Source organism: Acomys minous, assembly GCF_964271855.1.
Source record: "Acomys minous genome assembly, chromosome: 8".
In the NCBI taxonomy this organism is placed as follows: Eukaryota; Metazoa; Chordata; class Mammalia; order Rodentia; family Muridae; genus Acomys; species Acomys minous.
The window spans coordinates 95,887,265-96,031,443 of NC_140489.1; the positions used below are offsets into that span (position 1 = coordinate 95,887,265).

At 42.3% G+C, this 144,179-nt stretch overlaps 1 protein-coding gene and 1 pseudogene across 4 annotated transcripts; one reads left to right on the forward strand and one right to left on the reverse strand.

Annotated features, from left to right (window-relative positions):
- Window positions 1–31,286: 31,286 nt before the first annotated feature.
- OSR1 (odd-skipped related transcription factor 1) lies at window positions 31,287–104,014 on the reverse strand. 3 transcript variants are annotated; one of them, XM_084791517.1, is made up of 3 exons: window positions 103,993–104,014; window positions 32,935–33,637; window positions 31,287–32,285 (listed from the first exon to the last, which is right to left on the reverse strand). In XM_084791517.1, the coding sequence occupies exons 2-3, from the start codon at window positions 33,597–33,599 to the stop codon at window positions 32,150–32,152; spliced, it is 801 nt and encodes a 266-aa protein (XP_084647643.1). In that variant the 5' UTR covers window positions 33,600–33,637; window positions 103,993–104,014; the 3' UTR covers window positions 31,287–32,149. The 3 variants fall into 3 exon arrangements, with proteins under 3 accessions (XP_084647643.1, XP_084647642.1, XP_084647641.1); XM_084791516.1 differs by lacking the exon at window positions 103,993–104,014 and adding an exon at window positions 42,468–42,591; XM_084791515.1 differs by lacking the exon at window positions 103,993–104,014 and adding an exon at window positions 37,890–38,186.
- Window positions 75,566–77,329, forward strand: LOC311604129 (protein FAM204A-like; annotated as a pseudogene). The gene is made up of 2 exons: window positions 75,566–76,194; window positions 77,051–77,329. The product of its transcript is annotated as a protein FAM204A-like (transcript).
- Window positions 104,015–144,179: the final 40,165 nt, after the last annotated feature.

Sequence of the window (144,179 nt, forward strand, 5' to 3'; positions counted from 1 at the left end):
CCTCTGAGGTCTGAAGGGAGCTGAGGAAAGATACTAACTGTGTAATATAGGCCTCTTTGGTGCAAGATGGAAACTCCACAAGGACAAAATGCTATGAAGAGATGTCTACCACCTGCACTCTATTTCTGATGCTACATTCTAATCATGGTTGTTTGTAAATCTTAAAAGTTGATTCCTGGAAGGTGTTAGAGTATTTTTGAGTATTTAATCAATTGACACACCCAAAGATCTTCCATTGTTCCCCGGTTTTCCTTTTCAATCTAGACATCCTTTGTTTAAAATAGAAGAAGAGAGAGAGATGGAGAGGAAGAGGGAAGAAGAAGAAGAAGAAGAAGAAGAAGAAGAAGAAGAAGAAGAAGAAGAAGAAGAAGAGCAAGAACAAGAACAACAACAACAAGAAGAAGAACAACAACAACAAGAACAAGAAGAACAACAACAAGAAGAAAAAGAAAGAAAGGAAGAAAGAAAGAAAGAAAGAAAGAAAGAAAAGGAAAGGAAAGGCTGATTCATGACCCAAAGGGTAAATTTGGACTTTAATTGTGGAAGACTGCCTTTGATTTTTGTTGGTCATGGCCGTGGTAATTGGTTAGTCAGTTGCCGTTTACATTTTATTTCATTGTTTTCTTTGGTTTGTTGGTTTTGTTTTGTTTTTTTTTTTAACCATTGATCTGAAGAAACTCATGAGATAGAAACATACCAAATAGAGCTTAATAACTTCTGAAAATCAATGTGTTCATATATTTCACATATAGAAACAGGAAAAGCTTATTGGTAAGATTTGTCTTTTTTCATGTAAAGTAATATAGTAGATAAACAGAGGAGAAAGAGACTCCCATGTATTTAATTGAACAATATCATTCCTAGCTAAAATCATAACTATTTCCCAGCTTATAACTATTTGGCAATATATAAAACAAGAAAAATAGAAATTTCATTTTAATTTTCAGTAAAAATTTTAACTTATCAAGTAAAGTCAGAAAAATCTCTTAAATGCCTCTGAGAAGGGTATTTCCTAGGCTATCTGTGCCTATTAGCCTAAAGGACAATGCTTGAGAGAGCATCAACCCCAAAATCACAGAAGCAGATTTTGAAAAGAAGGAAAACAGAGAGCTATTTCTATCAAAATATCAGTCTTTGAATCATAGAGCATCTAGCCTTAATGGCCATTTTCTCAGTTAATAACTAGGAGGCATAAGTGGATGTTAATTAAATAAGCAAGCACTTTACCTAAAACAGACTCAAAAACTGTACACTAGGGAAAGTAGTCCAATATCAACCGAAATGAAAAACCCTAGTTAAAATAATATATGATATTTTACTTTCACTACTTTAGGGGAAATTTGAAGCCACATATTGGGGGAAAGCACAGAAATGGAAGATTTCTATATTATATCAAGCAGGAATAGGTGGGTTGCAATGTGCTTAAAAAGATGGGCATAAAGTTGAGCATGCATAACTCTCACCATTCCATTTCTAGATCTATATGTCTAAGACTTATGCAGTGTTGCCCTGATGGAATATTCCAGTTGTATTCACAAAATGCCATAGACTTACCAAAATTAAGAACTCCCTCACACTTCCAAGGCTGGAAAGTCCAAGGTCCAGATGCCAACACAGTCAGTTCCAGTGAGAGCTCTCTTCAGAATTGCAGGCCAGGAAATTACAAGAAATCTCTACAGAATGTCTGTTATAAAGACCACAAGCCATCCTGAAATGTTCTACTTTCACAGTGTCCCCACCAAGCCTTACCTCTGACAGTCATTTTTTGATGAATATTTCAATAAAGAAATCTGAGGGTACACTTATTAACATAAGCATAACAACTAGGAACTTAATTTATTATTTCATAAAGTATACCTTACTATTTCCCTTTGTTTCCATATGGTCATCACTAGAACTAGAATTAAACCTGAAACTTCAAAACAACCAATACAGACCATTAATCCAAACCTTTAGTAACTTTTTCCAGATTATTCTACCTGAATACCTAAAACCCGGGCTTGAACTCAGATAACCTGCTTTCAATATCAGCGTTATAATCACTATGTGCTTTAGCATATTGTTTTACAGAACAATATGCAATAAACTTCTTCATCTCACCAAATATTGTATCACCTTTAAAAGAGAAATTTAAACATATGCTTGTAAACCTCAAAGCACACTGATTTGCTTGTAAAAGCGCAATCAAAGATAACACTAAGGGGGGTGGATACGATTAAGATGCTTTGTACACATAATGAAGCTTCCAAAGAATAAGAAGATGGTAACATTTGAAGGCAAGAGCAAAAGGGGAGAGGCAAAGGAAGACAGGGAGTGGAAGAAGGAGGGGAAGAAGAGAGGAGGGGGGGTGGGGGGAGAGAGAGACCATCGCCAAATGAGAGCAGCGACCTTTAGCAACTGCACGTGCCCAATTTTGAAAATGCACGAAGCAGAAGTGTAAAGGAGAAAATCTGTTTTCTCTTCATGGCTGCAGGCCCCAGAGCATCTGGTCTCATTAAAGGTGCAAAAGTCGAATATCCTATTGAACATTTTCTTTGGTGTAGGAAATTAAGTTAAATTAAAAACATGACCTCTCTCTCTCAAACTGGCAAAAGCGATCTAGCTCTCCATCCACGAGTGTATCCTTCTGCAATCCATCAAAAGCAGACCTCACTGTGGGACTTCCACAGCTGAGCCATCAGGCTCCTCGGAGACTCCTGTTTATTTGGCTCCATTTGGGCAAAGCGGATCAGGTTCTACATAAAATCCAGAGGAAGAAGGTGATATCCGCCCTGGGAGGAGAGTTTCAGGTCTTCCCGAACATTTTGCAGGCAGTCCACTCAAAGTCAGAGCTGCTAACAGCCTGGAGGGTTGCTGCCCCAACCCTTGACTTTGAGACAACATTGTGGCCCGAGGGGGATACAGACAGGATTGTTTCTGCCTGAGCTTGAGCTATGAACTCAATTGTAATCCTATAAAGCCCAGCAAGGAAAGCCATGGGGAGCAAAGAGAGATTGCAGGCAGGAACAGTACTTAGGATACGAAGTCTGGACCCTCTCTGCTTTACCCACCCAAGCCCCAAACAGAGCCTACTATTTTCATATAGCAATGCTTCCCAGGGCCGAAAGTTTCATTAGTCCTGTTCTGCATCCAATCAATAACCCTAATGCTTCTTGAATAACTTTCTTTTTTAATATTTTATTAATTTATTCATATTACATCTCAAATGTTATCTCATCCCTTGTATCCTCCCATTCCTCCCTCCCTCCCATTTTCCCCTTATTCCCCTCCTCTATGTCTGTGACTGAGGGAGACTTCCTCCCCCTGTATATGCTCATAGTCTTCACTTACTGAATGACTCTCTTTGCAAACAAAGGCAAAGAGAAACAGTACTCTCCAGGAAGAGCTGCAGGCATCAGGCCTGCAGAAGCTGGGAGCAGCTTCAGTTCTGCAACAAAATGCTGAGGCTTCAGAACCCAACCTCCAAAGATGTATTCACAAAAGGAGATGAATAATTTTTGTATAAACATGCTAATTACAATGCTAGTCATAGACTAAAAGCCTAAGACAATTAAATTTCCCAAATTTAGATATGTAAGAAAGTATGGTCTAACAATATATCATTTTGTTAGGTGAACATCTCTAGTTTTCAACAAAAGGAATTTTTTTTTCCAATCAAATGATTATCCCTGTTACTATTTGTCTTAGTTTTATTTCCTGGTCCCTTGATACAATGCCCTGACAAAATCACCTTACTTAAAGGAGAGTTACTTGTCTCACAATTTCAAGTTTCAGTCCATCACTGTAGGGAAGTCAAGTGGGCAGGAACTTAAATCCTCAGACAACACAACCTACAAAGAAGCATTTTGTGAAGTACTTCTTCCAACTAGACCTCACCCAGTTTTCAACATCTCCAAACCCTACCATCAATCATGAGTGCACCAGTGGAGTAATTCACTGGTAGGTAGGAGGCTCATGGACCATTCAATCCTCACCACCAGCCAGGAACTGAGACTTAAGCATATGGAACATTTGGGGGTGTACTTCCTATTTTACATGTAACAAGACAGACTTGTACCTCTAGGAAAAGTTCTTGCACAGAAACCTTTCCAAGTCAAGAGTACTCAGGCTCAGGCTGGTAGCTCAGTAGTAAGGGTACTTACCTCTCACTTAAGCAAATTGAAAATAATTAATTTTCTGGATCTAAAATCAAGTAAATAATAATAAGGAGGAGGAAGAGGAGAAAAAGTAGGAAGAGGAAGTAAAAGAAAATACAAAAAGAAAAAAGAAAGAAGAGTAAACGCTGGTAGTAAAAAAATATATTTCATTCATAATTTTCAGAAGCATCTCATGACTGTAAATCCCTTAAGAATCACACAATAACCCAAACCAGAGTTTCATTTATTCCCTTGATTTCTTAAATTAATTTTTAAGTGTTAGTTCTTTGAGAGTTTCTCACATTTTGATTGTATTCACAACTCTTCCCACATTCATACACTTCCCTACCCACCCAATTTTGCATCTTTGTTTTTTAAATCCTTCAAGACCAATTTGTGCTGCCAAATTATTCTTGACCATATGGTCTCCCACTGAAGATTGGTCAACTTATGGGCTACACTCCTATAGAAAACTGCTTCTTTCTCTTCCAGAAGATAACATTTGCCACTACCTGCACACCTAGGAGTGGGACAGTGTGCCGTCCTCCCCTGTCTATGCTGGTATTTGGTTTAGCTTGGGTTTCATGAGCTTTATGTATGCTGTCACAAAGTCTCTGGGTTTCAGTGACCTTCCATTCCTGCTGTGTTTAGAGGATAACGTTTCTTTGTAGTCATCCACCATTTCTGCCTCTTAAACCTTTTCCATCCCTTCTTCCACAATAATCCCTGAGCCTTGGGAGAAAGGGTGAGGTATGCATGAAAATTTCACAGTCTCTTATTCTCTGCACCTTTGCCAGGTGTGGACCTCGGTGTTAAACACCATCTACTGCAAATAAAAGCTTCTCAGATGACAGTTCTTAGCTGTATTGATTTATAGGTACAATGGTGCCATTAATAGTTGGATTAATAGGGTGTCCATTTAACAACGTAATAGCAGTGTGTTCTCCTCTGGGGCCTGTGATTTGTATAGGCCATTGTCAACCCAAAAATAGGCCTGGTAATGGTATCGAGTATATGTGTCATCTTGTGAAGCAGGATTTAAATCTAATCACAAAGTAAATGGTTACTCTCATACTGTTTGTACCACTATTCTACAAAGAAACATGGCTTGCCAGGCCAGTCATTATTTTGTAGCTTGAATGGATCACAAGAGGGAATTATGGATAATTATTTTTCCCCATCTGTAGTTTGCATAGCCCTATAAAAGCTAGCTAGTGCGGATGAAGCATCAAGCTTCACACCAGCTTGATTTCACCATGTTCTACCATTCAAATATGTGGTGTCTTCAGCAATAGGGTCTTATTTTTGAGTTGTAGATGGTAAGCAAGGGAAATAATTGGTAATGTTAGGGAGTCTCTCAGGCCTCATTGTCCCAACAGTTCCAAAAGAAGTAACCCTGTCACTGGGCCTTTTATTATTAGCCACTCATGTCTACCAGGGCCATCGTTGCCTGTTATAGGGATATAGATAATAGATAGATAGATAGATAAATAGATAGATAGATAGATAGATAGATAGATGATAGATAGATAGATAGATAGATGTAAAGATAAATGTATATCTATGTGTATGTATATGTAAGCCTTTGTAATAGTTGGTAAGCAAGAACATTTTTCAAAAGGTTTTTGTTTTTTATTGATCTAAAATAAAATGCTTTTCATGGGGCTCAAGAGATGGCTCAATACTTAAGAATACTTGCTGCTTGAAGGAATGCCCAAGCAATGCCTGGCCCAACCCAATATCCACCCCATAGGAGAGAGCCAACCCCTGACACTATTAGTAATACTTTGCTATGCTTGCAGACAGGAGCCTAGCAAAGCTGTCCTGAAAGGCTTCACCTAGCAGTGGTTTGAACCAGATGTTGAGAGTCACAGCCAAACTTTGGGTGAAGCATCAAGAGTCTAGTGGGAAAGTGGCGGGTGGGGGAAGGATAAAAGGACATGGAGGTGACAAGAGCTCCACAAGAAGACCAAGGATCCAACTAACCAGGGCCCAGAGGGGCCTATGGAGTCTGAAGCTCCAGTCATACCATGCATGGACTAGATCTAGGTCCTCCACACAGATATAGTCGATGGGCAGCTCAGACTTCATGTGGGTCCACTGGAAGGGGAGTGAGGGCTGTCTCTGACACAGATTCCGTTGCCTACTTTTTGATCCCTTTCCCCTGAAGTAATTGCCTTGCCAGGCCACAGGGGAAGAGAATGAAGTGAAGTCAGTCCTGATGGGGAGCGGGAGGGAAGGGGAGACTGGGAGGAGAGAAGGGAGGGGGCTACAACCAGATTGTGAAGTGAATAAATAAATAAATAAATAAATAAATAAATAAATAAATAAATACTACTTGCTGTTCTAGCACAAGTCCTCGGTTCAATGCCCAGCACCCACATGGCAGCTTAGAACCATCTACAATTCCTTTTCCAAGATATCTGGCTCTCTGCTGCATCTGCACCAGGCACACACTGAGTGCACATTCAGGCAAAACATTCATACAGATAAATTATTTGCAATATGAGTATAAGCATAGAGAGCCTCCTTATAAATCTTAGCTGCCTTTTCAGTTTAAACCTACCCAGATAGCTGGAAGATGAAAGTCGAAAATAGCCATTTAGAGGACTGTGGGAAAATATGACACACTTGAAGATGTGGTTCTATTCAGAATCAGTGCTATCATCAGTGTCACCATCAGCATCAAAAGGAAGTACTAGAAAGCAAAACATGCATTCAAAGGAGAGGGAAAGTTACAGGAAGATAGGTGTGAAATTACATGTGAATGTGTGTATGTGCATGGAAGCTAAGAGAAAGGGTGTTTGGGTAGAAGAGACATAAATGTTTGATTCCATAACATTAAAGCTTATGAGTAGAATGCTGCCATGCTAACAGATTTCAAGCAGACCCTGAATTCTGGAGCTCATCATCCATTCATATTTGTTCTTTGGCCTTCCCAGTGGATCCATCTGCTCCTCATGGAAGCCTACAATTGCTGTTAATGAATTCAGTGTTCCCTACGTTTTCCATAAAGGGTTTTTGTTCAATGAAATGGAACTTAAGTAGCTCAACAGTTTTTAAAAGAGCCAGTCATAGGTTGCACAGTGTTACTCTCCCTGCCCTCCTATGTGCTCCGAGGTCCTAATTAGAGCCACAGCTATCCCTGAACTATTTTGGCCTTTTCCTTTATAGCACAACATGTAATTCCTATTAGTATAATAAACCGGTAACTTCAGTACTTGTGAAAACTGAATAAAGTTTATAAGCCTATCAAAATACCTCTTGTTTCTTGTAAATGTTTAGGAAACATCCCTGAAATGTTTCTGAGAATTAAATTTTAAGATTTAGCAGGAACTAAAGAGTGACCTCACAGTGCACCTTGCTTCCTTCTGAACGAAGTGCATCCCCTACTCTAGAAGGGCCAGGGAGGGAGAGCCACCAGCACTCAAGAGGAAAGTCAAGAGACAGATCGTGATGAAGAGCCAAGCTTCTCACCACTACACGTGGCCCTGAGAAGCCGTGCTGAGATCCCCACTCTAAAGACACTGAGCAGAGTTGGGGGAGTGTAGGTTCAGACCACCTCGAAGCCCTTAGAGAAGGCAGCCTTTTTGTCTTCTCGGGATACCATGTCTGAAATAGCATTTTACATCCTTGTCCTTCAGCAGGGGTTTGAAACTCTATCCACATCAAAATAAATGATAAAAAGCCAGGGTCTTTGCAGGTTTTAGAAAGACTGCAATTTTTCCTAAGCTACAGCATCTTTAGGAGGCAAATCCAACTGCCGACCTCATTGACTTGGGACCATTCATCCAGTTTGCTTTCTGTTGCTGTGATAAGCACGATGGCCAAACATCTACAGGATAAAAAGAGGCTTATTCATCTTGTACTTACAGTTCAACACTGAAAGAAGTCAAGACAGGAAGCGAAACAGAGAACTTGATTGCTACTAGCATTCTGCTCTGCTCCTGTTTGGCCAGTTTTCTTCCTCAACTGAGGACCAACTGCTCAGAAGTGGTACCAAACAGAGTGGGATAAAGTCCTCCCACATTAATTATCACAATCCAACCTGATGGGACAATTCATCTAAGGTGCCTTCTTTATAGGTGATATTAGTTTGTGTCAAGTTGACAAGCATTAACCAGCACAATGAGTAGATAATAAAAAAATTGATGGATATTTGACAAAGAATTAAAACCCTTAGCTAGTTCTTAACAGTGGTAGCATCTTAAGAAGCCCTGCTCAAACCTTGAGATGCTTCCAAAGAAGCTCTGTGGTTCATGTAGCTGTTTGCAATCTTAATACCTTCCTACTTAGTTTTGACAAAGGCATTCTAAAACCAAGCTCTGCTTAAGCCAATAAAGTATTCAGAAATCACTTCATGTGGGAACAGTGTAACAGTTCCAAATACTAGTGGCTTATGTATAATCAGCTCTTTTGCTAATAATGCAGGTGATTTTTACCTTTAAAAAAAGAATTTCTTGTTTTGTTTTGTTTGTTTATTTTTTATTTTTATTTTTTGAGATATGCCTCTAGTCTTTTTTATTATTATTATTATTATTATTATTATTATTATTATTATTATTATATTTAATTTATTCAGATTATAACTCAATTGCTATCCTATCAGTCACTCCTCTCTCCCTCCTGTTTTCACCCTATTCCCCTCCCCTAGGCCTAAGACCAAGGGGGACCCCCTCCCCCACTATATGGTCATAGGCTATCAAGTCTCATCTTGGTAGCCTGCTTATTCTTTCTTTGAGTGCCATCTGAGTGGCAGAAAGACTCACATGGTATATACTCACTTATAATTGGGCACTAGCCCAAAAGGCATGTCCCATCAAAATCTTCACTTACCAGAAGATTGGGATAGATGTGAGGACATCCTACTGGGCCTCTAGGTAAGAGAAATATACAAGATGGGGAAATAGAAGGACCCAGAAGGTCCTAAAAACCTACAAGAAGAACACCGTGATGGGTGGATCGGGGCCCAAGGGGTTCTGCTCAAACTATTGCACTAATGAAGGACACTATGAGTACCAAACATCGAACCCCTGCTATGATCTAACCAATGGACAGGACATTCTCCACAGTTATGTGGAGAGCAGGGACTGACTTGGACATGAACTCTGATGCTCCATGTTTAACCACCTCCCCTTGGTGGGGAGGCTTAAATAAAAGGATTTTTACCTTAGCTGGACACGGTGGCATACACCTATAATCCCAGCATTCAGGGAGACAGAGTTAGAGGCCTCTATGAGCTAGAGGCTAGCCTGGTCTACAAAGAGAGTCCAGGACAGCCAAGACTACACAGAAAGCCTGTCTCAAAAAAAAGTCTTAATTACTTACTATCCCATTTCTGCTATCATATTTTTTTCTTTGAAACATACTTGTGCCTTTGACTTCTGTATTATCTGAAGACTGCTTTTTATCGAGTCTTTCTGTGCTATCCAGAATAATAGTTTAGCCTTCATCTGTCCTTCCTTATAAAACACATTTCCCCACACTATCATACTTTTGATTTTTTTCCAATTTTTTTTATATTTTATTTCATTTCTTTTATGAGTATCTCATCACTGTCATCCAGAGCTCAGCCCTGGGAACTCTCATTTTCTATATACTGGCCATTTTTTTTTATAGATTCACAGCTTTAAATCTTCTTTATAGACAAATTACTTCAAAACATGAGTCTCTAGCTGAACTCTCTTTTCATATCCAACTGTTTGGAATTTCTATCAAAATGTTAAGGAGGTACATGAAATAAACACTGCCTCAAGCTGGATTTGAAAATTTCATCTCTAAATCTGCTCTTCTTGGTCTCTGCCACCTCATTGATTGGCAGTACTCTTTGTTTGTGAAAGACATACATAGCTGGGGATGGCCTTGTTCCCCTGTTCTCTTATTTCATCTATCTCATAAAATTCAATGGGCTTTACTTTCAAAACATAACTTCTCACTACCTATGGCACCCTTCTTCAACTTAGTGAAATGGGAACCTAGTCCAAGAATCATAAACAGGAAGATGATGATATGATGTGGAAGCACCTCTGGCTTTGTAGATAAGGAACTATCAAAGATAGGTGGGGAAAAGCTGGAAGCCAATGACAAGCCCATTGCCTACGTGATGGCAACACTTACTTCTGTTTCCCCTGTATCTATAAACATGTCTGGCCTGTGATAAAGACTCAGTAAGCACTGTGTTAGGGAATCAGTACAGCACCCACAGACATGGGACAGGCTGGGGAAATGACAGTTTATCATGATACAAAGTAGACTGAATAAGACACTACCTCAGCCAAAAATACCCAACAGAGTACCAACACCTATGATATGCATTGAATGCTTAAAAAATGTCTGGTTAATGGACAAACGAAGAGATAGACGAGACAAATAAATCTATAAATGAAAAGACTAGTAGGAAGACATGATGAATAAAGAGGGATGAAAGAAACATTCCAGCAGAATCTTCACCAAAGCACAAAAGAAGTTTGTGACAAAGACATCTCGAAGTCTCCAAATTAAACACACAAACATACATGTGCGCACGCGCGCACACATACACACACACACATATGTGCATGCGCACACCACATGTACACACATGTCACACATACATACCACCCATACACATGCATGCACACACACCCCACATAAGTGTTTGTATACACACACACACACACACACACACACACACACACACACACACACACACACATACTTTAAAGTTGTGGAGATATATTACTGGCCAAAGTGCTTGCTATAAACGTATGAGGGCCTGAATTGGAATCACCATCACCCGTGTAAAAGCTGGGCATGCGTGCCTATGCATGCAATCCCAACACTCCGGAGTGAAGTAGGAGGCAAAGATGGAAACAGAGTTTCCAGAAGCTTCTGACCTAGCTAGGTGGGCCTGTACACCTAAAGAGAGAGAGAGAGAGAGAGAGAGAGAGAGAGAGAGAGAGAGAGAGAGAGAGAGAGAGACTTTTCCAGACAACTGGAAGCTGAGGACTAACAGCTGTGACTGTCCTTTGACCTCTACATGCTACACAGGGATATATGTACACACTGTGGTACACATATCCCTGTTCTCTCTGCTTCTCTCCCTGCTCATCACACATACACAACACACACAAAAATTAAAATCTCCTATGTATAAGTTTGCAATACTTCATGGAATTGTCCACATATTGTAGCATAATGGTCTAACTTGTTCTGTGAAAAACTAAAAGATTAAATACTTTATTATACCAAATTCTAAATATATTTCTTAACACTAAGCATCGCTGTAATCCAACTAGTAGTGGCACATATCACCTCTGCTCCCCAACTCCCATCCTGTGTTCTGTAACAATCACTTGACCAGCCCTCTACCATGTAATAATGCATTTTACCTTTATCTTTTATTCATTCTTGTATTATCAGTTTGGATATCAAAAACACCTAAAGCAGACAGAAAAACATCATTCTTTCTTCCTAGTCATTTCTGAGTTTTGTCCAAACCACACTGACAGTTGCTTCTTTGCCACCCTGGTCACTTTATCCATCATCCCTGCCTCAGAATTCCCTGAGAGAAGGTTTAAAAGTCATTAACAGTGGCTGTGGGGTTAGAAGCCAAAGCCAAGCCCTAGGCAATGACAGTTCAGCACTGTGGACAGCAATGCATATGTTCATGTGCCCCCCCCCCAAAGAAGATCCTAAGTTTCCTCTATATCCATATTACATTAGCATATTCATTCCAAAATTAGAGCAATGAAAATAACATGGTAGACACATTGAATACAATATATGCACTGAGTATCAGTTTAATTTACTCCTGTGTTGGGAAAGGTCAATCGACCTGGCTCTTAAGAAATTGTGGAACTTGCCAAATACTGATAACAAATAATGCTTAAGACAAATCCTTTATCCCTGTATTAAACCTATGCAATCTCTCTCTCTCTCTCTCTCTCTCTCTCTCTCTCTCTCTCTCTCTCTCTCTCTCTCTCTCTCTCTCTCTCTCAGCCTGCCTTCAGGGAGTCCCATGAAACTCTCAGTTAAATGAGCCTCTAACTCAATGTCTCGAGAAACATGATAACCATTAGGTATATACAAGGAAAGCCATCACTGTGTGAGGGAGAAAGAGGGGCCCTCTGAAGACAAGTCTTCTCCCCAGGAAGATGGACAGGTAGCTCACTATGAGGTCTTCTGTGCACATAAATCTCAGAGATAGGCACATTCCACCTATAAACACTTGAATGTGTTTTTGTTTTCATGTCTCTGATGTCTACATTTTTCCCAAGCATCTCAGTTTCCTAATCAGTCCCACATGTCTGTTCTCAGTTATGTATTTGAGAACCAGCCAGACAAGCAACAAAGTCCTTGGCCAGAGCAGCACCTGGCGCTCAAGGATGCCTGCCTCATCTTAAATCTAACAGAGGCTCTTTGATCTCCTCACTTAGACAAGGTTGTGGCCAGGCGTTTGAGCAATATCTTTCCAGAATCAATGTTCCTCCTCCCAATTCCTTCTCTAAACAGGGACACTGATCCCTCTCCCTCCCATTCCTCCTCTCTGACAGATCTGAACAGTGGACCTATTAACTGGATCCTATTGATACCTCCATGACACATGTAGGGTTGTACTCTCTTTAACCAAAACATAGGAATATGATTGTCTCTAAGAAGATTATAAACCAGAGACAGAAAACGCCATTTAAGGAGATGGCCTCAACACTGGGGCAACAAAATGAGCTTTACTATACATAGGTCTCTGCCTCCAAAGTGCTGGGACTAAAGGTGTGCACCACCAATACCCTGCCTTGACAGATTCTTTAATTTGGGGAGATCCACACTAAATATGGGCATGATCTTTCAGCTGCAAGCCAGATAAAAGGAAGCTGAGAAGTGGAGACTTGGCATTTTGCCTGCTTGCTTTCACTCTTGCAATTATATGCATCTATACGGTTGCTACCAACGTGTCATATACTCACTGATAATAGGACCAACATCTTCAGGATTCCAAAATAGGCTAAAGATCAGCACCTCTTCAGGAACCTCCATCCTTAAGCACCAGATTGGAACTACTGAGACATCAGCTCCATGGACAGAGCAACTACTGGGTTCTCCACTTCTCTAATGTAAGACGGCCATTGTTAGGCTACCCAACCTAATAAATCTCCTCCTTAATATATATTCGTTCTGTCAGATCTGTCCCTCTAGAGAATCCTGACAAATACAGGGTTTGTGTTTTGAATTGTTTTATTTACCCACGGTCCTGGGAATTGAACATATAATGTTGAACAAGCTAGACAAATAATTTACCACTAAGTCACACATGCCCAGTCAAATAAAATTTTTTAAAATGAGACACCTTTTCACATTTTTTATTATACTTTTCACATTACATCTCAATTGTTATTCCTCTAACTTGTATCTTCCTATTCCCACCTTCCCTCCCTCTTTCACCCTATTCCCTTCCCCTAGACCTCTGACAGAAGTAGATCTCCTCCCCCACCATATGACCACAGCCTATCAGGTCTCATCCAGATAGTCTGCTTCCCCTTCCTCTATGTGCCACCAGGCCTCCTCACCAAGGGGAAGTGATCAAATTGGGGGCACCACAGTTCATGTCAAAGGCAGCCACTGGCTCTCCCCAGAACCACGGAGAATGAGCTGTCTGTTCGCTAGATCTGAACAGGGGGGTTCTAGGTTTACTGCATGCATTGTCCTTGGTTTCACCAGAGAACTCCTACAGCTGATAAACACCTTTAGTAAAATGAGACTTCTTGTGATGCCTTTCTGCAGGGATGTGACAGTAATGGTCTGGCAGTGCTACGTTGGGAACAAAGCACAGGGCTGAGAAAGATGTACACCTGCTTTCAGTCCCAGTTTTTTAGATTACTATGTGACACTAGCCTAGCTACTTGGCTTTTCTTAGCTTCAGTTTCTTCACTTGCAAAATGAGATTAATACTATATCCACTTTTTAGTGTCTTCCTAGTGACTTCTAAAAGCTAAAACATGAGAGGCCTATGTATACTTCAGTGTCTTCTCTACATCACATGCTCAATGCCGTGTGCTCGGCAGAATATCATGAAATTTGCAATTCATTCTCGGATGGCTTAGAAAAACATAAAGCAATCCCTCTGTAAGTTTATATTTTTATTGGAATAGGAGTATTTTTAAATTGTACTGAGAAATGTATGGGGAATTTTTAATGTCTGAAGACCATACTATACTTCTGAAATATCAAACATATACAGTCAAAAAGTACCATTACTTACATTTAAAATTTTTAAATTGATAAAATGCAAGTAAAATTCAATCAGGAATTTCAATCCATTCTAAATTCATGAGTATAAAGATAAATAACCAATAAAATACTGAGAATTACAAAGAGAAGTTTGCAGTGTATTACATTTCAATGTGTTTCAAAGTCATTATAATCACAAGAAAAAAATACAGATACCAGCTTGCAGAACATGGGAGATAAACAAAATAAAAAAAGCTATTTATAAGTCCATCCAAAATAGCCAAGCAGAAAATTCATATTCAAATCATAAGACAAAAGATGAGTAGTTTAATCATTAGGCTAATGGTTAATAATTTGAAGAGAAAATTAGCTACATGGTACTATGTAACTGTGCTGGTTACTCATCTCATTGCTATGATGAAATACCTGGCAAATACAATTTGAGGGAGGAAGTGTTTATTTCAGCTCTTGATTACAATGGTCCAATCTATCGTGGCAGGGAGGATGACAGCAGAAGCAACAGGCAGCTAGTCACATTGCATCCACAGGCAGGAAGCAAAAGTCAATGAATGCCCATGCTCAGCCCATTTCTTCTTTCTTTTCAGTCCAGGACCCCAAACCATGGAATGGCACCATTCTCACTTAGTATAGATCAGTTTCAACTACCCAGAGAATTCCTTTATTGGTAATTCTAAATCGTATCAATCAGACAATCAAAATTGACTATCACAATGTCAAGGTAACTTCTAGGTACATTGATGCTTGAATACAAATAATGATACATTTTTTAAAACCCAGAGAAACGTAAATCAATACTTCTAAAACCGTGAGGTATAGAAGGACATTCTAAATATGGGCCCAATGCAGCAACATATGGGCATAAGGGCAGTTATTTGTACATGTGTATATAAAGCATTTGTGTATCAATAAGTGTGCAAGTAAAATATTTGTAGAAAACAGAATAGAATTATTGTCCTGTGATGACTAATTTTGATTTTCAAGTCAAAAATTGACTGATAAACACCTAGAAGATTGGTAAAGCATACTTGCGGGCATGTCTATATGGGTATTTAGAGAGATATATAATAAAAAAAAGTCTTGAATCAAACAGAATTTAAGAATCTAAAAACTGTCAAAGAAATGATGCGTTTGTACTACACAAAATGATAGGCTAACCTTCATGATATCTTGTCCCTCATTATATGGCATGTGAAATTCTGGGGGTCTATCTGTGTAGTAACTTTTTACTTCCCTGAATATTTAGTTTTATCCACCACAGCTGCAGCTTATACTAAGGAAGAGACTGTTCTCTGGACCCAACCTAACCATGTGAGCACTTTAGATCCCTCTCCTGTAGGCCACAGAGGAGGAAGCCAAAGATCCAACAACTCAGTGCATCAGTGTTGGTGTGAAGACAAAGAGGACACATTGCAAGAAAGTTAGCTGGTGTTAAGCCACTAGGAGAAGTTCCCTAAATTGCCAAGTTCTGTGGCACCTTATTATATATCAATAATACACTAATGTAAACACAGTCACATAAAAATTTTCCTAATGATTAAAAATTATATTTTCACTACACTGAAAGAAAATTGATGAAATGTTTATAATGTGATGTTTTAAAATGAAACAAACCCGAATATATTGTATGACCACAGTTTCGTTAAATATGTATGCCACATGAAAGAAAGCATGTATATACATCAAAAGTGGCCTCAGATGTAATATCAGATGAAAAGATTGGATATTTAAACTCATGTGAATTTCTGATCCATTTATTTCCAAAATTAACAAATAGAAACAAAACTGCCCATATTTATTACAACCACTGCGATTAGAGTCTCGCTCTGAGAGCTTCTAGTGTATGCCACCTATTTAATCAGTGAGATAGGAAAGAACACTTATCTTTAGACTAAAATTATGGAAGAAAAACACATAAATACAAGCCGAACACAATGGGGCTGTTATGCCTCTGACCACTCTGGGACCAGCCCAGGTGTGACATCAATTCTGAAGCCTATGCCTACCCAGTCTGGCAGGCAAGCAGCCTGTTCCCTGCCACTGCAACAATATTAGCCTTCTCTGTTAATCCTACTAATGCACTCACAATCTCCTTGACAGGCTGCCCATCATATCCCTGTGTTGGGGCAAAAGCCTTGAGAGGTGGCAGTGATGAGGGGATTACTGAAAGGACGCCCAGGAGGACAGAGTCCCCCTCCTACTCCCGCTTTGTAGATAGGCTGCATACCATAGAGGGCACCAGCAGAGGCTTGTCCTTAACACCAACCTCTTGGCATAGAAGTAACAGAGGGAGAAAGCCACCTAGCCCAAGGGTTGGCCAGGCCACTCCTCCAATCTCACCATGAAAAAAGAAAGCAAGTTAAGAGGGAATACACAGGGCTAGCGGCTTGGCATTATTTCTTCATACCAGAGCCCCACCCCTACCCCCTCTCCTCTGAAAGCCCCATCTACCTATAGACAATGAAAAGATTCTCAACTCTAAGAATGTGTCTTCCTATTGGTGGTTCTCAACCTTCCTAATTCTGAGATGCTTTAACACAGTTTCTCATGTTGCAGTGACCCCCAACCATAAAATCACTTTGGTTGCTGCTTCATAACTGTGAAGTTGCTACTGTTATGAATCATCATGTAAATATCTGCTATGCGGGCTATTTGGTGTATGACTCCTGTGTGGGTTGCAACTCTCATGGTGAGAACTGCTGTTCCTGGTACTCCTCCCGCTGCCTTCCCCTTTCTCCTTATTTCCTTAGTGACTGGCTGGTGTTCTATGAAAGCCTTGTCTACAGCTCCGCCTTTGATTATTAGCTGGATTGCTTTAATTTGACTTGTAAGTTCTCAGCAGGATCACTTAAAATGCTTTATCTTTTTAAAGAATTATTACAATTTATTCAGATTACATTCTAATTGTTATCCCCTCACTTGCATCTTCCCGTTCCCAACCTCCCTCCCCCTTTTGCCCTATTGCCCTCCCCTAGTCTTCTGACAGAAGGGGACCTCCTCCCCCTCCATATGACCACAGCCTATCAGGAATCAATATATGGGGGAAAAATGAAAATAAAGCATACTGTCTCCATGTTAACAGATTGTATTTGAAAAACCAACATATTATTTAACCCAAAGCAGCTAAGTGTGTAACCTTGTAGAAAAGTATATACTTCTGGGCCTCCATATCCTCATTAAAAGGAAATCGCAGTTTGTGGTTGTAAATATCATATAGCATATTTTGGATGTAATAAGAGCTACATAAAATATGCCTTCTTCTTAACTTCTCATTTTCAACAGCATCTCTCACCAAGGGCAAGCGTTAGTTGGCCAGTTTGTTGGTCGGTTGATTTTCAAAGAGAAGGAGAAGAACCTCATGGAGTCTGTGACATTGTCTTGCCCAGAAGAGACTTTAAAATAAGTTGGTTCTCTTCCTGACCAGACACATGTTTCTAGGCCAGAGTAACAGAGACCACCTGAGGCACATGATGAGCTGTGCACCCAAGTTTCTGGCTGTGTCATTGCTAGGATGGTTCCTGCATTTCAGAGAGCCTGGTGTCAGCTAGGCAGCATATAACTAAACACCCATTGTGGGAAACAGTGAAATCAACAAGGCAGAAGGAGTAAATGGGCTTTCCCCCTGGTTCCCTGATGGCTACTCGGACAGCTCCACAAATACCTTCCTTCTTTGTAGCCAACAGGCAGCCACATTACACACGCAGGCTCTATACAGTGCTTTCTAGCACAGTCAGAAGCCTATCTAGTTATCAACAAGATGCCTCCAATTCCACAGGAGAAACCAGGTAATACTTGGCTTGGCGTCATCTGTAATTTCAAGATTTGAAGATTATACTATTTATGCGTAGGGGTCAAACTATGCACATATTCTCTGAGAGTCCCATACCACATCTAAGATCAAGTCTAGAGTTGAAGAGAGAGTGCCTACGCGCTCTGGGAATACAGCTGGGGTGCCTGTAAGCATTTCCATTTTCACACAGCAGCAGTATGGTCAACCCTGCCTAACTACCAGGAGCCTTTGAAATCTGACATGAGTTTGACTTCATCTGTTTCTCTAGAAACAAATATTTACAACTCAAACCTTTATGCTAATTATTTCAATTTTGGGGGGGGGGGTTTGTCATTGTTCTTGCTTTGAAAAAGCAGTTGCCTTAGCTTTATTGTGCTTCTGAGACCAGTGAGAAGAGACACATGCTTCAGCGTGTTGCCTGAATATGAAATTTATTTACTAATTACAGCTATTTTAATCCATGTCTGTCTGGCATATGGTTCATAAAAAGGCCTCTTTCTTCTTGCCTGAATCCATATATCCACAGGAGTGTTATATCTATCCCCAAAAGAAGTAAAGAATCAGAGCTGGGGGGTTTTGGTTGATGTTAATTTGCATTTGTTTGTCTGCTCGGTTTGATTTTTTTCAATGCATAGATGTAGTACCACCTGGAATAAAACTCACCTTGTAGGCTGCTGGTATTGAACATACTAGGATTTTCTAACACTGTTTCCTGAGTTCTGCGATTATAGCCATGTACCCCCTCACCAGACTGAAATCAAAGTATCTAGGGAAAAACAATGTTTGTTCATTACTAATAACAAAAAAACAGTCAATCTTAGAAAATAACTCTGATATAATTTCATACCTATTTCAAGTTTTGAGATCAAAATCAGCTACAGAGTTAGTCATGTTCGTGGATGGCCAAATAAAAGGTGGATAGATTTACCAATATTGCTGACATTTATGGTACAATTTTAACTTTATTTATGAAAAAGGAAAGTGTTGGGATTAGTGGACAGGTACTTTTTAATTCTCACTGACAGGGACACTCTGAGGTGGTCCAGGATTTGCCTAAGGCCCTACACCACTCTGTGGTAGAGATCGTCCTAAGTTAAGAGGGGCTACTTTCCAGTCTCTCTCATGCTAAATGCTTCAGTCTGTATGGAGTGTCTAAAGAAGAAACTCTAGGCTGTGTTAACATAGGTACAGACAGGCCAGGTACTTCCTCCACTAACACATCGTAACTGGCAAATAATACTGACTGAAGAGAAGCTTTGTCTCAATAACTATTTCTCTTCCTAAGCAAAGAAACACCAAGAAGTACATATGCCACAATTTTAGGAAAGAATTCATCCCTTTAGGAAACATTTTGATGCTAAAGGAAACTAATCTAGTACTCTAGACAACTTTGAAGCAATTCCTAAAAATTACATTGCCAAAATATGTAATGAGGCTTAAAATTCTACACACAAATTATATCCTAGCAAGAGACAAAGAATCAGGGCATAAAATAGCTATTTTCCCTGCCAATGGGTTAGAGTCTCTTCTTTTTATAAACAAAATACTAGAAGACAGTTTTAATGACTTAAACTTAAAGAGGTTGCAGCTAACCTAAAAATATTAAGATATGTAGAAGCCAGAGGAGTCAAGGAAAGCAGGAGAACTTGGCCCACAGAATCAACTAAGCTCATAGGGGCTCACAGAGACTGAAGTGGCACTCATGGGCCCTATGTGGGTCTGCGCTAGGCCCTCTACGTATATAATGGTTGTCAGCTTACATTTTTGTGGGACCCCCCCCAAAGAGTGAGAGTGAGGTACGTGTGTGTGTCTCTCTCTCTCTTTTGCCTGCTCTTGAGACCCTTTTTGCCCTACTGGTAGCCTCACACAACCTTGATATGCAGGTTTGTGCCTAGCCTTATCCCATCCTGTTATGCCATTGGTGGTGGATATTGCTGGGAGGCCTGCTCACTTCTGAAGAGAAACAGAGACTTGGTCTAGGGTAGAGATGAGGTGCGGGGGGATGGGAGGGAGGGAGAAGAAACTGCAGTTTAAAAAAAAATGTCAAATTTTGCTCTTATCCACAAGACCTTAAATATCAATAGCTATGAACCAGTGAATGTTGTATAATGTTATAAGATCCTCTCAGAGCACTTTATGTCAACAGACAAGGATTGGGTTCCAAGAATCAGAACACAGGTCATTGACACTACATAGCAAATGCTTTTGTCCACTGAGCCAACTCCCCCACCCAAGAAAGTATGTTTTATATATAGTGGGAAATAATTCAAGTACGAATGGGTTTCTCCTCAGAAGCCATTTGAGTTAAAAGGACACAGCATTGTTTTCCAAGTGTTGAAATAAAATAACCATCTTTCAAACCAGAATTTTGCCCCTAGTGACATTGTCCTGCAGGATGACAGAGAGGTGAAAGAAAATTAAATTTTATGCCAGCAGGATATCAAATAGGATAGATTTAAAGAATATCAAATAGAAAGAAAATTAAATAAAGAAATTTGGAACACCAGAGACCGATGAACAAGGGGAAATGCAAAAGTATGCAAAGTACACAAAAGATTCACTGGCCTGTGATTGCTTAAATTATATGCAATTTTTTAGGCCAAACATATAGCATTATTTTATGTGGGTGGATCTCAAACATGCATAGGAAATGGTTAAGATAACTATGCCAGAAACAGGAGGATAAAGGGACTTAAAAGGACAAAAAAAATTTATAATCAATTTGATAAAATATTGACATCTTTTAATGGTGATGAAATAATTTAAAGTTTTGAACATGGTTGCATTTAGAGAAATTTTTACACAATAAAGTACATCACCTTCCTGATTATGATATTGTTATAACCAAAGATGTAATATAGTATGGAATATGATCATGTCCCTTGGTAGAACCTGTGTAAATACTTGGTCTCCATGGCAGTGGCACTGAGAGGAGCTGTGAAGCTTTAAAGCATATGGGCTAGTGAAAGTTCCTTTGGTTATTTGGGGGCATGAACAAAAAGGAGTCTGTTACCATAACATAGATTCCAGATACTGCCATCCTGCAGAAATGCGAGGAAGATAAATCTCTCCTTACTTCATACATAGTCTGTGTTGGACACTTTGTCATGGTAATGTGAAAAATTCCAAATCCTGGGGAATATGAAGGAGAATGAATATTGATCATGTTAGTGATAGAAGTTGTACTAATTTTATTTAGCATAACAATACAGCAGGACAATACCCTTAATGTTCAAATGTGATGGTCTGCCTTACACTGTCATAACAAAACTGTGGTACATTTACACTATGGAATACTACTCAGCTATAAAAAAAAAAATCAGGGAAATCCCAAAATTTGTGAACAAATGGATGGAACTAGAAATGATCACACTGAATGAGTTAACCCAGAAGCAGAAAGACTCACATGGTATACACTCACTTATAATTGGGCACTAGCCCAAAAGACATGTCCCATGAAAGTCTCCACCTACCAGGAAAGTGGGATAGATGTGAGGACATCCTACCAGGACTCTAGATAAGAGAACTATAGATGAGGAAATAGAGGGATCCAGAGGGTCCTAGAAACCTACAAGAAGAACATCGTAACGGATGGACCAGGGCACAGGGGGCTCTGCTCAAACTATTGCACTAACTAAGGACAATACATGTAGTAAACATCGAACCCTTACCCTGATCTACCCAATGGACAGGACATTCTCCACAGTTATGTGGAGAGCAGAGACTAACTCTAACATGAACTCCGGTGCCCCATATTTGATGACCTCCCCTTGGTGAAAAAGCCTGGTGGCCCTCAAAGAAAGAATAAGCAAGCTACCAAGATGAGACTTGATAGCCTATGGCCATATAGGCAGAAGAGGTCCCCCTCGGTCATAGACCTAGGGGAGGGGAATGGAAGGATACAAGTAATGGGATAACAATTGAGTTGTAATCTGAATAAATCAATTTTTTTTTAAAAATCAAAAACTGTCAAACTCCAACTACTTTATAAAATATTTTATTTGACTACCATTCTGAAGCCAAGGTCATGCACACCTTTGTTTTCTTTTGGTGAAGGGCTGAGCCATTGCATGACAGAAGAGTATGAACCATCTCAAATACGCTGGGGCCTCCATTGCAACAGATGCTGTCCCCCCACTGATGGCTTCCCAGCCCCTCTTCAGGGATTCTGAAACTACCACATGGGGTCAGGATCTCTAGAAGATGCTTTCAATCTCAGCGTTTCTGCTGCAAGGGAGGCTGCACCTTCACCGGTGGCCTCTCCTGGCCTGTCTTCAGGAAGACTCCATTCCTGCCACACAGTACCTAGCCTCAGCTGCTCTTCATGATGCCTGCCTGCCTTCAAAACCAGTACAAGGTGGCAAACTTATATGTTGCTTGTCAGGCTCTGCCAGCTTCCTGTGCAGCCTGCTTCTCTCCCAGTGCTGCACGACCTCTGTGTGCTGACCCAGAGGAAACACTTCCCAGAGACTTCACCTCAATGATTCTGGGGTCTTATTAGTCACAGGTGATATCTCAGCCCCACTTGGACAATTCGAATCGGTTACCTGAGAAAGCGAAGGCTTCCCTTTAGTGGTCCTGGGTTCTTGTTGATCACAGCTGTCGCTCCAGTCACAGCTCACCATACACCACACGTTCCTAATTCAAATATATCACACAAACAGGCCTGAAGGCATCTTTGAGGAACTCTCAATATCCCTCTGAGACTTCACAAACCCACGCCTCTACTTTCTGCATTTCTCTCAATAGATTTAACTTCCCAGCTCTCATGGAACCTCCCATTAGGAGGCTTTTTCAGACCAAAGTTCCAAACACTCCAATAGATCTTCCCCACAGCAAGGCGGGTTTATCCCAACAGTACCATCTCAGTACCCGTTTCTTCCCTAGTTTGTTTCTTTGTCCAAGACCCAAAGCAAACTGAACAAGAGAGAGTTTACTTGACTTAGAGGTTAAAGTCCATCCTCAATGGAAGCCAGAACAGAAACTTACAAGCAGGAGCCAAAGCAGAAACAATGGAGAGATGTTGCTCACTGACTTGCTTCTGGGCTTAGATTTGGCTACTTTTCCTATAGCTCCCAGAAATACCTGCGTAGGGATGGTACCACCCACCATGGCTGGACCCTCCCACATCAACTAGCAATCAAGAAAATGCTCCACAGAGATGCCCTTAGGCCAATACAATAAAAGAAATCCATCAGTGGAGGTGATTCTTCCCAGAGGTGTCAAAGTAACACCGAGATCAGCCATCACTGTACATGTGTTTTTTTCCTACTTTCATTTTTTTACATTTGTCTTATTCGTAATTATTGTATGTGGAGGGAGGCATGTGAATACGAATGCAGGTGACTATGGAGGCCAGATGCATCGGATTCCCAGGGGCTGTAAATTAAAGGCACTTGTGAGCTGCCAAATGTGCGTGCTGGGGACCAAAGTCAGTCCTCTGTGCAAACAGAATGTACTCTCAGCCACAGAGCCCTCGTGTGCATCCCAGGGATGGAACCTAGGGCATCAGGCAAACACCTCTACCCACTGAGCCATCTCATTGGCCCACGTTTTTTTTTTCTTGATGGTTTGAATAATGGATTGGTAGGTGCATGTGATGAACCACGTATAAGAAAATGTTGATTGTAAAATCTAAGTGGTGGGTAATTGGGTATTCACTATGAAATTCAATTTCTCTGTGTTTAGAAATGCTTAAATTAAATTACAGGGAGAGAGAGGATGCTGGAGAAATATGTCACTATAGTCTGTCTCTTAGGCCTTCAATCCCAGCTATCATAGTTAAGCACATATTTAGGACAATAAAAATTGAAATTACCCTTTTCTACAGATAAAAACTTGCCTGGCTCCCTGCATAGCTACCCCACTGCTGTCTCGGGATTTTTCCATAGCCACTGTGTCAGCCACCACACCAAAAAAGTCTCCATAAGTGGTACAGTCAAGAAGAGGCAAAGCTGAACTCCCCTGAGCTAGCCTCGCTGACAAGCTGCTTTCAGTAATAGTCACCCAAATCACAGAGTGCTTATGCCCCCCTTTTGTGTACCCATTACCAAGGATTGGCAAAAAGAGTGTGCTGATGGAAAGTGAGAACATCATAGGTAACATAAATAGGAACTGTGTCCAACATTAAGGACTCCTTATGTCATTACAAAGGCAAATGGTGTCATCAACTAACTTAAGACATTACAAGTGGGCACTCCAGTAGCTGAAGTGCATGATTCTAACAAGAAAACTGCATCAAAGTAGCTCTCCTATGGTGAAATGGAGGTGTTGGTGCATGCCTTTAATCCCAGCACTGAAGAGGCAGCGGCAGGTGGACCTGAGTTCAAAATCAAACTGGACTACATAGTGAGTTCCAGGAAAGAAAGAAAAAAAGAAAGAAAGAAAGAAAGAGAGAAAGAAAGAATAAGAAAGAAAGGAGAAAGGGGAAAGAAAAGAAGAAATGGACATCAGACAAAAACAGCAACCAAAAATATAAAACTTAGCCTAGAAATTAATAGTAAACTATACATCATTAAGTGTGTGTTTCTGTGTGTGTGTGTGTGTGTGTGTGTGTGTGTGTGTGTGTGTGTGTGTGTGCTGGTTGAAGTATCAAAGGAGTTAAAGAGGTTTAAAATTTATATACACTGTATAAAAGATATGGACCTAACTCAAAATATGGATCTTGGAATAAAGAAACTGCTAGGCAGTTAAGAGCACCCACTGCTCTTGCAGAAGACTTGGGCTCAGTTTCCAGCACCCACATGCTGCCTCACAACCCTCTGTCCAGGGGATCTGATGACCTCTTTTTGTCTCCATGAATATTAATGTGCATGTGGTCTACATACATACGTGAAGGCAAATATTCATACATATAAAAATATATCTTTCACTTCCCCTTGGTGAGACCTGGTGACACACAGAGGAAGAGTAAGAAGGGTATGAAGAAGAGACCTGATAGGCTGTGATCTTATAGTGGAGGACAAGGTCCCCTTCTGTCACAGACCTAGGGGAGGGCAATAGGATCAAAGAGTGAGGGAGGAAGGAACAGAAAGATACATGTGAGGAGATAACAAATGAGATGTAATCTGAATAAATTACTTAAATAAAAATTTTTAAAAGAAAAAAGTATGCATCTTATATATACATGGATTTATCTAACAGGTAATAACTCTTCTAGTTTCTCCAAACATCTTAGAGTGTCCATCATAAACATATCATTGTTAACTATTCTCTGCAGCAAGGCCTTAGGGACCATTCTTCATAATACAAGCACCATCTAGTCTTGTCTCCAGCCTATTGGAGGCCTACAGGAGCTGGAGTGTACTTGGAGATGCTGAAGTAATTACACAGAATCATTTTTCTCTCTACTCAGATTAACAAAAGAAACAATGGCACAAGTAAATTTAATTAATTAAGGATCATATTCTCTGGAAGTCCTTTGTTTCTTTGGTCATCTTTTCCACTCAAGTCCCCACAATTTCTTATCCATGCCACCTGCAAGCACGTAGCAAGGATGTCCAGAGCCATCAGCTATGAGCCACAAGTAGGCCAGGATATCTGTGACTGTGGCCCAATGCATACATTATAAACTTACTTAAAACATGAGACTTTGATTACTTTTGTAATGTAACTGCATGGTTCTAGAGTATAAATCTTGTAGATGACAGTGTCCTGTCATTATGTAAAGCAAAATATGTGTGTGTTTACACAACACATGAATACACATTATAAACCCCAGGATAATCCTTCGTAAAAATGTGGCCAAGAGAAGAAGAAGAAGGAGGAGGAGGAGGAGGAGGAGGAGGAGGAAGAGGAGGAGGAGGAGGAGGAGGAGAAGGAGGAGGAGAAGAAGAAGAAGAAGAAGAAGAAGAAGAAGAAGAAGAAGAAGAAGAAGAAGAAAAGAAAGAAAGAAAGGCATCTCTCCTCCCAGTGGTACCCACTCCTACAAGTGACAGAAAGCAATCCATCCATACCATTATTGAGGAGGGGACAATAGTAACTTTTACCTTAGTTCAATCAAGCCAAACATTTAAAATTAATAAATTGTGCTTCATATTTCCCAAGAGTCAGATGAGCTGCTGAAAGCAAGTGTAATATTAAAACAAAACAAAACCCACACAAACTCTTCATCCACTCAGCGAAGCCATTGTTCTGGGTCCATCTGCATTCTCATCTCTGGGACTGAAATTCTCACTGCCCTAGAGTGACAGTAACTAGCTAGGACTAGACTAGAGTTCTGGTGAATAAGTGAAGACATACGCTGATGTTACCATGCTATTACTAGAGTGTCCTGTGAAGTTCTTTTACTAAGGCTAAGGAGCTCAGCAGCTACCCTAGTCCAGCAGAAAACAGCAAGCTTCCTGTTCAGTTAGAGACCCTGTCTCAAAAACTAAGGAGGGTGTTAGAGGAAGACACCCAATGTCCTCTTCTCACCTCCCAGTGTGTGTGCTGCACAGGTATATCACAACACAACACAACACACACACACACACACACAGAGAGAGAGAGACAGACAGACAGACAGACAGAAAGACAGACAGACAAAGACACAGGAAGCCCATCAGAAAATGGGGGTGAGCTCTCCCAGCAATAATGTAGCTTAAAGTGCAGGCAACTGCAGGGAACAGACCAAGCATTTCTGTCACTACACTTACAGGGTTCATAAATGCTGGAGTTAATCTGCATGGTATTAGGGCACAGTCTTTGGTTAAAGCAATAAACTTGTTATTAACTATGTAGGGCTTTTATCTCTATATCAAGTAGATGAGGTAATGGGAGAGCATTATCCCTGCTCAGGGCTGGAGGAAAACTGAGGCTCAGAAATGCAGGAACATGCCCCAAGCTTGTGTATTTTAAGAAAAGAAAGTCTCCTGGCTCAGAGTCTCAAAGAAAACAGAGCTAATTCTTCCTCTGCCGCTGACATGATGTTTAACCCCAACTAATACTTCATGTCCCTGGTGAAATTTTCCATAGAAATGTGAAAACTGGACCTGTTTGCCTGTAAAGAAAGCCTGGTTAAATAGGTTGGAGACCCAGGCAGACCTTGCCTTGCTTCTAAAAGTCTCCCCAGGCTCTGGTGGAGGAGACCTCATCCTCAGATACCCTACCCAGAAGGGCTGGGGTTGCCATGGACTTTCTGAAGTAAAGCAGCCCTGCCTCACGTTCCCTGAGACTTAGATCTGCAGCACTTCCGTTGGCGGCAAGTTGAGCTGAAAACTTCCCAGGATCTCAAGAGTCTGCAGTCTGCATTAACGACGGACTAAATCTGAATGTCTAGCGCACGGGCCTATGGCGGGATACCTATACCGAGTCTTGAGTCATCCCTGAAGGTAGAAAACCAAATCCTGCAACAACTACCCCAACCTCCCTCCGCTGAGCTCAGAGTTCCAGCCTTCTTCCTGGGGACCAAAGTGTTCCTCCTGCGCCTGCGCTTGCCGAGCTTGTGTGGTGGGAGAGGGAGGCAGCCAAAGTGGGAGGGGTCTGCGTGGGCTGGGCCGGGTGCACAGCGGTAGCTGGCTCTGGAACCCGTGTGGTCTGAGACTGCTTAAACCACCGCCTTGGAATCCCGGGGAGAGTGCTGCCTTCACACAGGGCACCTGCCAGGGCCTCGGGTCTGCGGATCCTGTTGGTCCAGGAGTATGAACTATTTGTGGCACTTCCAAGGGCACCATCCTCGGGGCAGGGCTGAAATGAGTGGGCATCGCTGCTCCAGGCAGAATTGGTCTGTGATTTCATAAAGCTATGTTAATTCATTGCAGCCATGGATGTTATGGTGCCTTTGGGCTCTGGCCAGAGGCCATGTGGTGTCACTGTGCCTAAAGGAGGAGACCATGATGTCACCATCACAACACCATCCTCTTTGAGACAGGCGAATTCTAAGGGATTTATAATGTCTTGGGTCTAGCACTCCTGAAACTGAAACATACCTTCTGACTAGTCCTTTCCTCTCCCCGGTGACCAGTGACCCCAGTGGCTAGGGAAAAGCTCTCTACAGTGCTGCACACCCCAAAGTTATGGAAAATGTAGGGATCTGAACTTTTTCCACCTAAGAAATCCTTGAAGGCTGTTCTGTCTTCCAGGATGCTTTTGCTCTCTTCCTAGTTAGGAACTCTCAGCTGTACCAAGGGTCCCCCAAGGTTTCTTTCATCCAAAATGATCACCCAAGGCCAGATAGGTAGGTCCTCTACCTCCCATACAAGATCTTCAAGTCCTCTAGTCCAGCTCTCAGCAAGGTCCAGAACACACACACACATACACACACAGAGAGAGAGAGAGAGAGAGAGAGAGAGAGAGAGAGAGAGAGACAGACAGACAGACAGACAGACAGACAGACAAACAGAGACAGAGAGACAGAGAGAGACAGAGACACACAGAGAGACACAGAGACACAGAGACACAGAGACAGAGAGAGACAGACACAGAGACAGAGACAGAGAGAGACAGAAAGACAGACACAGAGACAGACAGAGAGAGAAAAGAACCTAGAAGAGCTAACTTTGGAGAGAAGGGCAGCCAAGGAGAGAAGAGGAAGCTGGGGTTTTCTAAGAATGTAGGAAAAGAGTTGGAACAAGCCAGAAAAGCCTGTCCCTGTGTATGTATCTCTGTCTCTATGTGCATGCCTGGGTGTGTGCATATCTCTCTCTCTCTCTCTCTCTCTCTCTCTCTCTCTCTCTCTCTCTCTCTCTCTGTGTGTGTGTGTGTGTGTGTTTGTGTGTGTGTGTGTGTGTGTGTGTGTGTGTGTGTGTGTGATGTAAAAGGCATACTGAGTACAAGAGGAGACACTGTCCCCAATCACATTGCTTGAAATTTGTAGCCTGTTGGGTGAATACCTGCAATCTGTGCTGATGCATAGTCTTGTCATTTCTTGGAGCAAATGCTACTAAAACTCCAGGCTCTGGTTTCACACCATGCCAGCAACATGTGGTATCCTTAGGAGTCCGAGTATTTTTGTCTAGACTGGTGCCCCATTCCCTTGCACCATGTTAAAACTTCTGCCCCAGGGAGTCCATTCTTCTGAGGATGCATGTTTGATATTGAAAGTCTCTCAGTCTCTGGACCCGGGTGGGGCTTGGGATTCACCGTGCCAGAAGTGGAATGTGCCAAAAAGGAAAACATCCCAAGCAAACCTTCTGGAACATTCCACAGCATTAATGATGTCCCCGGGGCCTGGCTAACTGCAGAGGTTCTGAGTGTCCTGAAAGGAGTGAGGGGACAGCTGTGGTAGTCAGCCCTGGGATAGCAGAATCCCAGAAAGAAGTGACATGACTCTGGTGTCTCCAGATCTCTCCCTCCCTCTCTCTCTCTCTCTCTCTCTCTCTCTCTCTCTCTCTCTCTCTCTCTCTCTCTCTCCCCCTCCCTCTTTTTCCTCCTCTCTCCCTCCCTACTTCTCTCCCTCTCTCTTTCCCTCCCTCCCTCCCCTGTTTCCGTGTGTGTGTGTGTGTGTGTGTGTGTGTGTGTGTGTGTGTGTGTGTGTTTGATGTATTCCTCCTCACTGGGTCATATAAAGGAACCCTTGTAACCGCAACTGGTCCATCCTATCATAAGCCCTGAGGTGGACCATCTCATATCCTGACTTAGTTAATTGACCTGGGTTTTAAAACTTTAAATCAAGAGCCCTTGCAGGAATCCAGAGGTCCCAAGACACTCAGAGAAGGGCTTCATTCGCTTTGTGACCTTGTCCATGTGGACCCTGGTGGGTGACATTGTGTACTTGCCATCCCATAGACCAGCACCTTTGACCTGGCACACTGTTCATTGGCATGTGGGTCCTGAGACCACTCAAGAAGTTTTTGAGGGAGACACTTTATATGCTATGAGTAATAGACAAGTGCTATGGCAATATTTCTTTCTTATGCTTGTGGAAACACACATGCAAGTACCCTAGTCTGCAAGTACCCCAGTCCGGTGGACATCCATCCTGGTCTATCCAGCAGGGGGCAACAGGGCCTCCAACTTTGTAAATGGTGCTCATGCAGCCTGGCCAGGCTGAGGTCCCAATTCTAAATAGGTTTCCTGGGGCACTAAGGTCTGGTCTCCACCGGGCTTGGTAGCATTCCCAGAAAAGGTTGGAGCAAGACTGGCCCTAAAAGGTGAGAGCATTTAACTACCGCAAACGGAACTTGCTCTTGCAGTCTGCAGGACTGTGCGTGAGGCTGGGATTTGGGTCACTGATGCAGAGAAGAGCAACCCAGTAGTCTCCACCTCTATATAGTGTCAAGGGGGTGAGGGGGTGGGGGGGGAAAGAGGGCCCGGGAAGCAAAGCTTCGTTTGGAAAAGGCCAAGGGCGCCACCATCTGCGCAGTCAGGCGACTTAGGCGCTGGAGCTGGGGGAGCCTGGCCCCGCCCTCAAGCAGGAGAGCCGGGGCAGCCAGAACTCTAATTGTGGGAAAACTAAATGCCCAAGGATAGGTTTAGTTTGCCTGAGGAGAACTTGTATTTCTAAGCCTGGGGGAGGGGCGGATCTCAGGGCGTCCGCTTCCACCAGCCCTCCCAAGCTTTCCAAATTGAGAAGAATCTTCCTGGGTTTGGAGTTATGATCAGGGTGGGGGTTAAGCTCCAAGCAAAGAATTGAGGACAAGGGGTTCCCAGAGCAAACAGAAGGAAGTCGATTGGGGGAACTTCGGGAAGACTGATGATTGCATGTTGCGAATCCATGCTGAGGGCCAGGCACAGAGGACAGCCATAAAAGAAAGATAGAAAGAAGGAAAGAAAGAAAGAAAGAAAGAAAGAAAGAAAGAAAGAAAGAAAGAAAGAAAGAAAGAAAAAGAAAAGAAAAGAAAGAGAGGTCTGGCCTCCAAAGAGCTGGTTGGGGTGGAGGTGAGAAACCTGGGTGGGGTCCCATGTTCCTTCCTGAGCTCTGCAGGATCCCTGCACCTGGAGAGGCTGGGGTTCCTGCGGTTTATAGCAGCAGACTTTGCAACTCACCGCTTTTCGGGTTTGAGAAGTTAGGAGACTGGGGCCCTGAAAAGTAAGGAAATAAGTATAGAGGTCCACCAACAGCCTAGGAGCAGGGCTTCCTCTTGCATTGCATCCCTGTCACCATAAAAGGACAAGGTAAGACAAGTTGACAGGTAAAATTTGAACAGAGAAATCTGTTCCTCTCTAAATTAAAGAGCTTTTCTCTCGCGGCCTGAGAGGGAATATCCAGTCTGTGGTGCCTGTAAAATAACCGTTTATTTAATAGTTAAAAAACAAAAAAGAAAAAAACAAAAAACTCCAGTGATAAATGTCCGTTACCGATGGTCAGCATAAAGTGCCAGTCGCAATACAACGTCCGGCTCCTGGCCGGCTGCTCGCTCCGGCGGCGCAGCGATGGAACAGGGGAGCGGAGGCCCAGCCCCCCCGAGCCCGGGCGCCTGGTCCTCAGCCCGGTTTCTGCGCTCAGAGCTGGAGATCCGCGGCGCAGCCTGAGCGCCCAGGAGTCGCGCGGAGCCGTCGGCCCCTGGGGCCGGATGGCAAAAGCAGATACAAGGATTACACTTTTGCAGGCTCCCTGGTGTGGGCATAGGGAAGGGAGGAGGCACTGGAAAATGCCAGAACGCACAGATCTTTTCTTTCCCCCTCTCCGCAGTCAAGACTTTACAAGCTTATATGGTCAGGGGGTGGGGGTGGTAAAGAAAACGTATAAAATAATAATAGAAAAAGTAATACTTCTGTGAGAGGCGCCGCTGCGGCTCAGCGGAGTTTTCGTTCTTTCTTTTTTTCTTTTTTCTTCTTTCTTTCTTTCTTCCTTCTTTTTTTTAAAATGCAGTTTCCCTTCCGCCACGTGAGTTGAGTACCGCCTTTTGGCCAAGAGTTTAGCCGCGTCCTGGGGGAAGCCGCCCAGGCTGTAGAAGTCTCGGGCGGGCAAGGCTCTGGGACATTGCAAGTGCTGGGGACCCAGGGGACAAAGTTGGTGTGGAAGGAAGATCCCGAAAGCCCCTCCCGCCGCCCGCAGAGTCGCTTTCAGCTTGAGTCCCTCCGGAAGAGAAGGCGGCTGCAGGTCCCAGGGTCCTGGTGCCCCGCAGGCTGTGTTTATTTAGCATTTGATCTTGGAGGTTTTGAGCTCCTTCACTTGTGAGTGTAGCGTCTTGTGGACAGCGAGAGTCCGGGACTGGCAGAATCCTTTTCCACACTCTTGACACTTGAAAGGCTTCTCTTTGGAGTGAATGTATCTAAGGGTAGAAATAGACAAAATAATACAATGTTTATGAATGGCTGTTCAAGCATCCCCCTCCCACTTCTGTGATGGTGTTTGTGGGTACGGGCAAAGGTGGGGGACAAGGTAGAGATTAAGCAACAAGCAGAGGCTGTGGGTAGGAGTGAGGAGATAGAAAGGCAAACAGGCCACCTGCCTTCCTGGGAGTGATAAGTAGTACGCGGCAGTGTTGAGTCAACACTGGAGGTCAATCAACAGACCTGGGGTCAGATCTGCACTGCCCCGTGAAGTAGTCACTAGCCCAAGAGATTCTTAAAAACTAAAAGTGCATGAAATTAAAATCGAAATGTTTCTGAGATCCTGTTTCAAGTGCCGGTCCCCAAATCTCTCAGTCACTGCAGGACCGCCTATTGGACAGTTTCCAAGGGCTAAGAAAGGGACAAGGAGACCCGACTTGTGAAGACCTGATCTTAGGTTCTTTCTATTCATCACCGCATTACTTTCACCTACGTTCTAAAAATCTTTCCTGGAGCAGGAGCCCGCCCATTCGTGGGTTTTGAGAATCCCCACGGGCTAGAGCCACCTTAAGTGGGAAGGGGGGGCACCAGACCAGAGCAGCCAAAACAGATCCTTCTGGGGCCACCCGCGGTGCTGCAGTATCGCACCTGTGGTCCCGTAGGTGGTCCTGCCTCCGGAAAGCTTTGTGGCAGATGTCACAGGTGTAAGGCCGCTCATCAGTGTGTGTCCGCTCGTGGATAAGTAGGTTATAGGACTTAGTGAAGTGGCGGCCACAGAACTTGCAGACGAATTCCTTCTTGGTCTTGGAAGGCAGGCGTCCCCTCGTTGGCTTCTTTTCTGGGGATAGCTTGGTCACATCCAGCAGTGCGCCCAGCCCACCTGTAGGGGAGCCAGGGCCCTCCCCTCGGCCAAGCTTGGTGGGGTCTTCTTGTGTGGCAGCCAGGGCCAAGTTAGCGAAATCAAATCGGGGTTTGGTCTTAAGCACTGCCCCGCTGCCTCCGGCAGTGATCTCTGGCTTAGGATGGATGACATGAGGAAACCAGGGAAAGGCAGGCAGCTGGAAGCGAGCATCCATTAGGCTGGACACCGCACCTGGCACTTTAGAAAAAGAGGAACGTGGCAAGTGCATGGCTGGGTAGCCCAGAGTCCATTGATGCAGATGCACAGCGTGCAGAGCACTGAAACCATACAGGTTGGGTAGGTGGTCCGAGGGGACTGTGGGCAGGCCGTTCACTGCTTGAAGGAAAGAGTAATTGGTGAGCTGCAGGGAAGGGTGGATGGGCACCGGTGCTGGCAAGGTTTTGCTGCCCATTTCTGTAGCTGGTTACTGCAATGATTTCAATTATCGATCTGCAAAGACAGGAAGAAGGGTAGGGAGAGAGCCAAGAGATGTTCAGAGTCAGTCACCATCCTCCAGAATTCCACTTATACCCTCTCCTTCCCTTAGGGCAGGCAGGAGGTGAGGATCTCACCCATGAACCCAATGCCCTGCCCAGTAGGAGAGCTGTCTGACCAGAACCCTCCATGATGGTCAGACTCCGTTCAAATGGTGTCTGGCAGAGACATATATGTTGACAGAGCAATTAGCGGGAAACTGAATTCTTAAAGACAGATACAATCAACTTAAAATGAAAGGCTGCTGTCAACTGTGAAATATGCAAGCTTAGGATCACGGGCATGACAGGCAAACACCGGCTAGGCCATCTGCATTTGGGCACACTTGGAGCCACACAGAATTACACTGTCCAGCAACAATAGCAGTAACTCTGGAGAAGCACACTTACACAGATTCTCCTGTTCTGAAGCGGGATCAACAACAAGCATCAGGAACAAAGTAGATGAGCCAGTGTTTTATGGGGCAACCCCTGTACAAAAATGCAGGAAGCTTCAAATATGCCGGGCACCCAGTTCCTACACGTTACCATTTAGGGGGTGACTGGTTTGTTTCCAGAAGGCAAAAGAATCCCGCTATCATCTTTAAAACTCTCATTTGGACCTAAAGTTGTTATGTACTTTACAACTGGTGAGCTCTGTCAATTGGTACCTGCTTGCAGACTGACTCCCTAACCTTTGATGGTCTTTCACCCTCATGGCAAGAAAGGTTCTGACATCCATGTTCAGTTCATTTGCTCTGTCAAACAATAGTAATTCCATCTGAGGGAGTTCATGTGTTCATAGCAAAGAGGTTTTCTCTAAATGTTCAGCCTCTTTATGTATGATGAGAACTTTGGGCAAGGTCACTCTGTGTAGGTAGGAACTCTAATGCCAGGCCTTCACTGCTGTGATCTGTTCACTCTGTGACTCTAAGGTCAGGGTTCTTAAATAAGATCAAAGGGGTGTCATGCCAAAGTGACCAGGGGACTCCAGAGCTGGCATCTTCTGGCTACTTTGGTCAGGTTCCTCAGTATGCATAGGAAAGTGGGAAGGGGGCCTCCTCTGCCTCTCAGGACATTTCTAACTTGGGTCTATATGGTAGAAGAGGGGGAAAAGCAGGAAAGCCAAAATACTAGAAACTCTTGGGAACACTCTGTGGTTGGGGTTCAATGGCAATGCTCAAATAATTGTCAGGGCAGAGTCTTTGTAAGGTCCTTCTGTCTTTCCCAATGCCAGACTTTGGCTTCAGATTTCTTCTCAGCCTCTTTCACATCTCTCCTCTCTCTGAAGTGTTCCTTTTCCCTGGAATGTACCAGCCACTGTTCTGCCCGTCTTCATCTTCACACCATCAACACTAAAGGCAGGGCAGGGGGAATGGAGTTATTTTCTTTTCTCTACCTGAAGCTCTAGAATGCCTGGCTGGTCTAGAGATACTCAGAGCCTGTTTGAAGGGGAGGAGCTGAGGGCACTATCCAGAAAACCTCTCTAGAAGCCAGCAGGAAAGTGGATAGATCCAAAGAAAGATGTACTGCCGAGGGTGATGGCTGCGCAAAACACAAGAGCAGGCTGGCTGAAATCTGCCAGTAATTTACTTGGCCTCCCAAGTAAGAAGAGCACAAATCTGCTGAGATCCAACCAACCTGGTTAGCTAGCACGATGATAGCAAATCACCAGCCTTCTCTACTACTCAGAAAACCTGTGCCAGACAAATGAGGGCCATCACAGAGCTCTGGGACAGGGAGAAAGCAAAGTGCAAACTGGGCTAAAGAGGAAGTTGAGGACCTCTTTGGATTTGGGAGGGAGAGGAAGAGGCAGCCTCCAACTTCAAAGCTCTGCAGGACTTAGGCTAGTTGAATACCCTTTGATTTGCCACCCTTGTTTCTCTCCCTTCCAGGCACTGGAAATTAGATCCTTATCTTAGGCTCTATTGGAGCCAGCCTGGGCAATGGGGAGGCCGCACCAGCTCCTCTCCTTCCAGGCCTATGGGAAGTCAGTGAGTGATGATGGCAGCAGCATTCTGTCTTGAACTGCTAGGGTTGGTGGAACCTTTAAACTTCCTCTGACTTTTCCTTGCCTCCCCCCCAAAAGCCAAAAAGTCTGGAGAGGCTTTAGGACCCTGGAAAGGAGGGTACTTGCAGCCTTTCTGCCTGATCTTATTTCCTCCAACACTCCATTTATTTTTCTCAGTGGACCAAGCTATTTTCTGTAGCTTGCCGAGGCTCAGGAGTGCAGAGGTTATGCCACCGACTTTCCCGGTGGACGAATTTCGTTCGAAACGTGGCTCTTTGCATCAGTATTGAAAATGGACCGAATGCAAGATCTGGTTTCAAGTGCTAGGATAAGAGGAAAACACAGTTGCAGATATGCCTCTGTGGCTTAAAAACATGAGCCAAGCACCTGGGGCCTCTCCAGCTCCAGCGACACCCCCCCAATACACACACACACACACACACACACACACACACACACACACACACACACACACACACACTTCTTCTAAGGCCCAGCATCCACTCCAAGTGGAGCTCAGGCCTGGAAGCTTGAGAAGCACTAGTAAGTGTCCTGACTCGCTGCAGTGATTTCAATTCATTCCTCAGAGCAGGGGTCCCTGCGACGCAAACTCACTCCCGTCCCTCTTGCAAAGGAACACCAATCCATGTCTGCCGCCAGCCCTATGCGGGGCATTAATGAAGTGTGCAGCCTATTAAAGTGGTTTATTCGGGGCTAATTGAGCGTGAGCGAGTTAACTGCTTGCATTAATGAGGACAGAGCTAACCCCACGAGCTTGTGCCTAAAGGAGCCCAGCGACATCCCCTTCCCCCCAAATTATCATCCTTGACAACGAATCCCCATTTGAATGGTGACAGGCTTCCGATTCCAGGTCCAGAGGACTGACAAGCATCAGATACTTCGGCTGCATTTTCCCAACAAACGCGATCGATCGAAAGATTAGGATTCCGTCGCCTTTCTGCTCTACTGGGATGCCCGCTGTGTCCCCAGGAGCTGGCTTCCCAATCTTAATGAAACCACAATTACTTTATAGAGAGCCTGTGATAGACCGTCTATCCCACCATTCTTCGTTGGTTCCCCATCCCTGCCAGCCAGCCCGCTCCTTCCCTGGGAGGCCGTGAAACCAGGAGAACAGCTTTGCACGTGGCTCTCTTTCAGAGAGCCAACTTACAAGTCCGATCCCGGATGAAATTCATCGGATGATTGCGACAAAGAAACCCCTTGCAGCTAAACTCTGCTCTGTGCCCACCCGGCTTGTCCTGGGCTCCTGAGAGAAGGGCTGCGATTGGGGAGTTTTATTCTGATCGGGAATGGTGCTGATGGAAGGTAGGGTTCGTTCGGCAAGCAGCTGCCCTCACCTTCTCTCTCTTTTCTTGTTCCATTCTCCCCCCCCCCTTCCCCGCCCCTTAAGCCTATACTGGGCAACTACCAAAAGAGCAAAAGTATTCCCACCCTAGAGATATATGTAGCCTCATAATGGTTCTGCTTCTGGGATGTTCCGGTCACCAGTTAGAAAACAATGTTCGTTTGTACCCCTGCGCGCCCAGCATGGCTCCCTACCCCAGAGACAATCGCAGGCCTGAGGACACTATTGAAACCCTTCGATAGAGATCGTCCCAAACAGGGAGTCCAACTCCGAGGCAGACATCAGACTCGACTTGCAGCAACCCCGTGGGTTGTAGGGATTGTGGGCTTTGAGTTTAGACGACAACTCCGCAAAAGAAGTTAGGGCAATGCACCTGTCCCGGGTGCTGCGGGCTTAGATTATGACCATTCACGCACTCTCTCTTCTTCCTCAGCTAAGGCAGGTCAGTCTGAAATAAAAGGGCACCCTGCAAAAGTTTGTGCTATCTGAAGTTCCTCTAGTTTCTTAAAGGAAGCCAGCAGATTACCTTATAAGATCTATGGGCACCTTACTGCAATTCTGCCTAGCCAAGCGCGGCTGTTTTCAATGGCCCAGGCCTGTCTGTCCCCTCCTTCCTCCGGAGGTCAGAGGCCAACAAGGACCCAGAGTTAGAAGTCCTTGAACCAGCATCCCCATCAACCCTACGCAGCAACCGCTCTCACTTTCTCAAATATCCTGCAGCCTTCGTTTGGCAAGAGGAACTGCCTTTGGGGGGTGGGGGGACACTGAAAAGAGAAGGCACCAGGCACAAGGAACCAGGAGTCTTGCCGGAATTCAACTCCCTGAGCCCAGGCACCCCAGGGCTGCAGTTACCTTGTTCCGCCGCGGTCCCGGGGCAGAGCGCGTCTGTGAGGCTCGCTGCGCTGGACTCGAGGAACCAGAGACTCTGGAGTCCACTGGCACCCTTGGCGAGCAGGAGTCCTGATGCTTCTCTAGCCGCGGGAACTCCAAGCTCCCGACACGCGGGAGCGCTCCGCAGCCCGGGAGTCCTGCCCGCCGGGGTCTTGTGAGCTTCGCTCCTAGTTCCCTTTCTGGGTCTGAACCCAAGCCCGGTGAGAACTTGCTAGGGAGAAGCCAGGCTACGTCTCACTCATCCTTTAGCACCGAGCCGCCTACTTATTTTAATCCACCACCCCCTACCCGCCCCCCGCCCCTCGCCTCGCGATTCCTCCCCTCCCTCCCCTGCCCCCCCCAACTCTGCCTGCGCCTGCGCACTGGGAAACAAAGTTTTGCTGACCCGGGCAGCCTACTTTCGCAGCTGTACTAGCTAGCCTGCCCTCTGCTTCTCCAACCGGTGTCCCCTCCCGAAAGTCCCGCTCCACACTTTCTGTATATATTTATTTTTTAAGACACATAAAGGCAGGCAGTAGAGGAAGCAGGTCCTACCGGACAAGAGAGGGCTAGAACCGAGCATTTCGGAGTCTTGATGTGGCTTTTGGGGACTCACTTTGAGGCTATGAAAGCAGAGAGGAGCCCGGATCAGCTTATCCGGACACCAGTACCTTAGGCATACCACGGGGCAAAGTGCCTGCACTTAGAATCTCTTCCCAGAGGCGACAGACCCCTGGTGTGTAGCAGTGTCCTGACACCAAATAGTGCACGGGACCTGGGCGGTGACTCTGGCAAAGCTGGGTAGTTCCTGGTGTGGGAGAGCTGAGATTACTGACTGCAGTGAGCCATAACATCGAAGCGCCTATGGCTGACCACAGAGCCTGGAGTGTGGAGTCCTACAGAAAAGTCCGCGGCAGAGCTTATAGGAAGGAGGAGAACTAGTTCCCTGAAACTCAAAACTCCCTGGGATCCCACTCTAATGCTCCAGGCACACACTCATTTTAGAGTGGCGTCTAGAGAGCAGCTGGCCACTGGGACCCGGGTCTGGGGAGCTGGTTTGGGTTGAGTTTGTAGAGGGAGTCAAGGCTCTGGCCTAGGACAAATGCACCCTTGCTGTCTGTGCCTTGTGTACCCCTCAGCCCCTCTTTACCATTGATCCCTAGGACTGACCTTCCGCTGACCCCAGCCAGCCCCTGTCCCTCCCTCCCACCTTTGTGGAATGCCTGGCCAGGAGGCTTCTTCAAGGCAGTGGGTGAGGATTTCTGACTTGACTTCCTGGCTTTGCCGCAGAGTTACTGCTACAGCATCTCTCTCACTCTCCAGCTTTGGTGTGCAAAGCTGATCGGATGTGATATATTCTTGAGGTAGCAGTTTGATTCCTAACCTGGGGCAGGATCAGGGAAGATGACCCCAATCCTTCGCGCCCCCCCCCACTCCCCACTGCCTCATCCTCCCTCTTTAAAATGGGACATTTTAGAAGAGTGGGGCCTGCCCAGAGGAAGGAGGTCACTTGGTCCTTTCAGCTTGTCCATGGACCCATCCTCATATACAGCCTACCTCTTGTGCCCAGGAAGTGAATTGAATAATTGAAACAGACTTGATATTTGCAGGGCTTAGGACAGAAGTTGCCTTCCAGTCTCTGGCCAACTTCTGGCTACAGGAGGGAGAGCAAGAGTGGCCAGGCTCTTTACTCTTTACTCAGGAGCTCCACTCCTGCCTGTCCACTGGTAAGAGTGAGTGTCCAGGTAAGAGAGCCACATAAGTGTGCCTATGTGCCTGGGATCTCAGCAGCTGGTAGTGCTAGCAAGATGACCAGAATGCTGCCCCTTGGAGAAGAAGGGGGCTGATATTCCAGGACTTTACAGACCTCCTTCCACTTTGGCTAAAGGACTTTGTGGGTACCAGCCTCAGGTCCTGCGCCCCCCCCCCCAAATAGGCAAAGTCTGGAGAATTTCCAAACCAAGGATCAAAGTCTCCCAAAACAGTTAAACAAAATAAAGTGTCTGTTGACTGGTATGCACTTGAGAAGGGGCAAGTGGGCATCAAAAGGAAAGAGCCTCCTGAGCCATATCCACTCCACCCCATCTCCTGCTGGGGATTCCTCATAACTCAGTTCTCTATTTCATCTTTCAACTTTCTTTCTCAATAAATGAATGAATGATGAAGGAAAGAAAGGAAGGAAGGAAGGAAGGAAGGAAGGAAGGAAGAAGAAAGAAAGAACGAACTTGGTCAATGTGCCTTAGGAATTTCAGAGACCTCTAGATAGCCAGAAAGCAAGATCTCTGCCCCCAGAGAGTCCTGTTAACCTGTGTGTGTGTGTGTGTGTGTGTGTGTGTGTGTGTGTGTGTGTGCTGTGAGGAAGTGCAGGGGACATTGTTTGATGCAGCTTTTACCTGGAAACACTGATCTGGCCTCTGAGTAAACCCTAGGATTGAGAGGACAGGAGGAAGGGTAGGGAAGCAAGGGTGAGCGCCCAGGCTTTGACGCTCAGATCTTCTCTGGGAGCTGGTTCACAAAGCAGGACTGGATCACATTGTGACTATGCACCTGGGCACTGGGGTTACCTCAATGAGCTAGGTTCCCTGGTGACTAAGGGAATGCTTCCTAGGTCTGCCACAGCGTCAGAGCACTAGGAAACGAATTTTAAGGTAGCTTAGAAGTGGGCAAGTGCTCCATCCCACTGTGTGTCCCTTAATCAGTAACACCCACAAAGCATGGCTCCCAAATGTACTGGGGGCCACCCAGGGTCCTGTTTAATTCTGGGTGGGACATCGGGAAGCTGTGGAACTCTCCGTGTTCTGTGCAAGAGCGAGTGATGACTCCTGGGATCTTCCCCTGGCTGTTTTAAGAGAAAGTGGCCCGACTAAGCAAGGTGTGAACAAGCGGGTGGAGGGCAAGGCCCAGAAAACATAAGAAGACAGGAGTACTTTTTGAAGAAGTTAGATTCGTTTAAAATTGCCCAGAACATCACATTTCAAACTTATTACTTGCCATAGACTGCCTGAACCCAGATTTCCGGCTGTTCCCCTCAGCCCAAAAGGCCAGTGAAGGTGAGGAAGCACACATCCTACCCAGCCTCATTCCAGCGGTCCGCGCAAACTCTGAGCTTCAGAGCTTCCACTGACAAGAGACCTTAGCGCAGGAGCCTGCGGTCTGCAGCCTGTGACTAGACTTGGTGGTTAACCTCCTGACTCTCTCGCTTGGCCACTGCCTGCTGCTTGGCTCGTGCGCAAACTCCTGAGAAGTCCCAAATTCCGCGGGAGTTGATCACCTTGGGAAAGGGTCCCCATTAGTGAAATAAGAGCTCTAACACTGGGCCCATAAGTGCACTATTCTGTTCTTCCTGGTCCTGATAGAGTCCAGCCTAGCCAAACCGCGTACCCCAGCCCAGGGGGAGACTCTTCCTGAACTTTGACTACACCGAGAGCAATGGTGTAGTTGTTTCCGCGAGTCCTGTCTGCCTCCCTCCTCCCCCGCCCCCCCCCGCCCGCCCCGAAGTGTAGCTGGGACTTGTCCTCCTATCCTAACCCCGGCCCCTTTCTGCCCATCAGAAAAGAAAAAGGTACAGCTTGTCTTTGAATTAAAATTGGTTTGAGTGGTCTCTGCTTGTTTTCTAAAACCATGAACTTTACCGCTCCGCACTGTCCAGATACACGTATCTGCTCATTGGAATTAACATTTGCAAAGTGATGCTTCAACAGCAAACTTTCCTGTAACTGTGGGTGTCTTGAGCAGGGTGAGATGTCGGGAAGGGGGAGGGGAGAAGAAGGGGGAGTCCTTCTCATTACCTTCCCCCACATGCCCGAATCGGAACCTTCCAAATAGCGAGGAAATTTAGCTTTCCCCCTGTATTCATTTGGATGATGAATTGTAAAGGCTCAATAGTTCCTTTGGAGCGATTATACTCAATCAGGTCAAAATCCAGCTACGAAGAGGAGGGGTTAAATTCCGGAGGTAGATAATGCAGTTTATGTATGAGTCTGGCACCTTAATGCCTCGGGAAACGCACAAGCCTTCTAGGGTGAGAATAAAAGTCTGTAGATGATGCCACAGTGATGCTTACTGTTGTGGCCGCCACAGACAAGTTACAATACCCAAACTGAAAGGGAAAGTGAACACTATTTCCCCAGGCATTTCCCACATCCTAAGTTCCTTGTGAACATTTAAGTATCTTCTAATTGTTAATAGACATAACAAGACACCCACGCACCCACGTAGGTATCTACCTTTATCTTTGTTTCTGTTTGAAGGAAACTTAGGAAACATGAATAGGCACACGGGATTGCATGAACTCTGGTCATTCTCTTCGGTAAAATGAAATGTTAATGACTTGTTCAAAATATGTGCGAAAGGCAGGGTAGAAGTTTTAAAAAATGAGTAATTAGAATCATTTTTGACAAGCAACCGCCTGTGCTCAGGCGGTACTGAGATTTTCTTTCCTCCAAGGTTGGAAGTGAGCGCATCAGAAAAGACCCAGTATCTAATATAGCAATAGAGGTGGAGAAAAGTTGTTGCTGTGGAGTTATGTGCAGTTGGGATGGAACCCTGGATTTGACTCACCTACCATACCCGCGGCTCTTCGTGCTGGACCTGCAAGGGGCGCTGAAGGAAGGAGCGCTCCAGGTAATTAAACATTTCCAGACACAGGAGGGTTGTTATCTGAACAACGATTTCCGGCTGGGGGCTCTGTACAATTCTGGCTGCGAAGTTTTTAATCAAGTTCCCCGACGCAATCATGAAGAAAACGCTCCCCCTGCTGGCAAGGAAGCCACATCTCGCAGTGCCCTTTTCCTAGAATAGCCAGGAACCTAGATGTCTTTTTTATTTTACCTAAGAGTGGTTTTCAGCGTTTTTTTCTTTCTTTCTTTTTTTTTTTCTTTCTTTCTTAGGTTACAAAATTTGCCATTACGCCTTTAAAATCACTCGCAATATTACTCTTCTAGAAGCGAACTGAGGGAGAATTCTTCCTCCACCCCCTGTAAGGGTTTTTGTTTCTTTGCATCAAACCAGACATTCCTGATTTTAATTTTTTTAATAATCTGAAATCCTTAGCATTTTTCTGCCTCCAGTGCCTTCTCGTCTTTGGAACCATGATGAACAAATATCTAGGGGAAGGTTTTGTTTTTGATTTGGTTTTGGTTCTCAGAGCTGGGCTGGGGTGTGCCTTCTGCCCAGGTGCCCTGAGAAGAGGTTGCTGCTTCCTTACTCTCTCATAGTGGCTCAGCACAGCATCTCTAGAGAAACAGCAGAGAAATTGAGAGGGGATCTGTTTCTGTGAACTGTTTTCCCTGAATTCTTGAGTCTCCTAGTGCCTTCTTCTGACCTGTACCATTTGCACTTCCCTTTCAATTGTTGAGTTTTCTGAGAATGATTTGCCTAGGAACACTCTTTTCCTTGTTGTCAATGCTAGGCTCTCTGGATAGACAGCTGGAGACAGAAAGCCTAAGGATCTTCATGAAAACCAGTCTCTGGACAGTCCCCAAGCTACAGAAGAAAGGCAGGGTCTAAGAGATCATGGTAGTAGCAGCTGTTTCTGACTCCATCCATGGTCTTCACAAAGGACTTTGGAAGTTCAGAGCTGACATTAGACAGAACTTGGAGATGCAGATTGAATTTTCTTCAACCACATTGTGTAGACAAAGTCCCTGGATGAAGGCTCATTTGTTTCTTCTGGTTTTCTGCTACAAATAGTCTGCTAGGACCCTATTCCTTGGAGCAAATTACTGAGGAAAACAGACGCGCGCGCGCGCGCGCACACACACACACACACACACACACACACACACACACACACACGTATGGACAAGCCTCCAGCAAGGGAAAGGCCAATGCTCTGACTTGCTCCAGACTGTTAGATGATGACGGCATCCTTCCTGGTATTTATCATTTCCTTTGCCCTACTAAGAAGTAGAATGTAGCTATGTCTTCTGCATCTTGAATTTTCACTAAAGGATGCCAAAGGAGTGGACCCAAGCTAGATGGATCAGGAAACCATCCTTGCTAATGTTCTGTTTTCTATGGGGTGTTCCTCTACCAAATTAGTCTTGTACTCAAGTACCAGCTTTGGGTAGATGTGAGCATGGGGTTGGAACTGAGAACACTGAATAAGACAGCTAATCCAAGTGAGAGAACAAACTGAGAGGGGAGCACTCTGCTAGGAAAAAAAAAGACTTTCTGATTTCTGTGGAATCAGGACAGAACGAGACACTTATGACATGTGTCACATCACAGCTCAGCAGTCTATCTGCACAGAACAACAACAAAAAAAAACCCCCACAATCCATTACATTAACTATCCACAAAAATCAAGCATCCTTCTTCCATGGTCTAAAGTGGTACCAAAATACCAGTTCCAAACATAGCCCTATTCCCCCAGGTGACTCCAGGAAAATCCCTTTGCTAATAATGAGTCCAGCTTCCTAAAGAGGATCTTTCCACTAGAGAGCAAAGCATTGCTGAAACCTACAAAATGGAAAAAGATAATGTATTATCACATGACATTTTTAATCCAAGAGGATGAACTGTGCTCTTTTCGTGTATTTAAGAATTAATTTGCACATGATAGATCAACAATAAGGGAACGGAAAAAACCTGAAAACTAATTATTGTTATCAGTGCATTATAGATAAAAGAGCTACTGGATTCTTAACTTCATTTACTAGGTATTTGTCTATAAAACATATTTTAGGAGATTTATATAAAGGGAAATAGCCATGTGTTGGGGAGATGTTTATCGGAACTTTCTGATAGTCAGAGGCAGTTGTAAAAGACCATCAGGCTCATATGGATGACAACAGAGCTCACAGTGCATTGGTTGCAAAGTGACTCAGAGTTTGAGGTGTCAGCAGCATAAGATGTCTAAGAAAGGGTATGATACCTGCATCTTAGGTAACCTAGTACCAAAGGCATGAGCTAGGGATAAGGAGGGGCAGGCTAACACCCATAAGGTGAGCCCAAGAGCAGTTTAGTGAGGTCGTTCTTACTAGGGTGGAAACTGGGAGTTAAAGTGACAAAATCTCACATTGCCAAATCACTCAGTTTATTCAAATGGACTCCCTGGGTCCCGCCTTCAGTACTTCTAATTTAGGGGTGCCACACTGGGCCCTGGAGTGTGCCTCTTTAAAAAACAAGACTATGAGTGATTCTGACAGAAGTCTTTAGACAACACACATTTGAAAGAACAATTGCCAAGAACAGCTCTGCCCACTTTCAGGCAGTGATGTTCCCGGAAAGGGCTCTCCACATCCCTGCAGACCCAGGGGTCTTCCTAAAGAAACTCCTTAGCACTGAAAAGTTAAGTCAGTGGAAAAAATATGTCTCTTCAGTAACATTTATACCCCTTGTCAACCCTCCCGTCTCTATAAAGAAAGCGGTTAAATGTGATATTCATCAAGAGCTTTTTGAGTTCCTACCCTCTAAAGCTGCCTCACTACTAGTGGAACTGTGTCTTTTGGAGGCAGAATGCACAGGCTCATTCATAATCACATCAGAGAGGAGGGTCTCTGGTGACCGGCACATAGTGTTTAACTGGGTGCATGATTCATCCTAGGTTGTAGAGGGACACCCATCTCCATTCAATGAGGGAAAGTCATTTTCTTATGAATGGGACCGCTCTCCCTTGGAAATTCAGACGGCCAGGAAACCAGCAAACCAGCAGTGAATATAGCTTCCTAAGAGACAGAAGATACAGGTTTGTAGAACAGTAGGAGGACCCAGATGGCAAGAGAAGTTTCAATCAAGACATCTCTAAAATAGCCCAAGGGGTACCCCCACTTCCTGCTTCTTTACAGCTTGGTGTTCATCACCAGAAACCATGTGAAAGTGTTTCAGGCTGCTGAATGAGGAGTTCTAGGTGTCCGCCCACGCGCGGCACGGTTCGGATGTTCTCTTAGGTATAGAGATCTCCACACAGAGGCAGGCTACATAGACAAATGGAAACACTAGACTATCGGGTTGCTCTTATGTTAAAAGTCTGTTTTGTTTTGTTGTGTTGTGTTCCATTTATTCTGACAGCACTTTTAAATTTTGTTGTTAGTCAAATGCCAGTTTCTGTTCCTATAATTCTACAAGTCATATAAATAGTTCTACACTTTAAAAATTGTCGTTAGCTCTCCTGTGCATAGATAACTATACACACACTGTTTATGGAACTGTTTATAAAGATAGCCTTGGGGTGGAGCTCTCCAGGAACTGCAGTGTGATGGAAAGTACCTGTGAGTTTAAGCCCTAACACCAGCTGAGTGCCTTTGGTCATGAAGGAGCCAAGGCCACTGGAAGAAAGGAGTTTCTCGTGTGTCTTGCCTGTACCGGGGGGTCACCCTTGACAAGGGGCTCACCTTGGCAAAGAAGTGAGGAAACAGAGCCCTTCCTCTGGCTGTGATGGTGGATGGGTCCAGACTCCTAAGCAGGGTTCTAGAAGTGGAATGAAGAAGCACCAGAGAGTAGCAGCCAGGCATAGGGCTGTCACAGACCCTCTCCTCTCTGGGGCTGAACAGGACACTGCAGACCTACACGAGGTGGGAAAATTCTTTTAGCGAATTAACAAGTCTAGCATGGTGATAGTCTCCCCTTAGATCTGAGGAGAGGCCAGAACAGAGAGAGAGTACACAGCTTGTCCTGGTGTTCTATATAACTAGGAAAATCTGCACTTAGAACTCAAACTAGATATGTTTGATGCCAAAGCAAAGTTCCTGGTGGCAGCAGCCTGGATTCTTAGTGGTCTGTTAGTAACTTCAACATGATCTGGCATCAGGGCAGGAATGCATAAGCACAGCTCCTGTCACAGACCTACTTCCCTGAAATCTGAATTTTAATAAAACCCTTGTACCCATAGGCAGGCAGATGGATATTTGTAGTTTGCGCCATCCTAATCCTCAGGTCCAGGCGTTAGTCTTGCTTTACTGTCCATTTCGAGAATAGAAGAAGGAGAAATCCAACAGAGTAATAAAACTTAGAAAACAACAACAACAATAACAATAACAACAACAAAAACACAAGGTGCTTGTAGATGCTGGAATCCTAAAGCTGTTCACACCTCTGCTTTGGCCCAACAGTAAGTCAATGCCAGTTGGCTGTAAACCTGACAGGTTGTTTCCCAAGTGGCCTCCCCGATCTCTGCCACCTGGAAAACAGGTTGCCTGAGCAAACAGTCTCTGAGAAAGACCAGCAACTTCTACATGAGAAACGGTAGGCTTCTAATTTTGTATTCCTGAGAATAAGAGCCAGAGTTTGATGAGCCTCAGTCTGATGGTCATTTGGTAGCAATAGGACCTGACCCACTGTCTCACAACCTAGGAGGAGGAGAAATATGGGCTCATAGATGGAAGCACCTATACGTCACATACATGACACTGGTGATATCTGTGCATTGTTAAAGTTATCTTACCTGTATAATCTCAGCAGAGTACCATTTTTAAATTCAAGCAGCATTGCTAATTATCCATGTTAAAGTTATGCACAAGATTGATGCCTCGGAAGTTACAATGTTTGTAAGTGTTCTGTCTCTTCACTTTCTTTCAAATTCTCGCCCAAATTCAGTGTTTACTATATCATTGCCAGTTGATGCTCTACCAACAAAAAGGAAGTCAATTACAGTGAGTACATTCCATCTTATCCACCTCATTATTTTTACAGTCAAATTTAGAAGATGCCTAGGTTAAGGCAAAGAACTAAGAATCAAGCTACGGAAAGCATCTGAGGGTATTATGGTCTGGGTAGAGTGCAGAAGACATTTTCTTTCCTTCCCTGAGTGTTTCTTCTTTGAGAGCCCAGCTGCTTCGCTCTGACTGTCTTCCTTATTTGAAGTTTGAAGGAAGTGGGGATGGCAACCATCAACACATCAGGGGATTGTGCATTTTAAGAGGAGTATCTGGAAAGAATCATGTTTAACCAGAGAAATGGTAGAATTTCTGCTATTAAAACACCCTGTATATAAAATGTTGGGAGAGCCTTACACTTATCATCTTTGACATTCCCATTTCAAAGAGGGGAACTCTGATGCAAGAAATAGGAATCACCCTGCTAGCAACGAGGCTGCAACTGGAAACCAGCTTTCCCAGCAATGAATGAGTGGTCTTTGAATTCACTACACAGCCCTCAGTTTTATGATTTAAAATTTGAAGGGGAACACTTCTCTAATGGCCTCTGTTTACTCTGCTTGTACAGGACAAGGCCACATTCTGCAATGATGCTTCTGGTGAGGGGCCCCTCACCTCCCTGTAAGCACACAGGGATGCACAGATGTGCCTATGCCTAGGCCTGGGGGGGGGGGATGATTGCTGTTCATTGTAGCAGCTTTATGAAAACATTAAATGTCATTACTTATTTCTTCATGTCCAAAATGTATACTTCAACATTTTTCTTCTGTAGACAAGTGTCACTTTTACTGCAATCTTCAAGCCAGATGTTCCTGGTGTAAGTGGTAACAGCTGCCATGCTGGCAAAAGTGTGGCTCCAGCCAAGTCACTTACCAAAAGGGCCCCAGAGCTGTCTGTTCAAGAATACTGACATGGCAGAAGAAACCCATACCTGGCCCTCCCAAGTTTCTTGGGAAACCTTGTGAAGTCTGGAACAGGGGGTTTTGAGGGAAGGCATACTGCCAAACTCAGAGCTGGGTTTGCTCCTTCCTTGGTGATGAGCTGGGGATGCAGGCCAGGGAGAGCCAACTCCTTCCCTTCAGGCTTCGTTCAAAGCATTTGTAGTGCCATCGACCATTACCCACATCCTATTTGTCTGGAGACCAAGTCACTGCCCTTGCGTTCTGTCACACTCACCACAGCCTCCTATGATCTCAAGTTGACATTGTATTGTTTTTGAATTTTGCTCAACTTGCAGCCGCCTGGTAGCATTTATCTTCTCAGCTCCCTTGGGCCTTGAAGAATTCCTCCATAAGGTCCTATCTCAGTGTCAGCATTTCCAGAAAATACAAGCACAATTTGCTCCCATCTTCAGCTAAACCCAGAGACTTGAATCAGCCAAAAAGTAACTCTGGCCTTTGCACTATTTGGCTGCCTGGCCTGTTATCCAAAACTGTCATCCTGTTGAGAAAGGTTGACTTTATAAGACAACAAAAGTCATGGAAGAGCAAACAGACACAAACAGCCTTCACATAACACCACAGAGCTGTGAGGGGCTGTAGCATGATGCTTCCTCCAAGAGGTGGCGAGCTCATTCAGACTTAGTCCTGGTTCCTTCCCATGGGAGTGAAGCCATTTCCAGCAGGAGTAATTCATTAGGTGTTGAATCTGGCTGCATGGAAACAAAGCATGAACATCCTCCTAGACCTAAGTGCTCAGTTCAGGAGGTCACTGGTCAGCAGAGGTCATCGGCCCTGGACGTCCATGATTAGCCCAGCCACAATCGCTCTGTCTAGAGCTTCTGTATGCAGTGAGCAACTTTCTCCCTATAAACCAACAAGTAGTAGAAAACAGTGGCCCTTGAGACAGCATAGGATAGTTTCTCATCCTGATGCTGTCCTTTTCTGCTGCTTGGTCTTTGACAAGGTGCTTAACCCCTTGAAATTGCCATTTTCCATCCTTAAAATGGGAAGTGCATATGTTCTATAGTTCTGTTGTGACTGAAGATCCGGCATCTGTAGCTTCTGGTGTAAAGAGATGAACTCTGTCTTCTGATGCCAGTTTTTCACCTCTTCAACCAAGCAGTCTCTGGGAGGGTCCCTCCTCAAACTCAGGACTATTTTCAAGCCTAATGCTATAAAAATAGGATATATGTGTGTGTGTGTGTGTGTGTGTGTGTGTGTGTGTGTGTGTGTGTTTGTCTGTATGTGTGTGTGCATGTATATATATGTACATATGTATGTATGTATGTATGTATGTATGTATGTATGTATGTATGTATGTACCAAGGCTGCTCAGTTCTGCCCTCTGATGACTGGAGTCCTGGAAACTGTTAGACTTGCAGTAGGGGGCATGAAGAGGAGAATAGAGGGCAGTTGCTCCTGTTCCTGGCCACGTTGCTATAGCAACAGGTCTTCACTAAGCATCACCCGCAAGCTCCATTCTGTACCTTCTTCCTTTGTCCCATTATGTCACAGGAATGAGTAGGCAATGCCTTGTCCCAGACAGCTGAGTCCTTAAACATAGACTTCTTATTCTGAGCTCTGAAGGCATCCTCTCTACACAAGGCTCAGTCTATGTCAGTGTCTACCTTCTGAGCTTCTAGGTTCTGATAATGCTCACTGCAGCCTCTGTTTGTCCACTCTGACATTGGCACCTCTACCCTCCGTCTCCCAGTGCCATAACTCTATCATCTAATCAAGCCATTTTATATATTAGCTTCTCTCTGCTGAGATGCCCAGTGTGGCTTGTTTTCTTGGCAAGACCCTGACTGTCACGGGGACTGTATGTCCCAGTTTGCTGTGATTGTCCTTATTCACCCTTGTTTTCCTGGAATCTTGTCTAATTTAGCATTTGTCCCAGACAAAACTGTCTTGTTTTTTATGTTAAATTGTAAGGTCACTTTAGGCATATTACTCCCAATCAATAGGCTATGGAAGAAAGACTTTAAAGGCTTGTACATAGTAGGCTTCTTTTTACATATTTTAAATAATCTTTTTTAAAAAATAATTTATTCAGATTACATCCCGATTGTTATCCCCTCACTTGTAAAAAATTATCTCTAAAGTTAGCATACAGTGTAGTGAGTGTCAGTGTAGCATTTTCATGTAGTTTATTTTATATATGTATAATAATATAAATGTAAATATAAAAAATTACGATTATTAATAAAAACACTCTAGGAAAATAAGAAATTGTATTGTTTTCTTTTTAAAACTTTAGTTTCCACTGAATATATCCACTATAAATGGGCACTGGGTTTCATAAAGACTTTCCCATACACCCCAAACACATCCCTCCACCCCACTTATACTCCCGTAACATCCCCATTCTCCCCCTACTCCTTTTGCCCTCTTTGTTCCTCCAGATAGTATCATTTCTACTTGCAAGTCATACATATATAATTATATATATGACATATATGTGTATAAATATATAATTATATATGTATATGAAATCTAGGAACCACATATGAGAGAACACGCACAACATTTGTCTGAGACTGGCTTAATTCACTTAATGTAACTATTTCCAGTTGCATCCACTTTTCTGAAATGACATGACTTCAGTCTTCTTTATGGCTGAGGAATTTTCCATTGTGTATAAAAGCCATGGTTTCTTTCTCCATTCTCTGCTGTTGGACACCTAGGTTGGTCCTACACTTAGCTGTGGTGAGTGGTACTACAATGAACATTGCTGCGCAAGTGACTAGACTTCTTGTTAGAGGCTTCTATGGTTTCTCTCTGACTCAGAGTCACACTTGTTTCCTCTCCTTTTGTAAAGGGGAGTTTCTTTGACTGTGGCTTGCTGCTAGCATTAAGTGAGCATTGCCTACCTACTGCATCTCCCTTGTAATTTTGCAGTCAGGCAGTGCGTGACTGCTGCATTCATGTTCCTGTCCCAGATGGACCTTTGAGGGAAATACATCTCCAATCTAGAATACTCTGTGCACGAAGACTTTAGTTTTTATTTTGAACATTTTATCGTGTTTTAAAATAAAAATTTAAACAATTTTATAATGTAGTCTTAGTCCCTATGCAATCTGAGAGTGACTAGAGCTGCTTCCCTCACCGAGCCATTGATCGAGGAGGTCTCTTTCCCACAGACAATACTCTCTGTCTTTTCTAAAGACATCACTTGTCCCCATCACAAGCTGGCTTCAACCGCTCTCGACTCCAAACCATGCTGTGTATTTCTCCACCTCTTTTTTGACACTTGTTATGTATTGATTGGGCTTAGTGTCCTCACAAGAAGATTTTCTATTACAGTTGCTGTGAAGGCATCCTGAACCCATTCACTTGACCATTTGATCAGGTCCTTTGTTGAGCTGCTTTTCTTCACTGCTTGAATATCCCTCGGAACACAGCACTGTTCTCTTTCACTCAAGTAGGCAAGCCCAAGCTCCATCAAATTCATGTCCATGCACTCTTCCTATCTCCCCTACCTCCCAAGACTATTCGAAGAAGGACGTTTTCTATTTCTTTACTTCCTTCACGTTGTTTTCTCATCTTGGAATTCACTTCTCCCTGTTTATCCTAGACATTCTTCTACATCATCCTTTTTAAGCCTCCTCTGAGACACCATGCTAAGCCAAGTGTCCTTTTTCTGTACCACCATTGTCCTCTGCCACAAACCCCATCATTGCACTTGCCAAATTATGTTGAAACCATCCCTTATGTGCCCGTCCTTTCTAGTGAGCTTGCCCATAAGCATCAAAGATAAATGATGTAGCTCATGTGCTTTGGTACTCACTGTGTGTAGCCCAATGCCTGTCACAGAGGAGGCCCTTGATAAATGTTTGTTGACCTAAACTTAATATGTTTTGCCGAATGACTGAGTGACATTCCATGAGCTGCCATTTTTTCCCTCCCCTGGACACATATTTATCTCCTTCTTCCCCTGTCAAAAATCCCAAAGATTGCTTCACTGTGCTGTATAATCTTTCTGTCAGGTCTCTGACACACAAAACATGTGTAATCATTCCATTATGAGGCCTGGCACTAAGTTTTAGCCGAGTGTTCAGATTTATTAGACATTCTACTAGGAAAACAGGGAGGTGGGGGGGGCAGGGTGGGTTAAAAGTAGTTCCCAGAGTGGTGGAAATGCTGTAAGACATCAAGGTAATTCTTGGCTCCCCTGGGAGCCTCAGCTGTCCTTATAGACTGTGTTCCCTTAACTTCCCCTGTGGATATGGGTAGGCCACTGCTGTGCTATGACATGGAGCAAGCAATCTGCAATCCCCACATTTATGAGTACACCACAGAAATAAACAGAATGTGTTGCACTGTGGACTTGCCATTTGTGAGCAAAAGTAAGTGAACAGAGTTTAAAAATCTGTTCACTTGAAAGTACCAGTTTTGCTTGGGGTAGTTTGCTAATTTAACATGCTTACAAGTTCCTGTATAGGGAAAAGCAAGGTATTGGATACAGATAACGTGTACTTGCTGTGCATTCCAGAATCCTTCGAGGATTTGATTCTCTCTCTTGTCTCAGGAATGGGTCCTGTCTAAAATCCTGCCTAAACCATAAGGCTCAACTAATCCTACCTTCTCTAGAAAGCTTCCTCAGACATTTGAGTTCCTAAGCCTTTGTCTTGGCATTCTGAAAAATGAACGATGCCTGTATCAGGTGCTTTCCTCATTGCTGTAACAAAATCCCAGCAAAAGCGCAAGAGCAACTTTAGGGAGGATAGGCTTATTGTAACTCGGCTTAAGGGTACCATCCATCATCGTGGGGAAGGAGTCTGGGCAAGTGACTCTATTGGTGATAGCAAAAGCATCAGGCAGATGATGCCATCAGGAAGCAGAGAGGTTGGTGTCGGCACTCAGCTTGCCTTCTTTTCCCTTTTGCTCTATTTGAGAATTGAGACCACAGGTTAGTGCCGATCACATTTAGGGTGATTCAGTTAAACCTCTCTGGGAATACCCTCACAGACAACCCCACCGCATCTCCTAGGCGATTCCAACTCCAGTCATCTTGACAACAAAGACTAGATTCTATAGTAGCCTATTGTAGCACTCCACTGTCTTGTCTTAAAGGGGCAGGTTAGTGCGGAAATCCTCAGCTGGGACTTGAAAAGTTCATCTAGTTTACTTGGGTCCCCATAGGACATTGGCTAAATCACTTCTGCTCAGTTAATTTTTCTCCTTTCTCCTCTGTTCCTTCTTTCGTTTCTTCTCCTCTTAATCCTGTCCCTCCCACTGTTATGATGTAGTACAAAATAACTGTTGCCATACTGCATGTCAACCTTTATGGGAAAGACCGGATGGCATATATTTGGAAATCTTGTGAGTACTAAAAAGCCTCTAATAGCAAAGGGTTAGGGTTAGAAAGAAAGCCTCATGGAAGTTATTTCATTGCTTTTGCCTGTTTTCAAGATGCGGTGGAAGCAGAAGGCACAGAGTAACTGCTAAAACACAAAGAGATTTGAGAAGAATGAGCTTCCAACATAGAAGTCAAATTTGAATTAAATGAGTAGTTATTGCAAAGTATTTGTTAAGGGGAGAGGCTGAATACAAAGGAATGTCAGTGGGATGGCGAAACTCTAGGTACATTCAGAAGACTTGCTCATTCTTATTCAATATACAGTTAACAAAAAGTACAAATGTTGGATATCTGTGTCACACTTAAATTCACACTGACGCCCAAATACCAAACGTTAGGCATTTGAAAGGGGAGATCTACTCTCAGTTCACTTTGTGTTGCTCTAATAGAGTATGTGATGTTGGGTAGTGTATAAAGACAAAGAGCGTGTTCAGTCCGTGATTCTGGTGGATAGGAAGTCCAGACATTTGGTGCTGAAACTGGTGGGAGTCTCCTGCAAGGATCATACATGCTGGAGAAAGGCAAAACAATGAATGCATGCTTTTAAATCAACCAGCTTTTGTGGGAGCTGAATCACTATTGTGCGACCAGCATTAGTCCTTCCACAAGGTAGTCAACATGAATTTTGGTAGTGATCAATTACAGCAGGAGATAACTGGGTTTAGATGAGGGTGTGGTCTCAGGGAGAGATTTATATCCTTATAAAACATAGAAGACAAAAAGAGTTTGCTGCCATCATTCTCTCTCTCAACACATGCACATAACACAAAGACATAAACACAAGCACATATACATATACATATGTACACACATACACAGACAAGGATATACACAAGCATGTGCACATGCATGCACGCGCATGCGCGCGCACACACACACACACACACACACACACACACACACACACACACACACACAGGCCATATAACACACAGTGACATAATGGTCATCCAGTAGCCAGAAAGAAAGCCCTCAATGGAAGCCACCCATACTCACACTCTGATCTTAAATTTTGAGCCCCTCAAAACAGTTAGAAATCAGTGTTGTCTAAGCCACTTTGCCTGGGACAGGATGTCATTGCTGCCTGAGCTGCCTGAGGCAAGATGAAAGGTTAGGAGATGCCCCTATAGAGGTCATGCAGTCCTTGTCCCTCCTGGCATTTCTAGCCCACCAGGGAAGTGAGACCAGGAGACAGGCACAGCCAGGCAGAGCAGCATGAAGTACAAAAGGGCAGCCAGGGCCCTACTGGAGGGCCAAGGGGAGCGCCTGATTTGTTCTTGCACATTCAGGAAGAGTCTTCTTGGACAAGTGACATCAAACCAAGAAATGCAGACAACAAACAAATAAGGAACAAATACGAAACCAGAGAGCAGTTATCTGGGGACAGAGAGGTTTACAACCAGGCTGCCAAAGCTTATGTTGTAATCCCCTCACTGGCTAAAGACCTTGACAGGGCTCCAGCGGAGTGCAACAATGTCCTCCACACGTGTGCATTTGTAGGATGAGGTCCATCCCAGAGCAGCTAAGTCCATTGCCTCTTTCCACTCTGACTTTTTTTAGACCATAATGTCCTTCAGGAGAGAGTGAAGCTTTCTAGAAAAACCCTACATCTACTTTGCACAACAGCTACGCAGCACAGTATATAAATACCAGAGGAAATATTTGGATAAGAATATGTTTTCAGCCCTCACCACTAGAAGTATATCGATAGTGGAAGAGATGGCATATATGGAGCTAGAAACTATTCTGTGGAAAATGCTTTCAAAGCTTTTAGTTTCAATATGGAATACTGTCCATGAAGGCTTTAGAGATCTCAAAAAGAATTTCAGCACTACCAATAGCAAGTATAAGGATGAAATAAAATTGCTAAAACTATCAATTAATTATGAAAAAATCTATTTTAATCAGTCATGTTAGGAAAAAGACAAAATTACTTTTCTTGTCTTTGTTTAAAAATTTTTCTTATATCAAAGAATGTACAGCTGGGAGTGTAGGGGGAAATCTATTATGGAGATTTATCAGGCAATTAATCATTTAAATAGTATTTTCCTCTGTTTTGTCTTTATATATTTGTCACCTTTGAAAATTATGTACCTTTGTGTAGTTTTTTCTCAATATGAATGAACATTTGCATTCATAGCTAATTTTGTTTGTACTTTTGAGTAATATTTATTTTGTAATGAGAGCTTTATAAATCAGGCTTCTATGCCTGGTTTCTGTCCTGGAATTCATCTCTCCTGTAATTGACTATTTCTCCATAAATGGTTGTACTCTTTGATTAGTGTGTCAATCCAGTACTGGGGTTGCACCCCTCTTGGAGACTGTATGGCTAGAAGCTGAGTCACCGGCATCCTATGAGGTATGATGCTTGAGGTCTTGAGGAGCCCAGAGTGATCCCTGGTAGGCATCTGTCTTCTGTGAGAGTCTGATGGTGACTATCTGTATAAGCAGCCTGGTTGGGCAGCAGCTCATGTCAGTGAGAGAATTGAGGCTGTCCACTTCTATATCACTACTGTCTTCATCCATTTGTGCTCATAACAAAACAGCATGGAGCAATATTTTATAAACCAGAGAGATATATTTCTCACAGTTTGGGGAAGTCCAGTGTGAAGAAGATGCCAGCAAAATTGGTGTTTAGGGGAAGTCTGCTTTCTCTGCAAGGTGATAGAGGGGTTTCATCATTTGGAAGGACACACAATATGTCCTCAAAAGAGTGGAAATAACAAGAAGCAAAATTATGCTTTTCTAGTTCCTTCCAGGCATTTTATAAGAGGAGTTCGCATGACATAATTAGCCTCTAAAAGCTCTACGTCTTAATACCATTGCATTAAATTTCAACCTGAAATTTGGAGGGGACACAAATATTTAAACCACAGTATTGTGCTTCATGAGGTTTTGGGTGACATGCTTCAAGTGAAGTTCAGAATGTGAGGAGAGGCCCAGGGGTAGTGTGTGGACAGTATGTGACCCGAGAGGGACAGAAGAAGTGAGGGGAATGCCTGTCAAACTAGACAGAGGAACCTTATGAGCAGCTCAAAACCACCTCCAGATGGCTGGGAAGTGGGGTCTCACAGCACTTAGTGGAACCTGAGATCTTGCCTGATGCCAAGCATGGGCTTACAGTGTGGGGAAACAGTGACACCCTCTAACCCTTAAAGGCTGAACCAGAGCAGTGTCACTTAAAAAAAGCTTGTGGGAGCTATTACACAGAGCTGGAAAGGTTCAGTCCATATCAGCACAGGGTGCCTGCTTACAAACACAGAGGCCATTGTGACCAACACATTTCTTTTTTTTTTTTTTTAATTTTTGGACGAATGCTAAAAAATATACTTTGGGAATTGATTAACGAAAGACAAAGATCCTAAAATTAGACTGTGGTTTCGAGAGAAAGAGAACACATCTTCTCACAATAAAGGAGTGACTCACACCAATTAAGGAGGCCAGCAACCCCCAAGACCTGCAGTCATCCAAGCTGGAGTTCCAGGAAACTAAGGCTGCCATTTAGGTCCAAGTTCAAAAGCTCCAAAAGATGAAAACTTAAGATAGTGTCTCTACCCCAGGCCCAGGCTAAGCACTCTTAGCTTCACTGGCTTCTACGATAGCCTTTTCCTTTACTTATTGTTTGCATTGTTTCTTGATTGCATCTTATATTCAGAAACAGTTCTCAAAGACAAGAAATCCACCTCTCATATGCACCATCTACCATAAGCTGAGCTTATTAAATGCTGAGAAATTTACAATAAAGCCCTGAAATTTGTATTGTATTGTATACAGAGAAACAGCTCTTTTCTAACTCTCTGTTCTATAGAGGATATCTAAAATGTTTTACTACCCTAAACAATTTCTGCAATCAAGAAAAATTGAGATAAATACACAAATTCATGACAGATGGTAATCATCACCATTAATTGATGTTTGACAGTGTCTTCCTCATAGTTTTATTCAAGAAAGTCTTTTCCTGTCTCCAGTAAGGTTTTATGTAGATAAATGGAATATGCCAGTTTTTAAAATATCATAATAAGTGGAGTGGTGGTGGTGCACACCTTTAATCCCAGCACTTAGGGAGACAGAGGCAGGAACATGTCTGTGAGTTCGAGGCCAGCCTTGTCTACTGAGTCTATTCCAGAACAGCCAAGGCTACACAGAGAAACTTTATATCAAAAATAAACAAGTAAACAAAAAAATCATGATCATTGGTCTTTTTTTGTTGTTGTTGTTTTGTTTTGTTTTTCAAGACAGGGTTTCTCTGTGTAGCCTCAGTTGTCCTGGACTCACTTTGTAGACCAGGCTGGCCTCGAACTCACAGCGATCCATCTGCCTCTGCCTCCCAAGTGCTGGGATTAAAGGTGTGTGCCACCACGCCTGGCTGATCATTGGTCTTTTGATTTTTCTTATGTGTTTTAGAATCTCCATTTATAACAATATTGAGATAATTTTATTTCATTTTATATATAAATAAAACTTTTTAAAAATTGAAATTACTTAACAGGTGGCCTCACTTTATATTTAGCAGAAGGAAGGTTATTCAGGGGGCCTAACTTGAAGGCCAGCATAGGAAAAGCTACAGCTCAATCCCTTATGCTTGTCTTAATAAGAAAATCAAATATTTTGGTTCTGCATGAAGCAAGGGAATTGGAGAAGCCAAGTGGCTCTAAAAATCCCATCTGAAAACCTAAAATTTAAGAACACAAAATAAAATAACGTGGGGATCCTTTTGAGTGATTTCTTTCTGGGATACGTAGAGTACTTACTTGGAATGTAGAAAGATAAAGCATAGACAAGTGTTCAAATATCCTCCTCATTGATAGGTCGCCTTTGCACTGATTCACCGAGGCCAACAGAAGGGACGCGCGAGGACTGTGGTTTTGTCACTTTTATTAGAACTTCTGCATTGGGGCTGATCTCCGATGGCCAAGGCCATGAACCGTCCTTCACTTCTAACTTGCCTATTTGTTAACAATTTAGTCTCGACCTCCCTAGTGTGCTTTAGTGGGCCATCTGCTCAGACAGACTTCACTGATCCACTGGCAGCTCTTCTCTTGGAGAGCACAACGGGCTCCTGGTAGAAAGAAGTGCAGCTGATAATTTTGCCAAGGAAAGCAGAATTATATGCTTTCCTTCTTTTCTTTGTTTTCCCTATGTAATGGCACACTAGCCAGAGCCTACCAAAGCCACCATACATGGGGAACTCCTGACCACATTCTGATGGGACTCTGTCATGGAGAACAAAGACAAATAGAAGGAACAGTGGGAAGAACCACACTAATGTGAGGCATGCAGATGGCTCCCTTACTAGTTCCTCTTCCAGAGTGTTAAGAAATGAAGGCTTCTAGGACATCAGGCTTCACTGGGACCCTAGAGATCTTGTCATCCTCTACCTTCATAGTTTGGGATGCCTAATGGGGTACAAGTATGCTTTCTCAATGTGGGTAGTATAGAGAACATCAGCAGATGCTGGAGTTCTGGTCTAGAGGGAGGGAGGCCCTGTGCAGTGCTCTGTCTGCTGTTCAAGGCTGACTGTTGCAAGAGCTCCTGTTCAGGTCAACTTCGAAAACACATTATTCACGAACAAAGCAGCAGCCAAAATATTATTTTGTCTAGGGTAGTGGTTCTCAACTTTCCTAATGCTGTGGCCCTTCAACACACTTCCTCGTGTGTTATGGTGACCCCCAACCATAAAATCATTTTTCATTGCTACTTCATAATTGTAATTTTGCTACTGTTATGAATTGTATTGTAAATATTTTGGGAGATAGAGGGTTGCCGAAGGGGTCACGGCCCACAGGTTCAGAATCACTAGTCTAGGGGCTTGAGGTTTTGTTTTGTAGTATGTCTGCTTAGAAATTTGCTCAGATGGATACCTGGTCTTCTGGCAGATGGAGAGAGACAAATGACACCTAACCTGGAGATGACGCACCCAGTGCCATTGCTATGGAAAGTCACAGGAGGAGACGCAAAACCTCCTTTAACTCTAGTCGTACTTCTGATGCTTTAAATGGTTAACTGTGTAGAAGGAGCGTTAGAGACAGTACCTAATCCCAGCTTGATGCAATTACTTTAACATGAATTTAAAATAAAATTAGAGCTAACAGTTTAAACTGATGTTTGAGGGCTTTAAAAAGATTTAGTTTCCTTTGGAACCACTGTGTTATTCGATCCAGTACATCTTTACCCAAGTACCATTACTACTAGATTATGCCCATAGGTTGAATTACAAATGTCTAAAAATCTTAAAATTATTAAGCTCAGATTAGAGTGTTCAAAGCCTATGGTGTTATTTTAGTCTCCTGCCATATCCTCCATTTACTATAAACTTGTTATATTGGCATTCAAATAAAATGTCATAAAGCAAGTATGTAAGGAGGTGTTTGGGGTTTGTTGCAGGCTTTTGTGAGCCAAGTTTGCATGGCAACCAAGAAGTATAACAGAAACACTCAAATGGTCTTCATAAAAAGAAATGCCTAGCAGATCTCAAGAGCCAATCAGCTTATAAGCTTGGGAAGGCTATGGGAGCAGCTCACAGAGATACCTGGGTGCCTGGACAAGAACAGCATGTTGTTGCCCAACACTGTCTCAGTGTTCCTTCAAGTCCCCCTTTGCTGGAGCCACCAACTGCTAATGCATGTGAGGCCAGGTCTCCAGAGACGTAGCTTCATGGAATTTGCAGCTGTTACTCTTGGAAACAACCCTCAGCATCATCTTAACCAAACCCGTTGTATTATAGATGAGGGAATGGAGACCCGGATTTCTTCACGGTCTCAGAGGCCTGCTTATGTAGCAGAAACACACAAGTATGCTTTTACCCAGATTTTCTGTTTTAGTGAACTCACTTCTATTTTTCCATCTGAACACAAAAATGCAACTCTTTTGAGTTGGGCCAGAATAAGCCAGTGTACCTTTGTAAGGCTTCCATTTAGACATCACCTCCACAATATACAAAGGAATATTTTGGTTCATACATCATGGGATACCCAGATCAGTCAACCTACTAGAGCCCTCCTTGGAAAGACCTTAGAAAGAGGTCATGAGATTAAGTCAATAGTGCTCTGTTTTCACTATGGAGAAGAGATTCATCAAAATGAACTAGCCCGCAGCTACTCACAAAAAGGGAGGGGATTTCCTTTGACACTCTGCGGCCTCCTGAAACCCACGTGAAGAATACAACATAATTTACCTGGAATGAATCTTTCTTAGAACAAGGTGAAGCTGGGTCCACTGATGAAAACTTCAGCACATTTCAATCTATTAATGACCACTAAAAGGGATATAACCTATGCTGTTAGCAACACAGCTACTCACCTATTCCAAAGGCCCTTGTAGTTTCCCCTCACAGCACTACTAATCTAAGAATTCACTACAGGCTTTGATAAATACTTCTGCACACACAAACTGAAATGAAGAGAAGCTGGGAAAGCATTTGACACTGCTAGGAAATGACGCTCCATCAAACACGATTCTTTCCATGCATGCTGAGTGGAAGGACTTCATGGATGATGCTTGTCCCTTCTCTCCCTACTCATGCCCATTGCTTAGAATCTACCTAACATAAGTTATCTTCAACAATGAAAGAGGTCTACTACGGGTCAGTTAGGTGTCATCAGGGAGGCAAAACAATAACAAATAGCATAGAATCGGAAATCTCTTCTAGAAACCAGACTCTGTGCTGTCCTGGGGGTTGGTGTTCCGTGTTCATAAGACTTTGTCTCTGGGTCTAGTATTAACCCACAAGTCAATAAGGCCAAAGCACGGATACAAATGTGGGAAAGTCGTGACATGCTGAGGTCCTGTCTGTTTCTCCCTACATCCAGATGCTGATGCAAGTGATGTGGGAAATGAGGTCAGTTTTCCATAGAGATGCCCATATATCTGAATTGGACTTAGAAAAGTTAGCGGAGAGGACACATTGGGACTGAGGGTGTTTCAGGTCCATCCACTGCCCCAATAACAAAGCAAGCCAGCAGCACATTGTCATCATTTGTAAGCCCTAACAGCACCTGAACCACAGGTCTCTCTTGTCTAAACAGGCTTACCTAACCTTATTGGGGCCTTCTAGTTTTGAACATTTGTCTCTTATGCCAACTCTTGCTTCAGAACCATTCAGAGGAAAACATGCTGGAAAGTGTAGTTTAACTCTTTGTCACTAGCTGGCTCAGTACAACATAAAATCACCTCCACACTTTTACCATCGAGTTAGAGTTGCTAAATGCATGACCTGCAAAACACTGTGTGTCTTCTTAATTGTTTTGATTTTATGTAAACCGAATCTCACTGAAGACTTAGCTTGCACTGCATGAGAATTACTATGACTAAGAAGTTTCCTGCACATTAACCAGCCATTTGGAAATCTTCCTTTATGCCATTCCTATTCAGCTTTCAAGACCATTTTCCCTAATTGGCTATATTTCTCCTATACTCTATGAGGTCTTTATTACACACATACTTTGGATATGAGTCCTCTTTCAGATACATTTGTTGGAAATATATTCTCTCCTGATATAGCTTGCTTTTGGGAGTCATTAATGGCATCTTTCAATAAATAGTTCTTAACTATAATGTAGTCTAATATCTTTTATTGTTTCATTTTGTGCCCGATTTAAGAAATCTTTTCTTACTTAAAGGTCATGCAGTTACTTTCTTATGTTATCTTTGGGCACTTTATGCTGTTACCTGCTAAACTTATTTGTATGACTTGCATATGTTTGCATGCTTTACTAGCTTATGATAGAAAGCCATTCCCATAGTAGTTTATTCATCTTCTCTGGATTGGGGCAGGGTTTGCTTGCTTTCATTATCTGCCATATACAACCTCCCCATATAAGAAGTACTGTCAAGGAAAATCCCTGGGTATTACGATTCAGGGAACACTATGTCTCTCATCTCTCTTTTGTCTCATTAATTTGTTTATTTAATCACTTTACCACCTGATCACAGCCCATTCTCTCTTCTCCTGCCAGACCTCCCCTCAAACCTTCTCTCCCTTCCCCCCTCCCTTTCTCCTCAGAGAAGGGTACCATCCCACCCTGGCACATCAAATCACAGCAGAACTGAGTACATCCTCTCCCATTGAGGCCAGACACGGCAGCCCAGCTAGGAGAACGGGACCCATAGGCAGGCAGCAGAGTTAGAGACAGCCCCTACTCCCACTGTTAGGGGACCCACATGCTCATCAAACTGCATATCTGCTACATATGTGCAGAGAGCCGGTGTCCAGCCAATACATGCTCTTTGGCTTGTGGTTCAGTCTCTCTGAGTCCCCATGGGCCCAGCTTAGTTGACTCTGTAGGTCTTCTTGTGGTGTCCTTGATCCCTCCTGCTCCCTCATTTCTTCCTCCAACTCGTCCACAAGACTCCTCAAGTTCAGCCAATTGTTTGGCTGCTGGTCTCTGTATCTGTTCCTAGAACTTAGCTTTTTTAAAATCCTTGGTACTCTCAAAGGCTCGGACTCTAATTTGTATCTTGTTGTCTTGTGAGATTGCTAAAAATTCTTTTGGGTTCTCTACTTCTTAACAGGCTGCCCACTATCTGGCTTTGACATGCTGCAACATTTTAACAACTGAGGGACTGGAGGAGATGGTAAAAGCACTTGTGTTTTCAGAGAAGCTAGGTTCTGTTTCTAGTATGGCACATGTGGCTCACAGCCACGTGTAATCCTAGTTCCAGGGAAATAAATCCAGCACCCTCTCTGACTTTCAGAGGCTGTACACATCCATGCAGGCAAAATGCTCACACATAAAATGAAACAAACAGATTGAAACGTTAATAACTGATATGCCCATAATGCAACGGATATTATTTGTGGTAGTTCATCTTGCTTACCAACTTGGGTAGATTTGGAATCAAATAAAGCACATGCCTCTGGAAAGGTGTATAAGGACATGTCCAGAAGAACCAGTAGAAGGATTAACTGAGCAGGAAGACCCTTCTCCACAGTGGCCAACACCTTCCAGCAGTGACCCAGGTACAAAGAAGTCAGAGGGAAAAACTCTGCTGCTTGCCCAACTTTTGCTCCTTGTTAGTAAATGCATCTGCCTTGCTGCTGTTGCTCCTCCCATGTGGAGGAATGTCTTGAATGGATGTAACAACTGTCAATAAAGCGCTGTTTAGCCAATAAGCTGGGCAGAAGGACAGGAAGGGGAAAGCGGGACTTCCTGGAGAGGGTGGTGGAGAGAGGACTGAAGGTTGAGAAGGGGAAGAGGGTTCACAGTTGAGGAGGAGGGGGTGGGGGTGGGGGAAGAAATAGACTGAGGAGCACCATAGTGGCAAGTGCTTGGGGTATATGTATGATATGAGGTTTAGAGTAGTTTGTTTATGTGCGTTTTAGGAGTAGATTTGTATCAGTTTAGATTCTGCCCAGTGTAGTGCTGGCAGCTGTAAGGTACGCTTCACACTCTGGGTCATTTTTTAGCCATCTTAGGCTGAACCCATACGTTATACTGCAACACTCCCATCCTTTACTGACAACAGAATCAGCTTCTTCAGACTTCCAACACGAACTGAAGATTAGTGGTGCTCCCTCAAGGCCCTTGGTGCCAGAATGGGACTGCTGTGGCTTCCAGATTTACAGCCTCTCAGCCTCTCCAGGTGCAGGAAAACTCTATTGGTCTACTGTGCCATTATGTAAAACAATGTAATAAAAATCCCTTAATAGGATGTATTCATCGCATAGATTTTGCTCCTCTAGAGACCCTTGACACATATAGAATGCCTATGAACTTCTTTCTTAGACTGTGGGCATTCAACCCCAGAATGACTTTCTCATGACTTCAAACAAGGTTTACCATTTAATGTGTTTTTTTCCCCTGAACATTATCAACAAAATAGGTACAGTCCTTGTACTCAGTTAGAGAGGAGGTTTATTTGTGGAACATGTTAAGTAGAATGGATGCCTTACATTACTCCATTGTAGAGCTTTGGCTACAAACCAATAAGTATAGTGATTTGTGATAAGAGCTCCTGGATTATGATGTTTGCCTTTATAACGAGGAAAACATTCCTGGAAATTCTATGAGATTGGAGACAAATATATTTTGCATGATGGATATAATGCTTAGTACTTGGAATTTTTAACCTTGTGGTGAAGACACTTTGCTTCCAGACTCACAAACTTGAACCTGCCTTATTTTTCCATTGTTAGAATCCACAAAGCTAAGAATAATGAAACATAAGTTTATTCAGTTCCTCAGTTTTGAATATAAAATGTTTCCATTTCTGCTTACTTCTCTGCAGTTCCACATTTACCAATTTTTGGTGTGAGATGTCCTATTATTCAGCTAGACCTTTATATTTGAAATAATATTTTAAAATGCCTAATCTTGTAATTACGTACTTTATATATGAATTCTGACTATATACTTTTATTTAGTACATCATATTATATATATTATTCTAAATACTATACATGTTATATAGGATATATTATGTTACATATAATATGTATACATGTTATGTAGAATATTGAATAAATTTGTATAGGATACAATATTAGTATTTATATTAATACAATATGTATATAATACACATTGCATTATGTTTTTCTGTATCTAGCTGCATACTGTGCATACTGGGATGGATAATCTCATATAATACAAACAAAAATCCTTAATAAAATAGTAAACATCAATACACACTGACTTTCGAGGCAAGATACAGGCAGTGGTGAAATAGTAGCATGGGTATTATAAGGGTAACCAACCTTACGCCTGAATTCAGTTTGGTATTGCAAACCTGATCAAAAGACCATGGCTAGAAATGAAAGAAGGAGGAGCTCAGCAATAATGTTTTGCTAAGTGGATGTGATTTAAGTTGCCTTATAAATATTTATTTTATATCCATGGGTAGGTGATGATTGCAGCCTTAGTCAGAAAAGCTTTTTGTAGTGACCAGTGTTAAAGCAAATACTTATAACTGATCAAAGTGTTGAGAATAAGTGACTCTCAATTTCACAGTACTAAATGGAACATCTATCTCAATCCTTTGAAGGCTAAGGGAACAATATAGAAATGAAGCAGACACTTGTAATTGGGCACTAGCCCAAAAGGCATGTCCCACGTAAGTCTTTACTTAACAGGAGATTGGGATAGATGGGAGAACATCCTCCTGAGACTCTAGGTTAGAGAAATATAGGAGATGGGGAAATAGAATGACCAAGAGGGTCCTAGAAACTTACAAGAAGAACATCGTGATGGGTGGATCGGGGCCCGGGGTGGGGGTGGGGGTTCTGCTCAAACTATTGCACTAACCAAGGACAATACAATAGTAAACATCAAACCCCTACTCTGATCTACCCAATGGACAGGACATTCTCCACAGTTATGTGGAGAGCGGGGACTGACTTTGACATGAACTCTGATGTTCCATATTTGACCACCTCCCCTTGGTGGGGAGGCCTGGTGGCATTCAAAGAAAGAATAAGCAGGCTACCAAGATGAGACTTTATAGCCTATGACCATATAGTGGGGGAGGAGGTCCCCCTCGGTCATAGACCTAGGGAAGGGGAATAGGGTGAAAGTGGGAGGGATGGAGGAAATACAAGTGATGGGACAACAATTGAGATGTAATCTGAATAAATTAACAAAATTAAAATTAAAAATTAAAAAAAGGAAATAGAACAGAAATAATATAAAAGCTAGGTTATGATTAAGAGGACTTCTTATCTTTCAGATAGGGCATGGCCATCACACTCATCAATGCACTGCAGTTAGACCTATACAAGATGAAGCCAATCAACATAGCAGCAAGGATAGGGGAGGGAGCATGGGGTTCCACTCCTCTCAAGGAGCTATTGGCTGCCAATGGCTGCAAGCAAAGAGAGGGTCCTTTTGCTTTAGTGGTGTGACCGCTGGTAAGTTTCTGTATTCCAGTAAATAACCCCACACTCGTGTCCTAATGAAGTCTAGTGGGTCATTGTTAGAAAAATAGGAGGAGCATGAAAGCAGGAGGAAAACTTACTAGGATTAAGAAGGGGCCTAGATGAGTGAGGAGAAAATAAGAGGGTTGTGGGAGGTGCAAATATGATCAAAGCATATGCAAGTATGAAATTACGAAAGGTAAATAGTTGTGAACACACTCAAGTAATTCTAAACTCAAATTATTTACAGGGCACCTTTAGCTTCCCAATCTACTTTAAAGAACCCATAACTATTAGGCTGCTGCACACTAGATTGGCTTATGTAAAAGATACAAAAGTAGAATATTAATTAATTAAGCCATATCTAAATACACAACTTTGCTTAATATTAAAAAGATGATGACTAAATATGCCTTGTTACATTGCTATTTATTTATTTATTTATTTATTTATTTCAGGCAAGGTTTCTCTGTGTAGCCCTGGCTATCCTGGAACTTGTTCTGTAGACCTGGATGGTCCAAAACTCAAAGATCCTCCTGCCTCTCTCGCATGTGCTGGGATTATAGGCAAGTGCCACCACCGTCTGGCTTGCATTGTAATTCTTTAAAAATGGCCAGAAAAATCTCTCCCTTCCAACACCTTTATTTTGGGGTGAAGTTACAATAGGGTCATGAAGTGGTGTATGCCTTCCTCTCTCTTAGGCCTGAGGAGAATTTGGCACCTGTGTCAGCCATCTCCCCTTTTTGTTGTCATCTTGTATTTGAAGCATCACTGCCATTATTCCCTACCTTGTTCACAGATTGCCAACAGTATGAGAAGAAATGTCTGTAATACTATATCTTGCTGGTTAGTAATTAACTGTTATGTTTATTAATTAACTGCCCATTTTCTTTAACATAACCTTCTATGTTAGCATTCACCAACAAAGATGGGAAAAGTCAGTAGAGAAAAGGGAGCTGAATAAGGAAAAAACTGTGTGTGTGTGTGTGTGTGTGTGTGTGTGTGTGTGTGTGTGTGTGTGTTCAACTTAATACAATAGTTATGCTGGTGGCCACTGGGAAAAAGTAAGACATGCATTTCCAAAAGCCCACTTGGTTTCATATGGTACAGCCAAAAGCCTGACATTTAAAGAAAAATAAAAAAATAAATAGAAGTTAGCTATTCCAGAGATTTTTGCTTGAAGTGAAACGGGAAGGAAAATAAGTGCATCAGACATCTCAAATTAATTATCAGAGAAAATACACTCAGGTAAATTTGAATTTCACATAAACAAAATATAGCCATTTGAATTAAATAAATTCTGCACATGAGGTGACACTAAAATTTATTTTTATATGAAAAAATAAACTAAATGCTTTTTAATTTTTGTATCTTTGGCTGCAATCAACATAATATAAATTCATATAGATCAGCTAAAGTACACATTTTACATCACATCTGCCTACATTCAGAACATCTCCTTCTACCCTAAATGAGGCTACTCGGTACTCATTAGGAGTTATGATACCTGCCCCTTTTCAGACTCAGAGGAGCTTACCCCAGGCTGGGGGTTCTTATCACAGGAGCTAATACCTTAGAACAGCCGGGCACTTCGGCTGCAGTAGGAAAAGCCACACCTGCCATGAAGTCTGCAGCAGCACTCAAGAGCTGCTCACAAAAGGACTCCGTGGGCTGTCCCCAGAACTGCAGAGTATCCACAGACCCTGTTCCAAGGGCACTGTTGCTAATGCTTCTGCCACTGCTGCAGGTAATGTCTGTGTCTCTCCCACATCCTGAAACCCTCCAGACGAGACAATCAAAGCTCAGCACACAAAAGGCCCAGATTCCATGCAGTGACAAGTCACTACTTGTGACTTTTTCTTCTTTGTCTTTTAGACAGTCTTTTTATGCAGCAGTCTTTTATGAAACATAAAAAACTTAATGGATAAATAATTGTGTTTCCTGTATTCCATTCCTATGCTAAATTATATACAGGGTTTGTTGGGGGACAAGAATTTAATAAAATATGAGATAACTGGACAGAATTCAGCCACAAATCATAGCTGTATAGAGCCCTGGCTTGAGGTTTTCTTTAACAAGACACTCTTCTACCTGGCCCCTGGCCTGTAGAAAGTCACATCTAAACTGCGTTTTTAAAGGAAAGACAAGCAATTCCCAATTGGAATGGGAAAAGAGGTAAACAAAATTCACCCTCATCAATAAAACGCAAAGGATGGGCAGGGCTGTTTAGCATTGCCAAGGAATGTGTTTGGGGCAAAACTTTGCAAATAGACCACAGAAGGAGATGATGATGATGATGATGATACTAACTGAAAAATAACAGAGACAAACAAAATGGTGAGGGGAGTCAGAGGAGACAGCCGGTGTCAGTGACGGGGAAGATGAAATGAAGTCTCATGTAGGACCTTACACATAAGATGTTTAAACAGCATAGCAACGTGCCAACGGTTAGGAATTGCTCAGATTTTGAAAAAGCAAGGCGAGGACCACAGAACCACACGACAGAAAATATAATTAATTAGAAGCAGAATGGCTGGGCATTGGCACAGTTTAAAGCAGAATTAATGAAGGGTTGTAAATAATCATAATGGTTATGAAGAAAAAGATGACGGCATTATGGCAGTTAGAACAGGGTGTCACCATCCAACCTAGAGATTTTGGGAGTCTCTGAAAAAAAAAAAAATAAGTACCCAGTAAATGAAACACAAAAGGGATTGACGCCATCTTGGATCCCATTTCCAGTTTTCTATCCTTGCGCCTAAGTTATAGGGATCACTGCGGAAGAGGAAGCAGGAAGGATGTAAAAGGCAGAGGAACAGGATGTCTGCTGTGAGATTGTGTGTCCTGGATGTGTCAGGAAAGCTACACTCTTGATACCCCAGCCACAAGGCTGCCTAAATATGACTTGAGTAAGACACCATCAACAGACATGCCAACATGGAAAGGGGACATCTCATGTTGCCTCACCCAGCCCAGACAATGAACTGCAGGAATGAAAGAATGCTCAGAAAATAGTCTTTTCTAGACAAGAGTCTCCCAATTGGTTATCCAACACCACAGGATCAGTCCTAAAACCATACGCATACAATTAGTACTATACGGACTGAGCAGATTATACTTGTATATTTAGGAATGTATAATATAGAACAATAGAAAAACCCCTCCAGAAGCCATGAATTTGAATGATAACAGGTTGAATATACATGGGAGGAGATGGGATGGGGGAGGAAAAAGGGAAACTGATGTATTTATATTTTAATTTTAAAATAAAAAATTTTTAGGTCATTCCATCTTTAAAATTAGTAGAGAAACAGAATAACCTACAGGAATCCACATCCATCTAATATAGTAGACTTTAAAGAATCGTTAAAAGCTAAAGACTGAAGATATAAGATGACAAAATTCAAAAATTTCTGCCTATGTTTGTATGTATATAGAACCAATACATCATTGGCTATACATTTCCATCCACTAACATTATTTGTAATAGTGATAAATATAAATAAGGAAAACTAAATGATTGCAAGGTTTTTTTTATAAATTAGATCACAAATGCTAGACTCTAACCGAGGAGGGGCTGTAAATGAGAGAAGCATAAGAGACATGTGGAAGGACTGAACATACCGTGAACACTACACTGGCATTATGGGGACATTCTCCCAAGTCTCCATCTCATTTTATAGTTTTATTTTGACATTTGGATCTCCAATTCAGAATTTATTTCTGGAGAGATGGTGAAAAATCGATCTGATGGCATAGTTTTCCAGACGGCTTTTCAGTTTATCTGACAACAGCGTTTTAAAATTCCATCCTTGGGACTCTGGGAGATGACAGCTTGGATGGTCAAGTGTTCTTCTTGCAAGAACACCTGAATTGGACTACCAGCAGAACTCACGTCAAAATAAAAACTGGCCCTTACAGTGCACACTTATAACCCCAATGCTAGGAAAAAAGAAAATGTGGGCAGATCTCCATAATTCACTAGCCAGCAATCTAAATTACTTGATGAGCTCCAGAACAGTGGAAGACCCTATCTCAAAATAAAAATAGTGAATGGTGTCCAAGAAATGACACTTGAAGTTGTCATCTGCCTTCACACACACACACACACACACACACACACACACACACACAGAGTGACCTATACATGCACACACAGATATCTTTGTCCCAGTGGTCTCAGGGGCTATTAATATCCTATTCTAAAATATGCCATGAAGCTCCATTTCTGGACCTTTCAAACAGTTTCCCTAGTCCCACAAAATTTCACCCATTATCATATTCTGCCATGTGGTTTCATCAACTTCCAGCCTTCCTATTCTTGCCATTGTTTCCTCTGTTTATCCATGTTCTATACCCAGATGTTTGAATTATTAATGCTGCATGACATGGTTAGGTGAGTGGGCACTGGCCTGCACACAATAAAGTCCACTTTGACAATTTCCCTCCTCTACGATTATCCTTCCGTACATTTTCAGTGTCTTCTCATCTAGCTTTAGGAAAAGCTTGTTGGTATCTGTCATTTTTGTCATAATAATTTGGGAAGTTCATTGAGGAAGAACTGTCATCTGGATGGTGTTCGGATAGCCTGAGCAAAAACAAGTGGACTCACCGATTTAAGTCTCCTGCTCAGCAGTGTCCTCCTCAGCTTTTCCCCAAGGCCATCATTTCTTTTCCCTTCTGCTTATAGTGTGTGAGGGTTCCCTCCTATTGTATTTGAAACTGGTTATTATTAGTGCTCATGACACTTACTATTTCCCCAGATGACAAAGCCTCCACTCCATTCTTATGACACACTAAATATGCGACTACTGTCTGTGAGCCCTTGTAGAGAAGGAAAAGTAAGCCATACACATTTTTACTTATATATCCCAGAGGTCAGAAATTCATTGTGACTCTCACAGAGCAGGATCAAGTTATAAATGGGGCCACAGGCTTCCTGGAAATTCTGAAGGAAACTATTTTCCTTCGACAGATTCTAGAGACACCTGTATTCTTTATTCCTTGACCCCTTCCTGCATCTTAAAAGTCATCAGATAAGCATTTTGTTCTGCTTCTTATTTCCATTAAAAGAACCCGATTGAATGTAGTTGATCCACACAGGAAATCCAGCATAATATGCCAAATCAAGACCCTAAATGCAATCACGCATGCAACATCCTTGTACTGTGTAAGGCAATCATTCTTAGGTTCTGGAAAAGAGAAGGTGGACCTCTTTGGAGAATCATTGCTCTTTCTACTGCACCTTCATTTTCCCTTCCATGATGTCAGGATATTGGAAGGCACAGCTGACAGGGGTTTGGGTGATTATAGGGAAACAGAAGAGTGAGAAAGAGCCCAGAGTCTAAAAACTGGTGGACCTATATGTATGCTCTGGGGCTCTGGGCATTTCTATTGGGTAACTTGGGAAAGGAACTTCATTTCTTCATCTACAAAATTAAATAAAATAAACCATTCTTGGGTCTAGTTTCTAAGGTCACCAAAAGAAAGTGAGTTGAAAATCTAACACATCCACTGGCTGGCCCATAGTCCTAACTCAGTAATTATTCCTTATGACCTTCCAGCTCTTCAAAAATGGATTTTAATAGTGCCTCATCAATATCCTATTTAATTGGGGGAATAGTTGGACTTCAAATATGCAAGCCAGTTTTATTCATCAAATGACTTTAAAGGATAATTATAATAATGATAATTTAATCACCTCAATTGACCCCTGCGTTTAGGAGCTGAAAAGGAGCACATTACCCAGGAAGCACTGTATCATCACTGGATGATGGTCAGCCCTCTCATGACCCCACCCCGATGACTGCCACTCAGTGGACAACATGGTCTTAATGCCTTCAGTCCTGATATTTGTTTTGTGTTATTTTTAAGTGTATTCAATGTCTGCTTGTAAAAATCTAACATAAATAATCTACCATTGTTCAATAAAAAGGTCTAGGACCAAATTATATATACAAAGACAATATATGTGCTCTATTTCTGGCCCTATTGGACTAGCATATTATTTGAGCAGCATAGCAGACTAGCCCTGCTGCTATTGGAAGTCACCCTATGAACAACTAAGCACACACTCTGCCTTACTAACATTGCTTCCGCTGGTATTTCAAAATTACATTTCATTTGTGCTCCTATAGTAACGCAGGAACTCATCTAATCTTTTATGCCATGACCATATTTGAGGTCATTCTTATCTCTGCCCACATCCCAATAACTATCATATGTATTCACTAGTTTTCCTGCTGTTGTGTGACTATATGCACCAGAAACAACTAAAGGGAAGAAGCACATGGCTCACCATTTTAAAAGATGCGGAGTGCATCATGGTAGAAAGGGCGGGTGGCAGGATGTGCCATCCACAGTCAAAGAGCGAAGAGAGGTGAACTTGGTGATCATAATTTTTCAGTCTTTTCTTTTGTTCAGTCTGGGATGGGGCTAATGACATTCCAGGCGGGTCATCCCCTCAGTTAAATCTTCACACCCAGAGGCATCTCCGGGTGGTGATAGATCCAGTAAAGTTGAAAGTGAACGTTGGCCATGACGTGGTGTGATGCCAGATTTTGTTAGTGTATTATGCAACTTGAGCCTTCAAGTCTGTCGGCCAACATACTCATTTCTACATCTGTAATAATAATTAAACCCATACCCTTACATTTATTCATGCAGTCTCATGTAACACACTTGGCTGTCATAGTTTAGGGCTACTGTAAGCACGTGTAGTTTACAAACTACTATATTTTTAGAGGTTATTTTTGGTAAAGGATTCTATTTTTATGTACTCCACTGTCTTCCTTTCAGTTTGGTCTAGCCCAGGTCTTTATATGTTTACACACAGAAGCAAAAGGAACAAGTTAGAAGCTTTGCCTTCATAGTACCCAAATCCTTCCTTGTTCAGCTTCCTTTAGTCAGCAAAACACTTGAAAAGAATTAGCTCTACCTAATCCTTTCTTGACTTACAAGCATAACAATCTGTCCATTTACTCACTTATTGAGTTCAGAACTGAAAGTCCTTGAACACTGTTAATGCAGATGATAATGTGATGAGACGGACACTAGCGGGTTATTCTATGTCATCAAAGATATATTTAATTATATTCAGAATTGTATTTCTGTGTTCATCAGCATTTGCTATTCCTTTATGTTTCAATGTATACTTATTATTTTTATGTGAGTATGATTGATGATGTACACGTGTGTGCGGGCATGCCACGGTACGCACATGGAGGTCAGAGGATAACTTTGTGGAGTCAGCTGTCTTCTTCCATCTTTCCCTAGGTTCCCAGAACTGAACTCAGGTTTCCTGGCTTGTGCGGCAAGGTTCTTCGCCCACTTCTGCTAAGATTCTCCAGCAGGCAAGAATTTAGCAATTGAAACAAGTTAAATTAAGACAACGGATGTTGAGAACTTTAGTGTCTTTTCCTAACATCATAATCCTTTAGTTGGCTTAGGCTTTTGGAGGTGAACATTCTAATAGTTGCTCTGGTGGAGTACGGTTGCAATATGACCATGATTCTGCTGTATTAGGCCAGTTGACTCAGTGAAGACGGCGTGTCTGAGTGGTGACAGGCCTGACCTCCATCCGGCCTCACATGCCACCCCGATCTGTGCACATACTGTACCCCTTAACTGCCTTTACCATTCTGTTACTAGTTTGGGTCAATGCAGCTCCACTGTCACAGCCTTCCCCCATCTCAAGCCACAGGATCCACTTGGTGTTGGCTTAACCAGAGACTCCAGCCAGAGAAGGAGGTCAGTGCTCTGATTCCTTCTCTGGACTATGTTGACTAAATCCAGGTATGCAATCTGATGGTGCACTCTGTTTTTCATGTTTCATAAATCCCACATAACTCAGATGCAACTGAGCTGGCTACAACCTGTCTCTAGCAATGATACATGAACCCCAGAGAGACCTTTTCAAAAGTGGAGGACTTACAGTAATTTCAAAGCCCACTAAATCACAACACAGACATTGGGTATATTCTATGGGATATATCTTGTTTGTGTTACATGTTATTTGGACTTGTAAGTGAAAGGTGATTTATGTCTTATCTATCTTTAATAACTAGAAGAGATGCTTGAAACATTTTTATAAGAATGTTAATGCCAAAGTAACAAAAGACACAGACATCAATGGAGGCTATGTTCATCTCTGATTCTGAATGAAACAAAGTGTTTCCTATGGTACATAAAACTCATGCAAAAGAAAAGAAAAGGGATTTTCTCACTCATAAGTGCAAATCACGGAAAATGACTATTATCAGTGAATACAACTTCAAGTATAACATTTAAAAAGCATCCATAAAGGAGATGCTGGCTGTGGAAAACACTCACAGTCAGCTGTATGCACTGAATAGGAAACACTATTATAATCCAGAGACGCGAAGGGACTTGATGTGAGTGTGCATTCTGGATTCAGAGTCAGACAGGACTCCGCAGCTGGAGTAGATGATACTGAAGTTATGAACACAGAGAGAAACAGTTACCAGTACAGATATGGGGCCAGATATCTTTCTTTGGAGAAAAATAAAATCACAGCAAAATCTTTGAGGAGAGTAAAATCATTGCCATAGATCCCTTACAAATAAATTTACTACGTGTCTATCTCCTTGGAGCCTAAAGGAGATAGAGCTGTGAAGGACGGTAAAGTGTCCAGGAGTTATCACAGGGAAGAGTGAGCAGTGTCACTAGCAACTGCTGTTACAATCCACACACTTCCGGTTGACATAGGGAACAAGAAACAGAGACCAGGTAGCAACTTCTCAGTCATTCAGGATTTACTGTTATGGTGGAGATAGTGATCTAGGTATATTTATTGAGCAAAGGCACTCTGTCATTGTAAGCAGCTTCTAATTGCAAGATGTGTTCACCAGGTTCTAAGATGGCCGCCAGGCCGCTGCTTCTGGGCGGAAAAGATGGGGAGTGGTCTGTTACCTCCTGGGTTGAGCGAAAGCGATGTGGAGTCACATCTGAAGAGGAAGCCATGCTAGAGAATCCAGAATGTCCGGAACTCACCTTTCCGGAAGATGGAAAGGCGGACAGCACTGGGAAGTTAGGGACGCCAGGCTGCCCCGCAGGCTAGCCGAAGGCAGAAACAGAGGCCGACACAAATGCATATGAAAAGTGTCCTTCTGGGATCCCCTTAGACATGTGGAACAAATTTAAAGAATTGCATTAAAAAAATTCTGAACAGAAACATTCAACGTCAAGATTTAGACAGGGAAAAAAAAAAAGAAAGAAAAGAAAAGAAAGAAAAAAAAAAGAAAAGAAAATGCTCCAAAAAAGGAAAATCGAAGAATGAAAAGGAATGTCACAGTGAGCAGTCTTCGAGTAAAGCCCAGTGGAAGGAGCTTACTCAGTATTTTGGAGCCAATGATAGATTTGAATGCCTAGTTAAGCAGAAAAAAAAGTTTAGAGGTCAGGCCTTGAAAAGAGGATAGACCAGGCAGTGGATGAATGGGATGTTGAAAAGGCTGAGGAGCTCAGCAACTAGCTAGCTACACGAGAGCTCGGTGTAAAAATGCCAAAGCATAATGTTCTACTTGTAGGTTTCTGGGACCCTCTGGATCCTTCTATTTCCCCATGTTCCCTTTCTTCTCTCACCTAGAGTCCCAATAGGATGTCCTCCCCTCTGTCCCACTTTTCTGGTAAGTGAAGACTTTCATGGGACATGCCCCTTTGGGCTAGTGTCCAGATATAAGTGAATACATACCATTTGACTCTTTCTACTTCTAGGTTAACTTGCTCATTATGATAATTTCTAGTTCAATCCATTTATCCACAAATTTTGGGAATTCTTTGTTTTTAATAACTAAGTAGTATTCCATAGTGTAAATGTACCACAGTTTCTTTATCCATTCTTCTACTGAGGGACACTTAGGCTGTTTCCATGTTCTGGCTATTATGAATAAGGCAGCTATGAACACAGTTGAGCATATGTCCCTGTTGTGTGGTGGAGCATCTTCTGAGGCAGATCTGGGCCCAGGGGTCCTGCTCAAACTATGGCACCAGCTAAGGATAATACTTGCAGTAAACATCGAACCCCTACCCAGATCTAGCCCATGGACAGGACATTGGAGAGTGGGGTGGGGATTGACTTTCACACGAACTCTGGTGCCCCATATTTGACCATCTCCCCTGGATGTGGAGGCCTGGTGGTACTCAGAGGAAGGATAGCAGGCTACCAAGAAGAGACTTGATACCCTATGAGCATATACAGGGGGAGGAAGTCCCCCTCAGTCACAGTCATAGGGGAGGGAAGTAAGGGGGAAATGGGAGGGAGAGAGGAATAGGAGGATAGAAGGGATGGGATAACAATTGAGATGTAATATGAATAAATTAACACATATATTTTAATTTTTTTTAAAAGAAAAATTTCCAAAGCAATTTCCTGCCACAAGTTTGTTAAAGCCAAAAAGGAGGCTGAAAACTCACAGGTTGCTAAAAAAAGAAGAAGAAGAAGAAACTGGTGTGGGGGTTTGAAGCAAAGAAGAGATGGGAAACCAAAAGCAACATGGGCTATGTGAACTTTGCAGACTTCTTCACGACATTTATTTATAGACTATCATGCTCTATTGGACGAAAAGATTTTCTTGCTTAGGTTAAATATGTCCAGGAATTGATAAAAGTTACAAAGATAAGCATAAAACTTGGTAGCTGATTATCAACTCTTTTCAGTCTTTTTTTTCTAAGAAGCTTGTAAAGGAAATGAACATTTTTATATTTGTGTAAGAAATTTTGAGCATATGTACAAGAAAAAAGGATTTTATTTATTTACTTGTATAAGTAAAAATCAATTTTGTGTTTGGAAAAAAAAAGATGTATTCACCAGAAAATATGCATGCATTGTCACTAAACAATACTTTAAAGATTGCATAGAAAACATCATATAACGTATCACTAGCATCAGTGTGTAGTACTGCACTGTAAAGAAATAATACAATGCACAAAACTTGATGATATTTTCCACCAAGCAACAATAAGTCACCAAATACTTACATAGGTATGTACTTATATAAAACCAGCATTTGAAGTTAATTTTTGTTTGACAAAACAAATTAGCATTCTTTCTGAAGTTGAGGTCAGCATGTGACAATGTTGTCTGACTTTGTATACCAAGATGACAGATGGAATATGTGGTGTGTACCTTACAAAAATCCTCAAAGAGTGTGAGCATATATTGCATGCAGGGGCTCCAAGTCTGTCTGGCATGGGCTGCCAGCCTCTATTGTAGAATAGGGTGATTTCTTTTGAGAGGAATTGAAGACTAGTTTGTTGACATGGTGATCTCCTTCAATATATTTAATTGGAGACACTTTTGTTATAGGTCTAGACAGGTAACTATGTCCTCATTGTCTACTAAAGCCAGTTTAGTGTCAGTCCATCTAAGATGTGGATGAGGTGTCACTGAAACAACAAAAAAGGGTGTCTAAAGCTAAGAATAAATAAAATGAAACCATTTGCACTAGTTAACAAAAATACTTTATCCAACTGCCAACCTCTCACTTAGCATTGAGCATTATTACTATAAAGTGTGGCTCATTTCCTTTTCCTAAGTTCTTCCTCAAGGCTTGCACATTATCTTGCACCTGCATGCCCATGCAGGCTCATGGATGAGCTCTCTTGGGAGATTTGCGATTTAGGAAACAGCGGGAACCAGCCTGACATGCCAATGAGATGAGTGAGCCCCAGCGAATGGTGTATCATTTTCACATGTGCTGGGTGTCCACAGCATGTCCAGCAGCATCCAGGGTCCCCTCTGAATTTTGGCACCTATGCAACTGTAACATCTTAGCTATCCCATAATGAAATTCATATGGAATCTCCCGCCACAAGCAGATTTGTGTCAGTTCCTTAACAGGTTCCAGTTGCAGGACATACTCATTAAGGGTCTTCATTGTTAAATGAAATAGTCCCCCACTTAGCCAGTTATAGGTATGGGCTGTAAAACAAACAATTATGTGACAGATTATACACGTTAACATACAGAAATCTGTAATGACATTTCTGTAACACCGTAACATCTTCAGCAACCATATATTCTATGTTAGGAGCTAAAGGGGTTCTGACTGTGAACGTGGCACACCCTCTGGCTTGTAACTATTTGCCTAAGAGTAGAAATGCCTGGAGTACCCCTGTAGGATTTACACTACAAATGAAGTTGAGCAATGAAAACATTAATGGGACTTGGCTCTAACTATTCTATGTGTCTGGGATCCTGCATTGTGGTGCCAAGCAGAAGCATAGCCACCATAACATTATCCACTCATATATAGTAGAACATCATGACTTTCAAAAGTCACTACTTTGTCCCTGTACACTCAAGTTTACAAAAGATTTTGACACAGTTGGGAATTAAGTTTTCTGTAAGTTATGCTTTCTCCAGGAGATATGAAATGACATAATAGCCAATAGACATGAGTAGTCTCCTGGAGATCAAATGAGCATAGCAATTAAGGTACACATGGCAAAACAGCTTCTAATCTCTTCCCACTGTATTTTATTCCAACACATAATATAGGTGTCTGTCTCTTCTACAACATGCACTAAAGAAAAATTATGTGCCCTTTGGTGCTATCAAAGGTCATTGATCTTGTCCTACACATTTCAGTTAAAAAGTAACTCTGAGTAAGAGACTACATTCTGCTAAATTACAGATTGCTCACATACAAATAAAAAAGGACATTTCTTGTGTAATCTGTAATCATCTAAAGCAAGATCATCACCACATACACTGACAATGGCTTTATCATATTTATGTCATATTTGTTGTTAACTTATGAGTACTACTACTAATATTTTATAAGATAATATTGGGACATGAAAGTCAATGATAGGCTTGACCCCCACACTCACAGAATTATAGTCTGGCACAAGAGCCACTGAGAAACCATTGATAACAGGCAACTAAACAAAACAGAGTAGGGTACCATAGAGGAAATGTTCTAGGATCTTTCACATCATATGATTACGGATTGGTGATTCAACATGATTTATCTGAAGAAGTGAGATTTGAGACCCAGAGTACAGCAAAGGTTCAGGCAGGAAAGCTGGAGGAGATGGTGATTCTTAGGAGAGCAGAGCTACAGTGTTGTAAGAAGTGAAGGAGATGGATAATATATACAAAAAGAAGTACAAAGAACTTTCCTATAGCCAACAACTACCCAACTTATGCACTTACCAATATTTTTCTAAAGACTTAAGTCTAATAAAGCAGCTACAGTGTGAATGACAAAGACCGAGAATAAAATTTAATCACATAGAAATTAAGCCTCCTGACAATGATTATCACCTGCAAGCATTGAAGATGACCCTGCTAGATAAATCTCAAGAGTATGGGGCCAAAGTGAAGACCACCTTTCCTACAGGTGGTAAGATGAGGAAGTGAAACTTTTGGAGTCAGTGTGCCTCCAAGTTAAAGTGTTCTGGCTTCTCTCCTTGCCATTTAGAATGTAAGAAGCATACATGGTTCTTTTAACAAGCAAAAAATTGTCCCAATATATTTTGTATATTAGCATCTACTGTGGGAGGGCATTGCACCTACCTGTGATCCCTGTACACAGGATGTGGAGACTGGGAATCTCTGAAACAAAATGGCTAGCTAGAAGAGCTGAAAAGCTAAGCCTCAGATTCAGCCAGAGACTGAGTGAGAAATATGACCAATACCAAACTCTAGAGCACGTAGTCATACACAGAGTCCATTAAATGTTGCTTGGGTGTACTGGAGCATGTGTCCAGAAACAGTCACACAATTTCCTGCCATTTAATACCAAAATGTCTCAGATCATCTGATATCTTACATTTAAATAAGGTTTTTCATATCTGGCACAATCATGACTTTGGTGGTGGGATATAGTCCTGAGTGTAATTATCTAATGCTGTGTCTGTGTGTCTATATTTATAAGAAGAGCTGATATGAAACTTTAGTATACATTTTTTGATTTATTACTGGGTTGGCTTTGAATAACTATCAGTGTTTTCTGCCTTTACAAATACATTAGAAAACTTGAACTTCATTATTATTTGTTTTCTTTGAAGCTCAGATGGCATATAAAATAACTCTATTTTTTTAATTGATTTCCTTTTGGACAATGTAGTTGATTGACAGCTTTCTATGTGACTTCAACCTTATTATCTATATAATATTTATTCTTCACCAAAAGCTTATTTTGTTGACTTAAACTATCCAAAACAGTAGAGTCTGAGTCTCTCTGCAAAAAGGAACACAGGTAGATCTGGCTTCAGGTTACTCGACTAGTCCATGGAGAGGTTCTCTGATCCCCACAGGGGAGGGGTCTCTGCCTATAGTCACTTATCTACAGGCTGCTGTCAGTGTACAGGGAATAACACCATAAACTAACACACAATTCCAGAAAGAGCCAGATGGCTAAAGGCTGCTATGAAAACACAAACTACACAAGCCAAAGTAATATGGCATCTCCATAACCCAGTCATTCCAACGCAATCTGTGGACATTCTAACATAATTGAAACACAAGAAATTGACCTCAAATCCTCCCTTATGATGATGATAATGGAGGAAATAAACAAAGTTCATTAAGAAATACAAGAAGAATCAGCCAAATAGATTGAGACCCTTAGAGAGGCTATGAGAAAAGCCCTGGAAGTAATTCAGGAAAATGCAAACAATCAGGTGAAGGAAATCAATAAAATGGTTCAAAATCTAAAGATGAAAATGGAAACAATAAAAAACACAAATTGAGGAAATGCTGGAAAGAGAGAACATGGAGAAGAAAACAGGAACTATAGACGTAAGCATCATCAACAGAATGCAAGAGAGGAAGGAAAGAATCTCAGGTGTAGAAGATGCAATGGAAGAATTTGATGCAACCATCAGGAAGATGTTAAATCTAAAAAAATTCCTGTCACAAAACATCGAAGAAATCAAGGACACTATGAAAAGACAAAACCTAAGAATAATAGGAATTTTAAAAAGAGAATATGCCTGCTTCCATGGCCCAGAAAATACTTTCAACATCCTTAGTTATCAGATAAATGCAAATTAAACTGACTCTGAACTTCCATCTTACACCTACCAGAATGGCTAAGATCAAAAACTCAAGTGGCAGCATATGTTCGTAAGGATATGAAGAAAGTGGAACACTCCTCCATTGCTGGTGGGAGTACAAACTTGTTCAACCACTTTGGAAATCAATTTGGCACTTCCCCCCCCCCCCAAAAATGGGAATAGTGCTACCTCAAGACCCAGGTATACCACTCCTGGGCAAATACCTGAAAGGTACACAACAAAGACATTTGCTCAACTATTCATAGCAGGTTTATTCATAATAGCTAGAATCTAGAAACAACCTAGATGTCCCTCAGCTGAAGGATGCATAAAGAAACTGCAGTACATTTACAGAAGGGAATACTACTCAGCCATTAAAAACAAGGAAAATTTGAAATTTGCAGGCAAATGGATGGAACTAGATAAGATCATGCTAAATGAAGTAACCCAGACCCAGAAAGACACACATGGTATATACTCACTTATAAGTGGATATTAGCCCAACAAATATGTTCTGTGAGAGACTCCACTTGGCAGGGGATTGGGAGAGGTGCTGGGACTCAGACTCAAAGCCAGACTCTGAGCAGAACACTCATAGTTGTATGGAAGAGTGGGAGGAATAAAGGATGCAGAGGGCTCAGGAGCCCCACAAGGAGACCATCTAGGCTGGCGCATCTGGACCTGGATAGGGGTGGGGGGAGCAGGCTGCACAAACTGACACACCAACCAAGGACAATACATGCAGAGAACATATACCTCCTGTCCAGATGTAGGCAATGGACAGCTCATTCTCTACGTGGTGGTGGTGGTGGGGGTAGCAGTGGGGGAAAGGACAGAGAGAGTGTGGACTGCTTCTGACATGAACTCTGGGGCCTGCGATTTGATCACTTCCCCTTGGCGGGCCTGCCTTGGGGGCCCACAAAGGAAGGAGATGCAGGCTATACAGATGAGACCTGATAGGCTGTGGTCACATGGTAGGGAAGGAGGGCCCCTCCTGTCAGAGGTCTAAGGGGTGGGGAATAGGGCAGAAGAGGGAGGAAGGTTGGCAATGGGGAAATATGATCGAGGGGATAACAATCAGGATGTAATGTGAATAAATTATAATAAATTAATTTTTTTTTAATTTAAAAGAAAGAAAAAGAGTTTGAGTTGCAGAATGTTTTAAATTGCTCTGAGGTAACTGGGTTTTGGTGTAGACACACTGCAGTTGGGGTTCACAGGAGGCTACCATCCTTTGCCCAAGACAATGCAGGTCTTCTCATTTTTTCTGTCAAATTCACTGTCTTTCTCGTCATATATCTTGCAAGTAAATCCATGTTATTGTTTGTGAGAGTAAGAGAAAGGAGAGAGAAAAAGGAGAGAAAGAAAGACATGGGGGCACAGAAGTGGAGATAAGAGGAAAAGAACGGAGGGGGAAGAGATAGAGAAGAGAGTTGTGAGTGGGGTAGAGACAAATTACAGGCTTAGAATTAGTACAATTTTGCTTTTGAATGAAAGAAATGTTTTGCAAATGTTTATAACTTTTGGGTTTAAGATCAGAACAAAGAAGAGGATATTTTCAAAGGCCAGGGGCAGTGTTCCAAAGAAGAGCTGCCAGCAAACAGCAACTGTGAGAGGAAAGTTCAAGGGACATCCGCATGTCACCAGTGCCCTCTGGAAGCCCTGGGAAGGACTGGGCAGGGTGGCATCCTGGGGCAATTTATTTCATCATATGTCTGAAAATGTTGGAAAGATGGCCATGGGGACTGGGCTTCATCCTATGGACTCCAGTGGCCCCAGAGACTGCTGGCTGCTGACCACCAAGAGGGGAAAGGCCACAGAACAACTGTGACAGCTTCTGTGTTTCAGGCATTACAAGCAACTTTATTTCAGGAAACAGCCACAGGAGTGAAAGAGGCTTTGCCCATGGGACCCTCATTTGCACCTTGAGTACAAATAGAAACCAGAAAGTTGTTCACCAGCCACCAGGATATACATAGCCAGGTTTTGATGGGGCCAAATGAGATCCCTGGAAGGATAGTGTGTAAACGTAGAGAATGGGCTGCATGCCCACCTGGGATGAAACAAATCTTCACCTCCACCCATGTTGATAGCAGGAGAAGAAAAGCAACCTTCACAAACAGAAGAAACTTACTGATGAGATTTTTAAAAGTAGTTATCTGGTTGTGGTTCTTTAACTGTCCATCATTGGGGGATAGAAGGTGGAAACCTAGACTTATGGGCAGTTTGCACTGGTTTCCCTTTTCTTACAGAAAATCAAGTGAAGGCTCCACCACCCTATAGCAGATCCTCACCTACACAAACGCTTAGGTTGGTTTGGAATGAAGGGATGGATTTGGGAGGAGTGAATATGAATAAAATATAATGTATAAAATTCTTAGAGAATTAATAAAGCATATATACACATATATACATACACACATACACACACACACACACACACACACACACACACACACACACACACACACATACTTTGATGAGTAGTAAGAGCCACTCTAATGAATGTGCACAGAATCGACATTTAGAAGGCAGTTGGATACTACCAATTTAGCAAAGTAGTAGTAGATTCTCTTCTAGGATCTATGATCCCTATATCCACAGACTCTTGACTAGGTTTGCAGAACCAGCTATTTGCAGTATCTCCTAGTCTTTAGTATTCAGGGACATTTTAATAGAAGATGTCATGTTCTAAGTATTTTAAGCTCTATTCTTCAAACCCTTAGTTAGAAGTCCTAGCTCTCAAAATGATGGTATTAAGAAGTGAGGCCTTTGAGATATAACTAGGTCAAAAGATTGTAGTTCTCATGGATGTATTAGTACCCTTAAGGATGTCTTAGAAGGACTACTATCAACCAAAGAATCCAATTTAAAATGGGGTAGAGTTAAATAGAGAATTCTCAATGGAAGAATATCCAATGGCCAATAAGAAATGCTCAACATTCTTACCCATCAGGGAAACGTAAATCAAAACAACTCTGAGATTCCATCTTATACCCATCCGAATGGCTAAGATAAAAAAAAAAACTCAAGTGATAGCACATGCTGGTGTGTATGTGGAGAAAGGTGAATACGCCTCCATTTCTGGTGGGAATGCAAACTTATATAACCACTTTGGAAATCAATCTGACACATTCTCAGAAAATTGGGAACAGTTCTCCCTCAAGACCCAGGTATACAACTCCTGGGCATATACTCGAAAGATATACCCCACAATACAACAAGGACATTTGCTCAATTATGTTCATAGCAGCTTCATTTGTAATAGCCAGAATCTGGAAATAACCTAGATGTCCCTCAACTTAAGAACAGATAAAGAATCTGTGGCACACTGTAGAATACTACTTAGCTATTAAAAACAAAGAAATAATGGAATTTTCAGGCAAATGGATAGAGCTGGATGAATGAATGAATGAATGAATGAATGAGTGAATGAATGAATAAAGGAAGGATGTAACCCAGACCCAGAAGGACACACATGGTATATATTCACTTATAAACAGATACTAGACATATAGGATAACCACATTACAATCCAGAAACCTAAAGAAGCTAAGAAACGAAGAGGTCCCTAGGTAGGATGCTTATTTCTCATTCAGAAGGGTGAATAGAATAGACACCGGAAGCAGTTGAAGAGAAGGAACAGGAAGGGAGCCTACCATAGAGGTCCTCTGAAAGACTCCACCCAGCAGGAGATCCAAGCATATCCTGAGACACACAGCCAAACTCCGGACTAGAGCACAGGGAGTCTTATGGAAGAGTTGGGGAATAGAGGGACCTGAAGGAATCAGGAGCTCCACAAGAAGACCAACAGTCAACAAGTCAAGGCCCAGGAGGACCAGAAGAGACTGATGCACCCAACAAAAACCATGCATGGAGAGGGCCTAAGCCCCACTCAGATATAGCCAATAGGCAGCTCAGTCTCCATATGGGTTTCCTATTAAGGAGAGCAGGAGCTGTCTCTGCCATAGACTCTGTTGCCTACACTTTGGTCAGTTCCCCCTGGTGGGGTGCCTTCCCATGCCACAGAGGAAGAGAATGCAGGCAGTTCTGGTTAGACTTGATAGGCTGGGATCAGTTGGTAGGGGAGAAGGTCTCCCCCTGTCTTAGGACTAGGGTAGGGGATTGGAGGGAGGAGGAAGGAAACCAGGAAGGGACCTATGATTGGGATGTAAAGTGGATAAGTTTTTAAAAATAAGTTTAATTTTTAAAAAATCAGACCACAAATGCTGGAGAGAATGTATTTCTTCTCTTTAATTAATTAATTAACTTATTCACTTTACATGTGGATTGCAGCCCCCTCCCTCCCTCCTTTCCTCCCATTCCCACCCTCCCAGCCCTATTTCCCCATTCCTCCCTCCACTTCTTAGAGAAGGGATGCCCCCACACTGAAGAGAATATATTAAAAGAGAAATATCTATTCACTGATGATGGGAGCTCAAATTAAGATTGGAAATTATTATGTATGACATAATCTGATAATTTTGATCTTCCTCAAAACTCTATAAATAGAACTATTATATGAACCTGCTATTCCACACCAATGGCACTTACCCAAAGAACTCCATATCCTTCCAAAGAGTTGATTGCACATCCATGTTTACTGCTGCTTTATGACAGCAGGGAAATGGAACCAACACATTTTGTCTCTTATATGGAGATTCTAGCCTACAATGTATACATGTATGTATGTAAAAGGCTGTAAGATAAGGTAAAGTACAACCCTTAGAAAGGAGACCAAAAACAGGTAACAGTAGGTGGTAAGGAAGGACAAAAGGCAGGGGAAAGGACAACTGAGTTGTGAAAAAGGGTATAAAGCTAATTGTTTTCTAGTTTTCAATGTTGTCATTGTCTTTTGTGTGTGGTGGATAAGTGATAAAAATGTAATTGATAGTTATGGTGTCAACTCCAAGCAAAGCTCCATGTTTTCAGAATGGGCATTCTAACTGTGCAGAATTTCTCTGAGATGCAAAGTCTGAGACAACTGGACCAGTGTTAAGGTGGCTGTGTTAACGCAGCTATGTGATGCTTTTATTTAAGAGTTAATTATAACAAAGTGAAAACACGACCTATGAAAAGAAGCCTCAGAGAGGGTTCTTAGTTCTTCTGCCAGGATAGTGCTATCTACAAACAGAAGGCCAACCACCCTCTGATCCCCAGTGCTTACAACTATGAGCAATGAGCTTCCAGTTACTAACATGGGCACAGGTTGCAGCAGCCCAACTGGGCTAAAGCAATAGGGATCTGCCACTCTTCGTATTTGTGCTTTCTTCTTCTACAGTATACTGTTCATCAGATGGCAGGAGCTTCAGCCTTGGGCACACCAGTCTCCCAGTTCAGCAAAATCACTGTGCTTTGCTGAAGCCCCCTCCCTGCACATCAGAGTAGAAAACCTCCCCAGGACAAAGCCAACATGCTCATTAGTTCTGCTTCATTTCTCTCCTTCCCCTTGGGGAATCTAGTACTGTACAGCCAATTGCCCAAGGTCCAAAAACAGTTATTTCACATATTTTACCAAGATTTCTCATTGTTTATGGTGTGAGCAAAAGTTCACTAACAGTTAAGCTTCCAACATGGCTGGAGGCTTAAGCGTTCCCCTGGAGTTATGAAGCGATAGGAATCTGTCACGAATGTGAAGATGACACTGTTTGACATCTTAAAATGGATCATCAAGGAAACTTTAACGAACTTAAAAAAAAAAGTAAAAAAAAGTAAAATGAAGCTTCCAACCAAGAGAAGCATGAATATAAGTGGAATTTAAAAAAATAAAAAGGAACATTCCAATAGTAGATGGAAGGGGCGAAGCAACTACGCCAAGAAAACACATCGAATGAAGCAACAGATGGGACTGTTTACTCCTCACAATATAGAGATGATTGGGGTATTTGGGGAAGACTTTAAAATAAACACTGGATGTTTAAAATTCCCAAATAGCCAAGGAAGAACTAACATCATGGAAGAATTAGAAGTTATGAAAGATTAAATGTAGACATTAAAAACCATTAGAAAATCGGGATCAAAACAAAGAATAAAGAAAAAAGAATAGATTGGACATAGTGAAGAAAGAGTCACACTGGAACGCAGAACTGGTAAAATGCACCGTGATGTGTAACACGGAGGAATAAAGAAATAATGTGAACTCTATCCAGATTGACTGAATTCTATCCAAACATCTACAAAGGACAAACTCAGTGTGTGTTAATTATAAAGAAAACCTTACATTAAAAGCTAGCAGAAAGAATAATTTTTAACACGCCCTGAAAATGCCATAAAATAAGCATACAGAATTCTTGACTAATACGATGTTTCAAAAGTTTAACCTCACACATTCAGAGCCATGAGTACAGTACTGTCCATAAGCAAGGTGCCTATGTGCATGAGTTGTTTCTGGACTTTGTCTAGCACACTGGTGCACTCATCTATGTTTTTGACATTGCTGCTGTCTCTGAATTATAATAGATTTATAATAATACATCTTGAAATCTGGTAGTACAAACCCTCCAGCTTTGAAGTTGCCTTAGTGAAGTCTAAATTACATCATGGGCCGCTCATTCATTCATAGCGTGTCAGTACTCACTGGTTGGCTCTGATGTTAATGTAGGCTATTGATAAGAAGTGGTGCCGCATATGGGACACACAGGCAATTTTGTGTACATCTTTTCAAATTTTTAAAGGAAATCTAAAACTTCTCTAAAAAAAAATTCTGTCACACATTAACAGAATTGCATGCTGACTTCATTTCTTTGCATCTACAAATAAACTTTGGAATCAGCTTATCAACTTCTATATTTTATTTGAGATTTTTATGCAATTGAAATTTTTGGATTAATAAAGAGTTTGGTGACTTTAGACAATAGGGTCCCTAATTAAACTGTACTGTTATGTCTTCTCTCATTAATTCAGGTTTTTTTTAATTCTTAAAATTTTATTTATTTATTTATTTATTTATTTATTTATCTATGGTTTTGTAACCCCTTTTTGATATTTCTTTATTGTTTAACAAACTGGAGAAAGGGCAATAGGTTAGGGACAACAAGATATAGGAGGTCACAGGTCGAGGTGGACTACAGGTGGGCAGTTCTTGGGTCTTGTAGGAGACCCTGTGAAGAGATGAGGTGAGACACAGCTCAGTGGCAGCAGATAAGGGCAGGAAAGGGGCCCCAGAAAGCCATGTCCCAGCATGAAATCTTTCATTTTCTCCCGAACTGAACTATGGTCATCTTCTACAGAGCAGTCTTGATGGTTCTTTGCATAGCTGTCAGGTGTCACAAGCTCACTGCCTGGGCCTGTTTGGATTTGTCCTTCCGAGACAGCCCTAGGCAAGAGGACAGGGAGCTAGCAAACTACCCAAAGAAATGTCCAAGGCCAGCTTCCTGAGTATGTGTCCCACACAGTCACACAGGCTTCTCATCGCGTGGAAGGGCTTGGTTGACACTCCTGGTCACCATCTTCAAATTAACTTTTCTAATCTTCTGAGCTTTTAAATCCTTTGGCTGTTTCATAGGTGCTTAGTATGAACTTTAGCCTTTCCCATTCCCTGCCACCTTTCTCACACTTCCTCCTTGTCGTGAAATCATCTGTCTTTCTAACAAATCCTCTCCCCACTTTCATGTCTCTGTGTCTGTGTTAGACTCATTGAGTTTGAATATGGTTGTCTCATGAACATGGTTGGGAGGTTATTGACCAGAACACAAGCAACTTGTTAGTGGTTGCACCACTGAAGGAAGTGTTATGTATCTGTCAGTAAGTGTCAACAGTCCCTCATGAGCCGTTCTCCTGCGGTAAAATATTGGCAGGTTCAATCTTGTGCAGGTCTTGGGTAGTGAGCCCTAGCCACAGTGAATTCATGAGTACATCCGCTCTGTAATATCCAGAAGCCATTGATGAAAGTCAGTCCTCCCAAACCTGGCCTCTTACAATTTTTCCACCCTGTCTTCTGCAATCTCACCTCGCCTTGGGGTTACAGTGATAGTGATGTCTCATTTAGGGATGAGAGTATACCATAGTCACTTATTATTTGCATAATGGGTTATAAGCCTCTGCGTTAACCTTTGTCCATTGTAGAGAGAAGCTTCTCTCTTCAACATGAGAGCTCCACTTATCTCTACAAATAAAGATAAGTATAAGGCAATTTGAGACAATGTCCACTTAGTGAAATAATAGTACTAAAGTTACCCCTCAGCTTGATGGCCTCCTCCACCATTGATATTTTATTTAAGATTTTATCTATTCAACTGTAGGTAGTAATTATATTTTATTTAGAAGTTTATTTTAGGGGCTGGAGAGAGGGCACAGTGGTTAAGAGCATTGTCTGCTCTTCCAAAGAACCTGGTTCAATCCCTAGCATCCACATGGCAGTGCACAACTGTCTATAACTCCAGTTCTGAGGGATCTGACATCTATATACCAATGCACATACAATAAAAATAAAAAATGAAAAATAGAAGTTTATTCAGTGAAAACATTCAGATTAAGTTAAAGATATTGGAAACTTTAAACATCAGTGGGTCCTGTTAGTCACAAGTATACAATATTCCCCCCCCTCTCTGTTAATTCAGACTTTAAAAATTATCATTATTTTTAAATTTAAATGTGTATGTCTGTATTTAGCAGAAGGCATAGGGTTATAAGTGGTTATGTATAGCCAGATGTGGGTGATGGGAACTGAACACAAGTCTTAAGCTCAGAGAGGCAGAGAAAGCACCAAGCTGATCGTTCTATTCAGCTGACCTCCTAGAAGTAATACTTCATTATCTCATCTGTTGATAGGAAGTTTTATGTCCTTGGTATTTAATTTCAATAGCTTTTTGTAAATTCTAGATATTGGCCTCCTGTCTGAAATAAAGATGGTAAAGATTTTCTTCCATTGATGGAATGTCTGTTGTTCTGCTATTGTTTCCTTTGCCATCCACACTTTTAAATGTTTGTATTTATTTTTTATTTTATGTAGTGTTTTGATTGCATGTATGTCTGTGAATCACATGCATGCCTGGTACCCACAGAGGTGATAAGAAAACATCAAATTCCCCTGAAGTAGAGTTTGTAAAGCACCATGTAGGTGCTGGGAATTAATTTTGTATATTGCAACTTTACTGTGTTTATTTGATATAAGCATTTTCTAGAAGATTCTATAGGGTCCTTTAAGTATAGAATCATGCCATCTGTAAATAAGGATAATCTGAATTTCTTCTCTTTTTTATTCTTATTTATTATTAATTAATTAATTAACTTATTTACTTATTGAGACAGGGTTTCTCTGTGCAGCCTTAGCTGTCCTGGACTTGCTTTGTAGACCAGGCTGGCCTTGAACTACAGAGATCTTCCTGCCTCTGCCTCCCTCAGTGCTGGGATTACAGGCGTGGGCCACTATGCCAGGCTTCATTTTTATTCTTTTTATAACTTTATCTTGTCAATTTCTACAGCTCAGCCTCCAAGCACTATTCTGAATAAGAGAGTAGAAAGTATTATTGGCTCATTCCTGATTCTGGAGGAAACACTCTCAGTTTATTCTGCTTAATAAAACATTCATTGCTTTGAGGTATGTAACTGTCTTTTCCTGATGTGCACAGGGTTTTTATCATGAAGGCATACTTAGTTTGGCCACATTTTTCAGCATCAATTGAGATGATTTTGTGGTTTCTATCTTCAAGAAGTTTGTTTATATGGTGCATTACATTCTTTTCTTTAATTAAATACAATTTGCATATGTTGAGGCAGCCTTGCAGTTCAGGAATAAAGCCCACTTGGTTACTATGAATGATTGTTTGTTTTTTGAGAAAAGGTTCCTCTGTATAGCCTTGGTTGTCCTGAACTCACTTTGTAGACAAGGCTGGCCTCGAACGCTAACTCACAGCGATCCCCCAGCCTCTGCCTCCCAAATGCTGGGATTAAAGGCATGAGTCACCATGCTCAGTCTATGAATGGTTCTTGATGCGTTCTTTGAGATTGGTTTGCAAGTACTTTGGTTAAGTTTTTATTTCTTTGTTTGTGTTTTTGTTTTGAGTCTGTGTTCATCAGAGAAATTGGCTTGTAATTTATTTTTAGTTGTGTCTTTACCTGGTTTTGGTATGAGAGTGACACTGGTTTAAGAGAAAGAAATTGGATAATGTTCCAGGTTGAATCCAGAAGCACCTGTTTAGCCCACTGCAAGTTCAAGATATGCTGAAGCCTGTTACCATACCTCTATGTTTTTATTTAGCTAGTTCTTCTCTCACTTTTATTACATTTTGAAGTTCATGTTCTTGAGAATTACATCAATGATATTCATAGCTTTGTATTGAAGCAAACCTCTACTAACAGAAGAATTTCTCTGTGTCTCCCACAATGCTCTACGTCTGTTTTGTCTGTTGTTAGCAGAATTACAATTTTCTGTTAATTAGGGTGTTCCTGGAATATTTCCCATCACTTTATACATTAATCTTTTTAATTTATATCGAACTCTTTCTCTTTAAAAGTACTATAGTATGTTTCTTCCTTTTAAAATTTGAATATTTTATTTTATGTTAATTAAAGTGTTCTGTTATTTCGCTAAATTGGGTATATAAATACTATTACACACCGCCATCAACTTCTTATTAATACATTGGTATTATTTTCCTCCTTTCTTGATTTTTTTCAAATAATAAACATAAATTGTGAAATATATATTATTGTCCTACTTTTATCTAATAATTATAAGATTACATTTTAATTATATCTTTTCAATGAAGTTATCACTTATATGATTTCTCTGATAATTTGTAATTTTAAAATATTTTATCCCTGTTTACTTTTTATCTTTTCAGTTGTCTTTATTAAGCATTTCTCTTTTTCATAAATTTTGTCTTCTTAAAGCATTTCTGTTATTGTATATACTGTAAGTGTTGTTTTAATCATTCCATATAATTAACATTTACAGTGTTCATATCCAAATCTCTGTGTTTCTTTAAGGGTTATTTTGTTTGGTCACTAGCAAGCATTCTCTTCAGCATTTCTTTCAAGTTTCCAGTATTTTCCTAGTTTTTGTTTACATAGAGAAAATCTTTAATTTCTTCTTCTTTTTAAAAAAAATGCCATCAGCATTAATATTTTGTAGCCTAGAATGACTCGTCTGCTTACTGAGTGTTGGCATCCCACAGAGCATTAAACATTCAATTAAATCAAATTGAACAAGGTTCTTTGTTTGTTTGTTTGAAATTGTTGTGTTAACACATAGCTAGTTTCTCCCTTCCTGGTACCAAGTGTTATAAATCTATACATCTAGGGTGTGATAGGCCTTTGTCCTCTACTTAGAAAAACTGGGAGTTCACGAACGTTCTCCTGAGCTTTGCACTTCCATTCCTTAGCTTACCTCCTCCACCACGTGCTTTGAAGTCCACAAATACATTGAAAGGTCACATGTCCTGGGTTATTGGCTCTCATCTCCCAGTTGGACACTCCAGTTTCAGATGATCACGGAGCTTTTGCTAATGTCTTGGCTTCAGTAGCAGTCTTCTGCCACGGACCAATGCTGGATTCTGAACCCTGCTCTATGCCCACAATTGAAACCCCATGAGAAAGCAATCAGTTTACCACTCTCTGTAGAAGTTCACTCTTATCTGTGTTGTTTGCCGTCCAACCCTCCCTGGTAACGCCTTCACTTTCAAAACTAGCAACTGCACGTGTCTTCTCTACAACAGTTAGAATCTTTAGAACTGTAATTGGTTCCCACTTGCCCTTAAACTCATCAAGCGTGTAAGGGGTTGAGGATGGTGCTAGCTTTTAGCCACCCTCCCCAAACACTGGTTTAATTCACTTTAGCCTCATGAAACTCCTACAACTTTTGCCTACATTTATTGCCTGTCAGGGCCTTAGCCTTTTAGCTGTTAGCAATACCATCTAGGATGCTTTGAAAGACACGCTAAATTTAAAAAAAAAATGATTACAGACTGGGAACTAAGGAATGTAGCAGCTTATGGGGAAAACGGAGTTGGTATTTGCCAATCTCCACCTGCGTCCAGCCTTAGGCAGCCAGCTTTAGTAAGCTAGAGATGCGGCAGACATTACTAGCAGCCTGGAGATAACGGCGAACATCACGAGCAGCCTACTGCATATTTTTCTCTCCCTCTCACTTTTTCTTTACACAGTCCCAATTATGTTTACAGTGAGAAGTAATGCGCAGGGGTAAGACGCCTCACTCCCAAGCCTGTCTGTAGCTCGGAGATAGACGAGGTGATTTAATTGTGATCAAACTTATAAGTTTGCTTCTCCTGATTCAGGAGATTTAGCCAGAAGGTGTCTTTTATCATTCTTTCTGATTTTTTTCCCCACTTTTTCTTCCTCCTAGCCGCTCCCCGCCCCCAACCACGATTCTGACATCTCAAAGCAAAAGCCACTTTGAAAAAGAAAAACTCTCAAAAAACAAAGCTATCTCCTTGAACTGTATTGTTTCCCCCAAATGGCCTAGCTCCACGTTTTTTATTCTGTGAGGGGCGGAGGGGGGGGGGGAGGATCATATACAGGTCTGTAGAGCAGTTAAGCGCAGTGGCAGCTCTTCCAGAGGGACCCAGCTTCAATTCTCAGCACCCATAGGGCAGCTCACAACCCTCTGTAATTCCAGCTCCAGGGGATGTGATGTCCGCTTCTGGCTTCAGCAGGCATCAGGGACGTATATTGTGCACAGACATACACGCAGGCAAAACAGCCAAACACATAAAAAATAAAGTAAAATAGAAGTACCACACAGCACACACACAGCCTCCGAACACCTCCTTGTCACACATCTGGGACCTAGGGAGACTCTGCCTCCCACCCTGCCCCCTTAATTCACCCTGCCACCTGCCATGTTGTACAGAGATTCCAAACTCAGCCTCAGCCCTGAGGGCCACCTCCCAAGAAACAACGTCTGCCTTCGTGGAGAGTGCCCCTGCTTCTCTATCCACACCCCACATTTATTTTTGGTTTCTGATGCCCTTTTTATTGTCATCTGTCTTTCATCAGTCTCCCATGGAGAATTCCAGCTACCAGTACTAACGACATTATACACAGTACCACTATTGATGCCAACATGAAATGGAAATACATATTTTTTTTGTTAGGGTGTATAAACTTCCTGCTTTAATGAAGCAGAGCTACACTGAAAGTTTATCTAACTCAGCTTATAATAAGAAAATGCCTCGGCGCATGTGTTTGCATTATAAAGTATAGCTAAAATTAACACTTTTAAGACCACCTCCAACACACGCGTAAACCTTGTTTAAGCAAAAATGAAAATCAAGGCACGAGTTGATTAAAACACCAAACCAAATTAAATTTGATCTAATGGTGTTTACTTGTTTTAACATCTGGAAAAGTTTGGGCATACACTGCAAATATTTTTAACCTAATTTTAAAATAAATTATGCTTAGTTTCCACAGATGTATTTAAGTTGGGTCTCTTTAAAGAAATCATTTTTAGGCTTTTTTTTTCCCCTTCATTGAACAGGCAAGAATTTTAAGCACAAGGTGCCAGGGATGGGTGGGAATCTAAATATCTTCTCCTACTAGGCCTCAGCACTTTGGTATAATAATTGAAAAAAAAAACCCTGTTGGTTTTGTACATATGAAACAAGGGGTATGAGGGAATCTCCCAACAAGGAAGAGCATAAGTGAGCGTAAGTATTTCTACTTAACAGGGAGAAGAAGCTGTCAACGTGGACTTCCCTGCCAGCCCTGAACTAGAGGCCGTCCACTGATCCTAAGAACCCAGGCTATCTCTACACAGTGGGGCCCTCGCTGTAAGCATAAGTGATCCAGTGAATGGTATGCAGGAGTCACAAACATGTCTCCAGTGGCTCTGCAGCCGGAGTCAGCTCAGGTGTGGATACCTCCTTCCATCCCCTTGCTGCTTGGTGCTAAAGTGCACAGTTCTCCTAGCCCTGCCTCCATACCAGGGATAATCTACATGCTGCAGTGTAAAGGAAGGTGGGCCGGGGTCTATGAGGGGTAATCTTGAGAAGGAAATGCTGGGGGGAGGGGAATTTAACCGCTTAGAAAAGCCCAGTCATATTTTAGTAAAGCTTAAAAATCCTAATGTGTTACTAGAGTTCTATGAATTTGTCTGGTTGAGCATCAGTTGTTTACTCTCTGTGTGAGAATCTGATTTTCCCCATCAAATCTATTTCTTAACCTCTTCTCTCTCCAGTCACGCTGCATTCATTAACACTTGGTTTGCCACGTCTGTCTGCACTGTATTCGGAAAAAAAAAAAAAAGGTTATAGCTTCTTTATGGGCAGGAATGACTTAGCTTTATGGTCCATCTTTTCAGTCATAGCCTAACACAGGAGGTTAAGAGTTCTGAGGGGCTTCCGAGACAACACAGCACCCTTTATTCTTTTACTGCTGGGATTTTTCAAGGTCTTTTTAGTACCCTGCAAGAAAGCCACACTACATCCTGTGCACTTATTCCTTCCTCTTTGTTGCTAAGGGTAGCATGGGTTAGCAACAGAGAACTCTCAAAACATTAAGAGTAATTGCGGCCCATATATCCAGATAGTCTCTATGCGTACTTATATCTGAATCCGTGCCACTTTAAACCGTAACTGTTTCTACCTGTTTTCTACTCACGGTTTGCTCTTTCACCTAGAAAAATGGTTTGTGTGTATGCGAATGTCTATGCACACACATGTGTTCATGAGCACATAGGAACACATGTATACGTGTGGGGGGGTGTGTGTGAATGTGGATATAAAGGCTTTAAGCTGATTGGCCAGTGGACTCTAGGAATGTGCCCTAATCACTTGGGTTGAAAGTGTGTGGCACCATATTCTGCTTTCTTACATGGGTTCTTCAGATTGAATTTAAGTCTGCATGCTCGCCCAACAAACACTTTACTAACTGCGCTCTCTGCACTCTGCCGTATAACAACTGGATTTTTAAAATATGGTCCTTGGACCAGTGATATCAGTATCACTTTGAAATTTAGGGAAGAAAATTCTCAGTTTTCATTCCGAATGTACTAAAGTTTGGTGATCTTTAGACTTTAAGATCGAATGATGTTTGATGTTAAACTGACATCTGTTAAACTGATGAATACTGACATCTGAGAACCACTGACCTACACCAGTAGCCTTGCTTTGTGAGCACTAATGGACTGGATCCTGGAGGCTCAGGTCCCACCCTGGGCATCGCACCTGTAAAGACAAGGCAAGGAGCCAGGCACAAGTGCTGGGGAGATAAATTCCCCTGGACCGCTTCCAGGATGCTTTGCTATGTAAAAGCGCCATTTGCACAATGTGCATGCCAGTCCTGTAGACTCCAATAAGGAAAACATCCAGAACACAGCAAGCTTGACATTGACCTTGACCTTGAGAAGCGCCTGAATGCCATCTTTGGTCAATTGCATGCATGCGAACAGAAGCATGTGCTACTTTCAAAGCGGTCTGGTCCGCAGGTACATTCCTGAGTGCAACAAACCATTTCCACATGTGAGGGCTGATCTCTAACAATATATCCTACCTGCCTTTTGTGTCATCACAGATTGCTTTAGAAACTAAAGTTCACTTCAAAGCCCCGGTGAAGTAAGAGATTTTCCAGGTGCTCGGATTCATCTTCAGATCAAGGCTCTTGGGTGAGAATCAGGTAACCTTTCAGCTGTGTGCTGCCTCACTGCTGCTCACTCACTACGGCTCACTCACTGCTGCTCACTCTCTCCTGCTCACTCACTCCTGCTCACTCACTCCTGCTCACTCACTCCTGCCCACTCACTCCTGCTCACTCACTCCTGCTCACTCACTCCTGCTCACTCACTCCTGCTCACTCACTCTTGCCCACTCACTCCTGCTCACTCACTCCTGCCCACTCACTCCTGCTCACTCACTCCTGCTCACTCACTCCTGCTCACTCACTCCTGCTCACTCACTCTTGCCCACTCACTCCTGCTCACTCACTCCTGCCCACTCACTCCTGCTCACTCACTCCTGCCCACTCACTCCTGCTCACTCACTCCTGCCCACTCACTCCTGCTCACTCACTCCTGCTCACTCTCTCCTGCTCACTCACTCCTGCTCACTCACTCCTGCTCACTCACTCCTGCTCACTCACTCCTGCTCACTCACTCCTGCTCACTCACTCCTGCTCACTCACTCCTGCCCACTCACTCCTGCTCACTCACTCCTGCCCACTCACTCCTGCTCACTCACTCCTGCTCACTCACTCCTGCTCACTCACTCCTGCACACTCACTCCTGCCCACTCACTCCTGCCCACTCACTCCTGCTCACTCACTCCTGCCCACTCATTCCTGCTCACTCACTCCTGCTCACTCACTCCTGCTCACTCACTCCTGCCCACTCACTCCTGCTCACTCACTCCTGCCCACTCACTCCTGCTCACTCACTCCTGCTCACTCACTCCTGCTCACTCACTCCTGCTCACTCACTCCTGCTCACTCACTCCTGCTCACTCACTCCTGCCCACTCACTCCTGCTCACTCACTCCTGCTCACTCACTCCTGCTCACTCACTCCTGCTCACTCACTCCTGCCCACTCACTCCTGCTCACTCACTCCTGCTCACTCACTCCTGCTCACTCACTCCTGCTCACTCACTCCTGCTCACTCACTCCTGCTCACTCACTCCTGCTCACTCACTCCTGCCCACTCACTCCTGCTCACTCACTCTTGCTCACTCACTCCTGCTCACTCACTCCTGCTCACTCACTCCTGCTCACTCACTCCTGCTCACTCACTCCTGCTCACTCACTCCTGCTCACTCACTCCTGCTCACTCATTCCTGCCCACTCACTCCTGCTCACTCACTCCTGCTCACTCACTCCTGCTCACTCACTCCTGCTCACTCACTCCTGCCCACTCACTCCTGCTCACTCACTCTTGCCCACTCACTCCTGCTCACTCACTCCTGCCCACTCACTCCTGCTCACTCACTCCTGCTCACTCACTCCTGCTCACTCACTCCTGCTCACTCACTCCTGCTCACTCACTCCTGCTCACTCACTCCTGCCCACTCACTCCTGCTCACTCACTCTTGCCCACTCACTCCTGCTCACTCACTCCTGCCCACTCACTCCTGCTCACTCACTCCTGCCCACTCACTCCTGCTCACTCACTCCTGCCCACTCACTCCTGCTCACTCACTCCTGCTCACTCACTCCTGCTCACTCACTCCTGCTCACTCACTCCTGCCCACTCATTCCTGCTCACTCACTCCTGCCCACTCACTCCTGCTCACTCACTCCTGCTCACTCACTCCTGACCACTCACTCCTGCTCACTCACTCCTGCTCACTCACTCCTGCTCACTCACTCCTGCTCACTCACTGCTGCCCACTCACTCCTGCTCACTCACTCCTGCCCACTTACTCCTGCTCACTCATTCTTGCTCACTCAATCTTGCTCCCTCTGCCCATAATGAACTCATCTGAGGGGCTCCCCCCGGTATAGGCACCCCAGCTCCACTCCACTCACAGGGATTCTGCCTTACTCTCAGGTCAAATTTATACACCACATCTTTACAAAACACCTTAATTTATTGTCTGTGAACTGAATACAGGTACACAATATATTTTGATCATATCTACGCCTCCTCTACTTCCTCAAAGACCCTTCTACACCTCCCTGCCAACTTCATGGCTTCTTCTTTTTGTTTTTTATAACCAAATTAGTTCAGTTAGTGCCACCCTTATATGCATGAGTTTAGGGCCATCCACTGAGGGCACAGCAACCCACCAGACACTATACCCCTGAAGAAAACTGACTTCCTCTCTCTTAGCAGTTACATTGCATCTTTTAAAAATTAACTCCACATTTTTTTCACTGTGAAGCCAGATTCTAGAACCACCAAACTAAATGAATATTTCTTGAGTACTTTCTGTATGTGTGAACCGGAGGCAAGGGAATATGGCTTCATTCAAGAACCACAGAGCAGTGGGGTGTGACACAAAATACCCACAGCAAAGTGAAACCCACACAACACGGTGATACAAGCTGAAGTTCAAGTTCGCACAACATGTTACCTATGCCAAAGCGGAGCCAGAGATAATCGCGCCTGGGACAACTGGATCCAGCGTCACAGAGGAAATTCAACTCGAATTTCCTCTGGTTGGGGAGGTTTTTAGCAGTCAAGGGAGAAAGAACTTTTGGGCTAAGAAAACAACAACAACAACAAAAATGAACAAAAGCATGGAGGGAAAGAAGTTTAAGAATTTTGAAGAGAGAGGAAAAAAAGAAGAATTTTGAAGAAGCCAGTAAATATTGTATCATTGCATCATATAGGGAATAAGGTAAGCAAAAACATTTCATCTGTCCAGAGCCAGGTTTTTTTCTTTCATCTTTAAGATTTAATTTTTGACAATTTCATATATGACTTACTATGTGATGAACATATTGAATCCCCCTCATTGTCTTCTCTTTTCCCTCTCCCGATTCTGAAGACCCCATTCTTTCCAACTGTTTCTCTTCCAACTCTCATGTCACACATATTTGCATTGTGTGCACGTGTGTGTGTCCTCCAGATACAGCCACCACCATGCCATGTCTACACACCATCACTGATTCCAAACTGAAGCAGGAGCCAATTCACCTCTGTCACCCCATCACACCAGGAGGCTCTAGTGGGGGAACAAAACCAAAGCGAGGCGCTGAAGGCTGGTTCTGCCCTCTTTTCTATTCTCAGTGTGCTAATTCATTGCGGCTGCTGGGATAAGTCATAACGAACTTGGTTACTGAAGCAATGTGCCTTTATTATAACATTATCAGGGTCAGACGTTCAAATCCAGTCTCACTGGTAAGGGTGGGCGTCCATAATTTCTGTTCTTTCACGGCCTCTGGGGATGCTGTGCTCTCTGCCTCCTCTCGATTCTCAAGCTTAACGCTCCTTCCTCCATCTCAGGACTGACTAATGCCCACATCTCACCTGCCTTGGGCTCTGGCAAGGTCAAGCCAAGATAAAAACTTATTACTAACAAGGGGATCTGGCTCCATAATAGGTTCCATCTTTTTTTTTCCCTCTCAAGTCTGAGGGTCACAATGTTCCCATATTGAGAAAGTTGAGGAATATGAGTCCCAAGGCCACCCAGGAGCCATAACTAATTGCTACAAAGAGTAATATTCTCAGACACAGAAATGATATAAAATCCATGCAAAAAAGGAATACTAAAACAAGAGTAAATGCTATTAATAAAAGAGAACAGGAAGCAGGAAAATCTTAAAGATCTTTCAGCACTTAAATTAGTATTTTAACATTCAATAGCAGGGTCAGAGAAATGGCTCAGATGGCAAGAGTGCTTGTTGTCAGAGCTTAAGGACCTGGGTTCAAATTGGCAGAACTACATAAAAATCTGGGCATTGTCACACGTAGCTGTAACCCCAGAACTATGAGGGACCAAGGCAAAAGGATTACTCAAGCTTCCTGGTTACTCACCAGCCTAGCTCCCAATTCAGTGCTGGATCCTGTCTCAAAAGGAAAGGTGTAGAGTGATAAAGTAGGGTACCCAATGCCCTCTGACATTGTGTTAAAAAAAATCTGAAACATAAAACAAACAAGATGCCAGCACAGGGAAAACAGGAACTTAAATTAAATGATAAAGACATAGAATGTCATATCCAACTGATGATGGTACTCAAAGGAATGATCAGAGATCATCTCAAATAATTTAAAAATATATGTTCTTGAGCCAAGATGGATAGGACCTTCCAAAGCAAAATGGAATATTGCATGCCCAGCATTTTGAATTTAAAAATGGCCCATCAAGGCGTATCATCAGGAAATCTGAGCTTAATAGAAATCTCAAAAAATATTCCAGGGAGAAAAATCAGTCACTCACAAAGAATCAGGAATAGGGAATGGCCTCATACTTTTCAAAAGGAGCAAGAGATGACCAGGAGCAAGATGAAAAATACAAGGAAAATGCCTTGAACTTTAAACAGAAAACCAGTCTACCAGGCTATATCCTCAAAACTATAAAGCATCAGGACAAAATAAAGACATTTTCAGACATTTTAGTTTTAAAATGTGTTCTTCCTTCATTTTTTTTTTCTCGCAAGTTACCAGAAGGGTTTTCCACTAAAGCACAGGAAGTCCTCCTACCAAACACACCAGGTATCCTGTGCAGGAGACAAATGAGGGAAACTGCTGAGGTAAAGATGAAGACAAATCCTAGATGTGCCTCCTTTCTAGAACAGAAGGAGCCTTGACTGTTGTGTGTGGGGAGAGGGGCAGGACAAAGACTGCAGAAGAGTAACTCTAAGGAAAACCAACTCTAACGATGATCTCAAGTATCTATTCATACTACAATGAGCTTTATACAAAAAGCCATGGGAAAAGTAGGGCTGTCCATACATACATAGATTCAGATGTCAGCATCTTTTCAAGTACAACAGTCTGGCAATGGCATTCATCTATGGATGCCAAAAAGTTGTAGAGCAAGGTATAATAACAATATCTTTCCTTTTTATTTTATTTTTGGCATATACAATTGTACTATTACACAAAAATTTTAAAAATCTGCATACAAAAAGAAGAACCACGAAACAATCAGGAATTATATAAATGTTACATTCAAGGTGTTTTGGCTAATTGTATTTGGTAAGCATCTTTCATGTTTCATCTTTTATTGAAATTATTATTACAGGGGTTAGAAAGATGGCTCAGCAGTCAAGAGTACTTGCTACAGAGGAGCTAGTTTTGGTTCCCAACATGTACATGGCAGCTCACAACCATCTATGACTCCAGTTCTAAGGAGTCCAGTGACTGCCCTCTTCAGCTTTTCAGGTACTGAGAGTGAACATAGTGCATATGCATACACATAGGCGAACACTGATGCACATAAACATAAATATTTTAAAAATTATTAGTGTCTCTCTCTCTCTCTCTGTGTGTGTGTGTGTGTGTGTGTGTGTGTGTGTGTGTGTGTGTGTGTGTGTGTAAATCAGATGATAGCTTTGGAACAAAACAGCCTATTTTGGATTTCAGTGTTGACCTCCACAGCCTCTGTAAACTAGGTAAGGTACTGAATTTCTCTTGGCTTCATTTTCTCCTTTCAAATCAGAATAATGTCTGCCACTCTTTTGATATCCTTCTAAGCTGTACACTAGTTAATAAAACACTTAAAGGTTTTAAAATAACAAATTGTTATTATTATAAAGCTAAAAAATATTAACATTTTAAAAATAGAAAGACAAGGAATAAACACATTGCATTCAAATTCTCCTCTCCAAGACTCATTCATTTTTTTATATACATTATAGCATTTTTATGTGTCACTTCCACTGTTCTTTAACTGTACCCTCCTATGTCCCTTTCCTTCTATATAGAAAATAGCAGTGAGCCTTGGAATTACTGAAAGAACTTGAGGCTCCTGCCCTCCTTACCCACATTGCAATGGGCCTCTAATTCATGTGTCTGTATAAGCCTCTGAGCTGTAGGCCACAGGATGGGTCAGAATTTACCAAGCCTGACCCCAGGCATGAGCTTTGCTATGCAGTACTTTGTAAAATGCCTAGGTCACCTGAATCTTCTAAGAATGTGTTGCTGAGATCCCAGGCAAAACGTTACCTCATGACAAGAAAGTAGCTGTCACACAGTCACAGTGTAGGGACAATTCCCCAGCCCTTCCTGGGTGACGAGACCCTCCCTGCAGGTGCCCCTTCTCACTCTCTGTCCTGCAGACCATTGTCCTAAACTGTCCTCACACAATGTGGACATTGTTGCTGCTGCCCCCAACACAGCTCAGTCTTACTTAGTTACAGTCCAGCCTAGGCAGCTCACATTGACAGCAATGCTAAACAGGAGCCATGATGGCCTTGGCCTCCACAGTGACCAGTCCCATTGCCCCATGGCAAAGCACACAGATTCCTTTACTACAACACAGAGAATGATGGCTTTCCATGCCTTTGACAACTACTCGAGATGAAGGGATTTCCAGTTCTTCTGGTCTCCAATGCTACATCGTAAAATCTAAAAGTTACACTGAGCCAAAGAATCAATACATTCCTTTCCCCCAAGGTGTGCAAAGTGAAAAAAGGGTTTTATACAAGATAGCGGACTGAGTTAGAACTGAGATTCAGCTCCCACTCAACCGATCCCTGGGCATGGTTCCTTACACAGTACTGACACTGTCAGATGTCCACATGGTCACCTCCTCACTGTAGACACTTCCATGCAAAAATGCCACAGAAAGCCGCTATCATTCTTTCACAGAAACCCCTTCCTAAGACTTTACCACTGCATTCTGATCTTGCCAAGAATTTTCCCAGCTAAAGTCACAAGTGAAAGATTTCAGCTCTGAATCCGAACGACCCTTCGTGCTCATACACATAGGCAAATGGCATATCTGACAAGTTCACATGTAAAGCCAAAGACTCACCCTGTTGTAGAAGACACCAGAGCTTTGCGAGGAGGGAGCTGCTTCTGATGAGGTAATTAAGATGGAGCACAGACTTCTCCCTTCCCACCCCCTCCCCTGCCTACACCCCCCTCAAAGGCCAGTCCCTACCGAGCTGATTGGCAACTCTGTTCAAGACAGCTTAAGGTCCAGGAGTGGATTGGGAACAGCTAACGCTCTGGCAATCTCTCTTCTTTCCCTTGAGCCCAGACTTCAGTGGGCGTGCAATGTGGCATTTTGTTTCTGACTTCACTCACTTCTCCAGCAAGTCAGCTCAAGAAAAACAAGAGCCTGGGCCAGCATGGGAGCAGCCAGCCTCCCAGGCCCTGTTTCCTTGACACCCAGAGATTCTCAGTAACATAGTCCATCTCCCCATCCCTGGACCAAGGGTCAGCCACAGATCGCCCATAGGACAATGTGAGAAGACCTGTCCTGTGTTATTTTCTTCTCTTGAAGCCAAGGGAAGCAGATGGGCCTCCAATCCTGTGGAAATAAGCCTGGGAAATTACGGATGGACCAACCATCACACGTTTAAGGCACTCATGCAATTGTTGGATATTAATACTATTTTCTGTAGTGTCTGTTCAAATGCTAGAGATGGGGGTGTTTAGAATACAAAAGAAATATGGGCCTATTTTTTCCATTAATCTGTTTTTCTGGTCCTGCCATAGATAGATAGATAGATAGATAGATAGATAGATAGATAGATAGATAGATATCAGGATATATGTGTGTGTGTGTGTATGTGTGTGCATATGCATGTCCATATAACCTTGAAACAAGATCTCACATAGGCCAGGAAATATATGCTATATAACCCTAGAATGACCTTGAGCTCCAGTTCTCCTGCCTTCATCTCTCAGTACTAGGATTATGAGGATCAATACACTCAATACCACTATGATTAGTGTGCATAGGGTTCCTTACATCTGTAACATAAGGTCCCAGAAGGTAGCTACAGATAGTGATATGCTACCAGTTGCTTCTCTTATACTTCCCCACCTCATCTCTGCTTTCACTAAAGCTATGGCACCTTTACTGGGTTCTCAAAACGACCTCTACTAAAATATGTACTTTAAAATGTATGTGTCTCAGGCTATATTTTGAGTATTTTATCAGGTCTCCCAACTTTCATTTCTGGGTTCACATACCACCAGAACCTTAATAGAATATGGCCGGTCAATGCATGCTGATTCGGTGTTGTTTAAGGGGACAGACAGTATGCCATATTTCTGATTTTTTTAGTCCATACTCCACTGTCAACCATTGAGGAAAGAAAACAAAGAGGATGAAGAAGAAGGAAAACAAGAGGAACAGGGATGAGGAGGCAAAAGAGAGGAGGAGGAGGGGGAGAAGGAGAAAAAGGAGAAGAGGAGAAGGAGGACTCAAAGCTTTCATCCTCCAGGCTTATTGTCCACTTGCTTGCTGTGAAAAAATACTTGACAACTCAGGGGGAAATGTATTCTTTAGCTCAGGCTTTGAAGGTACAGTCTCTCGTGTGGGGAAGGAGTGGTAGCAGTGACGCGAGGTGGCTGGTCATACCGATTCTGTAGTCAGGAGGTGGCTGGTCACACCGATGCTGTAGTCAGGAGGTGGAGAAAGTCCAATGTTGCTGTCCACAATGCTCTGTTTGTTTGATTTTTAATTCTGTTTGTAACCTTCATGGAACATTGCTTTCCAGATTCAGTGCAAATCTTCCAACCTGATTTAGACTTCTCTGGAGATGTCCTCACAGACACACCCAGAGGGGCATCTCCTAGGTGATCCTAGGCCATGTCGAGTTGACAGCCAAGATTAACCATCATATCAGGTAAGGCTGTCTTGTCATCAAACATAGGTAAATCTAAAAGGCAACAGTGTCAACATGGGACTTGACTTGGACTGAAAGCCTAGCATGCCTTGAGTCCCTGAAGAAGACCCTACTGCTGTGCTCCATTCATCCTGGAAAGAGTCTTTTCCTACTCCTGTCAAAGGCCTCAGAATAGCTGTAGAACATGGCCTTGCAGGTACTTCCCACTTGTGTGACACTGAAGTTTTAATTAGTCCCATTTGACTTGGCTCATTCCAGATGTTCAAGCTTTACAGATGGGAAATTCAGGTTTTACAACTCCAACTCAAAGATAAGGCTAGCTTACATTCTAGCTGAGGAAAGCTGCACCTGTGACCTGTGAGTGCCAGAGGACCCTGGAAGCATTCTTCATTCTTCAGGGTTGGTGCTAAAAAGTATCCAGCACTGTCTTCAAAGTGGGACCAGAAGTAGAAGGTATAAAAACAGGTATAAAAATTGGGTTCAAAAGGTCCATATCTTCCTTGTTCTATTCTAGAGCCATCTGCTGCAGTGAGTGAGATCACTCACTTTGTAAGAGGTAAAATAGTCCCAAAGATGCATAAAAGCATCTTGATCAAGGATTCCCAAATTATCAAGAGTCATCTTCTGTGGAGGCAGAAACAGGGGAACGTCTGTGAGTTTGAGGCCTGTCTGATCTATATAGTGAGTTCTAGGAAAATAAAGGCTATGTAGAGAGATCTTGTCTCAAAAAAAATCCATACATAAATAAAATTAAAAAAATAACAAAGTATCAATCTCTGGCATACAGCATCCTTTAGCCAGATGTAACATGGCCTCAAATTTTCAGTCAACTACTTTTGTAAAAAGGCCACCAGAGTGCCCACTAGACACACCCTGGCAAATGTGTACAGTGCTACAGTATAAAAAGGCAGGCCTGGTTTGAATTATGTGATTCCAATTCCTCAGTGGAATTCTGGTCACACTTACTACACAAACCATGTGAATACTCACTCCAGTGCTAGGTTGTTCAGTCATTGTCCCAGGTGGGACAAGAGTCAATAACTCACAGTCATCTGTGCCTCTTTGTCATAGACACCGCCATTTCTCATCTCAGCACCATTTCCCTCAACACCCATAAGCCACGCTGATTTGGGGTTACTTGCCAAAGGGAATGTTTTTCCTTGGAGATAATCATTATATATTAGTCCTTGAAATCTGGGGACTAAGTCCATTTAGGGAACATTTGTTTATTTGCTCTTAACCTCCTTGTCTCAAATTTACACCTCTGCCTTATCTATTTCCCGTTTATAGAGTTCTAGATAACCAATACATTATGTATTCCCTACCCCTCATCTTCTCTAGGAAGAATTGTGTCACTAAATAGACACAATTCAAAAGATCTTGTCAAATCCAGGCTGTTGATGATCAAAGCAATGAGAAAGCAAGTTACTGAACCTCTCCTCAGCTGTTCACTCAGGATGAGGCAGGATGCAGCTTAGCTTTGAAGGAGTAGACAGAATATCTCTCTATATGTATAAAGGCTCAGGAGGGAGAGGCTCATGCAAACTGCAGAGTTTACTCAAATGACGGACAAACAGTGGTTTCAGAGAGTGGAAAATGAAGGACATAAGTTAGCTAGGGTATATTTTTTATTGAATAACCATGATCTGCTGAAGCATGGCTTCTAGAAGGCAAGAGAACTCCCATAAGGAGAGTCTGAAATGCTGATTTCAGAGGTATTGATTCGGATGGGTGTGAACATTGAAAACACAAGGATGAAAGGTGCTCTGAGAATCCTGGGCACAAATACATGTGGTAGGGAGCATGGTCAGACATCATGAGGCAGAGGAGGACAGAACTTCATAGGGAAAATGCCAATCAGAGAATTAAATCCTCTAGCGCAGAAAGCAGAGAGGGATGGGCTGGGAGGAGGTGAGAGGAGGTGGTAAACATGGATTACGAATGAGCACTTCTATAAAATGAATGAGGTCAGTAGAAATTTTGCTAGAGTTAATTTCTTTCATGTTTAGTCTGGGCTTGAGGATTTAGGCAAAGAATACCAGAACATATCCTCCTCACCAAATCATAGGGGACTACAATCACCTCATAACACTGATGACATTTACTTCACCATATGGTTAATATGTTTCTTCCCCATAAAGCTCTCACTTCCTCCCCTCCTCTGTTCCTTCAAAGTGACTAGGTCTAATGGACACTCAGATATGTGTCATGAATTATTCTCCTCTCCTCCTCCTCCTCCTCCTCTTCCTTCTTCTTCTTCTTCTTCTTCTTCTTCTTCTTCTTCTTCTTCTTCTTTCTCTCTCTCTCTCTCTCTCTCTCTCTCTCTCTCTCTCTCTCTCTCATGCTTTCAAGATGAGAACAATATTCCTAATTGAGCCGTCAGTGTCCATTACTGTGTCCTTTAACTTAAAATGACAACATTTGGAGCAGTGAGCACATAGAATGTGTCGCAATCACTCAAACTTTTGTTGTATACACTCGTTACCCTGTTACGGTGTATTTGGTATTCAAGGCTTTAGGCAAACAGCTCACTGAACAGTCTAGAATCTGTTCTTCTTCTCTCTGCTCAACACAGTTACCACATGCTCCCATGTTTACGACTAAGTATCTTTTAAATTCAACTACAGGGGACACTTTTGTCAGATCAACTGTTCCTAAATCCCTTGTCTTCTCTTCCCTGTAGAACCTCATCATGCCTGAATTTTGTATATACAGATTGGCAAAAGAAGCAAGATTCCTGTAACATAGTCTCTGTTCCCGCCATCATCCTACACCTCACGTTAAACATGATGGAGCCACAATGCAACATGCGGGCTACAGCCTTCTTTTTCACCTGCTTTCCATCTCTGGGACCCAGGATCCTTCTGCCATGGCTTGAAAGCCGCCGAGAGTTTATGGAGACCTAATGGCTCATACAGAATTCCTTCCTCGGCACTTTTCACAGGAAATCCCCAGGAACAAGAATTTTCTCTTTTCCCTGTGACTATGCTTGCAAGATAGGTGAAAGGTCTAACCTCAGGCCAGGATGAGGAGAAGACAGGTTCCAGTATCAACACTATCACTAACTCACCCTAGAAATCAAGGTCAGCCATTACAACCTCTAAACTTCAAGTTCAGGTTTAGGCGTATCCTAACTAATTCACTTTAGCTCTGTCAGCTGCTGAATCAAGCAGATAACATTTACTTAACTTCTGAGGTTTCTTCCTTGCTATCCCTATCTGGTGTAATCGGCCTTGAGCATCTTTTAACGGAAGCCATATCTCAAGAAAGTCACAAGGAAAAAGGAACACAAGGAAAAGGAATTAGGGCTTTGCAGGGCAAATTCCTACTCGGTGAGTTATGTGAGATGAATGTGGGGAGGCCCAGTGAAAAGAGGGGGTGCTGAGGCTCTTGAGAAATAGTCCATGCATCCCAGAGGGCCAGAGGCTTGGCAGTCTTGGGTTGCTTCTGACCCTAATAGCTCAAATGGGGTTAGTTTGCTGTTGAGTTCACAAGACAGATAGCTTGTTGGGCCTCCAGAGGACTCCCCAGCCATCACCACATTGTCAGCTGCAAACAAAAGCCATTCGTTGCCCTCATCTTCTTTCCTGGATTCTTCCTAGGACCATAACCTCTTAAGTACAAGATATGCCAAAACCACCTGTGGGTCTCTCATCCTCTGCCTATGCCAATCCTATGTCTGCTTCAACTTAGTGCACACATCCTAATAAAGAATTTTTTTGCTTTCCTGACAGCACAGATAATGTAGGATATGCAGGGCCTATGCTAAAATGTTATTATTATTTCCACATCACTAATGGCTTCTAAACTCTATTTCAGGAGTAACTGAACAAAAAAAGAATCATCTTAGAAGGTTTGAGAGGAGAGAATATGTGGGCATCTTTCTTGCCTCCCCTTTCTTTTTATTATCATGGAGTTACTGCTTCAAAGATCAGAAATGCTACGAAGGTGAAAAGGATGAGGAAAATACTTGGGCAGGAGCACTTGTAGGTAGAGACAGCACTGGGATTAGAGGATTGTAGGACTCATTTCTATTTTATCTACAGGTATCTAAAATCCAGCCATAAGAAATGCATAACCCCAACATCAAATTTCACTCAAAATTAAAACCCCAAGAGAGTCCAGACTCTAAGTTGTCTTCAATCACTAACACCAATAGGTAAGGATGTTGGTATTGTGTGTGAGTGATTCTCAGAGGGGGAAAATCATCATGCATCAGAGATAACAGAGCTGCACAGACTCTTGCTTGCAGCTATAACTTCCTTAAGAAATTACCAAATGCAACAATTGATAAATGGGACCTCATGAGGCTGAGAAGCTTCTGTAAGGCAGGAGACACTGTCAACAGAATGAAGCGACAGCCTACAGACTGGGAAAAGATCTTCACTAACACTTCATCTGACAAAGGTCTAATATCCAAACTATATAAAGAACTTAAGAAAATAAACACCACCAAACCAAATAACCCAATTGAGAAATGGGGCTCAGAACTAAACAGAGACTTCTCAACAGAGGAATATCAAATGGCTGAGAAACACTTAAAGAAGTGCTCAACATCTTTAATCATCGGAGAAATGCAAATCAAAATGACTCTGAGATTATACCTTACACCCATTAGAGTGGCTAAGATAAAAAAAAAAACAAAAAACAAAAGCAAAAACTCAAGTGACACCACATGCTGGCGAGGATGTGGGGAAAGAGGAACACTCCTTCATTGCTGGTGGGAATGCAAACTAGTACAGCCACTTTGGAAATCTATCCAGTGCTATCTCAGAAAAATGGGAATTTTTCCTCAAGACCCAGCTATTCCACTCCTTGGAATATACCCAGAAGAATCTCCAGCACACAACAGGGACATATGTTCTACCATGTTCGTAGTGGCCTTATTTGTAACAGCCAGAACCCAGAAACAGCCTAAGTGTCCCTCAGTAGAAGAATGGATAAAGAAACTGTGGTACATTTACACTATGGAATACTACTCAGCCATTAAAAACAAGGAATTTCTGAAATTTGTGGCCAAATGGACTGAACTAGAAATGATCATAATGAGTGAGTTAACTCAGAAGCAGAAAGAGTCAAATAGTATATACTCACTTATATCTGGACACTAGCCCAAGGGGCATGTCCCACGAAAGTCTTCCCTTATCAGGAAAGTGGGACAGAGGGGAGGACATCCTGTTAGGTCTTTAGGTGAGAGCATTATGGGAAAATGGGGAAATAGAAGGACCCAGAGGGTCCTAGAAACCTACAACATTATGATGGGAGGATCTGGACCCAGGGGTCCTACTCAAACTATGGCACCAGCCAAGGAATATACGTGCAGTAAACATCAAACCCTGACCCAGATCTAGGCAATGGTCAGGACATTCTCCACAGTTGAGCAGAGAGTAGGGACTGACTTTCACACAAACCCTGGTGCCCCATATTTGACCATGGTCCCTGGATGGGGAAGCCTGGTGGCACTCAGAGGAGGGATAGCAGTCTACCAAGAACAGACCTGATACCCTATGAGTATATGCAGGGGGAGGAGGCCCCCTCAGTCAAAGTCATAGGGGAGTAGGTAGAAAGCAGGAGAGAAGGAGGAGTGGGAGGATACAAGGGATGGGATAACTATTGAGATGTAAAACTGAATGAATTAATTAAAAAAAAAAAGAAATTAAGCACCACCCCATATTTGACCACCTCCTCTTGGTGGGGAGGCCTGAGGGCACTCAAAGAGAGAATAAACAGGCTACCAAGATGAGGCTTGATAGCCTATAACCATATAGTGGGGGAGGAGGTCCCCCTCAGTCATAGACCTAGGGGAAGGGAATCAGATGAAAGTGGGAGGGGAGAGGAACAGGAGGATACAAGTGATGGGATAACAATTGAATTGTAATCTGCATAAATTAATAAAAATTTTTAAAAAGAAATGACCAAGTGCTCCAGAACAGTGTCTTGCTATGTGAGAGCCTCTAATTCTAAGATTCCTGGGGGAAAACAAGAAACTCTGAAAGACAGGGACTAAGACAAGTTCTTTACTACCCACTACTAGAGTGGGAAAATTTGGCACCTTTGCCATCAGTCAAGAGCTCCTGAACTTGGAATGCCAGGACCCATGCCTAAACATGGAATTTCAAGTTGTAAAGGCAGAATTCAGGTGATATACTTCCTGATGCCTTGTCCAGCATAGATGATCTTTTGTGACTTGAGCAAGGAGGTATTTATCCAGAATGATTTTTTTAAAATCTAGAAGAGACACAATCTGAGGAAAGTCTGAGGAATGAGAAGTAAAGGGAACTGGAGGCACAGAGGCGCACGTGGCAATGGCTAGACTGCTGATACACAATCCATGCAGTTTTTCTGATGGTTCCAAGATGAACTTCTCTTATGTTATGGGAATATAGTATCAATAGTGGCTCTCAGTTTGAATCTGATTTGAAATCCAGTAATAACTTTTTATTCTACTAAGTCACAGTTATAGAAAACAGTTTAAAACCCAATCCTGCCCCACACGAAGTGTGGAAGTGTGTGTGTGTGTGTGTGTGTGTGTGTGTGTGTGTGTGTGTGTGTGTGTCTGTATGTGTGTGTGTGTTGAAAGACAGAGACAGAGACACAGAGAGACAGAGACAGAGAGACAGAGAGAGACAGAGAGAGAATAAGAAAAGAAAATAATAAATATGGAAGAAGAACAGGAAGTAGGGAGAGAAGTAGAAAGAGCCCGTGACCTTGGCAGGCATTCCTATCACTTTTCCCAGGGAAGTCTTGGCACTTCTCAACTTATAAAAGGTCCCACATATAAACCTTCATGAGGCATGTAGCAGAAGCCACGGAGACCGAAGAGGCCACCCTCTAACCGGACAGGACTCCTAATGGAGGCATGAGAACAACAACCTACACACAAAAACTTTGACCCAAAATTTACCCTGCCTATAAGATGTGCAGGCATAAAGGTAGAACAGAGGTTGAGGGAATATTCAACCAGTGCCTGGGCCAACCTGAGACACCCCTCCCCTTCATGGGAGAGAGCCAACCTTTGACACTATTAATGACGCTCTCCTATGCTTACAGATGGGAGCCTAGCATAGCTGTCCTCTGAGAGGCTCCACACAGCAATGGATGGAACCATATGCTGAGACGCACAGGTAGATATTGGTTGGAAAGCAGGGAGCCTTGTGGAACAGTTGGGGGGGAGGGATAAAAGGAAACCTGGAGGGGACAGGAACCCCACAAGAAGACCAACAGAGCCAATTAACCTGGGCTCAGGGGTGACTTGCAGAGAAGGAAGCATCAACCTGGTGCTGCATACACTGGACTTAGGTCCCTACACATATGTACCCAGTGGGCAGCTTGGTTTTCATGTAGGTCCCCAATAAGGGGAGCAGGGGGCTGTCTTTGACAAGGATTCTGTTACATACTTTTCAATCACTTCACCCTGGCAAGACTGCCTTGACAGGCCACCGAGGAAGAAGATGGTGCTCAGCCCTGATGTGAGTTGATGTGCTGGGGTGGGGTGGTGGGGTGAGCTCCCCTTTTCTGAGGGGTGGGGAGGGGGAATGGGTGACGAAGAAGGGAGAGTGGGACCTGGAAGAGAGGAGGGAGGGGGCTACAATTGGGATGCAACGTGAATTAATTAACTAATTAATTAAAAAACATCATGAGGTCAGCAGATACAAGGCTCTAATCTTCATGCTTGCTTAATAACTAGCTCTTTGGAGCACTAGAGTTCCTCGAATGTGAAACATGTGCTGAATATTCACTTCACCTCCTTCAACAACTCGTCAAGTTTTTTCCCAAAAGAGCCTTTCGAAATCAAGGCACAAGCCTTTAATCCCAGCACTTGGGAGGCAGAGGCAGGCAGATTGCTGTGAGTTCAAGGCCAGTCTGTGTGAGTTAAAGGCCAGCCTGGTTTACAAAGTGAGTCCAGGACAGCCAAGGCTGCACAAAGAAACCTTGTCTTGGAAAACAAAACAAAACAAAAAACAAACAAACAAAAAAATCAAGCTCTGAGTGGGCTTAGCTATTCACACCATCCATGGGACAGTGGTTTCAAATCACCCTTTGCAGTCTTCGAGGACCCCAGGAGCTCCTGGCCCTGGGTCAGTCTGAGGAGCTCCACTCCTTTCTGCTTTCCTTATTCATGCTTAAACAGCATTTGAAAATCACCACTTGGCAGGATCTCGTCTGTGGGGTTACTTCCAGCCTCAATTCAAGTTTGATTTTCTTCTGTGACATGCTAATAAATCTCAACTTCAAGGCCTCCCAACAGAAAGACAGGAGCAGCCACTGACCCTTAAAACATTGTATTTATCGAACAGGATGCCTCTGGGGCCCTTAAAACCATTATTTATCATTTCCCATCTTAAGACTCGTCTGATGAGAGGAAGCTTATTAACCCACGTGTACAGTAGCTGATATTTTACACAGACCAAACTGCCCTGTTTTTATTCTTTTCAATGCCCAAAGGCAGTCTACCTACATGAGGAGCTGAAGGCCTACAAGCCAGAATCATTAAAAAAAAAAAAAAAAAAAGTCTGCACACTACACAAGTGCTAAAGAGCACCTGAAACTACTTTGCTTCTATTTGGTTTGCCCCCCAAATATGCACACTGGTACACTAGTGTTTCTTTTGAATCCCCCTGGGTTTGGATATTATACACCCAAGTCTTAGCTCAACGTGAGTTTTCACAGCTGGAACATAACCCAATGGAAATGTTGACCCAGCACCAGCTCCATCATTCCAAACAGGTGTTGTTTTAATTAGTCCTATCGTAAAACAAAAATTAAAATTAAAGGAAAACATTTGAATGTACCTAAGAATTTCTTAAGGGCTTAAAAGGAACAAGCAGACTGTTGGGGGCTTTTAAATCTTATCTATTTTCTCAGAGCTTCTCTTTAAAAAGTCGGTAACACTTTTGAAGTCACAGCACCCTTGTGTTTTAAGAGAACAGGGGGAAAATGGCTGCCTTCCCTACTATGTTCGCCAAGGAGAGAGAAAACTTTCAGATGAAGGGAACAAGGTTTCCAAAATATATACTGCTAGGTCTTACACATCCCATCCCCGCATCAGGCAGGAAGGAAGGAAAAAAAAAAAGGAAGAAAGAAATAAAAGCAATTCTTTGGTTATCATTCTCAACCTGAAAAGGGATTGTCCCTAGTTTCCATGCAGAGACAAAGGCATTTTGTGTGAACTCAATTCAATGTAGAAAATATATGTGCCCTGAGCTGACAATCGATGTAGAAAAGTGGCTGTTAAGTTCCTGCCCCTAAGGAGTATTCAACTCCACCCTCTCACACATGGGGCCATTAAGCCATCAAATTAAAACTGGATATGAATTAGCTCAGGTGTGTCAACATTTCAGCAAGACCCCCACAAACTTCCTGGGAAAGTTGAAGCTGACTTCCTTGGTAAAGCAGAGTGTGAAGAGACTGGATGGGTAGAGAGAAGGCAGTGGAAATGGCTCTGGCTGTGCAAACTGGATAAGTAAAGGGAAAGGGTGGTGTCTTTCCACCTTCAGAAAGCCTGGTTAAGGCAAATCGCTGGCCCCAGGGACTCCAACTCAGTGGGTTTGGTATATACTCCCTGATTTTGAGGTCCCTAAGGTGACACAGGTGTAGATGTTACCAATCAGAGGTGGCCTGTTCTGTTAATTTTGCAGACACACATTTAGACATCAGAACATTTTAAATTAGTTCACCTTTCTAGTGGGTTGTTTCATCATGAATAAAAGTGTTTACACGTATAATGCCCTTACCTTATGGAATATTAGTATTGATGTAATCAATCTTTCCTTTGAACTGCGTTTGCACAGTAATATACAGCTAAATTAGCCCCAAACCCAAAGTCTCTTACTCCCAGCCCCTGCAGACTTTCATAATGGTCCATCTCAAGCAAGTATTTAACAACTGGCAAAACTTCTAAATGCCTGACAATCAGCTCTTGTAAGAACTTAGCAATATGTTCTAAGAACACTACTGCTTTGCCTAATTTATATTTTTCATACACCAGATTACCACCACTTCATTTTATATTTAAGGTGTGTCTTATTTGTGCAAGCATAAGATTAGACTTTTAATAAAAGCTAGTCTAATATATCTTTTAATTAAGATACATGCTTTACATTTATTGCAATCAATAATGTATTTGGGTTTATATTTGCCATGTTAATATTGTTTTCTATCTGACTGCAAGTTTTGCTTTTGTTTGTTTGTTTTTGTTGTTGTCTTGTTCTCTTTTTTACTTTTTGTCTCCTTTCCCCCTTTCTTTGACTTGGTCAAGCATTTAATATTCTACCACCTTCTGCCCCATTAGCTCATTAAATGAATATTAATTTACTCTTGTTTTGCTTATTATACTGAAGGCTCCCCCTGGGAAATCTTTGATTTTTTTTTTTTTTTTTGGAAAGAGATACAAATTCAGGCTTCTTTCACTTCCCCAGTATCAAAGAAAACTTGGACTTTTAACCCTTGAGCGCCATTTCTGCTCAAGTATTGACTCTGTCCCCCTTGTCTCTCAGATATCATATTGGAGGTATTTCGGTGGCTCTCATGCTGGAATGACTTTGTTGCCTAGGGCATACTGTCCCTACAGCAATTTGAGCACTATTTGACTCAAAATGTCAGCAGTGCAGAGATTTACAAACTCTCTTATGTGCCTCTCGTGTTCTTTTCCATGATTCTTACTTTTGCTTTTGTCTTTATGTTTCACCCTGGGTACTTCCTACCACCTGTCTTCCAGCTGACTAAGTTCTTCTTCAGCTCTATTCAGTCTGCTGTTCAGTTAATAAATTCCTTCTTAGGGAACAACTTAGTCCTAAAATTTCCAACTATTTCATATAAATTCTACCTCTATGAAAAAAATTTTGCTATCAATAGTCCTGTTGCTATCTTCTATTGAACATATTTAAGCACAAGTATTTTAAACCACACCCAATTATCTGAATAGTAGATCAGCTATCTTTTTATCTTATTTATTTATCTGTCTTTCTGTTTCAACATTCCTGACCATTTTTGGTTGAATGTCACTTATTATGTAGGAAAGCAACATAATGGCTGCCTTCTCTGCACCTTCCTTCTCTGGAGACTTGGACCTTGAGCTATAGCTGCCTTGAAAAAAAAAATCCCCAAATTCGGATCTTTTGCTACCTAAACATTAACACCACCTGAAGTTACAACTCTTCTCTGACTAATAGAAACGATCCCCTACCTGGTTCCCCGCCTCCTTATCCCATAGTAGGAATTAACGTGTGTCCTGAGTAGAGCCGCAATGGGCTCCCCTCATCTTGCTGCCTATCTTCCTGTTGGCTCCTTGAGTCTTTGTGTGTCAATAACTTCTGCACGCCTCTAGGCGCTGTTAAAAATCAAGCTTCTAGTTGTTCTTGGCAGGAGCCTGAGTCTGTCGCAAGCTACTGCTGCATAGCCAGAAGCGTACATCTATATTTAGAAATTGCATTAGACTTAAGAAAATACTTCTGTATTTTTCTTGTCAAATCCTAGACTGTGTCACCGAAGTGGTCTTCAGTGCCCCCTCCCTTTTAAAAGCCAGCACAAACTCACAGACATCCAGAGTTCAAGATAATAAAAGAGTACACATAGTAGATAGGAAATGCAAAATAAAAAGAAATACTACGAAACCTTCCCATGGCTCAGCGCACTGTGCGGGTCTCTAATCCCTATTGATACCCAAACACGCAGAGTGAGAACAGGGCCATGTGTTGTCTTTGCACGGTTCTCATTTAAATGTGTAAATAACTCAGAAAAGAACAATATAGTAGCTGCGTGTATGCATGGTGTTTCCACTTTGGTTATAGCCATGAAATACAGTGTGATTGTTATAATTTCTCATGAGAGAAATTCTTAGCACTTATGCCTTTAAAAGCAATTTCTTAGGAGTCGAAAGCTGTGGAAGGGATTCTGTTTTATAAAATGTATTTATTTATTCACTTTACATGCTGATTGCAGCCCCCTCCTAGTTCCCCACAACCTCCACACCCTCTCTCCTGCACTCTGCTCTCTCCTTCTACTTAAAGAAGGGGAGATTCCCCCATAGGTACCAACCGACCCTGGCATATTAAGTTGCTGCAGAATGAGATGCATCCTCACCCACTGAGGTCAGACAAGGCAGCCTAATTAGGGGTATGGGATCCAAAGGGAAGGATCAGAGTGAGAGAAGGGGTCACCCCAGTTGTTGGGGGACCCATATGATGAAGAAGCTTGCATCTGCTGTATATGTGCCGAGGGCCTGCAACCAATTCATGTGTGGCTTTTGCTTGGTGTTTCGGTCTCTGTGAGCCTCCATGGGCCCAGGCCAGTTGACTTTGTAGGTCTTCTTGTGGAATCCTTGACCTCTCTGGCTCTCTCAATCATCCGCCCACCTCCTCTTCCACAGGACTCCCAGGCTCTGTCTAATGTTTGGCTATGGGTCTCTGCATCTGTTCCCACCAGCTGCTGGGTGGCACCTCTCAGAGGACACCTCTGCTAGACTCCTGTCTGCAAGCACAGCAGAGTATCATAATAGTGTCAGAGGTTGCTCTCTCCCATGAAGTAGGTGGGTCTCAATTTGGGCCAGTCTTTAGTTGGCCATTCCCTCAGTCTTTGTTCCATTTTTGTCTCTGCGCATCTTGTAGGCAAGACAAATTTTGGTTCCAATGTTTTCTGGGTGGGTTGGTGTTCCCCTCCCTCCACTAGGAGTCCCACCTGGCTACAGGAGGTGATCACTTTACGCTCCATATACCCTGCTTCTAGGAGTCTCAGCTAGAGTGACCCACATAGACTTCCAGTGGCATCCCCTATCCCAGGTCTCTAGCATAACTTAGAGATGCCTCCCACCTCTGATTTCCATCCTCTTCCCTGGCCCTCTCCCTACCCTGCCCCACTGTGCTCTTCCTACTCCTAACCCCACTCCTGATTCCCCCCACCCCCACTCCTCCCCATTCCCTTCCTCCATCTACCTCCAATGCCTACTTTATTTCCCTTTCTGAGTGAGATTCACACATCTTCCCTTGGGTCTTCCTTATAACTTAGCGTCTTTGGGTCTGTCGACTGTAGCATGGTTATCCTGTACTTTATGGCTACATCCACTTATAAGTGAGTACATACCATATGTGTCTTTCTGAGTCTGGGTTACCTCATGCAGGATGACTTTTTTTCACTTTCCTACAAATTGTCCTACAAGATGTCCTCATTTTTAATAGCTGAGTAGTATTCCATTGTGTATATGTACCACATTTTCTTTATCCACTTTTTGGTTGAGGAACATCTAAGTTGTTTCCAATTTCTGAACATTACAAATAAAACTGCTATGAGTATTGTTGAGCAAGTGTACTTGTTGTGTGGCGGAGCATCTTCTGGGTATATGGCCAGGAGTGGTACAGCTGGGTCTTGAGGTAGAACTGTTCTCAATTTTCTGAGAAAGTACCAGACTGATTTGTGGAAGGGATTCTTGTCTAACAATTTCCAACTCAGAATTTTTTGGCAGTAGTACATTTCATACCAATTAAGGCTTTCATCAAGCCATTATAAATAAGAAAAAACAAAAAACAAAAAAGAAATCTGGAAGTGAAAATGACCCTGAGATTTTATTTTACATCCATCAGGGTGACTAAGATCAAGAACTCAAGTGACAGCACATGCTGGCAAGGATATAGAGCCAGGGAATACTCCTCCATTGCTAGAGGGAGTGAAAACATGTATAACCACTGTGGAAATCAAGTGGGGTGGGGATCAGGTGTGGGGAGAGTGGGGGGGTGAGGTGAGAGGGAGGTTTAGGAGAAAGTATGGATATCACTGTAAAGATGCATCTCTGGGACAAGGGAGGTTCCAGGGAGTCTATGGATGTGCCCATAGTTGAAACTCCTACTAATAAGGGATACTAGGCTTAAAATTGCCACTTCCTGTAGCCACGTGGGACTTCCAGTGGAGGGACGAGGACACCAACCCAGCCCAAAACCTTTGACCCAAAATCTTTCTTGCCTACAAGTGTAAGGGATAATGATGAAGCAGAGATTGAGGGGACGACCAACCAATGACTGGACTGACTTGAGACACATCCCATGGGAGAGAGACAACCCTTGACACTATTATGATACTCTGCTAAGCTTGCAGACAGGAGCCTAGCATAACTGCCCTCTGAGAGGCTTCATCCAGCAGCTGGTGGAAACAGATGCAGAGATCCGCAGCCATACCGTAGGCTGAACTTGGGAAGTTTTGTGAGAGAGTGTGAAGAAGGATTGAGGGAGCCAGAGGGGGTCAAGGACACCACAAGAAGACCTACAGAGTCAACTAACCTGGGCCCATGGGGGTTCACAGAGACTGAACCACCAACAAACGAACATACATATGCTGAACCTAAACCGACTACACATATGTAGCAGATGTGCAACTTGGTCATCATGTGGGTCCCCTAACAATGTGCCTAGGGGCTGTCTCTGACCATTGCCTACCTCTGGATCCCTTTCCCCTAGCTGGGCTGCCTTGCCTGGCCTCTGTGGGAGAGGATGCACTTAGCCCTGCTGTGATTTGAGATGCCAGGGTGGGTTGGTACCCCTTGGGGGCCCACTTCTCTGAGAAGGAGGGGAGAATGGAGGGAGAGGGTGTGAAGGTGTGAATGGGAGGAGAGGAAGGAGGGGGCTGGGATCAGGCTGTAAGTAAGTAAATAAATAAATAAATAAATAAATAAATAATAAATAAATAAAGGAAATGAGATCCTGTGTATAATCACTTGTACTGACTGAAAGATACATAAGCATACTTCCTGTCTAACACTGAGTGTGCATGTTCTGTAGGAAGCAAACAAATGGCACACGTGTGAAGCCTCAATGACTCAGTTTAAGGGTCACGGAGATATTAAAGTAACTCTGCAGAGGCTGTCTAGAGTAGACAGTGATGGCCATTTCCTTCGCGTGGCTTCATCAATGAGCGGAAACCCTCCCAGCAGGAGGCCCACACCCTGGACCAGCAGGGCCACCGCTCCCTGCCGGCAGCAGTTTACCATCTGACAATGTTGAGGCAAGGGAATGAGGAGACATTAGGCCTTCTGTGAAAGTCTTCAGCACATGGCAGGATGCTTTTTCTCTCCATCCCCGCACGCCCAGTGCTGTGCCTCTGTGTGAGGATTCATTGCAAGGAGCTTGAGAGCAACACTGAACTTTGCTACTTCAGATTGCACTAGGATTTAGGGCTATTGCCCCCCTTTTTTTCCACATTTTATTTATTTATTTTAAATAATTTATTCAGATTACATTCCGATTGTTATCCCCTCACTTGTATCTTCCTGCTCCCCCTCCCTCTGTCATCCTATTCCCCTTCCCTAGACCTCTCCTTCTTCTTTGCCTGATTGCTTTCTTTTGAATGTGGGATGCCTCTGAATGGGGTTAACAAATCCAAGACGCTGGAACATCCCAGGAATATGAAGGCAAGGCTTGGGGGAACAGTGCTGGTCCCTGGTCAGTTGTGCTGAGGGACTTCTCAAACTACCTCATCTTCTGGCTTAGTTCTCTGCCTTGATCTCCTAACATTTGGCCATGTTAATATACATTGGTTCTTATACGGTGTGTGTGTGTGTGTGTGTGTGTGTGTGTGTGTGTGTGTGTGTGTGTCTGTGTGTGTTTTCATGGTGCTAACTGTCCTCAGCAAAGAAATCCAGAATCTCCTCCAACTAGAAATTCATCAACATCCAACTAAAGACTAAAATTCTTAGATTTCTTACTGTAAAAATCGTCTCTATACGGCTCATTAAAAGGCTGAACTCCTTAATGTTTCTGCTTGACCATCAGTAAAATTCAGATGGGTACTCTTAAGAAAAATGACAAAAAAATCATTTTTCATTGCTTCTAAAATGTCATTCAAACTTTGCTTCCAACTACAATTTTTCCAAAATGCCACATGCCACAGCACAACAGCCTGAACTGCTTCCCTTCCGGAATGCTTTTAAACTACCCAGACATCTCCTAGAATTCAACTATTAGAGGCTCTTGACCTTTCTAGCTCTGCCTCCTCATTTGTAGATACTTTAATAAGTGTATTCAGCTTTCCATATGCCCATTTCAGTTCTTTTCATCACCAGTTATTCATTTTGATATCACAAAACCCAGGGCCCAGAAGGCATCACACAACTTTCTGTAGATGTATGTGCTTCTTGAGTGGTGGTAGGAAAATGGTAGGTGAAAAACTTCCCTGAAGCCTGCTTAAAGGAAGGAGTGCAAACAACTCCAAGATAGGTAAACCTCAAGAAATTATATTTTTGTGCTATGCTGGATAGTTTTTTCCAGAAATTCAGTTTATATCCCAATCGTAGCCCTCTCTCCCCTCTCCTCCCAGTCCCACCCTCCCTTCCTTTTCACCTATTCCTCCTCCCCTACTCTTCAGAAAATGGAAGACCCCCACCAACCCAACCCAGAACATTAAGTTGCATCAGGTCTGAGCACATCCACTTCCCATGTGGCCTATCGAGGCAGCCCTGCCAGGGAGAAGTGATCAAAAAGCAGGCAACAGAGTCCGTTTCAGAGACAGCCCTCCTTTCCTTACTAGGATACACACATGAAGCCAGAGCTGCCCATCAGCTACATCTATATAGGGGGGCTAGGCCCAGTCCATGCATGGTCCTTGGTTGAAAACTTGAAGCAATTCCATGAAATCAGGGATAAGCCAAGGCTGCCCACTTTCTTCAAATCTCTTCAATATAGTACATGAAGTCCTAGATAGAGCAGTAAGACAACTAAAAGAGACCAAGGGAATAAAATTGGAAAGGAGGAAGCCAAAGTATCACTATTTGCAGATGATATGATAGTATAATTGACCAAAAAAATTCTACCAAAGAACTCCTACAGCTGATAAACATCTTCAACAATGTGGCTGGATACACAATTAACTAAAAAAAATGAGTAGCCCTCTTGTATACAAATGACAAATGGGCTGAGAAAAAAATTAGAGGAACTAGCCAGGTGCAGTGGTGACATCTGTAATCCCAGCACTCAGGGAGGCAGAGGCAGGCAGATCTCTGTGAGTTCGAGGCCACCCTGGTCTACAAAGTGAGTCCAGGACAGTCAAGGCTACAGAGAGAATCTGGAGAGAGAGAGAGAGAGAGAGAGAGAGAGAGAGAGAGAGAGAGAGAGAGAGAGAGAGAGAGAGATTAGAGATATTGGGGAAACTACACCCTTCACAATCGCTGCAAATAATATAAAGTATCTTGGTGAACTCTAAACAAACAAGGGAAAGACTTGTATGACAAGAACTTCAAGTCTCTGAAGAAAGAAATTGAAGATACATGAAGATGAAAAGATCTCCCATGCTCATGGACTGGTAATATTAACATAGTAAAAATGAAAATCTTAACAAAAGCAATCTACAGATTCAATGCAGTTCCCATCAAATTACCAACACAATTATTCTTAGACCTTGAAAGAACAATTCTATACTTCATATGGAAAAACAAAAAACCCAGATGGCTAAAACAATCCTATACAATGGAAAACTTCCAGAAGTATCTCTATCTCTGACTTCCAGCTATGCTACAGAGAAATAGTAATAAACACTGCACGGTACTAGAATAGAAATAGATTAGTCAACCAGTGGAATCAAATCAAAGACCCAGAAATAAACCCACATACCTACAGACACTTGATTTTTGACAAAGGTGATAAAACCATAAAAGAAAGCATTTTCAATAAATGGTGCTGGTCTAACTGGATGTCTACATGTAGAAAAATGCAAATAGATGTGTAATTAACACCCTGCACAAAACTCAAGTCCAAGTGGGTCAAAGACCTCAACATAAAATCAGATACACTAAATCTATCAGATGAGAAAGTGGGCACCAACCTTGAACTCATGGGCACATGAGACAACTGCCTGAACAGAATACCAACAGCTCGGGATCTAAGATCACCAATTAACAAATGGGACCTCTTGAAACCGCGCTGGGTAGTTTTATGTCAACTTGACACCAGCTGGAGTCATCAAAGCAGAGAGAGTTGTAATTGTGAAAATGCCTCCATGAGATCAGGCTGGAAGAAAGCCTCTAGGGCATTTTCTTAATGCCATCCCTAGGCTGATGGTCTTGGGTTCTATAGGCTGAACAAGCCATGATGAGCAAGCCAGGAAGCAACACCCCTTCATGGCCTCTGCATCAGCTCCTGCCTCCATGTCCCTGCCCAATTTGAATTCCTGCCTTGACTTCCTTCAATGATGAACAGCGATGTGGAAGTATTAGGCAACTTGCTTTGGTAATAGAAACCCTAAGGCATATACTTACCCAAAATTATACACATTACATATAAGTATATGTGTATGCCTATATATATGCATATATAAATAAAATTATGCCCCTTGGGCTGACAATGCTTCCTACAAGGGCCATAGAATTGCCTTGGCTATATACAAAATACCCTGCTATACACAAAACTATGCTCACTCTAAATCACACAGCCATGGCCTCTTTAACTACTGAAATGATATAAATGAAGCCATCTTTGTTTTCACAGGCATTGTTGAATGACTTTTTTACTTTTGCAAAATAAATGTTTTATCTTTGATTCTTTATGCCTAGAAAGAAATCTAAATGTGTCCATTTGTTTTAAAATTAGGTAGCCAAAAAGAGTTTTCCCAAAATGTGAAGAGTTTTGGTCACATTTCATTTTTCAAACATTTGTAAGTCATATGTACACTGACATATTTGGTTGATATGTCAGTATTGTGAGAATTTGGACAATGGGAGCCTATTCCTAAAAATAATAACCAATAATCAATGATCAAGTTATCATTATTAGTAACATTTTATACCAATTACCTGAGCTCTATTTTCATGGTTTTAAAAAGACCATGTGGATACTGTGGAAACTGAGGCACAGATAACAACAAATGGCTTTCCTTATTACCACAGTAGTAATGGGTGGTCATTTGATGCCAAGTATTCTGATTTCTAACTTCAGAAATTAATCACCCTGCTATATCTCTTTTAGCTTTATTATGGTTGGACTTTGCACATGACCAGGAACATGCCTGTGTGTGTGTGTGCATGTGTATGCATGCGTGCACGTGCACACACACACATGCACACAGAAGTTACTTGAAACACAACAAATTATCACCTATGTGCTAAATGTTGTATGTGCATACGGGCAGCCAAACATCCCGTGAACAATGAGCATATGGTCAGTTTCTGTTTCCAGAAGGTAGCTGCTCCCGTCTAAGGATAAACACTGCTGCTGGCTTTGAGTACAGAGCTAGCTTTAGGCCTCCCCCTGCCTGATGTTTATGAAAGCACTTTCCGTTTACATTACTATTATTTGCCTTGTCTTGATCATCCAAACCTCAAAGGATGGAAGCTAATGAGATCCCCCAGCCCCTTCTGCATCCTTCACCACCACACTCATGCTGAGAATGGGACCAGCTCAGATTGATTGCATTGATTCTGAGAACCTTAGGAATGTTAATGGAGTTGCTACTACAAGCAGCTGGAGTTGCCATTTGCATCTTACTGTCTTACTTTTTTTTTTTTAAAGCACCCACAACACCCTGGGGGAACTTTCCAGGACAAGCTGCAGGTGCTGTGGATATTTTTATTTAATAATCATTCTTGCAATTCAGCACATTTGTAATCCATGTGGTAAACTCTGACTTACATTTCTCCCAGTGGACGCTGGCCAGATGCAAAAACCAAAGAGCTCGGGGCCGATACTGCCTCTTCCCTCTTTTATGGTTTGTGCATTTGGATGTGTTTAGCATGATCTCTGAGTGCAGAATAAGGAATGTGCTGTGTTTAAAAGACCCCTTTGTTGACATTATGCAATCATAAATATACCCAGAAATTATACTCCTTGCATTGAGTGTGGAGTGCTTTAATTGGATGGCCTCCTCATGTGTTATCATAAAGAGCATATGCATACTTTTGGCATTCCCATTGGATCATGGCGTAGAGGGGTACACACAGAGAAGCACATTCCTCACATCCATGGATTGTCTCATATATGTCACCACATCTTCCCACCAGGATTGCTTTCCCCACACACTCCAAGATGGTAACTTCCCAATCTGTCCAAATTCTATTTGGAATCCTCCTGGACTGTGTAAATGTCAGGGCCAGTTTCCTTTCCATGTGAACAGCTTTGAAAGGAGAGCTGCATGCCCAACTCCCTCATAAATACGAGCCAGAGCATCTTCTTTTTATTTTTACTTTTTAGGTGAAGTGGAGAGTGAAAGAAAATATCATTGGCAAAAACTTAAAACAAGAAATCCCTTTTTAGCAAATGACGTCCTCCTCATTTTCACCATCTAAACAAACTGTTTTGAACAAGCATAGAACCACACTCCAAACAGTGGATCCTGCTGGCTAGGGCATTCTGCTATTATAGACATGCAGTCTACGAAGGCAGCTAACTTCACCAGAAGGCACATGCCATCACCGGGACAGTGTACCAACTCTCCCTGGGGGCCCTGGCAGAACATGGGTGATACCTTAAATGAAAAAACTCAAGAGATTTCAACATAGAAACCATCTTCAAAGCTATGGGCAAAATTAAAGGAAGTGATGAAGAATGGGAGGACATCCTCTGGGACACAGTGCTATGGGCAGCCATATGGCTTCTCGACCAGAATGGATCCAGCCAGAGCAATAGGCATTGGAGAAGGACTCTGCCAAGAGCTGGGTGGAGAATGCAGTTTCACCATAAAGCTACACACCAGCATGGAAATAGAAAACTGTCCTGAAAGAATTACTCAAACTGCTGTTTCCTTCCTGCTCCCACCCCTTTAATGGCATTTCCTGTTTATATGAAACTAATTGGTTGCCAAAGGTCAACAGAGACTGGGGGATGTAGTCTGGGGATGTTAGTCTTCTTTAGGGAGAAGAGAACATGGTCAGTGAAGATTGAAAAAATAGGGGGGTGAGTATATGTTGAAGGGCAGAAGCAACCCAGGAGTGAGAGTGAGCCCTAATGGTGTCCTGAGCATTCTTGTACCTTTACAAAATCTAAGACCCTCTGTTCCTCCTGGCACCACAGGAAGCAGCCATCACCAACGTCCTGAGAGGACGTTGAAGTCAGAAAAATGAGGCTCAACATTATGTAGTAGGCGATGGAACTTTTTAATGAAAAGTGTGCCAAGCTTTAGCCAAATCCATGAGTTCTAAGTTCTGCGAGAGACCCTGCATCAATGGAAAAAAAAGTCAAGCCAGGCAGTGGTGGCACATAGCTTTAATTCCAGCACTTACAAGGCAGAGGCAGGTGGATCTCTGTGAATTCCAGATGGCCTGTTCTACAGAGCAAGTTCCAGGATGGTTAAGGCTGTTGCACAGAGAAACTCTGACTCAAAAAGAAGAAGGAGAAAAAGAAAAGAAGAAGAAGGAAGAGGAGGAGGAAAAGGAGGAGGAGATGGTGGTGGTAGTGGTAGAGAGCAATCAAATGAAAAATGTATCTGACATTAGCCTCTGGCCTTCACAAACACATTCACACACATACACTGCAGACATGCAGTCAGACAGAAACATGAACATATACATACAAGAGACAGGGAGAAATAATAGATGAAAGAACAAATGTAACTTTTAAAATGGCAATCAGAGGAAAACCAGGATTCCCTGGAAACAGCATCATATATAGTAACCATAAGCTCAGACATTCATTAGCATCTCTGGGACAGTGGCTGCCAAGACCTCATGCCTTCATTATTTTGGTCTGGGAAAACATCCGAAGCATCAGTGGTATAGGATTTTTGGGGGGGATCATTCTGACTACGAAGTATAGGCTGGCTTGGAACTTGTGACTTTCTTCCTCAGGCATCAGAGTGGTAGGACTACAGGTATGTGCCAGTACACCTGCCTTCTGATATATAGAGTTTGATGACAGCTCAGGGAGACTGATTTGCTTCTTCATCAGTGTTCATAGTGCAAATTTAAGAACTGAGATAGAAAATCCTATAAGAAGAAACTATTTGCTCATCATTTTCAGTTTTGTCGCTTTCATGATTATAGATCTCATGTCATTAATACTGAAATACACATTGTTCATGTACCTTTGAAATGCTCTATCATTGAAGGTTTCTTAGAGCTGGGGTGGTATCATAGCTTATTTGCCTCATCTCTTCTTCTTCTTCTTCTTCTTCTTCTTCTTCTTCTTCTTCTTCTTCTTCTTCTTCTTCTTCTTCCTCTTCCTCCTCCTCCTCCTCCTCCTCCTCCTCCTCTTCTTCTTCTTCTTCTTCTTCTTCTTCTTCTTCTTCTTCTTCTTGTTATTGGTATACAATATGGAAAGTGTACTCCACTCAGGAGGGTTGTAGATTTGATGTAACATGGCATTGCTGATGTGGGTTAATTACCTAGAATTCTTTTGTGCTGGGGCCTTAGTGATTCCAGGCCATAGAGTACCAAGTGCTTGGACTGAGCTGCCTCCTATGTCCTCTTCCCTCCCAGTGGTCTGGATTGAACTGCAGAGTATCTAGCATCACCCATTGCTATGGGGAAGAGATAAAGAGAAACCCAAAACTGTGCCTTTCAGGAATGAGTAAGTATGAGAATGAAAGGGACAACCTGAAACTCTAAAGCAAGGTGGGGCACTGAACTGGACAGAGATATACAAGGAAATGCATAGAAGAGGAATGACACCTCTAGTCAGGGTGTGTGTGTGTGTGTGTGTGTGTGTGTGCATGAGAGAGAGAGAGAGAGAGAGAGAGAGAGAGAGAGAGAGAGAGAGAGAGAGAGAGAGAGAGAGACAGACAGACAGACAGACAGACAGACAGACAGACAGACAGAGACAGAGACAGAGAGACAGAGAGAGGACTTGGCCATAGAACCTGAGTCTCTGTTGCATCTCAGCCTTGGTAGTTGCCTTTCCCTTTTCTTTTCAATGTTTATTGCATCACTACTAACCCAGATGAAAGAACCGACTTAGGCCTGACACAGAGCTGCTCAGCTTGGCTTGTACTAATGGACATGGGGTTTTACCAGACATGAAGGTGGAAGATCACTTCTTGGTTAGTCCTTCAAGTGATGGCTGCCTCCATGCTTTCCCTGAGGCTTCTTGTATCATTTCAGTATGGAAAGTCTAGGAACCTCTACACTTCTGAAGGCAGAGATGTGTTTAATCAGCCTTTATTTTCCATACCCTTCAGAAGTCCTCCAAAAAGGCCTGGTGGCATGATTCACCAGGGAAAGGCATTTGCCACCAAGCCTGATCTGACTATAGAGAATAGAGAGAGCTGACTCTTACAAGTTATACTTTGACCTCTAAATGTTCACAGTGGCATGTGTGTGTCACACACACACACACACACACACACACACATGCACATATACACACTTACACACAATATACTCACACTCATAAGCACACACATACATGCTCACATAAATACACACACATACACACCTTCACACAAGTCCTCATACATACAAACACACACTCACATATACATCTCACACACATTAAAATAAACTGTAAGAAATAGAAAGTAAATGCCAACATTTGGCATTTAATGTCTATGTTAGAGGCACAAGAAAGCTATCTCTAGAATCAGTGAGGTTTGCTGGTGATATAGTGCTCCTTTGTTTCTTTTGACAGGAGAGTGGCCAAGCTATTTCATTTCTACACATATTAGAATTCAGTTTTTAATAAAATCAAGCTGAAAAAAAATATGCATTCAAATGAAAACTGTCACACCAGATGAGTGAGTCACAGATCTTCAGAATTTCCCTTACACCTTTTACAGGCTACCTAAGCTTGGTGATGTCTTTCTGTTGTTCATCTGGGGGAAAGATATGGATTTTTCTTACTCACATCTGATAACAATAATCTCTACAAACTTTATAGGGTATGTTGTCATGGTGAATATAGAAGGTGACAAACAGTTGCATAGAATTAACATATGTAGATAGCCATTTAGTGTTTGGAGCCTTTCCATTTCTGAATATCCAAGAATAACCAATCTATACAGTTTAGGGCCTATTTTAACAGCAACAATAACAGAGAAAAAAAAAAGATCTGGCTGAAGAGAGACCCCCAAGAGAAGGAAGCCTCAGATTTCTCACACCTGTGGCTTCCATTGCTCCTATAGAGAGCTTAGCTTGGGCGCTGAAACTGCTCCCCTGGGAAGTCTTGTTGGAACAGTAGAATTATTAAATAGCTAAAATGTCATGGGCAATACATCTAGGTTACAAAGACAATATAAGGAAAGACTTCCAAAATAATGTCCCCACCTGTAGCTGAAGGCCAGTGTGATGAATATAATCCTAAATAGCACACAATATAAAAAGAAAGGAAACACAAATATAGTGGTTGAGTTTTGGAATGTATTACAAGCAGCCCTGGAATTCCTATTCAAATTTTCTCATCATTTTTATCAAATTCTGATACTTGTTGTTTTGATAATGAGTTCATGTCTCATCCTCTATTTTAATCAGAGAAGTAGAAAATATTTTAACACTCTAGAAAAGCTTTTAAGAGAATTATGAATCCTAAAGAATTCTGTCCACATTTCCCTTCCACCATGACATGATCTCCCTCCCTCATACAGACACAAAATGCACTTGTGGATTGTCATAAGGCACTAGATGGCTGATTGTTCTTCCAAAAGGCTTGAAATTCATAGGAAAGACAGCCTCTAAAATATTATAATTAAGCCTAACTGTCTAGCTGTTCAATTAACATTTATTCTAGTTAACAAATGATGTCATAGTAACTTTCCCAGGCACCAATCCCAGGTGGTCTAAAATAAACTTTTATTACATTCATAGACTCCATGGCTTAAGAGCTTGGGCAGAATCTGTAATGACCACATCTGAACAGGGTCAGCTCCTGAGATTCCCAGAGAATCCGAGCAAAGTGCAACAGCCCAGCTTACTCCCCAGCCCACTCCAATCTGGTTGTACATCCCACTGGTGACCCCTGTGAACTTCTGATTTTTAAGTGTCCCAGGTTCCTGAAGGTATGGCTTGTGTTTACTTGCTTTCTGAGCTCTGGGGCTCTCTTTCCCAGGGTTTGATTAGCATCTTAATTAGGGTTTCTATTGCTGTGAAGAGACACAATGACCACAGCAACTCCTACAAAGGAAAACATTTAATTGGGGCTGGCTTACAGTTTCAGAAGTTTAGTCCATTACCATCATGGCAGGAAACATGGCAGCAGGCCAGCCGGTGTGGTGCTGGAGAAATCCACAGGAAACAGGAAAGAGATTGCTTACCACAATGGGCACAGCTTGAGCATAAGAGACCTCAAAGCCTGCCCTCACAGTGACACACCTCCTCCAACAAGGCCACACCTCCTAATAGTGCCACTCCCTTTGGGCCAAGTCAGTGGGGGCCAGACCAATTCAAGCCACCACAGTCAGCTTCTGATGGGGAGTGTTTGGCTGCCATCTGATGCAATGTGGTTCTTGGTGTTCATCCATTCTGGATCTCGGCTCATTCTCTGTTGCTCTTTCTTCCTTCATTTTCTATGTGTTTATCATGGATCCTTTGGCCATAGTCAGCCTATTATTACTGTTTTGGTTTTTTTTTTCCCTCTACCAATATAGTTTTTGAAGTTTTCTTTTCTTTTTTTTCTTTTTTATTATTTTTATTAATTTTCTTCTTTACATATACATTTATATTATTACACATATATACAATAAACTACATACAGCCAGAAGAACCACAAAACAATCAGGAATTATATAAATGTTACATTTATAGTGTTTTGGCTATTTGTATTTGGCAACCTTGAAGAAAACATCTTTCCTATCTGGGTGCATCTAAAATTCTGAACGTAAATATCATATCTCATCTTTGTTTTTACTAGGAATGTGATGGGCACTAGATCACAAAATTTCCTTTTAGAGATGAAGTTTTATTTTCTTTGGCATTATTTTTGTGACTAAAGACCCTGCTTTAGGATCAAGATTGATTTTTACCACCAGGTGAGATAGCCACAACCAGTGACCTTGGGGACATGTGATCCTGTTGCATCTTTTCAGAGCAAAACTTTTATCAGAGCAGCTCTAATACTTTGATTTTTGGAATCATTGGCTTCCATTAAATTATAAATTCCCAAGCAAAGAGCAGTTTCTTAAAGTGTCTCTAAACATTTCTTCCTTATGATACTTTAGGTGTTTTACTGACTCTAGCTCTTCATGGAGGAAAGAGAGGAGGTGAGCGAACGTGGGAACACCTGACTTGGGCTTGAGGTATCAAAGGAGGTTGTTGGTAAAGATGTCGGCAAGAGTGTGATTCAAAAAGAAGGCTGGAAACAGCAAAGGCACACGCAGCTGACTATAATCTATAAGCATCTTATGCTCCAGCCTCACCTACTATCACTGAGTTAAGTGTTGCCAGTGCTGGCTTATTAATTCCAACCCCTTTGGTTTTTAGTCATGTTCATTCTTATGTCCAAGGAACCATGTAAAAGCCAAGCATCTCCAAGAGTACAATTTGTCTGGATAGCTGGGCTCATGTTTCTAAACTGTCTTAAGACTTGTTGCATCTGTTCTGTCCTATTGTTGAGTACCTCTTCCATGTGGATGATAAATGAAAGCTCTCCCTACTGCTGGCTGATCGTTTTCTCTTACTACTCTCTCTCCTCCTATGCAGGTAATCCTTTCCAAGTCACAGACCCCTTCCCTGTCTTTGATCCACCTCCTCTTCTGGAGCCAGCTCTTTTTTTTTTTTTTTTTAACTTGCACCCTATGTTACCCATGCTGCACAGCTCTTCCTCTTGACCATTAATCCCGGATGTGGAATCATGTCAAGTCTTACTTAAAAATCAAAGTGTTCTTTATACAGCCACTAAATCTCCTTCATCTTTCATGACAGGGATATCTTCAAGGCACTCCATCCGATCTGTTGAACATGACCTCCTCTGCCTGGGTCCTTGCAGCCTTCCTTCAAGAAAGTGGGTTTTTCCAGGTGTTCTCCCACCACATCCTTCAAGAATTCTTCCAAGAATTCCCTCCACTTCACCCTTTTCTACCCCCAAGCACACCAGATGTTACACATGCTGCTGTCCTATCTTTCTGCTTGTCTTAAGAGGAATCTTAAAAGAAATATGAAGAGTATATCTGGCTATCTTCAAATCCTTAGGAATTACTTCCAAATATATGGATTTCAGTTACTCCCTCTTTACCCTGGCTGCTCCTCCCATGAGGTCAAGATTTTTTTTTAATGGTAAAATGAATAACCATATTTTGGTTTGGTTTGGTTACTTATTTCATGAGCTATCATGTCGCTTTTTTTTAAAGCTTGCACCTAGGTCAATTATCTTCAAATGTAAAATTGGAACAGAGACAAGACATAACAGTACTCAGTTGAGAACCATTTGGAAGATGACTATAACAACCCACCCATCCTTAACGCAGACGATTTGCTTCCTAATATACTATCCTGGCATTAGACTTGCCTCTGCAGACTATGTCTTGAAATGCTGGAGAAGCACCCATTTTCTCAAGGTAGAGCAAGCTCCCCATGTAGAGCAAACATCACAGCAGTGTAGATACAAAGACAGGAGAATCAGGCCTGAGCTAAGCACATCTACTTTTCTTTTCCAAGTTTACTACTAATAAAAGTAATTTCTCCTTAAAAATTGCAAAATGGACCCATGAGATGGCTCAGCAGGGAGAAAATACTTGCCACACAAATGTGACAGAGTTTGACCTCCAGATTCATAGTAGAAGGAATGTCCCCACTCCTAAAAATTGTACTCTGACCTCCACAAGGGTACCATGGCACATGCACACACTTACACATTTACATAGACACATAATAAAAATATAATAATAATAATAATAATAATAATAATAATAATAGTAGTAGTAGTAGTAGTAGTAGTAGTAGTAGTAGTAGTAGTAGTAGTAGTAAAATGTAGAGTGATGTCTTGGGCCAAAAGAGTTCTCTTTACTTGAATTCCCCTAGAAGAAAGGGCAAACTATAGAGCATGGGATCCCATTAATATCAGGCTATAAAAGAGTGTTTGGTTGTTTTGATATGCTTACTTTAAGATCCAATTTGATTTGATATGTGAGAAAGGCCACGGGGATTCCACTATATAAAAGAACCCCCATGATTCTGATGCAATGGACACATTATACTAAAGTCTTACAAGATGTTCTCCAGAAGAGAATTTATAGAGCCAATATTATTAAGTCAAATTACATACTCAAGTTACTTAATCCAATATTTAAAATATTGGATTAAATAGTTAGGCACACTTCATTCTTGATTTGTGATGTTTAAAGTATTTAAAAGAGGATACATGACATTTCCAAAACCCCGCCCCCCAGAACTCCTATTAATGACTTAAGTACAATGTACTGATAAGCAGTTTAAAATGTACTGACTTGAGTGCCTGGGGCAAGAGCCATGCAATTGTCATCTGTACTAGTCAGAGAAAACTAAAACTTGCTTGAACTCTTACAACACTTTAGGGGAGTCAGTGAAGTGCTGGCACATCTAGAAGAGAGGAGATTGGATCTTTAGGGAGTTGCTATTCATGTCACCTGAACAATGGGCTTGCTAGCCAGAGACCACCCCAAACCTATCTCCCCTCAGGCCTTTATACTGCTCCAACCTCTGCTGTGGTCGTGTTCATATCAGCTCACCAATGCCAGCCTCTCCCTGTCCTCAGCCACTTCGATATTTCTTCAGCAGTCACTTAAACACGCACCCACTCTCCCATTTTAGTCTTTCGTAATTGATCATTGCTTCTGAAACTATACAACTTTGTGTTTTCTACTTATCTTCTCTCCTTTGAACAAACCCATGAAAAGCAGGTTCTTTCTTTGCTTGGTTACATCTCTAGTACCAGGAGAACCGAATCAGCCACTCCCTAAATCCTGACAAAAGTAGAGTGAGGGCTGAGGCTCCAGCAGGTCCCCCTTTTGACTGTGTTGTTCCTTTTCTCTTTGCAGAAAGACAGGAGCCATTATGTGCCTCCATTATGCCTCCTTCCCACCCACGCATTGTTTGTTTGTGTTTACGGGGCATTCTGAGACATCTGGTAAAATCAAACAAGAAGCAAGTGCCTCCTTTGCAAGATGGATCCCAAGAAGTGCTCTAGGTTGGGAAAAGAGAAGTGGCTGTTTGTTTTCCTTTGCTGCATGAAAAGAGGCCAAAAGTCTTTTTGCAGTTCCACCAAAGAGCCAATAAAACAGAAACAAAACACACGTGTGCCAAGAGTTTAACAACAAGGCGGAAGTGGCTTAGGTTTGCGGTCTGTTACCACATGACAACACTGAGTTGGAGCCAAGGTATTTTCTGTTCTCTGCATGTTGGAAAAGGTCGGCTTTGAAACAGAGAGAGACTAAGAATGTCAGCGAAGAGGAGAACCATGCACAAGGCAGGGGTGTGAAAGCATCAAGAGAGACATCCTCTCAGCATCAGAAAGGTTAGGGGATTTTAAATTGCCCCTACACAAGGGTAAACAAACTGAGGTCCAGGAGCAAATCTAGCTAGCTTACTGTCTCCTCTCTCTCTCTCTCTCTCTCTCTCTCTCTCTCTCTCTCTCTCTCTCTCTCTCTCTCTCTCTCTCTTTCTCAGAGGGTAGGGGAACTGGAAGATATTTTTTTTAAGTTTCCCCAAAGGATTTTTCAAAAAACATAAAATTAAAATATTTACTTAGAAACTTACTAGTTCTAATTAAATAAAATTAGAATGTCAGCAGATTGGGGGGAATTCAAGGACCTGACTCCTTCCCTCTACTGTTCTGCTAGCTACTGAGCCACCTCGTGCTATGTAATACTTAAAGCTTTATTGGTACCCAACACATTTTTGTGCATATCATTCATAGATGTTTTCATTTACAGCAAAGGAGCACATAGTTGTTCTGATCATGTAGCCAATACCTTTAAATGGTCACTATCATCTGGCTCTTTATAGAAAACAATTGCTGACTCTAACTCTAGAAGGTGAATATAAAAATAAATATGTGATACAACAAGAAATTGTTAATTTAACCTGAAAAATATAGTTTCACATTGTTCAACTTAATTATTCACTCTTTGGGACCTGCCCTTCAATATTAACCTCCAAAATTACTTCATCTTCAAGGGTTCCCCATCCACCATATGGAAATACCCTGGTCTCTCAAGCTCTATAGGACTTTGTTTTTGTGTTTGGCCAACTCCTGGCTTGTTTAGTACTCACTGCATATAAAGTGTCTTCTCTATTATTAGAAAATTCTGTTATAGGCTAACGTTATGTCCTCCTAAAATTTGTATGTTAAAGCCCTGCTCTCCAATACCTCAGAATGTGAGAAGGCTTTGAAGAGATAGGACATTTGAAGTGTTACAAGGAGCCCACCGAGATGACTCCTCAGGCACAGTTTGCAGCCAACTGCAAGTCTTTATTCCAGATGGCCAGGACTACACACAGGTATTCAGGACCTAAGTGTGACCCAGAGCATTTACAGAAAGGGCCTTCTACTAATGAAAACCACATCCTCTGAAGCTGTAGGAGGAGATTTTGCACAAGCAGGCAGTTCAACAGAATCTAAGATGAATTAGTAGGGGCTCATCTTGACCTCAGGTTCCTAGAATAGATTTGGGCAATGTTCCATGGGATTCCCTATCAAAGAGATAAAAATCTAGTCAAACTAGAAGTGGCCTCAACAAGAATACATGATGAAGGAACCCCCACTTTGTCTTACTCTGTCACAAAACTGGTAAACTAAGTTGAAATTCAGTCAACAAGACAACCCATATGCACCTGAGTATTACTTATAAGAAGAGAATAGAGCCAGACAACGTGCCACAAGCCCAGAATCCCAGAATTTAGAGGACTGGGGTATAAAGATTGTTGCAATTTTGAGGCCAACTTGAGTACATATTGAGTTCGAAGCCAACCTGAGCAACAAACTGAGGCCTTGTTTCAAGCAAAACAAGTACAAGAAGAAGTTAGGGTACAGAAATGCCAGGGAGGTATGCATACCCTGAGGGGAGACTATGCAAAGGCATAGAAAAAAGATGACCCATAAGCCAAGAAATGAAGCCAGAAGAAATCAAGTATACAAGCCACTGTCTTAAACCTAGGGCTTTGGTTGTAACAAAATTAATGTCAGTTGTTCAAACCACCCATTCTGTGGCATTTTGCTATGGCAATTCATGCAAGTAGTTCAGTCACTCAAGCATAAAAGTTATTCCTCATTTTTTCATTGCATTCCTAATAGTATCTAAAGCCATATGTGTAGTAGTTATTGACTAAACTTTATAGAATTGAATAAGGCATTATATATAATCTGGTGTGTCTAAGGGTATGGGAGGAGACTTCTAGCATAGTAGCTCAGAACTTTCTACCAAATTATTCCAGAAGGTTCTAGACTGGCTCAGCCAAAGCACAATTTATCAATGCCCAACACAAACATCATCTTACTCATCTCTGATGACCAACAGTCTTCAATGAAAACTGAAGCAGCATAGTACCCTTCCCCACCCTCCTGGTTTGTTTTGTTTGTTTTTGTTTTGTTTTGTTGTTTTTGTTTATTTGTTTGTTTTTGGTCTAGTAAGAAAGAATAATAATCAGAAAGCTGGATGTGAACTCTGTCGATTAAAATAGCATCCCCTTCACAGCCAATTCTAAATAAAAAACATCTTTAGGAGAGCCCAATAATGAACATGAATCAGAAATATTAAATGTGTAGCTCCAACTTACATTCCAGATGTCAGAATATGCAAAATTATGGGCAATGCAACAAAGATCAAACAATTGGAGGAGCCAAGCTTTCCCTGGTTTATGCAAAATTTGTTGAGTAGAAAGCGCAACTGCTTCATATGGGACTGCAGCCAAACCCAACCTGGGAGCATTAGCTTTGAAAACATCCCTGAAATGCAGAGGCTTTTCTGATTATTCATTTCTAAATGAACAAATAAAAGGTTTCAGTATGAACAAAGTCCAGATGCTCCAGAAGCCTACTCTGTTTGCCAATTCTACTGCCCAAACACACATTGTATCCTTGCGGATTTCAGCAACAGCTCATAGTAAAAAGCATTGTTTTACCTACCAATAGCTTTATAAACTGAGATCCTGATGGGGAAGGTGCACTGGGCAAGACTAAAGGATTGGAAAATCAGACGTTATTGAGCATTGTCAAATCGTATCTTTCCCAGATCCAAATACTTTACACAGGGACTTTCCAGACAATTATCAGAAAACCTGAACTGCCTTACCCCTAACCAAATCCTACTCTTAGTGGCGGGAGAGACAGTCCACTCTGAAATAATGTGAAGACCGCTGAAGCCTGACTTCCCAATAGAGGTCTGGATAGCTTTTCCAGTGATAAGTTCTTAAAATTTTCTAGAAAATAATGCTGGTCACCAATTTGCCCTTGGCCAATAGATCAAAAAGAAAAAAAATGTATTTCTAAATTGATACCAAAAGCCGCTTGTCATCGTGTGTGGTAGAATGGTTTTTAAGAAGGCAAAAGTCCTATTGTTAGTCCCTGATGTTCAATAGAAACCTGATGTGGTGACTCTCCACAGACACACCATATATCACGTCATTAGGCCTACATCCATTGCCTGATACGTCAATGTCATGACACTAGTAATACACAGCTACGTACAGCTGCTCAACTCAGGGATTAACAGGGTGAGATTTTTTTTTCAGTTGAGCTATTGGGATCCCAGGGAAAGTTTTTTTTTAATTTTAGACCATTATACAAATTATCAAGTGTTATTTACAATCGTCTTCAGAGTATGAAGATGGAAGCCCATGTGGCTTTACTTGGTACTTGAGTGCAACAATCTGTATTCTCATACAAGGGATGATTCCAGCACTTGGGAGGGAGAGGCAAGGAGCTTGGAGTTCAACAATATCCTTGGCTGAATAGCCAATTTGAAACCAGCTTGCACTACACAAGAGCCTGTCTTGAAATGAAAAGCCATACTCCCTTAAAACAATGTTTATCACAGCACACACTTATGTATCCCTAATATTCCACTGACACTCCACAGAAAACTTTCATGTCCCTGTGTTCCTACCCTCATTCCAACTATCTTATTCCGCCATTCTCTGGTTTAACTTCCCAATTATCTCCAAAACAGACTTGCTATTTAAGTCAAGCAAGGTTCCCCAGTGTCTCCAACTGAAAATACTGTTGAGCATTTTCCTTGTATTTTCTCCTTTCCGTTGAAGATTTTCTTTCAAATTGCACATACAACTCAAAAATGGAACTCCATGAAGGTTGAAGTCTGGAACCAATAACCTACCAGTAATCTTTTTCTCTTTGTGCTCCCAAACTCGGGAGTGGCAAGAATCTTCTGCATCACGTGATTTAATAATGAGTTGTAAGAAGCTCACCTACTCCTGCTTGATAGCATTTCATCCATTTCTACCTAAATGCAACTTGGGTTTCCCCAGTCAGTTCATTGTCACCATTTCAGCATCCAGAGCAGGGTCTAGTAACAAAGTGGCTTTATAGATCTGTTTTTGAATCAGTGACTAAGTGAAGTAACTGTCTCCCTAGTAGGAGCGTCTTGGGGGCAGGAACCATGTTGCCATCCTTTTGTATTTTAACTCCTCTAAGTCCACCTAATGTCCTTCTTACCCCAGACTCACATACCTGCTGGCATCACATACTAACAAGTTACCTAGACTTTAGTGGATCTGGAGACAAATACAGTGGAGTATTATACTGTAACAGTAACTGCCTAAATCCTCCCTGAGAGAAAAGAAAAGGAAAAACAGGAAAGGGGGGTTTATTAAGTGTGGGTGGGTAATAACTATCTTGTTAAAATTTGAAAGTGAAGCTACTTACTGTTTAAAAAAAGCATGGGTCATCCTTAATCACTGTGCTTTGTACAATACTTTTTCAATTTTAGATATATTATTTCTGTCCTATAGAAACCAAACTTATTTTTTAAAGTATCCACTGAGATTTCTGCGTGGTTTCATATCTCCAAGGAAGAAAAAATATTTTGTATCTGTTTCATGCATAAAGAAACTTGGCAATTTTGTCTTCTTAAATCTTCTGTACAAGGCTGAAGTGATGGCTCGGTAATTAAGAGCAATGGCTGCTCTTGGATGGAGCATAGGTTCAATCTATGGCACCCATACAGTGGCTCACAACTCTCTGTAACTCCAGTCCCATGGCATCTGGTGCCTTCTTCTGGCTTCCTGGAATACTGCATGCATGGGTGACATATATATTCAAACAGACAAAACACTCATGCACACGAAATAATGAAGTGAAATGTAAAAACACCTGAATCTTGTATGTGTGCCGAATGGCGCACTGGAGACTAATAGGTCTTTGTTTCCTAGCTCACCTCCGATAGCTTTATGATGCCTTTTGCAAATGTGCAGAGTTGTAAAGATGAAGAGCATTTCAACATCTACTCACTTCTGATTTTTCTAGGAAGCTTCTCTTTTTTGTCTCCTTGTTACATGGAAAAGCCTCTGCTTCCTCCCCCTGATCCACCTGTTCCTCTTAAAATGGACAAAGCAGACAGTAGGAGTTCTAGTGGAAGAGGATTTTCCTAAGACAGATAGAGAGTATTCCTAAGTCCGTGCCTCTTTGTGGCCTCCTTACCTGAGAGTGGGGGGGGGGGGGGTAGAACCAGATCTGCATTTATCGATTTGTAAAATAGAATACAGAAAAGGATCAAATTTCTACCACATGCTGTTGAAACTCCGGAGCATACTTGTGTTATTCTCAGAACCAAACATGTTAATAAATAAAAGGTAGTTGGATGAGGCTGGGAACATAGCTCACTTGCCACACAAACGTGAGAACCTGAGTTTGACCCTTGGAGCCTACATTTTAAAACAGCTATGGTGGCATTATAATCTCAGTTCTGGGGAACAAGAGACACAGGGGGTCCTTGGGACAGGAATGCTAGCCAGCCAGCCAACCTGAATCAATGAGTTATAGGCCAATGCTTTCATGAACTGTCTTTAAAATAAAAACAACTTAAATAGTGTTTGAAGAATGGCTCACAAGACTAACCTCTGGCCTGCATGCACACACACACACACACACACACACACACACACACACACACCAAAATATATTTTGAGTATTCAACAAATCACATAGACTAAAGACTAATCTCATCATAAATAGTTATCATACTAGGAGGGATGTAGATGTGCTGGCGAGTTTTCTATCAACTTGACAAAACATAGCGTTATCTGCAAAGAGGGAACAACAAGTGAGACAATGTCCCACAAGATTGGCCTGTGGTATAGCAAAGTAGAAGGATCCAGAGGGTCCTAGAAACCTACAAGTAGAACATTATGATAGGCAGATTTGGGCCCAGGGGTCCTGCTCAAACTAAGGCACCAGCCAAGGACAATACAGGTGGTAAACTTTAAACCCCTACCTAGATCTAGCCAGTGGACAGAACATTCTCCACAGTAGAGTGGAGAGTGGGATATGACTTTCTCACGTACTCTGGTGCCTCACATTTGACCATGTCCCCTGGAGGAGGAGACCTGGTGGCACTCAGAGGAAGGACAGCAGGTTACCAAGAAGAGACTTGATACCCTATGAGCATATACAGGGGGAGGTAATCCCCCTCAGGAACAGTCATAGGGGAGGGGAATAAGGGGAAAATGGAAGGGAGGGAAGAATGGGAGGATACAAGGGATGAGATAACCATTGAGATGTAACAAGAATAAATTAATTAAAAAAATGAGGAAAAAAAAGAAAATAGAAAGTATTCATAATAAAAACTCTGAAATGTGACAATGTAAAAAAAAAAAAAAGATTGGCCTGTGGTACATTTTCTTAATTAGTGATTTCTGTAGGAATATCCAGGTCATTGGGGGTGAATCTACCTATAGGCTGGTGGTCGTAGATGTTATAAAAGGGCAAGCTGAGCAGATCCTGAGAAGCAAACCAGTAAGCAGCATTCCTCAATAGCTTTTTTTTTTATTCAGTACCTGTCTCCAGATTCCTGTCCAGCTTGAGTTCCTACACTGAGTTTCCCTCATGCTGAAATACAATTTTCAGAGCAATGGGAACCCTAATGAAGACAGTAGATTTTTCTCCAAACATTATATGAACTCAGTCTTCTGGACAGAGAAGAAAATTAATATGGGCCATGGGTCAAAGGTAAGTAGCCTACTTTTGAATCTAGACTTCGTGCTCTGTGCTCCCCTTGTTTCTAGATAGGCCTTGCCTTCAAGGGAAGTGGTTTGAATTAGCTACAAGGGAATCTCAGGAGACTGGGCTCTGAGATTCTATATATCTATATATCAGGTAAAGAGTCTATCAGATATATCCTTGCCCCAGTGCAGAAGTAGGAGAGGACATCAGAACACTTAGGAAGAAAGGGAATATGAGAGAACCCCAAACTTATCTTATGGCTTTGAGGGATATTTTGGACCAGTGGGGGGCACCACAGCAGCAATGAGGAGGCAAAAGAGATAATCCAGAAAACCTGATGAGCTATGGCTACCACCAGGAGAGACAGAGGCCAGCAACTCCGTGGAGGTAACACAGCTATCCCAGCTCCTCGCCCCAACATGTATACCAACCGTGGAGTCCTTTACACTACACTCTGAGCTGAAAGCTGATGAAGGGTGGGGAAAGAGCATGGTTTGATTGGTTATGTTTTAATTTAAGCCTTCCCAGAAGTGACTATATTAAAGTTCCCAAGGTTTTATGGGACCCAAGAGAGAATTGTTTACTTCCAGAAACAGAGATCGTTACAGTTTTTGCACACTTGGTTTTCTACCAAGTGACACTTGTAGACAACGCACATGTAGAAGGTCAGGAGCTGGCAAGTGTGCAGACTACTGTGGGACACAGAGCCAGCGAGGCAGCTCTGCATCCGCTTCAGAAGCTCAGTCTGTCTTCAAAGGGTTTTGACTCGCTGACCCCTGGCTGGCCTGTGTCCTCCTCTCAGAACAACCAGACAGACGAATAAACACAGATCACAATGGACCACATGTTCCCTTCCTCTTCCAAGTACTCTGTGGCTGGGGGCCTGCTTGGTCCAGACTTCCCATCCAGGTCCTACTGAATCAGCCCCACAGAAGCTTCCTCACTTCTCCCTTCATCCGGAAACACATGGGACATTGTGACTTGACACGAGCAATCGCCAAACTTGGAGAAGAAGCTCACTCTTCCTCTTTTCTTTTCTTTCTTTGATTGGAGGTCCATGGTACCTGAGATCCCCGCTTTATTCCTTGTTTAAACACACCCAACCTCACTTGTTCCTTCCATTACATAATGACTTTAAAAAAAATAAGGGCTCCAGTAAGCGTCTAATGTTTCTCTGTGGATGAGCAATGGTGATTTGCTCATTGTCTGTTTGTTTTTTGCTGTTACACCATTGAGAAGAAAAGACAATGAGAAAAGAGGGAAGGCAGAGACTTTAAAACAGAGAAGGAAGTCTTGTGGAGGAGCAATTGTTCTCATCTCATTCAAGTTGACATTGAATGACCTTTGGATGCTACTGACAGATATGGAAAGGAGGTCAGAGGAAAGAATGTCCAACAGGAGACGGAAGAAAAGGAGTGGTGAACTTGGTGCTTCCTGGTACAGCTGCATCCTGCAGCTCCCCCTTGGCCAAACCACACTCCCAGTACTGTGAAATGATGTCCAGAAATCTGCTTAGCCACCGAGGATCTTTCTTCTTTTAAATCACGTTGAGATATTACTGATCTCTAAAAAGCTATTAGCATTTAAACTATATATCACTATGACTTTGGGGTTAAGCATCTACCCATAAAGCCATCACCATTATAAAGGCAATAAACCTGTCCACCACCTCACAAAGTTTCCTTCTGCATAATTTTAAAACTGTTATCTCATCTTGTTATAAGGATAAACTGACATAAGATCTATCTTAGTAGCAAATTTTGAGAATATAATATACTATGTTTAGCTATAGGGCAGTGTACTCTTTAATAGGTTGTCAGAATTTACATATCTTATATAACTAAAGCACTGTGCCCCTTACCAACACCTCCCAAGTAACTGCAGACTCTGGCAACTGCAGTTCTACTCTTCACTTCTGATTCTGATTATTTCAGATTTCGTATATAAATTAGGTCATGTGATGTCTTGCTTTATTCTGCTTAGTTGACTTAGCATTGTAAAATAGTGTGTATAGATGCAATTGCATTCACATGGTCACAAATGCGCGCTCTCTCTCTGTCTCTGTCTCTGTTTCTGTCTCTGTTTCTCTCTGTGTCTGTCTGTCTGTCTGTCTGTCTGTCTGTCTGTCTGTCTGTCTCTCTCTCTCTCTCTCTCTCTCTCTCTCTCTCTCTCTCTCTCTCTCTCTCTCTCTCCCCTTTGTGTGTATGTGTGTTTAAAAACAGATTTATTTAATTCTAATTCTAATGTATGTGTCATAGGGGAATGTTATATGAATATGAGTACAGCCACCCATAGAGACCAAAATAGATCAGTAGATATCCTAGAACTATAGTTAAAAAGTAGATGTGAACCACCCAGTCTGGGTGCTGGGACCCAAACTCAGT

What these genes read in the sequence shown, in the direction of transcription:
- OSR1 (XM_084791517.1), bottom strand. Translation starts at nt 33,599, where the DNA reads ATGGGCAGCAAAACCTTGCCAGCACCGGTGCCCATCCACCCTTCCCTG. An exon ending in GACCACCTACGGGACCACAG is followed by an intron (nt 32,286 to 32,934) that starts GTGCGATACTGC and finishes TTCTACCCTTAG; the next exon opens with ATACATTCACTCCAAAGAGA.